General features: G+C 37.4%; 7 protein-coding genes across 8 annotated transcripts; 3 read left to right on the top strand and 4 right to left on the bottom strand.

Moving 5' to 3' along the window:
• Window positions 1–3780: 3780 nt before the first annotated feature.
• On the bottom strand, window positions 3781–7300 carry ccdc166 (coiled-coil domain containing 166). Its single transcript, XM_065248519.2, has 7 exons — window positions 7082–7300; window positions 6940–6993; window positions 6187–6241; window positions 5893–6037; window positions 4609–4688; window positions 4176–4352; window positions 3781–4026 (listed from the first exon to the last, which is right to left on the bottom strand). The coding sequence occupies exons 1-7, from the start codon at window positions 7171–7173 to the stop codon at window positions 3784–3786; spliced, it is 846 nt and encodes a 281-aa protein (XP_065104591.1). The 5' UTR covers window positions 7174–7300; the 3' UTR covers window positions 3781–3783.
• A 264-nt stretch (window positions 7301–7564) lies between these two features.
• LOC135730763 (protein O-GlcNAcase) lies at window positions 7565–31679 on the top strand. Its single transcript, XM_065248679.1, has 18 exons — window positions 7565–7626; window positions 7706–7885; window positions 9917–9968; window positions 15609–15706; window positions 16280–16410; window positions 16511–16682; window positions 17203–17301; window positions 18007–18273; window positions 21067–21153; window positions 21419–21828; window positions 21923–22097; window positions 23706–23762; window positions 24570–24655; window positions 25750–25854; window positions 26419–26510; window positions 26921–27116; window positions 27198–27354; window positions 29365–31679. The coding sequence occupies exons 2-18, from the start codon at window positions 7843–7845 to the stop codon at window positions 29499–29501; spliced, it is 2364 nt and encodes a 787-aa protein (XP_065104751.1). The 5' UTR covers window positions 7565–7626; window positions 7706–7842; the 3' UTR covers window positions 29502–31679.
• A 146-nt stretch (window positions 31680–31825) lies between these two features.
• Window positions 31826–68925, bottom strand: LOC135730768 (urea transporter 2). 2 transcript variants are annotated; one of them, XM_065248683.1, is made up of 9 exons: window positions 68598–68925; window positions 65191–65380; window positions 64253–64381; window positions 63906–64098; window positions 63521–63556; window positions 43796–43943; window positions 33152–33283; window positions 33027–33076; window positions 31826–32064 (listed from the first exon to the last, which is right to left on the bottom strand). In XM_065248683.1, the coding sequence occupies exons 1-9, from the start codon at window positions 68710–68712 to the stop codon at window positions 31861–31863; spliced, it is 1197 nt and encodes a 398-aa protein (XP_065104755.1). In that variant the 5' UTR covers window positions 68713–68925; the 3' UTR covers window positions 31826–31860. The 2 variants fall into 2 exon arrangements, with proteins under 2 accessions (XP_065104755.1, XP_065104756.1); XM_065248684.2 differs by lacking the exon at window positions 63521–63556 and having other exon boundaries at window positions 68598–68921.
• Window positions 68926–90478: 21553 nt separating this feature from the next.
• Window positions 90479–94746, bottom strand: syt4 (synaptotagmin IV). Its single transcript, XM_065248678.1, has 4 exons — window positions 94459–94746; window positions 92952–93796; window positions 91785–91905; window positions 90479–91554 (listed from the first exon to the last, which is right to left on the bottom strand). The coding sequence occupies exons 1-4, from the start codon at window positions 94490–94492 to the stop codon at window positions 91244–91246; spliced, it is 1311 nt and encodes a 436-aa protein (XP_065104750.1). The 5' UTR covers window positions 94493–94746; the 3' UTR covers window positions 90479–91243.
• A 1850-nt stretch (window positions 94747–96596) lies between these two features.
• vbp1 (von Hippel-Lindau binding protein 1) lies at window positions 96597–100241 on the top strand. The gene is made up of 6 exons (XM_065248677.1): window positions 96597–96720; window positions 97000–97124; window positions 97271–97337; window positions 97517–97615; window positions 99049–99187; window positions 99601–100241. The coding sequence occupies exons 1-6, from the start codon at window positions 96640–96642 to the stop codon at window positions 99675–99677; spliced, it is 588 nt and encodes a 195-aa protein (XP_065104749.1). The 5' UTR covers window positions 96597–96639; the 3' UTR covers window positions 99678–100241.
• Window positions 100242–100382: 141 nt separating this feature from the next.
• rab39bb (RAB39B, member RAS oncogene family b) lies at window positions 100383–106371 on the bottom strand. Its single transcript, XM_065248676.2, has 3 exons — window positions 106018–106371; window positions 104522–104748; window positions 100383–103834 (listed from the first exon to the last, which is right to left on the bottom strand). The coding sequence occupies exons 2-3, from the start codon at window positions 104734–104736 to the stop codon at window positions 103408–103410; spliced, it is 642 nt and encodes a 213-aa protein (XP_065104748.1). The 5' UTR covers window positions 104737–104748; window positions 106018–106371; the 3' UTR covers window positions 100383–103407.
• Window positions 106372–107955: 1584 nt separating this feature from the next.
• On the top strand, window positions 107956–111274 carry LOC135730656 (ras-related protein Rab-38). Its single transcript, XM_065248545.2, has 3 exons — window positions 107956–108506; window positions 110225–110505; window positions 110605–111274. Exons 1-3 carry the CDS (start codon window positions 108314–108316, stop codon window positions 110803–110805), a joined length of 675 nt encoding a protein of 224 aa, XP_065104617.1. The 5' UTR covers window positions 107956–108313; the 3' UTR covers window positions 110806–111274.
• Window positions 111275–114279: the final 3005 nt, after the last annotated feature.

Genomic DNA, 114279 nt, shown 5'->3' with positions numbered 1-114279 from the left:
TAAAACTGTTATGTTTCCAAACATAATTAATATATATTATACATATAATATGATTCATACTGTAAAAATAAATGACTTAAAATCAAGAACAGTCAAGATACATTACATAAATGCACACATATACATCTCAGTAGCCATTAAAACTTTCAATGTATATAAATAATAAACATATAATGTGATAAAAATGCTATAAAAACACTACACTGAAGGGAAACATAGGGGAAACAGACTTCCACACAACACCGGCCGCGTAACTGTTAAGTCCATGCCAATTTATTTATTCGTCAACCCTTAAACCTTTTGACATTTTGCCTGACGAGGCTAAATAAAAAAATCGCCTTCCAAGACAACTCATTATGGAGCTGCTAGATCTTCTCAGACCATATTCTCTACCTAGGTTGCTTTTTATTGAAAACATTAATGGTAAGCAAAACCGCATTAAACAGAAATACTGCAGCTGCTTGCCAATCAATTTTGATTGTTAAGTACCTTAACATTCGTATCAAAGTGTATTACATATTTGTTTAAAGTCAATTAGTCAAAACCCATGTCAAGAAGCCGCACAAGTGGCACAACGGGATAAGAAGGGTGGATAAATAGCGAGGGATACCCGATTCGTCTACCCGTATTACTGACAATTTGATCATTTAATTAATAGTCTATATTTTACGGATAACTTAAACTATGTTAAAAAAAATTTGACTGGAATAATTTGAGTAATGTTCCATTTGTATATAACGTGTTGTCTTTCTTAACGTCGTAATGCACCTTCGCGTGAAGTGGAAAATCGATCCCTGAGTGATCGATCGCAAATAATTCAGCACCTTCACTTGGGACAGCGCCATTGTACGTCGTACTTAGAGGCAGCGTGTTAAGAAGCTTCCTAAGAGACACTTCGGGGAACACACTTAGGAACATCAACAACTTTGGTAAGATATATCTTTTAGAGTCTTCTTAGCATGCTAAGAGTGAACGTTATCGGGGAACCGGGCCCTGGATGTCATTAAGGCATGAAATCCTTTGGACTTTAAACTCTTGAGAAAACATTTGTTTTTTGTTTCATCAAAAAAATGGGTATTTTAAAAGATTTCAGGATACATGTCAAGTGTAAGCACTTACATTGGATCATTTAGGGTCAGTTTCTTAGACAGGCTTCAGATTAATCCAGGACTACACTGTAAAAAAAAATTTCCGTAGAAATTACAATGTTATTGCAGCTGGGTTGCCGGTAATTTACCGTAGATTTAAATTTATGTTATTTACTGGCAAGAGTTTGTTCAAAGTGAAATAAATTTTAAATATTAACAAGTCTTTATCTTTACAGAATAAAACTATACAATAACAGCCTCATGCAAAGCATGTGTTTCATAACACACAACACGAATTTCTATAAATAGTTTCTTGTGTTGGTGGCACGACTTTCTTTTTCGTGTCATTTTATGTATAGTTTTCTCCATGTTTTCTATTTTAAATCTTTGTCGCTTGGGGTTGGGTTTAGATTTAGGGTTTGGGTTAGGATGTACTTTTATGTATTGGTTTCTGCATATTTTTCTCCCACTTTTAAAACTATTCTCGCCTGGAGTTGGGGTTAGAGTTGGGGTTTGGGTTAGAATGTCTAAAAATGTAACAGAAAGTGATTCTAACCCCAACCCCAAGCAACAATGGTAAGAAAATAGAAAAAAACAATAAGAAAACAATAAACAAAATGAAACGAAAAAGAAAGACTTGAGACTGAATTTCGTGCCATGGACACAAATAAATTGATAAAATTTTGTGTGACTATAACACGACTTTCCGTGAGATCAGTCATTTATGATGTGCAGTTTGACATAAAACAATGACACTAATGTATGTTCAGATATGTAAATTGAGCCAGCTCAAACATGCATTTTAATCTGGGACTAAGATAAGCACCATCTGGGAGACCGCCCCTTAAACATTAAAAAATTACTGACATAAAAATGTCTATCCCTTTATGGACCAACACATAATACAGGTTTTACAAATTGCTTACATGCAATGTCTGAAACTATGGCTCCATTTCTCAAAACTCTACAAACACAACCACCAAATTCTCAAAGCAGAAAAACACTTCATTCAAAACTATTTTAACTCTTCTAAAAATGTTATTTTTTCATAGTCGCTCTACACACAAACATGAAATTATCAGCCACATACACACCAAACTACACAGATATGTGAAAAATGTAAAACTACTCTCTAGTGTCTTTTGCTTTTTCTGTGTGCAGTCGAGTGCAGAGGAGTTTCTCATAGCACTTATGTACACATATACATTGTATATACAGCAATACAACGTGTATGTGTATTCAGTATAGATGTTCACTTTAAACAGAATTGCAGAATTTATTTCAATAAAATTTTTCTATGTTTACATTTAACACCGAACATGAAATAAATTGTAAAATTAAGACAGTAACTTAGGTGAAAGTGACTTGTCAAATATGCCCCATACACAAAATGTGACCTCTGCATTTAACCCATCCCAGAGTCATGAACACACACTGCAATTCGTGAACACCTACACGCCCGGAGCAGTGGTTAGCTATCATGGCAGCACCAATGGAAAAATTGGAAGAAACGTGCTTTGCTCAAGAGCACTTTAGTTGCAACCTGCTGGCTGTGAGACTCAAACCAGTGACCTTCAAGTTACCATTAGGCCACAACTGCCCACATGACTTACCCCCAGGTAAGACATTACACTCTAACTCAGGGGTCACCAATGTGGTAGCCCGCACAGAGTCTGTGAGGTGCCTGCCAAAGCACATTCTATTAAAAGTCTCAACTGTAATATTTATTCATTACATATTTTTTATATTAGCTTGGCTTGGTTTACGTATGTTAAAATTTTAAACAATACTAAAACATATAACCAAGTCAAATAAAATAAAATAAACAAGTAAAATAAAAAAGTTTTAAGTAGACTATATCAAAAAGTAGCCCTCCAGATTGTTTTATACATTGCGGCAGCCCTTGCTTATAAAAAGGTTGGAGACCCCTGCTCTAACTAAATTAGTGCTAAATAAAAGCTCGTAATCATAGGGGAACCACTTTGAGTGCTATTTAGCACCATTAATGTGATTTCACTCTCATGTCATTTACATTCACACATTTTGGCAGACACTTTTATTTAAAGCGACTTACAGTGCATTACAAAGTATATTTTTTTATCAGTATGTGTGTTCCCTGGGTTCAATCCTATGACCTTTTGTGCTGCTACACAATGCTTTACCAGTGAACTATACATGTCACGCCTAACAACACCTGTTACCCATGGCTTTTGATGGTTTCTGGTTTGTCATAAAAATGTATGGTCTGAATCTTGTTTATTTTTTGTTGTTTGTAACACCATTCCAGCATCTACGGATATATTCATGGCAGGAACTGGTTAATACATACACAAGTTGGGGAAGGAGCAATTTGGCATTTCCAATTCATCTAACCTGTATGGAAAGTGCATGCACATGCAAACTCCAAACAGAAAGGACACCTGGCCTAGCCGTGGGTCTCCATGTTGTAAAATAGCAGATGTAGGAATGGTGTTTAGTTAATCAGTCATCAAAACAAAACCTATAATCCATGATCTGGAGAATTTGTCAATAAATCATATTTAATAGCATTACAATAGCATTTATACGTTTATTGAACAAACTGATTTACTTTTAGTAACATAAATGACAGGCTGGAACTGAAAAGAAAAGTAATGAAGATTGTAAACAATTACTAAACATGTGAAAATCTCTTGTCAGATATTGGTGGTTGATCTCAAGGGTTTTGTGTGTTTGGAACTGCTGAAGTTGTTGGTTTTGAATGTGAGGAAAACCGTTGGCAGTGAAGCCACTTCACATAATCTCTCTCCAGTTGCAATTGCTGACATTTTGTCTGCAAAAGATCCTGTTGTTTGTATAGATCGTGATAACTTTGGACCAGCTGTTTTAAGGTCTTACTAAGATGCTGGTTCTCCTCGAAAACATTTTTTATATGGGTCATCAGGCAGCGTGATGACTCCTAGTGGAGGGAAGTAAAGAAAGAATTGGGGGAAAAATTTTAACCATTGCTTCCATGGCCATATGGTAATATCATGGTAACTGCAGACTGATATTACACAACAACAGAGCACAACAATGGCAACTGATTTCGCAACAAAATTCACTCACGCTGATGGTTGAGGTGATCAGATCTTGCAACTTGTCTTTGGCCTGCTGCTCATAGTTCCTCTTCTCTTTAAGAAGATCAGCTTTGTGAGCCACCATTGACTCTGAATGATGACATTGCATGGCAGTCAGCTCCTTCTCCAGCTCAGCTATACGATACATCTGCTGCTGTTGTAGAGTCTATGATACACAAACAGGCACAAATAAATGTTCCAGCATAGTAATTTTTTTGCGCTTTATTTGATCAAAAATCCTTTAGAAACCATTCTAAATAGAGCCCTTATTTTTAAGAGTGTATGTTATAGGCCAGTCAGCTTTCAATTATATACAGTAGCAATGTAAGAGCTCTGGCATGACAATGGCTATTGACTTCTGGCTTAAACTACTGTCATTTATAACAGTACAAACACAATGAAAAGAATAAAAATTCAGCAACCTTTAACTCTTTTAGGTCGGTAATTTCTTTATTCAACAGAGCTAGATAATTTTCCTTCTGCATGATCTTTCTCTTCAACTCTGAAAAAACAAACCACAAACATTTGCAATGAAAAAACTTTTCCAGGTTCTCACTAGGGCTAACTAACTAAACTAATGGTTTTTAAACCTGTAATTATTTTTTTACCCATTTTATTTTACATCACTAAATTACCATCAACTGTTTCAATTTAAAATAAATTTAGCCTTCCACTTTAAAAAAAATATGGTCATTTTCCAGCTTCCCAATAGTTAAACATTTGATTCTTATGGTTTTGGAATCCATTCAGCCGATCTCTGGATGGCGCTAGCACTTTTAGCATAGTTTAGCACAATCCATTAAATCTGATTAGACCATTAGTATCGCGCTAAAAAATAACCAAAGAGTTTTGATATTTTCCCTATTGCGATTTTCTAGGCAGATATGGCTCTCAGTCACTGAGTATTACGCTAGTTTGAGAGGCGTAGTTATATTAAGCACTGCCCGAAAATTGTCCCCTTGGTTACTTTTTATAACAAGGGACTATTTTCGGCAGTGCGTAATATCACTACGCCTGCTATAGCCATATCTACCTAGAAAATCTCAACTTTTAAATTTCTGTCGGCCATAGTTCATGATGTAACTACAGAAGAGTCAACTTTTAAATAGGACTCAAATAGAATTCAATGGATTGTGCTATGGTAAAAGTGCTAGCGCCAGACCCGGAGATCAGCTGAATGGATTCCAAAACGGTAAAAATCAAATGTTTAACTCTAGGGAAGCTGGAAAATGAGCGTATTTTCAAAAAAAGTGGAATGTCCCTTTAACGTAACCAGTACTTTTTCTGTATTAAAGGTCCACTGTGTAGATTTCTAGCGGCATCTAGCGTTGAGTTTGTGAATTGCAACCAGCAGCTCAGTACACAGCTCCCCCTTCCCTTTTGAAACGCATAGTGAAGCTAGCCACCACAGGACAAACATGTCATCATCTGAGACAACATAGTGACAAAATGCGCTCTATAGAGCAGTTTGTTCGTTTAGGGCTACTGTAGAAACATGTTGGTGCAAAATGGCGACTTCCATGTAAGGCGACCCACGGTGTATGAAGATAAAAACAGCCTTTTCTAAAGTGATAAAAACAATACAGTTCATTTTGCAAGGTCTTAATACGCCACTTATAATATAGTTATGTGTATTATATTGCATTTTCTTTCAAGAGATGCTTCTTAAAGTTACACAATGCACCTTAAACCCACACTTGTCTAACCGTTGGTCTGTTTCTCATGTTCCTCCTGCATTTTCTGTCTCTGTCTCTTCAGCTCCTCCAGCTCCAGATGGCTCTGAAAACTTAGAGTCACTTTTGCATTCTGTCTCTTTTCTGCTCTTTTTGACAGATATGAGATGTATTCCTTCTGCAAGTTGAGTGAGAGAGGAAGATTAAACATATATGCATTATGCATATAACATTCTTTTAATGCATTCATTACAGTAAATGTTTCTTAAGGGGTGGATTAAACATAGCCCTGATAATGTGTCTGAGTGTTTCTTTTGTGAAACGTACACTTTCCATGCTGGTTTTATCCGCCTCGTTCTGAAGAAACTCGTTTTCTCTGCGTCTAGAGGTGTATGTTAAATTGAAATCGGCACATCACAGTACTCTATCAGTTTCAGGGCGGTAAACATAATAGACATTACCCTGCTGTATTTTTTAAAGCCTATGATATAGGTGTTCCTGTAGCTCATTTAGTAGAGTATTACGTTAAAAGTGCAAAAGGTTGTAAGTTTGATTCCTAGAAAACATGCATACTGATCAAAACCAGCATATACCAGTGTAATTTCAATACTGGTCTATGCTGGTCCACTGGTTTAGCTGGTCTACCAGCATGGTCTAGCTGGTTATACCAGCACCAAAACACAACATATGCTGGTCTATGCTGTTTTTTCCAGCAGGGCTGTAAGTGGCTTTGGATAAAAGCATCTGTCAAACAAATGTAAATGAATTATGAACACCAGTGCATGAAAACCATTACAAAATATTTTTATGTAGTGTCTTTCGAATCTACTATCAATAATTGATCTACAAATTGCTAAAAATGCTATACTGTTTCTTATCGACAAGATCCCACAATAGGCTATATAAAAAACATTACAAGTATACCCATAAAAACATCGTATAGTTTACATTTAAAACAAATACAATTCTCATTATATTAATTTAATCATCTAGTATTTCTGGGATGCTTTCTTTTGTTTTCTCAGCGGGGCAGGCGGACTATTTCATTTAAAAAAAGTCGATATGGGCGCAAAAGGATACAGTTGTTCAAGTCTGATCTTCAATGCGTTAAGGTTGTCAGTAAGAGCATCATGCCTGCGGGTTAAACCAAGCATAAGCTTTATTAGTTTAACAAACTTTAAAGTCACACAAGCAGTTTGCATCACTACAAGAAAAAACTTACTCTTGCTGTAGCATCTCTCTGTGTGATTCATCCGCCGCCGATGCGTCTACATGCTGCTCGGCCTCGGGCTTCTTTGCTTTCTTTGATGACATCTTGAAACTTAGTGGACAAACTATTTTAACTTACTTTTCAAGCCAAAAATAGACCTAACATATAGACTAATAATGAAACAGACACCAGATTTACGCTCCGTTTTACTCCCTCACATGAAACAGTTGGGTGACGCTTTGTCACCAAGACAACCACACGGAACACCATAGACTCAGTAAAACACTGGCTGTATAAGCCAAACAGAAAATAATATATGTAAGAAATCTTTTTTAAATCTTATTTTGTTTATAGCTAGCATATTCTGTGACTATGCAAGTCATATTTTAGACTGAACTAAATTAAGAAACATATTTTTTTTTATCTCAAATCAATTATTGTGACACACAGCGACCGCTGGGTGGAGCTCTATCCGCGGAGTGGAGTGATCATCATCAGACATTCATTTGAAAAACAGGAGGAGGCAGACCACAGCTAACACATACAGAAACGTTCACGTACGACAGTTTGCAAATGTTTTATCATTATAAACAACACATAACAGACATAATAAACACAGTACTTTTAAATCTCGAGGTTTTGATCAGATTAATGAGCGGCGGCTTCGGTTTACGAGCTCTGTGTGTGTTGGAGAGAAGGATGCTCGCCTGACGGATGAAAGAAGCGCGGAGAGACTGAAGCAGCATCCGCATCCCGAGCACACAATCACTGCGATGATGGAGGGGCGAGACGGATTTTTATGCGGGGTTGTTGAGGGTAAGTTCAGCAACATTTTATTTATTATATTGCTTGGGTGTGAACCAATACAATAGAAGTAATTAGGTTTATTGGTCTTAAACGTAAATTGTCGTGATTGCTTTATTTACTAAAATTATTTACTAAAAACAAATCAGCTTTGCGAAGATTGCAGTGATTCGGATTACTTAATTAGCTTTTATATTAACCCATTTTATGTTTTGGGGCTACTAGGGCAATTCATAAGCAGCCGCAGAGCATCCTGGGTAGCCTATTTATTCCATATTTATACTGGAGTGAAAGGAAGCATCTGGTCAGAAAGCATAATACACACACCCACTCCTTATTTTTCCCCAGTGCATACATGTTTGTTGGGTAACTAATTGCTGTATCTCCTCATTGTCTCATTATTGGCTCAGTGGGCTGTTTGTCCCAGCTCTCCAGTGGAAATGTCACCTGGATGCAAGTAGCCTTTTCTTACTGACCTACTTTCATTCAGAGCTGCAAACTTAGTACCAGATTTGAGCGGAACATATGAAATGTGTTTTGCGGTCATGTCACATTGATAATTATTTATGTAAACCTAGCATGCATATAATGATTTTTTTTAATGCAGCAGATAAATAATAAATAACCACAGTCTAAGTTAATGCAGCAAAATTGAACACTCAACCTAAGCATAATTTCCATTTTTTACTCTTGTCATATGCGGTCCCTTAAACGGATGTTCACCCAAAAATGAAAATTCTCTCATCATTCACTCACTCTCATGTTGTTACAAACCCGCATACATTTCTTTGTTTTGATGAACACAAAGGAAGATATTTTGAGAAATGTTTGTAACCAAACCCTTTGTGGACCCCATTCACCTCCATAGTAGGAAAAAAGAATACTATGGAAGTAAATGGGGTCCATAAACGGTTTGGTTACAAACATTTATCAAAATATTTTCTTTTGTGTTCATTAGAAGAACACAAAGAAATGTATACAGGTTTGTAACAACATGAGGGTGAGTAAATGATGACAAAATTTTTATTTTTGGGTGAACTATCCCTTTAAAACACAAAGAGTCCAGTGGAGAGTGCATTTTGCAAATTCAAAGGATGTAGTGTATGTTTTATCTAAATACAGATTAGCTTTGAGTTAGGTGAGAGTTTCTTTATTTCCTAACACCATTCCAGCACCTGTGGCTGTATTCATGGCAGTAAACAGCTAATCTATAGACAAGTTGGGGAAAGGACAATTTGGCAACGCTAGTTTACCTAAACTGCAGACTGTGGGAGGAGTAAACCCACGCTTTCACACAGAGAACATCCAGACTCCACAAAAAAAAAGACCTCCTGACCAAGCTGGGACTCAAACCAGAAACCCTTTTGCTGTGAGGCAACAGTGCTACCCACTGTGCCACCTCTATTAAATGAAATAATGGTCACGAAAGAGTTTAAAGGGACACTTGACTTTCTTTGAAAATATACTCATTTTCCAACAGATTTGTACAGTTTTGGAATCCATTCAGCCCATCTCCGGGTCTGGCGGTTGCACATTTAGCATAGCTTAGCATAATCCATTGAATCTGATTAGAAAATGCTTTCATTACACTAATGACACAACTTTTAGTTAAAATAAGCTTAAAAAACAATATGGGACAAATCCACTAAAATAGAGACACTTTTCCTTGCCATAGTAAAGTTTGGATTTTTGGTAGAAGAGTTGATTCTACTTTACAGCAACCTTACCACATAGCAGCAAGTAGGGAGTGGATTGAATGAGCTAACTCAAGTAAAATCTCCTGGGAATGTCATGTTCATATCCATCATACTTCGATAATCCAATACTGTCCCCCTGGCAGTGTGGCTTGGTAGTGCTATGCTCATAATTCAGAAGCTGCCCAAATTCATTTGGTGATTTGAGTGGGTTGGAGTGAAGAGGAGGTGAAAGAAAGTACAGAAATACTAAAGTTTTGTGACGATTATGAAACACTTGTGTACATAGAAAAACATGTTTTGGATTTATATGTGTATGAGTGATACATGTATATACTCTACATTTCAGGTTTCTATGGGAGACCCTGGTCAATGGAACAAAGGAAGGTACTTTTTCAATGGTGAGTATTTCATAACTGAGCTTGGATGACTTTGGACTTTATATACACTTGGCTTACTTACAGGAACACAAAAACCCTCATAGAAATATTGCATCGGAGTCTTACATTATGTAATATTTGCTGTTGTTTGGATCATGTTGGTGCCAATAGTGCTGGTGGTACCACCAGAGCAGTACAGTAATGCTGCCCATAGGGGCATTACAGAGCAGCTGGTGTGTAGCTGAGGTGTAATAATGTGTGGGCAGAGAAGCAAATGGCTTTTTATGACTAATGTCTAAACACATGAATCCACTGAGCCACCGTTTCACATATCTTCATACATTAGCCATTATGAAATCAGTGATCAGAAATGGGTTCATTTTCCACTATTGGTTTCTTTAAGTGGACTGGACAATCAATTGAATAGTGGAAGAGATAGAAATAAAACATGTAAAATGATAGTATTAATCAGATTAATAAGCAAGGTTTCAGTCATATGCTAGCTAGAGAATTAAATGGATGGACTATTAGAGAGATATTGTCATCATGTCTGCTGAAAAGATCACTTAAGACAAACACATATTTCTTTGCAGAACCAGACTGGCTTCCTGCTTCTTCAGCTTATGGACATGTTTGTCAGCAAAACTTAGTTGTGAAGGCTGATTGACCAAGTATTGTTGGTTTAGCTAGTTGATAAGGACTCGCTTTTTATGTGTTTATTCCCCACCGTTCTTTAGCCATGAAGCAACTCTTTCTGCTGTGGGACTGGATGGGAAATTAAAAAGTTGTAAAATGTTATTTTATTAATATGCAATACAAAAATCCAAACCATTGGATAGATTTTGCATAGGTTTCATTCTTTGACGAGCCATTACTCAGTCAAATATTAACGATATCAAGGTTATATTTTCACAAAATGTCCTTAACATTAAGTTGATTTTATGTAAATCACCAAAAATTACTTTAGCTGGGTTTTCACAGACTATACAGTAATATAATTGTCCCCCGTGTTGGCTTCTGCTTAAAGAAATGTACGTGCTGGAATCCATCTGCACAGGAAGAGAGAGGAGAGCAATGGAGCAACCACAGAGAGAGAAGGAGAAACATAGAGAGAGAGAGGCTGCTAAAAGGTTTAATAGTGCAGGAGAAAGTGATGAGAAACTTTACACGCTTCACTGAGAGCGGAGAGCTTCTGCTGATTCAGTGATGAGGGAAAAGAGGGAGGAGAAAAACAGGTGGGGTGTAAAAAATATGATAGATTTTCTCTGTACATTAAAATTTTAAATGGGTCGAAGGGAGAGATGCTCAAATTTAACGTTGTTTGTAAGCCTAACTTTATCCTTTGGGGAGGTTCTTTAAAGGTGCCGTAGAATGTATTAAAACTGTATTTATCTAGGCATAGATGAATAATAAGAGTTCTGTACATGGTAATGACATATCGTGAGCCTCAAACACGATTGTGTCCTCCTTTTTATGTAAACTTGAAAACAATTTCAACATAACACCAAATACACATTAAATCATTTACAATGTTGTTACAATGCTAAAAACAAAGTTGTGACTGCAAGGGCTATAAGCTAGTTAATGCTATATGAATAAAAGTTAATGCTATATGCTAGCGTTTAGGCTGAAGTTCTATTATTGACGTTACAGTTACGTTTTGCAGGTCCATACTGAAAAAACACAAATAAGCTTACTTGTGCTGCTAGACCAGCGGTTCTCAAACTGGGGGCCGCAAGATGGTGCCATGGGGGCCCCAGTTTTATGACATTTTACAAAATAAATTTATCATGAATTCTGTGGAATTAAACTTAAAAAAAATAAGGCTACTAACCAACAGCACTACTTTGTATCATTCAATATGTTTTGTTTAATTAAAAGTTGAGTTTTTGAACAGTTTTTTGTCATAAATTTTCTTTGGGTTTTCATTATACAGAGAAATCCTAGGGTTGTTAATGGATATGTAAACTGTATTATTTTGGCACTTAATAAAGTTATATACCTTTTATGTAGATATCAGAGAACAAGATATCAATGCATTCTTTGGCACCTTTAATATTTCAGACACCTTTGGTCTATTTAAGGAGTCTTCTTTTCTCAAGAGAAGACACATGCGCACATTAACAAGCTGACACACATTCTGTGGTGTGGCGAAGATGTTTGATTTATAGTTAGCTTAGTTCTGGACTGAAAACCTAATTTAAGATTTAAATGTAAAAAAGCTCATCCAGCTTATTTGTGAAAATGTTTTATATAAGTTGTATCTCATTCAATATTTATTTAAAGCCTCAATTTTTAAAAATGTTTGTAATAAATATCCAAAAAACACAGTATAATATATTTTATGCAGTTTTGTACCTACACTATCTGAAAAGTTCCCAAGGATTTGTAAATCTAGATAAATTCCTATTTTAAATAATAATAAAGTGAACTAATAAAGTAATATCTGCGCTTAACTACAGTAAGACAGACCATTTAATATAACTCTAATACATGTTACAATTTTATAAAATAAAGAAAACATGTAAATGTTGTGGGGCGGTTTCCTGGACAGGCAAACTGAAAACAACTTGCAGTGACATATCTTAAAATACATCAGTGCCCATAGTTTAGCCTCAAAATGCACACAAGTAATGTTTTTAGTAAGGCATTAAAACTAGTTATATTTCCTAATTAAACTGAGGCCTAGTCCTGGCTTAAGATAATCCCTGTCCGGGAAACCCACTCTGTGAATTCTTATTAAGTATCAACATTCATAGCTAAATAGAGATATCTCTAGACGGTTTCAGCAGTAACAACATAAACAAATGGCTTTAGTGGAACACACGTAACTTCCGGTAAACTCTGCATCAATAACAACAAAGTCCTTTTAGAGTAGTTTATTTCTGACAGGAAGCAAAATAAACAACAAGTAGATTACCTTAGTTCATATTTCATAGCTAACCTATAAAAACGACACTGAGATAATGTTGCTGTGTAAAATGTGTACTATAATGTATACAATATTAACTAAAAAACGCCTGCCAAACCTCATAGCAGTAATTCATGATCGCTGTCTCCCTTTGACTTTAGGAAACCAAAACATTTGTTATTATTGCCAGGTATTTCACATCAGCCACTATTCAGATCCTTAAACAAACAGAAACCGGAAGTAAAGGTCCGACCAAACGCGTAACCGCGACAACGCACGTCTGCCTCCAGTTGCCAACTCTCTATCACCATAATGTTATAATGATCTAACACAACCAGAAACAACTGTTCAGTCTGACTTGTGAAAAGTAATTCCCATTGACTTTTCTGAGGTGTGTGACGTTTGAACACCAGCAAACCACAGATGAAGGAGGCATTTTTACCTCCAGTTGCTATGAGATTAATGGAGAAGTTTCCACCACCCACGATCCAGAAGCCAACACGTGGTCTAGTTATTTCTTTAATGTCTTTGGTTGTGCTTGACATTTAAATCATTACGATGACATAAAATAATGCGATCAAACTTACAGGTAATAATTATGTATTTTATATCCTCATATTGTGAATATGCTTAGCGAATTCCATACTTCTTTGGATGGTGAAAACAACATGTCCCATCATTCCATTATCCCTCATAGCGTCATTAAAGGAAAACACCACCATTTTCAATATTTTACTATGTTCTTTCCTCAACTTAAGCAAATTAATACATTTTTTCAATGTGTACACTTCATCTTTGTACAGCGCGTTGTGAATGTGTTATCATGTAGCCTAGCCCCATTCATTCCTTGGGATTCAAACAGTGATTTAGAAGCCACCAAACACTTCCATGTTCTTCCATGTTACATAGAGTTTCAACGTGTCCCCCACGACGTCTGTGATTTTATGTACCAATTCGGACGGGATTAAAATGTTCAGTCCAGAGATGGGAGTGTCTGTTTCATGCATTTGGCTGCTGCAGAAGATCACATGCTCTGGATACGCGTGTTTGAAATGTTTGATATTTTGCAAATGTAAAATTATTACAGGACATGTAATCTATTAATTTAACTTTAACAAATCAAAAGAACTTTTACAAATCCTACTAAAGTAGCCTACATATTTTAAATAACTGACTGCTTATAATAAACCCAAAGAAATGTAGAAATAATGATTAATAACAATTTACTATCTTTATTTATTAAAGGAACAGTATGTAAGAAATGTATATCAATTAATCATAAAATGGCCCTGATATGTCACAAGACATTAAGAAATCATTTTCATTTCAAATACTTATATCACTCACAACAGTGGTCTGGCCAGGATATTGTCATTTAAAAAGTGGAGTTGCAGCCCTCAACTGATGTTTATGTTGTCATGTTGTGTATTGGCCACCAGCTGTGTGATTGCAGTACCAGTTTTGGCCACAATCCTACATACTGTTCCTTTAACATTACCATTCCGGAGTTAAACAAAATAAGGTTACCTTATACTAATATTACAGTGGCCAGTCTTAACAGGGTTTAATATTCAGCTCATCTTGATTTAATTATTTTATTTTGCAGAATTGTAAAAAACATCCATATCTGAATGAATGGGACTCAGGAAATACAATATAAGCGCGTTAGTAGGACCTTACGGCAGATTACGTTGGCCAAAACACGACAAGATCCGCATTTTCAAAAGATATTGCGGGCAAACTCAGACATTTGCATCCGGACAGGATTAAATTTCTCAGAGGACCTCTGAGTTCGGCAAAAACAGTAGGTAAATTGCTCTGGAATTCTTACAGAGGTCGTCAGAGAAAAACACAGACATGGCCAATTCAGACGAGATTAAAAACACAGAGGACCTCTGAGAAGCACAATTTTCTCAGAGGTCCCCCTGTAAAACTAATCCCGTCCGAATAGGGCTTTTGTTGAGGTAAGAACAATATTGAAAAATGGTGGTGTTTTCCTTTAAGCTTTGACTTTTTTATTGTTCTTAACTTGCGACCTATTATGATGAAATCCTACATATTTTGCCTTTGAGTTTCCGTTATGCCCCAAAATGCCAACAATACCAAATTCCAACAGTTGTTGGTTTCTTTGTAACCCTATTGATCAACCCTATTAGTATCTGTTGGAGCAAAAGTTGTAAAAAGTTGAAAATGTGAACATTCTAAGCTAAATATTTAACTAAACTATAATTCTTATATACTAAATACAGCAGCTAACTTTTAAATGGTAAAAAATGTTAGCTTACAGCACAAACCAGACATTATACGTACACGACAATAAATCGTATTCTTAAATTTGGCATTGACAGAAGATTACATTTGATTTAGTCATAAACTTTTGTGTTTAAAAAGAAGTGATTGAAAGGATTATACATATCTAGAAAAAGAAACAATTTTCAACATGAAAAAACAAGTCTTATTTATAGATGTATACATCTTTCAGATCTGTTTTTCTCTGCAGAGTAATCGATCGTCTGCTGTTAAAGCCAGACTAATTCTCTGCAGGAAACATGACCCCCTATATTATTAATGGTGCATGATAGTTCAAGGATCAATGGGTACCTCTGCTTCCTGAACTTGTTCTGTCTTGCTCACTCACTCTCTCTCTTCAGATGTGCTGGATATTTTCAGAAGATAATGGAATGTCCATTCTGGATTGTGAAATCATATCACTGCTTATTTTTCTCTTGTTCTCTTCCTGCTTCCCTCAGGATGCAGAGATGGGATTTAAACACATACTTGTACGGACCAAAAGATGATCTGAAGCACAGGTTACTGTGGAGAGAGGTTTATTCTGCAGAGGAAGAGGGTATGATGTAGTATGAGGGAAAAACAGATATTTATGATGATATACCAATATTTAATTTAAATGAAAACCATAGCAGTATATGCAAAAGCTATAGAGCCTATTACTTGCCATTACTGGTGCCATGCTGTACCATTTGATTTATTTTACTAATGTTTTAGCTTAATATAATAGCTTAAATGATTATAACTTGGTCAAATCTGATCACTTATAAGCTTAAAGGCGAGGTGCACGATCTCTGAAAGCCAATGTTGACATTTGAAATCACCTAAACAAACACGCCCCTACCCCAATTGAATCTGGACCTACATTTGAGAGATCCGCCCAACACATACGCAACCCAGGCAATGATGTTGGTTAGTAGACACGCCCCTTACTGCTGATTGGCTACAAGTGCGTTTTGGTACTCAGCCTCAGAGTCTCTTTTCCAAAGCGTTTTTCAAAAATCGTGCACCCCGCCTTTAACCAATAATGCTTTTTTTAGATAAAGAATCAAATTACAAAATGTTATTAATTTGTCTCTACATTTAATTATATAATAAAAAGTCATTTTACTGTTTTACTCTTTCTCTTCAGCTCAGTTAAAAACTCTGATTGGTGAAGCAGAGTCGAGGGGTCTGAGATTCGTCTATGCTCTCTCTCCGGGTCAGGACATTGTTTTCTCCAGTTCTTGTGACCTCACACTGCTTAAACGCAAACTCAGACAGGTTAAGAAAAGTATCTTATTTTATTTATTAGCTCTATCACAGCCTGGACTATTTTGACTCCACAAAGTTTATGAACCTGTCACAACTTTCTCACCACTAGGTGACAGACCTGGGCTGTCATGCCTTTGCCCTGCTGTTTGATGATATTGATCACTCCATGTGCCAGGCTGATACAGAGGCCTTTTCCTCATTCGCTCACGCCCAGGTCACTGTGGCCAATGAGATCTTCCGTTTCCTGGGGGAACCGCCTGTCTTCCTGTTCTGTCCCACTGGTAGGCTGGTACTACAACAAAGGCCCTGTCCCAAATGGCACACTCCGGACTTGTGAACTTTCTCAGAGTCCACAGTTTGATGACATCATGTAGTACAGACCTTAGGGACCCTTGACCCTTGTCCATGAGGGTGCACTGTCTCTCTCTGTCTCTATATAAAATTTGAGAGAAAGACTGCAGCTTTACTGTGAGTGGGCGTGGTTTCAGATTAGACACGCCCCCACCGTTTGAGAGCAAAGAATGCTGCCTACTTTTCCAAGATTTTGATTGCTATTAAAATATTTTATTAACGTGGCATTTTTTCTATCATTCAAATTTGGTTGGGTGGTTAATAACACATTTAATATCTGACTTTACAGGGACTTTAAATAGTTTGTGTTTTTAAACAGTGTTTGATGCCGTGTTACTATGTCGAGATCCTTTATTCATACATATAATTCAAAACAATGCTTTTCCTTACATATTTCTCTGCTTCTTTCCCCATATGACAATGTTGCGACCTTTGTTTTTTTCTATTTAGAGTACTGTAATTCTCTGTGCACTCCCAGTGTGTCTAAGTCACCATACTTGTTGACAATTGGCGAAGACCTACTTCCTGGCATCTCCATTATCTGGACCGGTGAGAGAAAGTCTTTTACAATAAGTGTTAGTTTATTTAGAACACTATGCTATCAGTGCGCAAGATTGTGGGTTTGATCAAGGGAACACACACACAAACGTGTGTGATAAAATGTATACATTGTAATGCACTTTAAAGGTGACATAGAATGATTGAACAGAGTATTTATCCTTGTTCTGTGATGTGACATGTAGATAAAAAAAGTTTTGTTTGGGTCTGTTATGCCTTAGAAGCTTCCTAAAAACCTCTCTCAGATAGCTCTATTAGGGTGGGGGATTTTAAACAAGTGGCTTTGCACCTATTTGGCTCCCCCTACTGCCTTAACTTGCAATCTCATTACTGATTGGCTGACTTTGCTGCCACTCACAAAATGTAGCCAATTATTTTAAAGTGAAGGGGCAGTGAGATGCCTGTGATGTCATAAGCATCAGTTTTTCAGATTGGGCCGTTTTCTGGCTGACATTTCTTAAAGAGGAATTTCTATGAGACTGAGATGTTTAGCATGTTTAGCCCTTTTTGTATGTTCGTGAATGCGGGTAGACTACCATTATTCAACAAAGACAAGGTAAACATGGTTTTTCATTCTCTGTCCCCTTTAAGTAGTATTGGATAAAAGTGTCTGCCAAATGCATACATTTAATACAAGTGACACAATCTGAAAAAAATCTGAGCATTTGATCATGTGCTTGGCTATCACTCCTTTAGGAAAGAAGGTGATATCCCGAGAGTTGAGTGCTGATTCACTAGCAGAGGTCGAGTCTGTGCTTCGGCGGCCACCTCTTGTTTGGGACAACCTCCATGCCAATGATTATGATTCCCGACGTGTCTTCCTGGGGCCCTTTAAAGGTCGGCCCCCTGGACTCAGGGCCCATCTGAGGGGTCTGCTGCTAAATCCAAACTGCGAGTTTGAAGCCAACTTTATCCCTCTGCACACCCTGGGCAGCTGGCATCAAGAAGGGAAGGAGGAGAAAGGTGAGAGTAGAGGAGTATTCTACTAGCAAAATGGCTGAGAAAAGATGGCTAATGACTAGCTACAACCACAAATCAGAAAAAGTTGGGACACTGTAGAAATTATGAGTAAAAAATTAATGGAATAATTTACAAATCTCATAAACTTATATTTTATTTACAATAGAATATAGATAACATATCAAATGTAGAAAGTGAGACATTTTGAAATATCATGCCATGGTATTGGCTCATTTTGGATTTCATGAGAGCTACACATTCCAAAAAAAGTTGGGACATGTAGCAATAAGAGGCCGGAAAAGTTAAATGTACAAGGAACAGCTGGAGGAGGATCAGTGTTTAGGAATAGGAATGTTGTCCCATTCTTGTTTAATACAGACTTCTAGTTGCTAAACTGTCTTAGGTCTTCTTTCTCGCATCTTCCTCTTAATGATGCACTGAATGTTTTCTGTGGATGAAAGATCTGGACTGCAGGCTGGCCATACTCAGATCCTTCTTCTACGCAGTCTTGACATTGTAATTGAGTATGCAGTATGTGGTCTGGCATTGTCATGTTGGTAAATGCAAGGTGTTCCCTGAAAGAGACTACGTCTGAATGGGAGCATATGTATCTAGAACTTGGATAAACCTTTCAGCATTGATGGTGCCTTTCCAGATGTGTAAGTTGCCCATGTCACACGCACTCATGCAACCCCTAACCATCAGAGATGCAGGTTTCTGAAATGAGCGCTAATAACAACTTGGGATGTCCTTGTTCTCTTTAGTCCGGATGAAATAGCGTCCCAGTTTTCCAAAAAGAACTTCAAATGTTGATTCTTCTGACCACAGAACAGTTTTCCACTTTGCCAAAGTCCATTTTAAATGAGCCTTGGCCCAGAGAAAACGCCTGCCCTTCTGGATCATGTTTAGATATGGCTTCTTGTTTGACCTATAGGGCCCTATTTTAACAATCTGAAACGCAAGTGCGAAGCGCAACGCGCAAGTGAGTTTGTGGGCGGATCTTGGGCGCTGTTGCTATTTTCCCGGCGTGAGAAATAACTCTTGCGCCGGGCGCAAATCAATAAGGGGTTGGTCTGAAGTAGGTTCATTATTCATAGGTGTGGTTTGGGCGTAACGTCAAATAAACCAATCAGAACGCTAGCCAACATTCCCTTTAAACGCAAGGGCGCAAGTTCCATGGCGGGTTGCTATTATTATGACGGATTTACCAGGCGCACGCCAGGAGCGGTTCACAGCCGAGGAGACCGACGTCCTTGTACGGGGGAATCCCACGCTTGCCAGCATAAATCGGGCACGCCGTGTAACGGGAGGTGGATCTGCCCCAGGACTTGACGCCAGCAGAGGACATCGCTGCGTCCACCCTCACCGCTGAAAGGGTTTGGGGGCTTTGAAATCGGACCCAAGAAACGCAAGCAAGGTCCAACCCCAAAGTACACTTACAAATCAAGTTCATATACATTAAGGTTTCTTATGAAAACATTTTAATTATTATTTACATAAAATAAACGTAATACAGCCACACAACAAAGTTATGAAAATATTTTAATCGTTATTTGCATGAGAATAAATAAAAACTATCACCACAATGCTCACCACTATGATTCCCCTTATCTCGTGTATTAATATTTTTAAGTGTAACAATTTATGATTTGCAAAAATAACTGTTGCATCTGTGTAGATTAGATAAGCAAAGTGTATGCGCGTTGTGCACCCTATACATTATGGTCAAGCATGCGCCCTTAAAATAGCATAATGAATAACGCGCAACGCGCCACTGACTTTAAACTTTTTTTTTCTGGTCAGTGGCGCAATTGTTTTTTGAAACTGCAAAATAGCATCAGGGATGGTTTGCGCCGGAACACGCCTCTTTTTTTGCGCTGAACCACCCAGGGAGCGCAAGTTCATTCCCTAGTTTGCCGACGTGCTTCTGTGACGGGAAAAACCCGCTGTGCGCCGGGGCAAAATACGAACGATACATGCGTCACTGACAAAGTCAATTGCGCTGGGTGCAAGATAGAGCCCATAGAGTTTTAGCTGGCAACGGCGAATGACACGGTGGATTGTGTTCACCAACAATGTTTTCTGGAAGTATTCCAGAGCCCATGTTATGATTTCCATTACAGTAGCATTCCTGTATGTGATGCAGTGCCGTCTAAGGGCCCGGAGATCACGGGCATCAAGTATGGTTTTCCGGCCTTGACCCTTACGCACAGAGATTGTTCCAGATTCTCTGAATCTTTGGATGATATTATGCACTGTAGATGATGATAACTTCAATCTCTTTGCAATTTTTCTCTGAGAAACTCAGAAAACTATTTTTCACTGCAGCATTGGGGGAATTGGTGATTCTCTGCCCATCTTGACTTCTGAGAGACACTGCCACTCTGAGAGGCTTTTTTCTACCCAATCATGTTGCCAATTGACTTAATAAGTTGCAAATTAGTCCTTAAGCTGTTCCTTATATGTACATTTAAATTTTCTGGCCTCTTATTGCTACCTGTCCCAACTTTTTTTGGAATGTGTAGCTCTCATGAAATCCAAAATGAGCCAATATTTGGCATGACATTTCAAAATGTCTCACTTTTAACATTTGATATGTTATTTATATTCTATTGTAAATTTATAAGATTAGTAAATTATTCCATTAATTTTTTACTCACAATTTCTACAGTGTCCCAACTTTTTCTGATTTGGGGTTGTAGTATGAGAACCCATTAAAACAAGTTAAAAATGTTTCAGCACTTAATATAAATTTAAAATGTTTTGCTCATTGCTGACGCAGTGCGATCTCTGTAGGTGATGAAGAGGGCTACAGTGTAGAGAGAGCGCTATCAGTCGCCTTGCAAGACTGGATGAAGGAACTCAGCCTTCCCCTACACCCTGGTACAATATCCACCAAACCACTAATACTTACTACATCAATGATTACATAAATGTGTTATTTTTGCAGCACTAGTTTATTTGGAAGAACTAGTCATGGTAAAAGGTGAAGGTGAAGTTAGAAGTTCACATGAACTGATTTTAAAAAAATCTGAACTCTTGGAAAATTACACAAATCACTAAAAGTTTTAGAGAGTTTAAAGTTAATCGACATGAATGCTTTGTTGAGTCTAATATCTGCATACTTGTTTATAAAATCTTCATTTAGGACGGCAGGTGAGGCCAACAGACCTGAAGCCATCATTGTCCTCTTTAAAATCGAAGTCCTCCGATAGCTCAGACAATCAACACGAAGCCCAGCCCAAAACGTCCATAACCTCTTCCCAAAGCTCAGGTGCACTTGCTAGCGATGATATCCCAGCAGATCCTGTTGTAGAGCAGGATCTGAAAGCTAGGGAGAACCAGGTCTCCAGCCATGAAAAAAACTCTAAAAGGGGTATGTGCTCTGGAAGGGCTCCACTGAGCGAGGCTCAAATCAGGTTACTGGTAGGCCTGTATTATCTGCCACATGAACACGGTCCACCTGCTCAGAGTCTTCTGCAGGACCTCACGTGGCTAAAAACCAACTGTCACCGTGTCAGCGTCAATGACAATGGCAAGAAGACCCCACCTCAGAAGGTGATTAATGCTGGTCAGCATCTGAATACATTTATAAACTGTGTGTATTATTCTGTGTTATGTCTATACTTTTGTATCTTTCTCTCTCTGTCAGGCAGAGGAATGGCGAGGCCGTGCGGGCCGGTTCTTGGCTGCGTGTGATGATGTGGCTTTACTGCACAGTGCCATGGTGAACAGCATCAATAGGGCTGTACTGTATGACCTTTACCCTTACATCTGGGATCTGAGAAACACCCTGCTGGTGGCCAAGGCTTTCGTATGTTGGTTAGGTGAGAAAGAGGGACTGTTACTCACTGGGATGGGTTAAATGCAGAGGTCACATTTCGAGTTTGGGTTATATTCATTGACAAACATGTCACACTTCCATTTCTGTACCTAAATGGTACATATTAGGACTTTTTTTAACTGTGACCATTTGTTTTGACAGTGTATGGATGAGTTAACAAAGAAAACCTCATCATCTTATGTGGATCGGTTACAGTATGATATGAAAAGAACATTATTGGTAGATCAGTGAGAAGAGTTAAAACAAATCATGCATTGATTTTCCATCCATCACCAACAAACCAATAAAGTTTTCTCTCTAGTTAAACATGATAAGCTAAATTACGATCAACATTTTTGTTAACCCATCAAATTTTAGGGTTAGTGATAGATGTATGATTGCTTGATTAGTAAGGTTGTTTTTGAACCGGCAATTGATGTTTATCTGGCAACATGTTCTACTTAACCCCTACAGTCTGTTGTTGGGGATGTTTTCATCCACTAGGTCTTAATACTTTATCTGCGTTTCAGCATTTGGAATGATTTTTGGCGACAAATCTTATATTTACACATATTTTAAGAAAATGCTTAAAACATTTTTTTTAAACTCAACAATACACTGTGGGCAAAGTTACTACCCTTTTGTGTTGTTCGTGGATGAAAACATCCACTAAATTAAACTGCTGTAAAAATGTATTAGATGAATATTTTTTTAACTTTTTTTGCATAAATCTGTTAATCACCCTTAGTGCTGATCAAAATGATTTTAACTCTTTAATTGCCAAGTTCATAAGTGATGTCACTGATTTTGGGGAAAAAACACACAAAATGACTGATTTTCAATATAAAAATGGATGGTTGGACTTTTTTTTTTACATTTTTCACAGTCTTGGGTATGTCAGTAAAAACATTGGTTTTGATGCATTTTTTTTTTTTTTAAATTTGTGCAGCATCAGATTTCATTTTTTTCTCCCTCATTTATTGTTTGTGGATGTTTTTGTCCCATTGACTTCCATTATAACCACATTTTTGGTTGCAGATCCATGACACCTTATTATCATGCATTCTTGATTGTTGGTGGTAAAATGTTTAATTTTTACTGTTGATCACCATTTGGCACCATTAACCCTTTATTAGGCCCGTGCAAAAACAGAGCTTAATTTCTGGCTTGTACATTGAGTTATATGGAGTACAACTCCATAACAAAAGCATATTATTGTGTGTGTGTGTAATTTCAAGCCAGAAATTAAGCACTGTTTTTGCACAGGTCTGTGAAAAAGGTAAAAAATCCAGTCCACAATCACTTTTAAAATTGAAAATCAGTCGTTTTGTGTTTTTTCCCCCAAAATCAGTGACATCACTTATGAACTTCGCAATTAAAGAGTTAAAATCATTGAGTTTTGGTAGATTGATCAGTACTGAGGTTTGCAAAAAATATGAAAAAAAATCTGATACATTTTTACAGCCATTTAATTTAGTGGATGTTTTTATCCACGAAATGGTAGTAAATTTAAACAATGCACAAGGGTTAAATTATAATTTTTGATGTATAATAATCTATACCTTTCTATCTATAATAATCGATTTACTCTCATCCATCTCTATTTTCACAGAGGGTCGTATGATGAGTGAAAGTTCTCCACTTGGCTCTTGGAAGAACTGCTTTCACTGTGAGTAAAGCTCACATTCATCTATACATGTAAAGTGCTTGTGATCTCTGCATATCCTTATAAAACTATATTGGTAACACTTTACAAAGGTTACATCAGTACATGTCTTCACTGACATAAAATATTAAAATGTTAAAATATTAGTGCTAATACCCTTGTTCACGATAGTACACTGTGCATTAACTAATGTTAACAGTTACAACTTACTAAATGCTAAAATAAGCACTAATAAATAACGTTGAAAGCTATTGCATTAAAGGGATAGTTCACCTAAAAATGAAAAATATGTCATAATTTTCTCATCCTCATGTTGTTTTAAACCTATATGAATTGAACACAAAAGAAAATATTTGGATGAATGATGGTGAGGACACAACTTAATGTGGCCATTGACTTCTATAGTAGGAATAACAAATACGATGGAATTCAGTGGGTCCCGTCAACTATGTGCTTATCATCATTTATCAAAATATCTTCATTATCATTTATCACAATACTTCCATAATATTTGTTTTCCTACTATGCAAGTCAGTGGCTACAATCAGCTGTGTGCTTACCATCATTTATCAAAATATTTGCTTTTGTGTTCATCAAAATAAAAAAACTCATACAGGGTTAGAACAACACAAGGGTGAGTAAATGTTGACAGAATTGTCATTCTTGGGTGAACTATCCCTTTAACTAGTGCTTATGAATGCAACTTTATTGTATTATGAGACTACTATATTGTGGTTAACAACTACTATAAGATTTGTAGACTTACTTCTCATTATGAGTATACTGATTCCTGCTGCAAATGGTTCACAGGGTGCGGAGCTTCCCCGGGGGCGGAGCTACTTGGTGTGGAGGCAGAACCGTGGGTGTTTAAAGGAGGACTTTCTGGAGAAGTGCAGGTGCACTATATTTTAAGAAATTATTTTATGATTATCTGCTTAACATTTCAGTGTTTGTTGTATATGCGACTCTGGACCACAAAACCAGTCATAAGGGTAAATTTTTTGAAATATACATTATCTGAAAGCTGAATATAGATATGCTTTCCGTTGATATATGGTTAGGATATAGACAGTTTCATGCGTTGTCACGGTTATGCGCCTGAACCGAAGTGAACTTGCATTCTGTATTAAGTTATCGGTCTTGCTAGTGGCTAAACTGATCTCTAAAACAAATACCTTGTCGAAATAAAATGTTTTGGTTTGCTTAAGATGAGAGGAAATGACGAGCATGGAACAACTGTGTGGAGAGGTATGACAGCCAGGCAAGAATTTAAGGACCTGTAGCTCACTTGTGTACATTCATATTACATGTATTGTTAGCTGCATGTAATAGTTGATACATGTTGGATAGGATACAGTGGATTCATAAAGTCTACACACCCCCATGTCAGAATCTGTTCCACTTTATTGTGAAATTGCAACCAATTTATTAATTTATTAGGAATACTTTCGGGGGAATACAATTTTAACAGGGGTGTGGAGACTTTTTAAATCCACTGTATATGTACAAAGGTAATTACTTGTCATTTAATTCCCGTGTTATCAGAAATAAACTACTGTAAAAGGACTCTGTTGTTATTGATTCAATGTGGAAGTCTACCGGAAGCAGTGTTTAGTCCACAAAAGCCATTTGTTTCTGTTGTTGCAGCTGAAACCTAGGATAGGACAACATTACTATTGAAAAAAGTTGTTCAAATGAAGTGAAAAATATTTATATATATATATATATATATATATATATATATATATATATATATATATATATATATATATATATTTACAGTAGGATCTTTAAATAATATCCTAATGATTTTTGGCATATAAAATGTATAATTTTTACCCATACAATGTATTGTTGGCTACAAATATACCCATGCCACTTATGAGTGGTTTTGTGGTCCCAGGTCACATAGTTTAATTAAACTGATGATAAATAAAGAGTCATGCTATAATTTTTTGTTGTATTTTTGTCTGTGCTTAATGTGAATCAGATGCTTCTACCTGTGGGGACCAGCAGTGAGTTATTTAGTCATCCTCCCCCTCTTTTTCCTACCTGTCGACTTTATAACATACGGCCTTTCCAGCAGAAAGACAAGGTGACACAGGCACACTTAACCCACAGCTTATTAAACACTTAAAGGGCCCATATTATGCAAAATCCACTTTTACAAGGTGTTTGGACATCAATGTGTGTTGGCAGTGTGTGAATACAACCACACTACAATGAAAGAAATCCATCCACTACTCTTTTTTTTTAACACCATTACACCAGAGCAGTCTCATTAAACGTGCTGCTTTGATCCTCTTGTTAATGTGATGTCACAGTAACAAAGCTCCGCCCACAGCCACTGACTGACTGGTTACCCCAGTTTCACCCAAAAGCTTTTCTAAATGTGTGTGTTAGCCCATGTTGCATTAATGCGGCTAAAGATAGGAATCAGATCTAGCTGTAGCTCATTTGCATTTAAAGGTACACACATAAAACAGCACTTTATTGCTTCCGCCCAAACAGGGGCATTTTTTACAAATGGTCTACGGGGTATTTTGAGCAGAATCTTCACAAATTCTAGGCACACCTGAGACTTATATTACATCTTGTAAAAATGGGCATAATATTGGTCCTTTAAGACATTAAAAGTTGTGTTTTTGCACACCTGTAGATGGAGCTCTACCGAATGGTGCATCAGTTGTACCAGAGGGGAAGAGGGAGCCAGGACGCAACCATCTCTCATCCAGACTTTATTGGGGACAGGCAAGCAATGTCCTTGCGCAAGCAGATTACAGCTAAGATTGTCACAAAGGCGAAATTTCAATTTCAGTTTTGAGACCACAGCAAAATAGCCATTAAACACATATCTTTATTTAATGTCAAACCAGGACAAATCTCACAACCAGTGAGATTCAACTTATCAACATGACGCCAAATTTAAACTTACCACACTGATCTCTTTGTTGCTATGGATATGCGATGTACTGATCACCAAATAAGCTTAAAATAGTATTTTTCCTCAAACCAACATAATGTTTTGCTTCAGAAGACATTTATTAACCCACTCTAACTTAACAAGACACGATATCCTCTTTGTGATGCATGAAATATATAAATCTCTTTTTATGGCTCTCAGAACCCAGTAATGGACAGGTAAAGTGTTTGTGTTTCAGGTGCCTGGGTGCGTCTCTGGCCTTGTGCCCAGAATATAGCTTAGTGTTGGAGGATGAACTGGGTGTTTGTGGGTGTGCCGTTGGCATTCTGGATGTGCGATCCTTTGCCAAACGATGCCAGGCTTCCTGGCTGCCTGCTATGAGGGACAAATATCCTTCACGCGCCCATGGAGCCAATGGACATGCAGCAACAAAGGTCAGAGTTGTAGATAAACATACTGTAACTGATGCATTAGTATTTCTTACTTAACATTGTAAACATCATCTGTACCACAAGGAGGCGCTGCTATATTTCCACGAAGAACAGGACTACCCAGACTCCCTGCTGTATCATTTCCCATCTCAGCTCAGACTCGAGGCGGTTCCTGAACTGGTGGACTGCAGCGTCAGTCGTAGCCTCCTTACAGCACTGCTGACGGCACTCAAAGCTAACGGTGAGACAGTGGGAACGAGTGAGTGTATGTCTTGATATCCGCTTATGACGTAAGGAATACTGTTTTTGAGGCCAAGCCTCCACTCATTTTAATAGAGGATATTATTTAAACAGCCGATTATGAGCACTATTTATTCATATTACAAGATTTTATAAACTCACAGTGTACAATACAGTAACCAAGCTCATGGAATCACAGACAGCAATATATTAATAATTCCTAAAATATCCATGTCATCCGGATTTTGTTATGAAGATAAAAGTTTTTGGTAATTTTGCATTATGATACGTGATTATGATATACAGTGTTGGGGGTAATGCATTACAAGTAGCGTGCATTATGTAATAATATTACTTTTCTGAAGTGACTAGTAAAGTAACGCATTACTTTATAAATGTACACATTAATATTTGAAGAGTTTGGTTCCAAAATGCAATAAACGCCATTTTTGAAAAAAACAATTAGTTACTGCCAAAATCAGTATTATATCAGGTCAGTATTTAAAAGTAAATTCTTAATTTTACGCAAAATCCAATATCCGCCGTGTTATTCTGTCATCTTTTCTCCCTTTTTTCTCAAAGCGCAATAAACGCCACTGCTCCTTTTCTACAGAACGCAATAAATCCGTTCCACACATTACAGGGCACCATTCCACGCAATGTTAACAAACAATGGTGGCGCGTTGAGTACACAAAGTCCCAGTTTTCCTCATCTACTTTGTACTTCGTGATCAACAAACAAACAAAAACGAAATAATACTTTAATAGCATTGATAAACCTGTGATGGCTTTCTGTGACGGGAAAGAAACGTAAGCCATCAACATCTACTAATTTATGCGAGAGGCACTCGGGAGATGATCGCTTGTTTGCCCGGGCCGACAGCATCAAGTTTCTGTCATGATAACACATTGACCCCAGGGGATCTTATGAAAAACTTTCCATAATTTTACTCAAACTCAACGAGAATCACAGCTGATCGCTGTGAAAAATGTTAAGCGACGACGTCAAGTATAACCGCGCAGCAATGACAGTGTTCCTAATATGACAAAGTAAGTGTTTTGATTAATGCCATTAATGTTTATTTTTTAATCATTAACTGTTCAACTAAATGAATATAAAATGGCAAAGATGAATGCACATTTATACATTGATTGAATAGATTCATAGAATTTTGAAAAAAAAAAACGTCATGGATTTATTGCATTTTGTGGAAAAAATTATTAATTTTTATAATAAATCTTTGAAAATCAAGTTATGGATTTGAATTTTTTATGTTTTTATAACCTAAAGATGCTATGTGAAAGTTTGTAACAGAAAATAGTGGTTTTCATCTTGTCACTTTCTTGGTATAGAAAACATGTTTTTACCGAAATTTGTCAAAATGGATTTATTGCGTTTTGGAACCAAACTCTTCATTTGTTACTTTTTTTTTAAAGTAATGCGAGTTATTTTCAGTTTAATTAATTCAATAAAAAATAATGTACTGAATTTAACTGAATGAAGTCACATAGACTTGCGCATTCTATGTGTGCGTGCCTAAGCGGGAACAGTCAGAGCCTTTTTGCTATAGAAATACAGAATTTCTAAATGCAGAACTTCTCTGTCATAATACCCTAAAACACCTGTGTGGCCTGAAAGAGATAAAGCCTTAGCCAAGTTAGAAAAAGTAATGCAAAAGTAACTAAGTAACACAATTAATTACTTTATTGGGGGGTAACTTAATATTGTAATGCATTACTTTTAAAAGTAACTTTCTCCAATACTGATGGTATTTGACATTACGATAAGTGTATATTTGCCCAAATCTTTTGTTATTTCCCTATGGCATTCGAGATCGGTTGGACCCAGAAGCAGTGTATGACGTCAGACTTACAAGCAAATTGGTGGAATGATGTTTTATGTCACCTTCCTTACTTTTGCCTTTTTTTATAACTTGAATCTGTCTTTCTTGTTTCCCGCTTCCACATTTAATACTGATTAATCCTTATGCATTTCATCTATCTTCCTCAGGTTCACAGGGTGTATTTTGCGAGGTCCAGCCTACGGATGTTTTGCGAATGGAATTTTTGACAAAACTTGGATTTTTGGAGATCCTTCGTGGAGAAGCACGGCCTAGAGAAGGTGTAGTTTTGGGGAGGCTGTTGTAAACGTTAACCCAAAACAAACACAATACAACAAATGTGTCTGGGGCAACACTCTTAAAAATAATGGTTTGGTAAAGATAAAATCATCTTTTGTTGGGCTCTATGGTTCCATAAAGAATCTTTCTGTTGCATTAAAGGTTCTTGTTGTGGAAAAGGTTCTCCACACAGAAAGAGGAAACCTTTGGCTGAAAGGTTCAATTGGGAACCATAAAGGTTCTTCTTTTGCATCCATGTAAAAAAGAAACCTTTATAGCACCTTTATTTATAAGAGCGTGGAGCTAGGGTTCGGTATCTGATTAGAAAAAAGTTCAATGCCAATGACGAGTATTTCCAGCTTTCTGCAATACAGCTATGATCCACCAGGTGGTGCCCGTCTGCAACTTATAAAATCCAGAAGTATCGCTCTAGGGCAAATAGCTGTATGTCCATGTCATTTTTTGAGGATCGCTCTGAATCTGATCTCTATCAAAAGTCCTTCACGAAAATGGAATTATCTCAGCTTTTGGCTAAAATGTTTGTTTTTAAGAAACCTGCCGATATTTGAGAGGTGATAAGAAGAGAATTTTTTTTTTTTTTGGAAACAGAGGGTCTGTTCTTTTATTTGATATATTGTATGTTTATGTATTTTAAGAAGAATATTTTCTGAAAGGCATTAAACTTTTGAGAAAATCAAGAAAATGGCTGGCTGGCAACTTAAAAAAAAAAAAAAGCTGACGGGGAAAGAGTTAAAGGGATAGTTCACCCAAAAATGAAAATTACCACATGATTTACTCACCCTCAAGCCATCCGAGATACTTATGTTCCTCATCTTTGAGACGTATACATTTTATAGTTATTTGAGAAAATGTTAGAAGCTTGTTTTTTTCATTTGTAAAGTTTTAAATATGGATATTTACTAACAAAATTGCATCGATTACCATCAAAGGCCTTTATTTATACCCCTCCAGCTGTGTGAATTACTTTTGTAAAGGATGAATGCACATTTTTTCGGCATGCAGGACCACTTTTTCTACCTTTATAAAGTTTGAAAGAGCAAGGACATTTTCTAAAATAACTGCAAATGTGATCGTCTGAAAGATGATGGACATGTATCTTGGATGACTAGAGGGTGATTAAATCATTGACTATTTTTCATTTTTGGGTGAACTATAACTTTAAGTCCAAAAACAGGCATGAATTTTAATAGAAGCAATGCCATTTGTCTCTATTAACTCATTTATACCCATGAGTCTTAAATATTTTGATGAACTTATCTGTCCTTTTTCCAAGGCTGGGTTGATTTTTTAGTAAGCCATGTTTATGATTATTACAACAATTTGGCATAAGACCAAGCGTGAATAAAATATGGTGTTGCCTGTTGTGAACGGGTTTCATGTTATAATAAAACACAGTGGGACGTAATAAGAACTAGATCACTTGTTTACAGCTTTATCCTTACTAATCATTTCAAACAAATCTAACTCCTCCTATTGCTTTTTGCTTCATCTTGAGCTCCTGTTGGTTCGCATAAATCTTTGGCCTTTTTGGGGATAATGATGTTTTTATAATGACAGTGTCTATATTGTAATTGTATATGGATATAGGAGCTAAAAGCACAACATTTCTCTTTTGTATTCAGCACACGCACACAATCTTTTCTCCAGCCAGTCATGGACAGGCTCAGGACACTTAAAAAAGGCTTTTACAGACACATGAAAATGTACTCGTCTTAAAGGGTTTTTCTATAGCTTTTACTCTTTCACATGCACGCACTTACTCACAGCTCTTTTAAGAGGCAGTATTTTAGTCCTTTCTTCATGCTTTAATAACACATGCACTAACTGTATGCACGTCTGTACACTCTTTCAATTATATGCCTTTCAATCTTTAAACGCCATGGCAATCAAACAAGCATAATACAAGAAATCTTTTCTCATTGTTATTTAGATATTGTTTAACAGAGTTTCTGATTTTGTAAATTTATGGTAAATAATACTTTTGCATGTTAACTTATTTTCAGCCATACATTTTGTTTAAAACTATTTCTATGTTTTTTGCGAGTTTAAATATTGGAATTGTAATATGTACACTGAAAGGCCTCAGCCTAGGTAGTGATGTAATGTACAACTTGGTTACAGTGCAGTTTTGTAATAATGAAATGAAACATGTTTACAGCATCATTAAAATCTTTTCTTTCTCGCATACATCCTCTTGTTTTTATTTGTGTATGTACGTTTATGTATACCATGCCCATAAGCATATATTTGGTAAAATCAAATTAATTGATTTTTAATGTGTGCATTATCTAAAAATAAGCACCTGTCTCATGTCACGCAAATATTGCATAGTTTTTGGAAATGTATGTAAAATATTTTTAATGATCTCAATACATGTTGGATTCGTGTCCTGTCCTTTCATCAGCAACATCCGTGTTGGCCTCAGACCATTGTAAACATGAGTGTAAGTTCATTTCTGGTGAGGTTACTTGTTCAATAGGGATTCTGTATTCTCTGAGGTTTTTCCCTGTCAGTAGTAGCATCAAAGTGCCTGTCAGGGTTGCAGGCCAACTGCTCGCTGGGAGACCCACCTGCACAGGTAAAAGGGAAATATGCAATGCATTGACGTCAAAAATTGTGACTTTACTGTCCGCAGAAGAAGAAAACCAAGTTAAAATATTTTTTTGTGATATACTGTTTTACATAAATTAATTCTACAAAATGTAAAGAACATTCTGTAAAAACAGCATTTAATTACATACTGAGTAAAGGCCATGCCAAAGATTGATTAAATCAATGTGAAATCAATAAGTGTACTGTATAATTTTACAGGCAGTGTCACAAATTACAGTCACCCCCCTCAAACTTAAAGTTTCTACCCAATAAAATATTTGAATAATAAAATATAAAAAATATACAGCTTGGCATAAAACATAAAGATGTATTTGTTACATAAATAAACAAACCTTGAAAACATTTTCATTTTTAGTTGTTTAAGCTTATTTTAATGTTCATTAATTCATTATTTAAATGATTAAAAGTGGACATATCATGAAAATCTGACTTTTTCCATGTTTAAGTGCTATAATTGGGTCCCCAGTGCTTCTATCAACCTAAAAAAATGTGAATAAGATCAACCCAGTAACTTAGTATTGGTAAACCATTCTCTGCAAGCATGTAAAAAAATAGGTCATTGAAATTTGGCTCCCTTTGTGATGTCAAAAGGGGATAATACCGCCCCTTAATCTGCACTATACAACCACGACACTGCCATTTAGTGCAGAGATCAGCTCATTTGCATTTTAAAGGACACACCCAAAATGGCACATTTTTCCTCACACCAACAAAGTGGCAATTTTAACATGCCATAATAAATTATCTATATGATATTTTGAGCTAAAACTTCACATATGTACTCATTTTATTCATTTTACATGTTAAAAAAGTCTTGTGAAATATCCCCTTTAAGACATCTTGATGCCTTTAGAACTTTTTTAAAGCCCCCTGTCTTATATATAGCCTAGTGACTGTATACAGAGAAATGTGTACTCACAAATCCCAGCAGGTTGCCCAAAGCAATATCTGAGTAGGATGAAAGAAATGCTGAAGAGAGAAGAAATGTTTTAGTTGTAGTAAATGAAAGAATACAACAAAGGGTTTTGTTTGTGCATTACTCACCGCTTGCAATGGATAAGAGGTGTGTTCGCCAGTTAAAGATGAAATTCGCCCCCACGGTCATGCAACCCAGAGCACCATTAAATCCAGCAAGGCCAGAGTATAAAAATCCCTGCTGCACTGACACAGACAGCCCTATAGGGGGCAACAGAGATACGTCAAGACTTTTTCCGGACTCCACCCAGTTGCCATTGCACAAATTTAGTGTAAATGAAGTTATATTTTCACTTTTTATACGCGAAATGAGTATTGTAGTTTTCAAATATGCAATTAGTTATCACAAAGGCACTCGGTATGTTTATATTTCAAACAGAATTCCATTACGCTGCCTATGAAAGCTGTCTGAATGTGTTTCTCGGAGCTGCCTTCATGCCTCCGGAGTCATTGCCTTATGAGGCAGCAAGGCAACAAGTCAGCTGCCCAAGCTTTCAGACGCACATCAACTGTAAAAAATACCACAATATTCCAACACAAATTAGTTTTTCATTTTAATTTCATTGTGACTTTAAATTTTGCACATACTGTCATGGCCAAAAGTATTGGCAGTGGCATCAATTTTGTGTTTTGCAAAGTTTGCTGCTTCAGTATTTGTAGATTATTTTTCCACGTTTCTATGGTATACTGGAAAACAATGATAAGAATATCATAAGTTTTAAAGGCTTATATTGGTAATCAGGGGCGCCGTAAGGGGGGGAAAGTTAGGACGATTCTAAGGGCCCATGACCTTTTGAGGGCCCCAGCCAAGGACTGTGCCGCACACGCAACCCCCTCATTAAGCTGAGCCCTCTTAGCTCCGCCCCGTCTTTACTTTGCGTTTTAGCGCCGTCTTCAATCCACGGTCTCACAGTGCGGAGTGAACTTCACAAGAGAGCAAGGTGTGTGTATTTACTGCTATTTGCTATGATATCTGCATATGTGCACTTCCTTGCTATAAATGCAGTTTACACAATGTGACGCTGGATCAATACAATGTAGTTTTCTTTCCACTGTAATAAGTCTTCGCTCTGTTCACCTCAGTTTAAAAAAACACAAGGGGATTTACGTTCTCTGTTTTGTGTTATGATTCTAACGCGAAGTCAGCCCTTATAAGCTGTTTAATTAACGTAGCCCGTAACATAAACTAGAAATGCGATCAGTTACACACTAGTTTTGTAACGCAATATGCCAAGGAAGTATTTTTATGCAGTCGTGAATCGAGTTGGTTCAGTTGTGATAAAACTGAAATGCAACTAAGGCTAAACTAGTCCAGTTATGTTATAAAGCTTCTCAACTTGCAACAGGTTTAAGAAATCAATGGAAATCTATGTCGTAATCTGCTATAGTTGTCATTCATTTCATTTTAGAGCCCCGTTGATTAAAAAACAGTCTGAAGAATCATTTAATAACAGTATAGCTGTTTTCTTAAAGAGTAACTAAACCCTAAACCAACTTTTTTTAGTTAATGATCTGTAAGAATGGGGTTTTATTAGTGCTGTTCATTGATTTTAGTAAGTTTTTTGACATTTGGATATAAAGTTCAATACTGGTGTAAAAACGTCTGAGTGCTGCCCTCTTCAGGTTAAACGGTGGCTACTGCAGTTGAATTTTTGTATTGGATGTTGGGTCCAAAAAATGCCTCGTGATGTAAGCAGGTTCAAGCTCACTACGCCTTGTTACGATCTCATCACACACTTAGTTCGTCCCCTCAATGTCGTGTGTGTAACAGCTCAAGTATACAGTATGTCACTGAGACTGCCTGTGAAAATCAGACTAAAGTCTCAAATCTTATTGTGAAATAAAAAGCATCACAGTTTAATTTCAAGCATTAATTTCACTATGATTTCAATCGCTGACATGACATTACTCAGTCAATATTAAAGATATCAATTTTATATTTTCACAAAATGTTCTTTACATTATATAGGATGATTTTATGTGGAAAACAGTAAATCACAAAGAAATACTTCAGCTGGGTTTTCACAGGCATGGTCACATTTATCTTTAATCTTTAAGAATGTTGCATTTTCTCTGAATATTCGATGAATGTACTGTATTAAATAATTAAATAATTAAATTTACATTGCACTATAAAATATCTTAGCTGCAGACATTTTAGGTATCTATAAATACTGATAACTGTGGTCAAAACAATAGCAAAATAAATAGTTCTGTATTATTAAATTACAGACAAATATTTTGAATAGCTACAGTAGGTTGGATTGTATGTTTGGTGCGAAATAGGTATGGTGGGGGCCCGACCCCCTTTTTTTTCATAGGGCCCAAAATTGCTAGCGGCGCCCCTGTTGGCAATTATAACTTTAGTGCTTGACGTCAATTGTTGGCCTACAGTCATTGTCAGAGGTATAGGGCTTCTGCTTGTCCACTGGCCTTTTGAGGATTGACCACAGGTTCTGTATGGGATCGAGATCTGGGGGGTTGCCTGAAAACCTTCACTTTTGGTTGTAGTTGTAATTGTGACCTGGAGGTGGCAGTCTTGTCATTAAAGAATATAGTTGGCTAATCTATCTGTCCTGACTAAGCCTTCAGACCTCCGCCTGCCTTTCCCAAGAGGTGTAGTTTATTATATTACGTCTTACTGTTCTCTCTGTTTCCCTCTACTTTCCTGGTAGCCTTCTCCCTTCATTCAATAAATAGTTGATCACAGCCTTTTGCATTATTTGTGCTGTTTTGGGGAGAAATAAGGATTGTTTGTATGTTGTTTAGGATATCTATAAACTAGTGTGGTACAAAACACTGACAAAATTCGCACAAATGATAAAAGCATTCGAAACATCTCTTACTTATGCCAGTATAAATCAACAAATTTTATGACATTATTCTAAATGTAAGCTTCTCATTAGATTCCAGGCTATGAGATAAACTAAACGTTGCCTATTCAAAAGAGGGAGGGGACATTTAATATGTTCTGCCTTCATTTCCTGTTTCAAATTACATCAATGCATCAAACCAAGCTGCGTATTTCAAGACACTTCGGTCGTAAAAGGACAGGAGATGTATAGCAAGCCCAAATGTTACTTAAATTTGCAGAATATTCTGCTCATTGTTACACGAACAGATTTTTGTGCCTCCTGTTGACTTATCCATGCACATACACACGCACACGCGCACACACACACACACACAGAGACAGAGAGAGAGAGAGAGAGAGAGAGAGAGAGAGAGAGAGAGAGAGAGAGAGAGAGAGAGAGAGAGAGAGAGAGAGAGAGAGAGAGAGAGAGAGAGAGAGTCACAATTTCCATAATTACCAAATGTTGTGAATCATAAGGCAAACAATATTCCTATGGATGTCTGAGTCTCTATGATGTTATATAAGCATATTGAAATGTTATCTATGCAATTCTATAACCTACTTTTAACATCTGTCAAACAAAATGGATTTCTGTTCCGATTTCCATTGGATTTCCTTCCCACTGATAATATTGCCATGGTTACAGGTTTTTATTTGTGCATATGTGTGTGTGTATACAGGATCATGATTTGTCTTTAAAACAATTTGGTTATGAATCAGTGCCAACTGCCAACTGCAGTGAGTTTACTCTATGAGTCATACACAATCTGCTAAACAACACAGATTTAATCAGTGATCCACATTCAATGACTAACAAGTTTAGGGGTCCCTAGATTTGATTGCAGATTCATCTCTGTGCACGCAAGTAAACAACACCACATCTACTACTATCGCACCTTTTTCAGAACTTATTACTATAAACTACAAACAATACATCAACAGTAGTATTAGTACATAAGATGAAAGTTCAAGAACACCTTATTTATCTAATCTGTCAACCGAAGCACAAAGATATATCTTCTTTACATCCCTCTTACATAAACGATTTCTATATATAAGTTACAGTTTTTTTCGATTGCTAAACGACAGTGGGCACAACTGGAGTCACATGTGCAAAACTCTAACTACAGTCTGCACAGCAGCAGTTCATGTGGACCAAACTCTAGTTCATTTTTCATTGCTTGAACACAGTTTTCAAAACTTTACACACTTATTCCATGACTTTAATCACAACCTGCACAACACTGTGGATTTACAGCACTTTGTTCAAATGCTAACACACTGCTGTCAAAACTGTGAACCACACATTCAAAACACAATTGATTTCAGTCTTGTGCCTTTCAAACACTGCTGATTGCAATTTCATATAAATATAAATTCCAATTTCATTTATATATATATATATATATAAATTATGATAGGTATAGCTCAGAAAGACAAATTTAGGAAATGACGGGTTTGTGGAAGCAGAAGGGCTCTCCTGATTTTGCTAAGTGGTTGATGTCCTCAGGGCAACATACCCCAACCTACCCCAAACCCCAACCCTAACCATAACCAAACCCTAAAATCAGAGGGACATGATAAGTAAAAAACAATGGTCCAGAAACAGCTAATCTTGGTTGTAAGCTTAAATTTACGTAAAACAAACTATAATCTTTTTTCTGAAATCTGATTGGTTGATTGAAATGTTGTTCCAGGGTTAACATAATGTTGCCCTGAGGACATCAACCACTTGGCAAAATCAGTTTGAGTGAGGGGGCAGGGTGGCAGGTAGTGGCCTGATGCTAGAGAGAGGCAGGATTAGCCCCTCATTTATTTGTTTGAATTACAGTATGTACTTTTAATTTCTACCTTTTTTTCTCATTACTGTAATTCCATAAATTACTACAAACTATTGAAGCAAACTGCTAATTTTCATTTACCTTAAAGAATTGTTCTGTTCTAAAAATTTCAATAAATCATGTGATAAATCAATCAATAAATAAATAATTATTTGAAGAAAACATTACTTTGTATGACGTCACTGAAATTGTTGAAACTGTAAAGATAAAAAGTTAGTATTTTGTGTATTGGTGTTTGATGTTAGTGTTTTTCCTCTCAGTGTGTTGTGAGTGACAGTGTGTGTTATCTCAGTGAGGGTTGTGTTTAGTGTTTGGCTGCACTAAGCTGTTTTGAGTCATGTGTTTAGAGTTGTGTTGCTTGAAGTGAGTTTTGCAGGTGATATGTACAGTTTAGCTCAGGTGACTTCTGGTATTGCAGACTGTAGTTAGAGTTTTGCACATGTAGCTCCAGTTGTCCTCACTGTTGTTTAGCAATCGAAAAAAACTGTAAATTCCATAAATTAAATTGCAGTTACGTTAAGGATTTACAGCAATGCAAATCTGCAAGGCAAATCTTAGCCTCAGCACTCTCAGCACCTCTTATCAGAAGATAAATTTATGCAGATGCCTTTTAAGAGCCTTTAAGCAGATTTCTTCTGGAAACTTGAAAGAAAATGACATTATGAAATTAAGCATCTAAGTTATTTTTAGAGACTTAATTCATTTTGCTGTATTCAATGCTAAGTGCTGAGACATTGTAAGTCTACTGCCTAAAGGTTTATGACATATATAAACACATCATACTTCAATGCCAACTCAAGGTTTGTACATTTAGTACATTGGAGTTAAAATGGATTAAAGAGGATGGTAACTTGTTTAAACCGTAATAATGTGCTTGCACAAACTACCTATGAGGCTGTTATTTTTGGAGGACAGTCTTGTTTCTACAGTAATGACTTACAGTTTTTTTCGATTGCTAAACGCCAGTGGGCACAACTGGAGTCACATGTGCAAAACTCTAACTACAGTCTGCACAGCAGCAGTTCATGTGGACCAAACTCTAGTTCATTTTTCATTGCTTGAACACAGTTTTCAAAACTCTACACACTTATCCCATGACTTTAACCACAACCTGCACAACACTGTGATTTTACAGCACTTTGTTCAAATGCTAACACACTGCTGTCAAAACTGTGAACCACACATTCAAAACACAATTGATTTCAGTCTTGTGCCTTTCAAACACTGCTGATTGCAATTTCATATAAATATAAATTCCAATTTCATTTATATATATATATATATATATATATATAAATTATGATAGGTATAGCTCAGAAAGACAAATTTAGGAAATGACGGGTTTGTGGAAGCAGAAGGGCTCTCCTGATTTTGCTAAGTGGTTGATGTCCTCAGGGCAACATACCCCAACCTACCCCAAACCCCAACCCTAACCATAACCAAACCCTAAAATCAGAGGGACATGATAAGTAAAAAACAATGGTCCAGAAACAGCTAATCTTGGTTGTAAGCTTAAATTTACGTAAAACAAACTATAATCTTTTTTTCTGAAATCTGATTGGTTGATTGAAATGTTGTTCCAGGGTTAACATAATGTTGCCCTGAGGACATCAACCACTTGGCAAAATCAGTTCGAGTGAGGGGGCAGGGTGGCAGGTAGTGGCCTGATGCTAGAGAGAGGCAGGATTAGCCCCTCATTTATTTGTTTGAATTACAGTATGTACTTTTAATTTCTACCTTTTTTTCTCATTACTGTAATTCCATAAATTACTACAAACTATTGAAGCAAACTGCTAATTTTAATTTACCTTAAAGAATTGTTCTGTTCTAAAAATTTCAATAAATCATGTGATAAATCAATCAATAAATAAATAATTATTTGAAGAAAACATTACTTTGTATGACGTCACTGAAATTGTTGAAACTGTAAAGATAAAAAGTTAGTATTTTGTGTATTGGTGTTTGATGTTAGTGTTTTTTCTCTCAGTGTGTTGTGAGTGACAGTGTGTGTTATCTCAGTGAGGGTTGTGTTTAGTGTTTGGCTGCACTAAGCTGTTTTGAGTCATGTGTTTAGAGTTGTGTTGCTTGAAGTGAGTTTTGCAGGTGATATGTACAGTTTAGCTCAGGTGACTTTTGGTATTGCAGACTGTAGTTAGAGTTTTGCACATGTAGCTCCAGTTGTGCCCACTGTTGTTTAGCAATCGAAAAAAACTGTAATGGACAAACAGGGCCCGTAAACACTGCATATTAATTCGGTTGTCAGTTCACCTTTTAATGCTTAATCCTGTTCTGTACACACACAGTTCAGTAATTTAAGGGACAGACAACTGCATTCGACAACTGAATTAACTCCCGCAAAATGCAGGTAGTGACAACCGAATTTACACAAACTCTGCACAGTGTGTACATAACCGAACTGAACAACTAGTTAATCAAGTGTTTAAACGTGCATCATGGACATGACAGGTCTCTCTTCTGAAAAAATTAATTCCTAGAAGGGGAAAAAGTCTTTGTATGTGCAGTACAGAAAATGACAGAGGCACAAGCGTTTGCTGACTAGTGTTGCCAGATCTTGCACTAAAAGCAGCGAACAAGAAAAATCCAATAATAAACCGAAATAAATCTAAATGCTTTACCTCAAAGATCAAAATATTGGGACCGGCACCCTCACACTTTATTAACACCAAAAACTTGATAGCTTCATGAGCCAAAAGCCATAAACGGTTAAGCACCAAAACGGTATTTACGTACAAAAAAGACAAGGACCTGGCAACACTGCAAGACCGTGTGCTGTGAAGCAGCCCCACAAAAGTAAAATACGCTACACAACGCCAAGACGGAGGTTTATTGCAAAACACAATGCTGTTATTACTTTGGTCAAAGCTGTGAGTGATAAGTGTGTGATCTCACAAAGTTCTGTGGGATAGTCACAGAATTGTTTGCTCATTTTTCCGTGGCATTCTCACGGATCTCCGTGGCCCTGCTACGGACTGTCTTTTTGCGTGGCATTCTCACGGATTGGTTACTCAACTGCTTTTTCCTTTTTTCAAACCATTTTCGCTCCGGTTTAGGGTTAGTTTTGGTGTTTGCGTTAGTATGTCACTTTAACCATTGGTTTATACTATTTTTTCTAATTTATTCTTTTATATTTTCTAAACTTTAAACAATTGTCGCCTGGCGTTGGGGTTAGAGTTGGGTTTGGGTAAGGATGTCATATCATGTAAATCTTACCCTAAACCGAAGTGACAATGGTAAGAAAATAGGACAAAGCAGTTGAGTAACCAATCCGTGAGAATGCCACGGAAAAAGACAGTCCATAGCAGGGCCACGGAAAAATGCGGAGATCCGTGAGAATGCCACGGAAAAATGAGCAAAAAATTCTGTGACTATCACATGGAAATTCGTGAGATCAGGCTGGTTAATCATCACATTTTCGGGAGTGTGTCTTGTTCCGTACAGACATAAAATGAACATTTAGGGGATTCACTCCCGCATTTTAATGGGGTTGTCACTCCTGAAAGTTTGCAGTGTGTATGAGACCTATAGAGCGTGTTTTGTCCCTACGTTGTCTTATAGCAGCTACCGTAGCGTCTCAATGTGTTTAGAAATTGAGGGGTGAGCTGTGGACTGAGCCGCTGGTTGAAATTCACAATCTCATTACTAGATGGCTGCTGCTAAAAAACCCATGCTGGACATTTAAATAAACCTAAAAAATGTCCATATTTGACTCAGTCATTTGTTGAAACAACTCAGCATTATTTTAGAATCCACACCCCAAAATATTGGGTTGGTTTAACCCATGCTTGATTAAATATTGGACAGGGATATAAATAAACCTATGATTGGTTGTTTAAACTCCTAGGTTTATTTATAACCCAACAGTTGGTGCTATATAATATTTAACCAACCATGGGTTAAACCAACCCAACATTTTTACAGTGTATGCTTACTCTCGTTATTTACTCAAAAAAAGTATAAAGCAACCTAAGTCAAAAACAAAACCTTGAAATAAACTAGACAAGACCCAAACACATCATTAGACTCACTAGCTACAGTACGTAGCACTACAAGGCTGCCACCATGAATAGGCTATATTTAATGCACAACAAATGCATATGAGTTTGTTAAATATCCCTCAGAAATCAAATCCTATCCTACATTATACATTTATCCTACAAGTTCTTGGAATGTTCTCCCATATACAATATGTTTAATTTAAAGAGAAAGAAAATAATTGATAATTGAAATCAGGTTTGTTTGTTAGTTACACAAGGCTTAGTCCTATTCTCATGCTTAGTCTTGATTGTACAACATTAAAGTAAAGAGACTCTGTGCTCCTCTAGGCTTTTGACTGGTAGGAGGCAGATGTAATTTCACTCTACTGTTACAGTCACTTATCATCTAAGTAGATAAAGCTAGTATGAGAGAAACTATACACCAGCATGAAGTGAGTCAACTATTGATAAATGAAAGGATCATGGGAAGATGAGAAAGAGCGATTAGTTGTATTGATCAGAGGCTGAGGATGTCCTATAGGGTGTGTGTGTGTACTTTTATACTTTGGAGACAATACTGTCACCAGAAGTGCCCTAAATCTGACAAAATTTCGTTTTGAAATCATTTGTGTTAACTACAATTTAATTACAATTAGCTGTATAAGAAAATCTAAACAATATATGAGGTGTCTTACACTACTACTCGGATCTATCTTACATTTCATTAAATATTTTCTACAGTTCAAGCCCTGCGGCAGTCTGCACCTCTTTCCTTGTGTTCTGCCCAAGTGCAGACAGGTGCCAGGAAGATATTGAATAAGTAAGACAGGCACAGAGAAAAAGAAAGAGAGATTAGCGATTCTGACAAAATGGGAACATTCAGGGAAATTAAATGTCTCTCTGTGGTCCCTTGGCTTTATCCGATGAGCAAACAGGGCCACTGGTTTTGTGGCCTGTTTAACTAAATAGACTTTCTAAAGCCAATCTTACAGATATGGAAGAAATATAGGGTGGGCACGTGTATGTTTGTGCATGCGTGTGTGTGCGCGCACGTGTGTTTGTTGGTGGTTGCTGTATTAAGAGGAGAAATCTTATAACAACTCCCCTCCAACACACACAGAGTCTCGCTGTAACACCTATGACTCATATGTCTTTGTATTGATGTGTATCCAATAGAAGAGAGGGGGGAAAGAGTGCGTCTGAGCATATGTTAGTATATAAAGATAGTGAGATGTGAGAGAGAGAGAGAGAGAGAGAGAGAAGAGAGAGAGAGAGAGAGAGAGAGAGAGAGAGAGAGAGAGAGAGAGAGAGAGAGACAAAAGCTGCAGCAAAATGTGGAGAATTACTAAGCAGAATCCACACATGATCAGACTTTCACATTTTTAGCATAAAGACAAAACAAAATTTCCTCACAATCCTTACAATGGTTCAAAGACCTTCATCATCATAACTGGCTTAAAGGAGACAAGAAAACACGATAAAATTTAGGCTGGGAAGATTTTGATGAGCTATTCGAGTTTAGAAATTTTAGTTTATGTTGAAATTATGTTGAAATAATAAATATATTAAGTTTTGTAGCTTGGCTAATCTGAACACACACTGTTGAGATCTCTTTTTAAAATAGGGAGATGTTTCCCAGACAGCCTTTCGATTATTCCAGGACTAGGCCTTGGTTATATAAGGACATAACAGTAGTTTTTACAAACAAACCTTACACAAAACAATACTGAAGTGCAAACTGAGACAAAACAATGATATATGTTAAGATACGTCCTTTGAAAGATGTTTGTAAATGAAGGCAGCTTAAAGCATTTTAGTCTGGGACTAGAATAAACCCTGTCTGGGGAACCACCCCTTGGAGACATAGGTGAAAGACTATTAGCAGTAGACATAGGGAAAGTATCTGCTTGGTCTCTTTTTAATATCATTGCTGTCTTGAATTGGGATATTAAAGAGATCTCATCGACTCTTAAATTAGTTCACAAATGCACCAACTTGTTTGTAATTTTTGCTTCTGATTTACCTGCCACAATGCCAATGACAGACCCGAAGATGGCGTAGACAGTCAAAATAGGTGAGAAGATTAGAATAGCGACCAGGATGAGTAGCGATGGCCCTAAAGTCTGACATGCAAAAATCTGGCCCACGCCCAGCACCGCCCCCTGTAGGAGCTGATGGGAACAGCAAACACATATGAGTCTGATTATTAATTATGCTGTAATATCTGGCTTAAAGAAGGGGTGCAAGAGTTTTGTACCTGGATACCAAAACGCACTTGTAGCCAATCAGCAGTAAGGAGCAGGTCTACTAATGACACGGACGGTAGAGCGCTCAGTTCTATTCACCTTATTTTCCACGACAACAAGGGCGGCGCCATTGCGCTCATTTTGTCAACGTACTTCCGGCTGCATATGATGAGCAGCTGAGGCAGTGGCTGAAGGCGACGCGTTAAACTTAAAAAGCTCATTCAAGCGTCTTTTTGTTTGTTTCTTACCAATTTTAACGGACGGGAAGCCGACTGAGGAACACCCTAATCCAAAGTAATGGTTCGACCACGATGGTAGAAGATTTTCCCGGTACCACCGTGGTCACATGATCGGTAAAACGTAAGGTCTTCCGGGCAACACGTGTAGTTTTTTTCCGGTCAAGTAAAGCGAGTGGAGGGACGCGGGAACTACAATTCCCATAATCCCATGCGTGCTACTCTGACGCCTCTTTGGCCGAAGCAAAAGAAACACGGATTTTAAATCTGATGTGTCGAAAAAGTTCGCGTTCGCTGTGACAAGAAACGAGGAAGGACAAAATGTGATGGACATTCAAAAAACGAGTGAGTAAATCCGTGAATGAGCAGAGTGTGTATGCCGTTTCTCAATTAGAAGGTTGCAGCCTCCTTAGGTCGCATATGCAGGCTGCATCCGTCATTAAACGCCTGGTGTATTTAAGTTAACTGAGTATTACATTCGCAAGTCATAAGCGTGTTACAATAATATACGATTAAATAAGATTATACAACAGTTCTTTCTGGTTCTCGAATCTGATTGGCTAAGAGCTATGCGATATTGTGCTGATAACGGCACTGTAACCGCATCACCTTTCGTATTATTCCGCCACCTAGTGAATGGAGGTCCTAAGCAGGCTCATCTCTGAATGGAAAAACACAGACGCGCTGTTTTGAATCACTCTCCGTGTGTCTCATTAGTTTACTAGCTCATAAATCAGTCTGTGAATCCCCAATCGGAAGTAATTATTCTGTCAAATATCAGCGCTCTTGGATGTTACGTTAAAGTTAATGGGAGAAATGTCTTGTCACATCGTGTGGACGATTAACACTTGGAAAGAGGAATATAAACACTCGTTTTTATCTGGAGCTATATCTTTTATCAGAACGCGAAAACACCGTGGAACTGCAGGTAAGCACCGCAGCTTTTAAATGTGGACATTGATCATTTACTTTATCGTGATGTGACTATTAAAACATGTTATGAGATATCGCCACTGGTATATTTATAAGCAGCATGCAAAAACATCTCTCTGACACTTATAAAAAACCATTTTGTATAGTACTGACAAGAACAAAGTTTAATAATAATAATCGAGTGCTCGTATCGCGTTAAGAATAAATGAGAAAGCAATAGTAACGTTATACAAGCATAGTTTTATTAACTTTTACCTCGCGCCAAAACAATAACAACACAAAAGACACTAAATATGAATAAAAAAACAAGTAATCGTTTGATCATGACACCACATACTGCTGATTTGATCTCATTTTGACGATCATGAACAAACAAGGCCAACATGAGAGCCAGGGTATCTCTGTCAGAGATGTAGCCCAGAGAGGGCGGTGGTCAGCCGGGCTAGTGAACACTCACGTCCGCTCATGCTTTGGTTCTCATTCGTACCGAATCTCAGTAAGCACTCGTTCAAACAGGCGCTATCTTTACTAATCGACTGCAGATTTAAATATAATACATATACATTCTCGACTAAACTAATCTTAAAACTACACTTTGTGACCAAGAAACGGTAATATAAAGAAACGGCTTTTCCGGCGTCCATTGAGTTGTTATGAGCTTCAAAGCAGCCGAAAGTTTTACCTGTCATTCTGGCCGCCCTCAAATCCGTGGCGGAAGAAGTAGTTCTCAAACAAAGAGGCTTTTAAACAAACTCCGTTGTTGTTTTTTAGTTTTCGTTTTTCAAACGTGTGCCGTCGAACTGTTGTATAAAAGCAATATCGCTCTCGGAGTCGTGTGATATAGCTCTATATCATCACGGCTGTGATTGCCTACGGCCTCGTGCCTCTGGCCTAATCACAGCCGTGATGATATAGAGCTATATCACACTCCTACTCGAGCGATATTGCTTAAATAATACAACAGTTCTTTCTGGTTCTCGAATCTGATTGGCTAAGAGCTATGCGATATTGTGCTGATAACGGCACTGTAACCGCATCACCTTTCGTATCATTCCGCCACCTAGTGAATGGAGGTCCTAAGCAGGCTCATCTCTGAATGGAAAAACACAGACGCGCTGTTTTGAATCACTCTCCGTGTGTCTCATTAGTTTACTAGCTCATAAATCAGTCTGTGAATCCCCAATCGGAAGTAATTATTCTGTCAAAGATCAGCGCTCTTGGATGTTACGTTAAAGTTAATGGGAGAAATGTCTTGTCACATCGTGTGGACGATTAACACTTGGAAAGAGGAATATAAACACTCGTTTTTTTCTGGAGCTATATCTTTTATCAGAACGCGAAAACACCGTGGAAATGCAGGTAAGCACCGCAGCTTTTAAATGTGGACATTGATCATTTACTTTATCGTGATGTGACTATTAAAACATGTTATGAGATATCGCCACTGGTATATTTATAAGCAGCATGCAAAAACATCTCTCTGACACTTATAAAAAACCATTTTGTATAGTACTGACAAGAACAAAGTTTAATAATAATAATCGAGTGCTCGTATTGCGTTAAGAATAAATGAGAAAGCAATAGTAACGTTATACAAGTATAGTTTTATTAACTTTTACCTCGCGCCAAAACAATAACAACACAAAAGACACTAAATATGAATAAAAAAACAAGTAATCGTTTGATCATGACACCACATACTGCTGATTTGATCTCATTTTGACGATCATAAACAAACAAGGCCAACATGAAAGCCAGGGTATCTCTGTCAGAGATGTAGCCCAGAGAGGGCGGTGGTCAACTGCGGTCAGGCCACCCTCCACTTTGAAAAAGACGGTCAAACTAGCCCTCACGTTTTTTTCTGTGTGCACATATATTAGGCATTACGGTAAATGCACGAGAGGAAAAATTTCAAAATAAAAGTTTCTCACTTAATCTGTTGATATTTCTGTTGCATTCTGTGTGTATTTTAAATCGTTGCTAGGGTATTATGGGTGGTTTCTGTTTCTGTTGCATTCTGTGTGGTTGCTAGGGTTCTTTAAGTGGTTGCTAGGCTGTTTCTGTTGTATTTTGTGTGGTTGCTAGGGTGTTTCTGTTGCATTCTGTGTCTGTTAGGTCGTTGCTAGGGTATTATGGGTTGTTGCTAGGCTGTTTCTCTTGCATTCTGTGTGGTTGCTAGGGTTCTTTAAGTGGTTGCTAGGCTGTTTCTGTTGTATTTTGTGTGGTTGCTAGGCTGTTTCTGTTGCATTCTGTGTCTGTTAAGTCGTTGCTAGGGTATTATGGGTTGTTGCTAGGCTGTTTCTCTTGCATTCTGTGTGGTTGCTAGGCTGTTGCTAGGGTTCTTTAAGTTGTAACTAGGGTATACTGGGTGGTTGCTAGGGTGTTTCTGTTGCATTCTGTGTGTGTTTAAGACGTTGCTAGGGTATTATGGGTGGTTGCTAGGCTTTTTCTCTTTCATTCTGTGTGGTTGCTAGGGTTCTTTAAGTGGTTGCTAGGCTGTTTCTGTTGTATTCTGTGTGGTTGCTAGGCTGTTTCTGTTGCATTCTGTGTCTCTGTTAAGTAATTGCTAGGGTATTATGGGTTGTCGCTAGGCTGTTTCTCTTGCATTCTGTGTGGTTGCTAGGGTTCTTTAAGTTGTTGCTAGGCTGTTTCTGTTGCACACTGTAAGTCGTTGCTAGGGTATTATGGGTGGTTTCTATGCTGTTTCTCTTGCATTCTCTGTGTGTTTTAAGTCGTTGCTAGGGTATTATGGGTGGTTGCTAGGCAGTTTCTCTTGCATTCTCTGTGTTTTAAGTGGTTGCTAGGGTATCATGGGTGGTTGCTAGGCGATTTCTGTTGCATTCTGTGTGGTTGCTAGGGTGCTTTAAGTGGTTGTTAGGCTGTTTCTGTTGCATTCTGTGTGTGTTTTAAGTGGTTGCTATGGTATTATGGGTGGTTTCTAGGCTGTTTCTGTTGCATTCTGTGTGGTTACTTGGGTTCTTTAAGTGGTTGCTAGGTTGTTTCTGTTGCATTCTTTGTGGTTGCTAGGCTGTTTTTGTTGCATTCTGTGTGTGTTTTAAGTCGTTGCTAGGGTATTATGGGTGGTTGCTAGGCGGTTTTTGTTGCATTCTGTGTATGTTTTAAGTCGTTGCTAGGGTCTTATGCGTGGTTGCTAGGTTGTTTCTGTTGCTTTCACTGTGTGTTTTAACTCGTTACTAGGGTATTATGTGTGGTTGCTAGGCGGTTTCTGTTGCATTCTGGTTGGTTGCTATGCTTTTGTTAGGGTTTTAAGTAGTTGCTAGGGTAGAGCTATGGTTTTCTATGTGATTGCTAGACTGTTGCTAGGGTACTATGGGTGTTTGCTAGGCTGTTACTGTTGCATTCTGTGTCTGATTTAAGTAGTTGCTAGGGTGTTATGGGTGTTTGCTAGGCTGTTTCTGTTGCATTCTGTGTCTGTTTTAAGTCATTGCAATGGTATTATTGGTGGTTGCTAAGATGTTTCTGTTGCATTATATGCGGTTGCTAGGCTGTTCCTAGAGTATAGCTATGGTTTTCCATGTGATTGCTAGACTGTTGCTAGGGTATTATGGGTGATTGCTAGGCTGTGGCTCTGGTATTCTGTGTGGTTGCTATGGAAATATGAGGGTTGCTAGGATGTTGCTCTGGCTTTTTGTGTGGTTGCTAGGCAATTGCTATGGTATTATGGGTGGTTGCTAGACTGTTGTACTGTCATTCTGTGGGGTAACTTGGCAGTTACTAGGGTATTATGGGGGGTTGCTAGGCTGTTGTATGATTCTGGTTGGTTGCTGATATTGCTTTTGTTTGCTGGGTAATTGCTAGACCGTTGCTAGGGTATAATGGGTGGCTGCTATACTGTTGCTAGGGTGTTCTTTGCAAGGGTATTTTAGGTGGTTCATAAAATTGCTAGGCTGTTCAGGGTGGTTGACACAGAACGATATGCATTTAATACAGTGTCTGTGAGTGAATGGTAGGTAGTTGCTACAGTATTATGGGTGGTTGCTAGTGTTACTAGTTGCTTGGGTTGTTCAGGGGATTGACAGAGCATTGCTATAGTCAATATTTTCTATATATTTAGTTAGATGTTAAAGGGAAACTACCTCTTTCCACAAAATCATTCCACTTCTGAATGATAGTACACCATCTCAAGATGTCACACCTGTAGTATCGTCACAGTCTGATATGCTGTTTTTAAAATAAAGAGCTCTAAGTAGTCCGATACACTTGCAGTATTTTCTATACATTCGTTAGATGTTAAAGGTAAACTACCTGTTTCCACAGAATCATTCCACTTCTAAATGATAGTACACCATCTCAGGTTTTCACCACTGCAGTATCATCACAGTCTGATATGCTGTTATTAAAATATAATGCTCTAAGATGTCAAGTAAACTCTGTATGTTCTGTACATTTGGTTAGATGATAAAGGGAATCTACCTGTTTCCACAGAATAATTCCACTTCTAAATGATAGTACACCATTTCAGGTTGTCACTCCTGCCGTATCATCACAGTCTGATATTCTGTTTTTAAAATAGAAAGCTCTAAGAAGTCATATACACTTGTGGTATTGTCTATATATTCGGTTAGATGTTAAAGGGAAACTACATGTTGCCACAGAATCATTCCACTTCTAAATGATAGTACACAATCTCAGGTTGTCACACCTGTAGTATCATCACAGTCTGATATGCTGTTTTTAAAATATAAAGCCCTGAGGTATCATATACACACTGTATTTTCTATACATTCAGTTACATGTTAAAGGGAAACTACCTGTTTCCACAAAATCATTTCACTTCTGAATGATAGTAAACAATCTCAGGTTGTCACCACTGCAGTATCATCACAGTCTGATATGCTGTTGTTAAAATATAGAGCCCTGAGGTATCATATACACCTTGTATTTTCTATATATTAGATTAGATGTTAAAGGGAAACTACCTGTTTCCACAGAATCATTCCACTTCTAAATGATAGTACACAATCTCTGGTTGTCACCACTGCAGTATCATCACAGTCTGATATGCTGTTTTAAAAATAGAGAGCTCTAAGAAGTCCAATAAACTTGCAGTATTTTCTATACATTCGGTTACATGTTAAAGGGAAACTACCTGTTTCCACAGAATCATTCCATTTCTAAGTGACAGTACACCATCTCAGGTTGTCACCACTGCAGTATCATCACAGTCTGATATGCTGTTGTTAAAATATATAGCCCTGAGGTATCATACACACTGTATTTTCTATACATTCAGTTACATGTTAAAGGGAAACCACCCGTTTCCACAGAATCATTCCACTTCTAAATGATAGTACATCATCTCAGTAGTCACCCCTGCAGTATCATCACAATCTGATATGCTGTTTTTAAAAGAGAAAGCTCTAAGAAGTCCTATACACTTGCAGTATTTTCTATGCATTCGGCTATATGTTAAAGGGAAACTACCTGTTTCCACAAAATCATTCCACTTCTGAATGATAGTACACCATCTCAGGTTGTCACACCTGTAGTATCATCACAGTCTGATATGCTGTTGTTAAAATATAGAGCCCTGAGGTATCATATACACACTGTATTTTCTATATATTCAGTTACATGTTAAAGGGAAACTACCTGTTTCCACAAAATCATTCCACTTCTGAATGATAGTACACCATCTCAGGTTGTCACACCTGTAGTATCATCACAGTCTGATATGCTGTTTTTAAAATATAAAGCCCGGAGGTATCATATACACATTGTATTTTCTATACATTCAGTTACATGTGAAAGGGAAACTACCTGTTTCCACAAAATCATTCCACTTCTGAATGATAGTAAACAATCTCAGGTTGTCACCTCTGCAGTATCATCACAGTCTGATATGCTGTTGTTAAAATATAAAGCCCTGAGGTATCATATACACACTGTATTTTCTATACATTCAGTTACATGTTAAAGGGAAACTACCTGTTTCCACAAAATCATTCCACTTCTAAATGATAGTACACCATCTCAGGTTGTCACCAATGCAGTATCATCACAGTCTGATATGCTGTTGTTAAAATATAAAGCCCTGAGGTATCATATACACACTGTATTTTCTATACATTCAGTTAGATGTTAAAGGGAAACTACCTGTTTCCACAAAATCATTCCACTTCTAAATGATAGTACACCATCTCAGGTTGTCACCAATGCAGTATCATCACAGTCTGATATGCTGTTGTTAAAATATAAAGCCCTGAGGTATCATATACACACTGTATTTTCTATATATTCAGTTACATGTTAAAGGGAAACTACCTGTTTCCACAAAATCATTCCACTTCTGAATGATAGTACACCATCTCAGGTTGTCACACCTGTAGTATCATCACAGTCTGATATGCTGTTTTTAAAATATAAAGCCCGGAGGTATCATATACACATTGTATTTTCTATACATTCAGTTACATGTGAAAGGGAAACTACCTGTTTCCACAAAATCATTCCACTTCTGAATGATAGTAAACAATCTCAGGTTGTCACCTCTGCAGTATCATCACAGTCTGATATGCTGTTGTTAAAATATAAAGCCCTGAGGTATCATATACACACTGTATTTTCTATACATTCAGTTACATGTTAAAGGGAAACTACCTGTTTCCACAAAATCATTCCACTTCTAAATGATAGTACACCATCTCAGGTTGTCACCAATGCAGTATCATCACAGTCTGATATGCTGTTGTTAAAATATAAAGCCCTGAGGTATCATATACACACTGTATTTTCTATACATTCAGTTAGATGTTAAAGGGAAACTACCTGTTTCCACAGAATAATTCCAACTCTGAATGATAGTACACCATCTCAGGTTGTCACTCCTGCAGTGTCATCACAGTCTGATATGCTGTTTTTAAATTAGGGGGCTCTTAGATGTCATATACAAACTGTATTTTCTATACATTCCGTCAGATGTTAAAAGAAAACTACCTGTTTCCACAGAATCATTTCACTTTTGAATGATAATACACCATCTCAGGTTGTCACTCCTGCAGTATCATCACAGTCTGATATGCTGTTTTTAAAATAGAGAGCTCTAAGATGTCATATACACTCTGTATGTTCTATACATTCAGTTAGATGTTAAAGGGAAACTACCTGTTTCCACAGAATCATTCTACTTCTGAATGATAGTAAAACATCTCAGGTTGTCACCCCTGCAGTATCATCACAGTCTGATATGCGGTTTTTAAATTAGAGAGCTCTAAGGTGTGTAACACATGCAGTTTTTTCTATAATTTGGTTACATGTTTAAGGAAAACTACCCGTTTCCACAGAATCATTCGACTTCTGAATGATAGTACACCATCTCAGGTTGTCACTCCTGCAGTGTTATCACAGACTTATATTCGGTTTTTAAATTAGGGGGTTCTAAGATGTCAAATACACTCTCTCTTTTCTATACATTAGGTTAGATGTTAAAAGAAAACTACCTGTTTCCACAGAATCATTCTATTTCTGCATGGTACTACAAGGGTGACAACCTGAGATGTTGTACTATTAATACAGTCTGATATGTGTTTTTTAAATTAGGGGGCTCTAAAATGTCATATATACTTTGTATTATCTATACATTCCGTTAGATGTTAGAGGGAAACTACCTGTTTCCACAGAATCATTCCTACTATTATTCAGAAGTGAACATCTCATGTTGTCACTCCTGCAGAATCATCACAGATACCAAAGTGGAAAAAATGTACAAAACACTGTCTATTTGCTTACTAATTCAGAAGTGTAATGATTCTGTGGAAACAGGTAGTTTCCTTTTAACATCTAACCGAATGAATAGAAAATGCAGAGTGTATATGAAATCTTAGAGGCCCCTAATTTAAAAACAGCTTATGAGACTGTTATGATACTGCAGGAGTGACAACCTCAGATGGTGTCCTATCATTCAGAAGTGGAATGATGCTGTGGAAACATGTAGTTTCCCTTTAACATCTAATTGTATGTATAGAAAATACAGCGTTTATTGGACACCTTAGAGCTCTCCATTTTAAAAACAGGATATCAGACTGTTGTGATAATGCAGGGGTGACAACCTGAGGTGTTGTACTGTCATTCAGAAGTGGAATGATTTTGTAGAAACAGGTAGTTTCCCTTTAACATCTAACAAAATGTATAGAAAATACAGAGTGTATATGTGATCATAGAGGCCCCTAATTTAAAAAAACGCATATCAGACTGTGATAATACTACAGGGGTGACAACCTGAGATGTTGTGCTATCATTCAGAAGTGGAATGATTCTGTGGAAACAGGTAGTTTCCCTTTAATATCTAACTGAATTTATAGAAAATACTGCATGTGTTAGACATCTTAGAGCTCTCTATTTTAAAAACAGCATATCAGACTGTGATGATACTATAGGGGTGACAACCTGCAATGGTGTACTATCATTCATAAGTTGAATGATTTTGTGGAAACAGGTAGTTTCCCTTTAACATCTAACCGAATATATAGAAAATACAGAGTGTATATGACATCTTTTAGCTCTCTGTTTTAAAAACAGCATATCAGAAAGTGATAATACTACAGGGGTGACAACCTGAGGTGGTTTACTATAATTCAGAAGTGGAATGATTCTGTGGAAACTGGTAGTTTTCCTTTAACATCTACCTGAATCTATAAAAAATACAGAGTGTATATGTGATCTTAGAGCCCCCAAATTTAAAAACCACATATCAGACTGTGATAATACTACAGGGGTGACAACCTGAAATGTTGTACTATCATTCAGAAGTGGAATGATTTTGTGGAAACAGGTAGTTTCCCTTTAACATCTAACTGAATATATAAAAAATACAGAGTGTATATGTGATCTTAGAGCCCCCAAATTTAAAAACCACATATCAGACTGTGATAATACTACAGGGGTGACAACCTGAAATGTTGTACTATCATTCAGAAGTGGAATGATTTTGTGGAAACAGGTAGTTTCCCTTTAACATCTAACTGAATATATAGAAAATACAGAGTGTATATGACATCTTATAGCTCTCTGTTTTAAAAACAGCATATCAGACTGTAATGATACTGCAGGAGTGACAACCTGAGATGGTGTACTATCATTCAGAAGTGGAATGATGCTGTGGAAACAGGTAGTTTTCCTTCAACATCCAACTGAATTAATAGAAAATACAGAGTTTACTGGACATCTTAGAGCCCCCTAATTTAAAAACAGCTGATCAGACTGTGATAATACTACAGGGGTGACAACCTGAGATGGTGTACTATCATTTAGAAGTGGAATGATTCTGTGGAAACAGGTACTTTCCCTTTAACATCTGACCAAATGTGTAGAACATACAGAGTGTATATGACATTTTAGAGCATTATAATTTAAAAACAGCATATCAGACTGTGATGATACTGCAGTGGTGACAACCTGAGATGGTGTACTATCATTTAGAAGTGGAATGATTCTGTGGAAACAGGTAGTTTCCCTTTAACAATTGACCAAATGTATGGAAAATACCACAAGTGTATAGGACTTCTTAAAGCACTCTATTTTAAAAACAGCATATCAGACTGTGATGATACTGCAGTGGTGACAACCTGATATGGTGTACTATCATTCAGAAGTGAAATAATTCTGTGGAAACTGGTAGTTTTCTTTTAACATCTATCTGAATGTATAGAAAATACAGAGTGTGTATGGTATCTTAGGGATCTATATTTTAACAATAACATATCAGACTGTTGATGATACTGCAGGAGTGACAACCTGAGATGGTTTACTATCATTCAGAAGTGGAATGATTCTGTGGAAACAGGTAGTTTCCCTTTAACATGTAACCGAATGTATAGAAAATATTGCAAGTTTATTGGACTTCTTAGAGCTCTCTATTTTAAAAACATCATATCAGACTGTGATGATACTGCAGGAGTGACAACCTGAGATGGTGTACTATCATTTAGAAGTGGAATGATTCTGTGGAAACGGGTGGTTTCCCTTTAACATGTAACTGAATGTATAGAAAATACAGTGTGTATGATACCTCAGGGCTATATATTTTAACAACAGCATATCAGACTGTGATGATACTGCAGTGGTGACAACCTGAGATGGTGTACTGTCATTTAGAAGTGGAATGATTCTGTGGAAACAGGTAGTTTCCCTTAAACATGTAACCGAATTTATAGAAAATACTGCAAGTGTATAGGACTGCATAGAGCTCTCTATTTTAAAAACAGCATATCAGACTGTGATGATACTGCAGTGGTGACAACCTGAGATGGTGTACTGTCATTTAGAAGTGAAATGATTTTGTGGAAACAGGTAGTTTCCCTTAAACATGTAACTGAATGTATAGAAAATACAGTGTGTATATGATACCTCAGGGCTCTATATTTTAACAACAGCATATCAGACTGTGATGATACTGCAGGAGTGACAACCTGAGATGGTGTACTATCATTCAGAAGTGGAATGATGCTGTGGAAACAGGTAGTTTTCCTTCAACATCCAACTGAATTAATAGAAAATACAGAGTTTACTGGACATCTTAGAGCCCCCTAATTTAAAAACAGCTGATCAGACTGTGATAATACTGCAGTGGTTACAACCTGAGATGGTGTATTATCATTCAGAAGTGAAATAATTCTGTGGAAACAGGTAGTTTTCTTTTAACATCTATCTGAATGTATAGAAAATACAGAGTGTGTATGGTAATTTGGGGCTCTATATTTTAACAATAACATATCAGACTGTGATGATACTGCAGGAGTGACAACCTGAGATGTTGTACTATCATTTAGAAGTGGAATGATTCTGTGGAAACAGGTAGTTTCCCTTTAACATCTAGCCAAATGTATAGAAAATACTGCAAGTGTATAGGACTTCTTGGAGCTCTCTATTTTAAAAACAGCATATCAGACTATGATGATACTGCAGTGGTGAAAACCTGAGATGGTGTACTAGTATTCAGAAGTGGAATGATTCTGTGGAAACAGGTTGTTTTCTTTTACTGACTCCCTATTAAATGCATAGCAGTTCTGTGTCAACCACCCTGTACAGCCTAGCAATTTTATAAACCACCTAAAATACCCTAGCAAAGGCGTATTAATCATCAGGAAAGCCACAGCCTCACCTCACAATCCCCAAGAAAACCATAACAATACCCTAGCAACCAATTTAAATACTGTAGCCTATCAACAGCCTAGCAATCAAATAGAATGTCACAACAACAGCCCAACAACCACCCTTAATATGCTAGCAACCTCATAGTAATCCACCATAATATCTGAACAACAGCCTAGCAATAACCAATAACACCCTATCAACAGTATAGCAACCACTAATTATGCCCTAGCAACAGTCTAGCAATCACCCAGAAAACAAGAGCAATAGCATAGCATCCAACAAGAATGCCACAACAAGAGCCTAGCAACCACCCATAATACCCTAGCAAATGCCAAGTAGCCTCACAGAATGCAAGAGCAACCGCTTAGCAACCACCCATAAAACCCTAGCAACGACTTAAAACAGAAACAGAATGCAATAGAAACAGCATAGCAATCGCACAGAATTGAACATAAACAGCTTAGCAACCACGCATAATACTCTAGCAACGACTTAAACAGACACATAATGCAATAGAAACAGCCTAGCAACCACCTATAATACACTAGCAAAGACTTAGACACAGACTGCAACATAAACAGCCTAGCAACCACCCATAATACCCTAGCAACAACCTTAAGAACCCTAGCAACAGGCAAGCAACCACACAGAATGCGAGAAAAACCTCCTAACAACCACCCATAATACCCTAGCAACGACTTAAAACAGACACAGAATGCAACAGAAACAGCCTAGCAACCACCCATAATACCCTAGCAACAACTTAAAGAACCCTAGCAACAGCCAAGCAACCACACAAAATGCAAGAGAAACCGCCTAACAACCACCCATAATACCCTAGCAACAGCCTAGCAACTACACAGAATGCAAGAGAAACCGCCTAGCAACCACCCATAATACCCTAGCAACAACTTAAAGAACCCTTGCAACAGCCTAGCAACCACACAAATTACAAGAGAAACCACCTATAATACCCTAGCAATGACCTAAAACAGATACAGAATGCAAGAGAAACTGCCTAGCAACCACCCATAATACCCTAGCAACCACTTAAAACACACACAGAATGCAACAGAAACAGCCTAGCAACCACTTAAAGAACCCTAGCAACAGTCTAGCAACCACACAGAATGCAAGAGAAACCGCCTAGCAACCACCCAGAATACCCTAGCAACAACTTAAAACAGATACAGAATGCAACATAAACAGCCTAGCAACCACCCATAATACCCTAGCCAACCTAAAGAACTCTAGCAACAGCCAAGGAACCACACAGAATGCAAGAGAAACCGCTTAGCAACCACCCATAATACCCTAGCAACCACTTAAAACACACACAGAATGCAACAGAAAAAGCCTAGCAACCACTTAAAGAACCCTAGCAACAGCCTAGCAATCACACAGAATGCAAGAGAAACCACCTAGCAACCACCCAGAGTATACCCTAGCAACAACTTAAAGAACCCTAGCAACAGCCTAGCAACCACACAAAATGCAAGAGAAACTGCCTAACAACCACCCATAATACCCTAGCAACAACTTAAAGAACCCTAGCAACAGCCTAGAAACCACACAAAATGCAAGAGAAACCGCCCATAATACCCTAGCAATGACCTTAAAACAGATACAGAATGCAACATAAACAGCCTAGCAACCACCCATAATACCCTAGCAACAACTTAAAACACACACAGAATGCAACAGAAACAGCCTAGCAACCACTTAAAGAACTCTAGCAACAGTCAAGCAACCACACAGAATGCAAGAGAAACCGCCTAGCAACCACTTAAAACACACACAGAATGCAACAGAAACAGCCTAGCAACCACTTAAAGAACCTTAGCAACAGCCTAGCAACCTCACAGAATGCAAGAGAAACCGCCTAGCAACCACCCAGAATACCCTAGCAACAACTTAAAGAACCCTAGCAACAGCCTAGCAACAACACAAAATGCAAGAGAAACCGCCTAACAACCACCCAGAATACCCTAGCAACAACTTAAAACAGACACAGAATGCAACAGAAACAGCCTAGCAACCACCCATAATACCCTAGCAACAATTTAAAGAACCCTAGCAACAGCCTAGCAACCACACAAAATGCAAGAGAAACCGCCTAGCAACCACCCATAATACCCTAGCAATGACTTAAAACACACACAGAATGCAACAGAAACAGCCTAGCAACCACTTAAAGAACTCTAGCAACAGCCAAGCAACCACAAAGAATGCAAGAGAAACCGCCTAGCAACCACCCATAATACCCTAGCAACCACTTAAAACACACACAGAATGCAACAGAAACAGCCTAGCAACCACTTAAAGAACCTTAGCAACAGCCTAGCAACCACACAGAATGCAAGAGAAACCGCCTAGCAACCACCCAGAATACCCTAGCAACAACTTAAAGAACCCTAGCAACAGCCTAGCAACAACACAAAATGCAAGAGAAACCGCCTAACAACCACCCAGAATACCCTAGCAACAACTTAAAACAGACACAGAATGCAACAGAAACAGCCTAGCAACCACCCATAATACCCTAGCAACATTTTAAAGAACCCTAGCAACAGCCTAGCAACCACACAAAATGCAAGAGAAACCGCCTAGCAACCACCCATAATACCCTAGCAATGACTTAAAACACACACAGAATGCAACAGAAACAGCCTAGCAACCAAATAGAATGCAACAGAAACAGCCTAGCAACCACTTACAGAACCCTAGCAACCACACAGAATGCAACAGAAACAGCCTAGAAACCACCCATAATACCCTAGCAACGATTTAAAATACACACAGAATGCAACAGAAATAACAACAAATTAGGTGAGAAACTTTTATTTTGAAATCATTCCTCTCGTGCATTTACCGTAATGCCTAATATATGTGCACACAGAAAAAAACGTGAGGGCTAGTTTGACCGTCTTTTTCAAAGTGGAGGGTGGCCTGACCGCAGTGGTGGTCAGCGGGGCGAGTGAACACTCACGTCCGCTCATGCTTTGGTTCTCATTCGTACCGAATCTCAGTAAGCACTCGTTCAAACAGGCGCTATCTTTACTAATCGACTGCAGATTTAAATATAATACATATACATTCTCGACTAAACTAATCTTAAAACTACACTTTGTGACCAAGAAACGGTAATATAAAGAAACGGCTTTTCCGTCCATTGAGTTATGAGCTTCAAAGCAGCCGAAAGTTTTACCTGTCATTCTGGCCGCCCTCAAATCCGTGGCGGAAGAAGTAGTTCTCAAACAAAGAGGCTTTTAAAATAACTCCGTTGTTGTTTTTTAGTTTTCGTTTTTCAAACGTGTGCCGTCGAACTGTTGTATAAAAGCAATATCGCTCTCGGAGTCGTGTGATATAGCTCTATATCATCACGGCTGTGATTGCCTCCGGCACTCGGCCTACGGCCTCGTGCCTCTGCCCTAATCACAGCCGTGATGATATAGAGCTATATCACACTCCTACTCGAGCGATATTGCTTAAATAATAGTCAACTTGAAAAATGTTAATATTTTTGAAATAAGACGGTCTTCATTACGTATGCAGCCTACAAATGCGACCCATAGAGGCTGCAGACTTCCGATTGGGAAAAGCGCCCCTGTATTAAGTGAGCTGACCTCAGCTCTAGGTCCAGCTACAATAAGTAAGCAATTTTCATTTTTTACTGGGTTGTTTTTGTTTTCAGGAATTGACCCATCTTAAAACCCATCATCTTTTCTTGATTCTACAATCACAACCGTTGCTTTCATAGGAGTACCAAGCATTAGCATTAATTTTAATAATAATTAAAACTAGGTCAATTGAGGGAGTGACTCAATTCTTAAAACCTGACTGATTGGGAGTTGTTTAAAGTCGACAAACTAAAATGAAACTTAGTTTTTTTGTCCTTTTTATGAAAATTGTAAACACTTCACTACACTTTGTACATTGTAATGTTCAGTCTTGTTTAATAAACACTTATGGGAGTTTTTCCAAGTCTTCATTTGTTTTTTTTCTTCCTGCAAATGTTTCAATAATTACCGTACCGTGGGCATCATACCGAAATACTACCGTACCGTGAATTTTTGATACCGTTACATCCCTAGACAACAATATATTATAGTACATTACATTCTTACAGTAGCTCACGTGATTCATACAAGTTACAGAGATTTCAGATGGTAGAAGGTCAGTTAATTTCTCATTCAGATATTGATAATAACCTATTAAACGACATATTATTTAACACTGAAGTTAGAGGTTGTGTGTATAAAGTTACTGTCTCTTTTTAATGCATCTCTCTCTCACACACTGTTCTGTTTAAGTATGGATGTCATTTATATATTAATTCTCATGATGCAAGTTTATTTTAAATACTAACATAAAAATGTTTATGGTTATATTATTTTCACAGATGCATTGATGTTTAGTGATGCAATGGACAACTGTGAGGATGATTTACAATCAACATGTTCCTAAACTGTGATGCAGAAACACGATGGGAGCATCTATCCGTCTCTGAACACAACTACACTTTAAAATCACAACTCAACCTGAAGCAACCTACATCTGATATGGGAAAACAACCTTGCAGTTTCCCTGACAGGGCTTATGCTGGTCCCAGGCTAAAATGCTTATTTGAGCTATGATAATTTAAAAACACCTTGTACTGACATACCTCAACATATATGAGTGCCATTGTTTTATCACAAGATGTGGTTTGTTTGTAAAAACTAAAATGTCCTAATATAATTAAGGCCTAGTCCTGTAAACCCTGTCCGAGAAACTGCTTCAATGTTTCTGCTTCATGTGTTGAGCTGGCACAAATGTACATATATCTGCTGAGAAACAACCATCTTTGTCAGCTTTACACAGGGTTGATATTGCATGTATTACACGGTCGCTAAGCACTTTACCAGTACATACACCAACAGCTTCCAGATAAACACTTGGAATCAGCTCCTGATGACTCTGATAAAGCTGCGTCTTAATTCATTGCAGGGTGGTCTTGCTGAAAAGTTAGTTGTTTCTTAGTCCATAGTTATTTTTATAAACCTTTACAATGTGACCTGATTTTACCTGTTGTAAAGTTACATTAAACCTTCATATGTGATCAGATGTCATGCAGTGATATTAAACATTTACAATGTGATCTGTTGTGCATTTATATTAAACCTTTACAATGTGATCAGATGTTGTGCAGTTATATTAAACCTTTACAATGTGATCAGATGTTACCTGTCATGCAGTTATATTAAATCTTTACAATGTGATTAGATATTGTGCAGTTATATTAAATCTTTACAATGTGATAAGATGTTGTGCAGTTATATTAAACCTTTACAATGTGATCAGATATTGTGCAGTTATATTAAATCTTTACAATGTGATTAGATGTTACCTGTCATGCAGTTATATAAACCTTTACAGTGTGATCAGATATTATTATATATCAGTGTGAGCTTTGTAGATTCCACTTAAAAGGATTTAAGTCTCCTGATTGGAAGGAATAAGTGTTGGCAAGTTTGCAAATGAATTCTATCATGGTACATTACCACATAAAAACGAAATAGTTATTGGACTGGCTAAGGTGCACATGTGCTTTAAAAAAGACGAAATCACTGTGTAAATATTGGTAGGCATAAGTACTTTAATAATTTCCAATGCTGCTCCTTCTGACAGGACTAGGTAATAAAATATGTCCAATAGGTTACTTGCCGCGGCTGCTTCATATCGTCTAACCACGAGACGATTGATGGGACATTATAAGACTATCCGAGCGTCCTGTGAAGTTTTAACCCTGCTCCTAATTTTAAACATTTACAGCAGTTGCGATATTTGTCATTTTGCTAAAGTTATAGTGAACTACAAACAATCTTCTAACCACCAAACTAGCTACTGAATGCACTGTGCCATATTAGCAGCGGAAGTCGGTTGACAAAATGCGGAAGAGCGAAGAATTGAAAAGGGGCGTGGCGGAATAAGGTGAATAAAACCTCTAACGGTACATTCACATGGGGGGTAAGCGTTAACGCTTCCCATTCACTTTTAATGGGTGACGTCATGCGTTGCCGAACTGAATTGTGGATCCGTAGGTGCCGCGTCAGTGCTGTTGCTCGCGGCAGAATTTAAACATTTCTCAACTTTTAAAGTGGCAACACTTGCAGCAGCCAATCAGATTGCCTTATGCAAATAACGTTACAATTACGTTTATGGAAGACCGGAGCATGTGCTGCGGCCACTGTGATTGGCTGTTGGCCATGCTTCAGACAAGCCTTCCGTCAAGCGTTTCAACGCGTGTGAATGTACCATAAGAGGTTTAAGCAAATACTGTTAAAAAAAAATAGTCAAGCTAGGATACTGTAGCAAGTCTTTGAGCCTACAGCATGTGTATGCAATCTATGTCTCTTGCAGCCGTTTGTCAAAATTCCGATCTCCGCCTCTTGCTCTTGTGCCGGATGTTTAACACGTTAAAACATGCAGTACAATCAAAACACGTTCCATCTGGATTACCGTAGTAATTAACACTGCTTTCACTCATTTACGACATCATTGCCTGGGTTGCGAAAGTGTGGGGCGGGTCTATCAAAAGAAGGTCCAGTTTCTATTGGGGTAGGTGCGTGTTTGTTTGTCAACATTGGCTTTCAGAGATCGTGCACCCCGCCTTTAAGAGTAACAATACCATCCTTTATCCATCAATATTTTAAATTAAATATGTAAATATAAAGTTCAATATGAATTTGTAACAGACCATTTTTCAGAATGAAGTACTGTACATTTAGATGCCAGTATGGTACAATTTTATAAAACTTTTTGTACACTTGAATAAAGATGGCCTGTAAGCTATCAAGTCAGGCATGAACTAAAAGCCAAATAACCTATTTTATATTACAAATTAAAAAGTAATATAACTCATAAACCACTTAGTATCACACCAACAGTTCAAAGCTTTGTGTTTGAAGACTTTATGCTAAACATTCATGAGCAATTTTTTTCCTCTGAATTATATAGAAATATTTACTGGCTAAATATAAGTTGGATATCTGATGCCCGTAAAGTCACATATTAAATACTTTTGCACATTAAATATTCATGAGAGAGACAAAACTAAAAATATAAGCTATATAAAAATTAATTTCTCTCTATCTGTATACGCATGTTGTCTCCATGGAGACATGGTAAAAGCACAATATCCTGTTAAATTAAATATAAATACATAGGCTATTAACAGACCTTAATAATAAGTTGTTGTGATGTGCTCTCAGCCCACTGAAGCCACTCGATGTTAGTGAATCAGAGAAAATAAATAAATATAATAATGGCATAAAAAATCAGCACACGCGCACACTTCTCAGCACATATGGGAGAGAAACAGAAGGATGATAAAAATTGATTCAGGAAGGAAAAAACTATGATGTGGGCCGATAAAAGATGTGAAACAGGGAAACAGGAAGATGACAAATGTAAAGACACATGGACGGAAATAGGAATAAACAAAGAGAGAGAATAAGAGAAATCTTAATCAGCAATATGACCTAGTTAATATTGGAAGAACATGAAAGAAAAATAATCTAATAATAATAATAAAATTTTGTTTAGTTTCTATTTAATCTCTCACCTGTGGGACATGCAATTGGGTGAGGTTACTGCTCTCTGGTGCCCCCGGTGGCAGGGCTGGAGTGTTTGGAAAATAAGGATGAGATGTACCGGTACAGGCCAGATAGAGTAAGATGATCGTGTTAAAAGGAAAGACGCTGACTGGTAAGCCCCAGCGATCCAAAATAGGAGCCAAACCACTGAACAGAAATGTTCTGTGAAAAACAAAGAATGCTTTAAGGGTATACGAGTGTAGTTATGTTTGTTTCATGTAAGCATGCATGACAACGAAACAGAGACAGCTATGCTGAAGTGAAAGAAAGATATCTCTAATAATGAGTTTAATATTAATGTAAAAGCTTATCTGACGTTGTAGCTCCACCAAGACACGCCGGCAACAGTAGCCACCAGTACCAGTTACCAGCAGAGCTGAAAGCACCAATCAGTAAAGCCACCAGCATTCCATTAAAACCATAATGGCCACTGGATATCTCCTCACTGCAGACACACACAAACAAACACATAGTATTGAGTTGATAGGCGATAAGTTTTTGCATTTCATCACACAAAATTTTAACATGCTATATTAAATTTAAAAAGTCTTTACATCTTTAAACTGAGGGTGTTTCCTTAATCCATCCATGTTTGGATTAAAATGTGAATTTTTCTTAAATGTGTGCTGGAAGGCTGCATTATTTTCCCACTGAGATGAGGACATCACACAAGTGAATCTAACTGCTTTGCTTTGACTTATTGTGCTGTTTCAGCTGGAAAAGCAATGCGTGCTGCTGATGTTTGTTTCAACAGGTGTGCATCTGTTTATTTTGGTTTAGTGATTTTGAGCATTCTGATCAGAAAACCCATTTACATCCATTATAGTAGAAATAATAATACAATGAAAGTCCATAGGGCTTCTGATTGGTTTGGTTACAAACATTCCTCAAAATATCTTCCTTTGTCTACATCACAACAAATAAATGTTTGTAACAACATGATAGTGGGTAAATGATGACAGAATTTTCATTTTTGGGTGGTCTCTTTAATGTTTTTGTTTGTTAATATGCACATACGTTTTGTTTTTGAACATGATTCGATGCCTGCGTATATACACTAGTCAACATTTGAAGTGGATCAAAAAAGTTAATCAAATTTGTCCAAAGACAAGAACAGGTGTTGGGAATTGGTTTTAAAACAACTTTTATGAAAGGTTTTGATCCACTTCAAATGTTGACTAGTATATTTACTTACATGTGTACTTCTTTTAGTCTATAGTATTCTTAACTAGATTTGTGTGTACATTTCCTCACCAGTCCTGTCCCAGTATTACAGCTGTGAAGGTGGAGGCCAAGAGGCCAAGTATCCCAAGCAAAGCCAGCCAGGGACTCTCCAGCAACAGCGCTCCCAGAATCAGGGCTCCACTCAGGGGGTTGTTTACCAGAATCACCTGTGAAGTCCCACGCAAACACCATTCGGCCAACTGCAACGGGAAGAGTTTATCTGAGAGAATGGAAAGAGATGAAGCCTGAAGATAAAGTAGCCTAAAAATATATGTTGATTTGACCAAAATGCTGAATTTTTTTACAGTTCATGCAATATGTGTGTGAAAATACACACAACAAATGAAATATAATCAAACAGACAAAACAGGGGACACCCTTACAGGCTGGGGAAGTTGTAGCCTAGTGGTTAGAGTGTCTGGTTTGTAATCAGAGAGTTGATGATTCAAGGCTCACGACTGCTGAGTTGTGATTGTGGTGCCCTTGAGCAAGGCACCTTAACCCCAATTGCTCACCGGGAACTGCAGGGATAGCTGCATGTTCACAACTTGCAGTGCGTGTGCTCACTATTCACTGGATGGGTTAATGCAGAGATCACATTTCAAGTATGGGTTACCATACATTGGCAAAACATGTCACTTTAAAGTTTTGACCCGTTTTGTATTCTATTCTATTCTAATAACCGAAAGACATGTCTGATAGCATTAATGTATCACAGAAGTGAACTATGTCTAAAGGGTATTTGAACAGTATTGTATTCTATTAAACATTTATTATGATAGGCCCTAACTGTAAAACAATGTATTTGTCAGGAATTTCAGGATGAACCCAAGTGCAGATGGGGGTAGAAAAACAATGTACACTTTATTAAACAAAACAGCAAAACAAAAACCCACGATGGGGCAAACAACAAGAAACAAGGCTTTAATACAAAAGACTAACAGGACTAGACTAAACTTGACACTAAACTAGACTAGGCATAAATTGTTCACAATACTCACAGGTAGAAAGACAAAACACACGAGTGAAGAACATCAAACACAAGGACATTAAATAGGAGAACTAATGACACACACCTAAAAAGATTCACAAGTAAGGCAGGGCTCCAGACTAACTTTTTTTCACTAGGAGCACAGTGGCCCCCAACTGAAAATTTTAGGGGCGCAACCAGAAAATTTAGGGGCACACACCGTAAATCAACATGCTAACCAAATATTCACATTTCTGCTAATTTCCACTGTATTACTAATAAATACTTTAATGATAGATTCAGAAAGTACAATGTGCTGTTTCAAATTCAGTGTCACATTAATGTGCACTTTTGGAAAATAAGGTCAAATTTACTTGTTGCACATGTGCGATTGGATGTAAAATTCAGTGGCACACTCTCAAATTTTAGGGGCAAAATGCCACCATTTGGGGGCAGTCTGGAGCCCTGTAAGGGATCGGGGGAAAAGTGACGAGACCCGGGAAATGCGTGGTCAGAATAAACCAATGCTAAAACCACGCATCTACCACATGAAACATGGTGCTGCCAGAACCCTGTCACAAAGACTAGAAATAATTCAAGACACGATTCTGACAGGATCCTGACAGCACTCCCCCCTTAAGGAGCGGCTAGCAGACGCTCCTCAGGGGTAACACTAAACCCTGGACAAAATCAACTGACAGACAGAGAACAAACAAAAAAACATAGCAAATAACACTAAGGGCACACATGAAAAAATTACAAGCGGGTTGGGATAACAAAAATAATAAACAAGGGAGGGGGTGGGGGAACAACAAAGTTCATGGGTGGTGGTTCAGATTGGGTGGGGAATGAGTCCTAGGTTTGGGTGAAGCAAAAGAGTCCGGGGGGGTCTTGTTGAAGACCTGGGAAGCTTGAAATAGTTCTTGGGGGGAACAACAGAGGGTGACAGGGCAGGACTAGAGGGTTGAAGGGGGACAGGGACCAACACGGGGTGCTGCGGCCGGCTGGAGAGCCGAGACGCGGGAGGCTGCAGCTGGCTGGAGAGCCGAGACGGGGAAGGCTGCGTTGCGCTGGCTGGAGATGCGCAGGCTGCGCTGACGGCTGTGGCTGCACGGGCTGCGCTGACGGCTGTGGCTGCACGGGCTGGGCTGACGGCTGTGGCTGCGCTGATGGGTGCGCAGGCTGCGCTGACGGCTGTGGCTGCACTGGCTCTGACGGCTGTGCTGGCTCTGTCGGCTGCGCGGGCTGCGCTGGCAGCAGAAGCTGTGGCTGTGGTGCAGTAACAGGGGTTCCGCAGCTAGCTGAGGAGTCAGTGTAGACCCAGGAGAAGACGGAGAACAGGAAGCTCCCTTCTTCCTCTTCTTCCTCCTAGGTCGCGGGGCAGAGAGTGCAGAAGGTGGAATAGGTACTGTGACAGTAATTTACTGTCTCTGTACCATTACGGTGTCTTACTGGCAACAATGTTGCCAGTTTTATACTGTAGATTAGGAATTACAGTTAATAACTGGCAGCAGTGATTTCAGTTAATTGCTGTACAGTACTGAGGTTGATTAACAGATTTATTACTTTTTTTATATATTAATCTGATACATTTTTACAACAGTTTAATTTAGTGGCATTTTTTGGCCACGAACAACATGAAAGGGCAGTGAATTTGAACAATGCAAAAGGGTTAACGTTGATAGGAGATGCTAAAAATCAGAAAGCTATTTGGAACCTTAACTTTATGTGTTTTAAAGACACTCACAAATATTTTAACAGTTTACTTACTCATAGTTGTGTGATCCATTTTCAGCTTTTAAACATACAAATCCACTATTATATTGTTCAACACAGCTCGCTCCAGAGTAAACAAACAAGTTTATCAAGGCAAATTGGTGACACCTGTGTATGTGTGTGTGTGTGTGTGTGTGTGTGTGTGTGTGTGTGTGTGTGTGTGTGTGTGCGTATGTGTGTGTAAATGCATTAATCCTTGTTTTCAAGGTGTAAACAGTTTTCAATAAATTTTGACGTAGTGCATTATGGGAATGTAGAGGACAGTAGTTTACCAGATAATATTACAGTTATTTTCCTTAATTGGTGCAAAGAGTAATTTACTGTAGTTTATTATTAGTGCAGCATAACTGCATCTCATATCACAGTAAAATACCTTTCACCGATGTTTAAGCTAAATACTGCCAATTTTACAGTTATTTACCCAGAAATCTACAGCAAGGTTTAACAGTGTAACAATGTGCTTAACAAAGTAAAATTATACTAAAGTCGTTTTACATTTGTTCAAAATTCCACCTGGTATTGATAGACCACACTTTGAGTTATTCACCACAGCAAAAATATATCTCTGTCTAAAACATTTTCTCAAAAATTGTATTTTCGCCCCTGCTCTCCCCTAGTAGACTGCTATAACCCCTAAAGTCACAAAAGTACTACTTATATTATTATGACTTGAATAATGTGTAGTTCTTACCCTGCATGTGAATGTGGAATTGTTGCATTTCTCCAGTGCAGTACAGCAGTGCTCTGATCACTCGCTGTTTCAAGCCTTCAGGCTGCTGTGGAGGCTTTCTATCCAAAACACACATTTTGCGATAAAAACAAACTAAAGTCAGAATATACCAGACGTGCGTCTTCACTGCAGAGACTGGAGACTCGAGTGGTCATATGACTTGACTCGAAATGACGCGAAATAACTTTTTTAAACAAATTAATATTTGTTTTTGAACACGCAATGACGCAACCACATATGACACCGCAGGCAGAGAGCGCGCTAACTAATATACTGACAGCATTAACAGTCATGACTGAACATGGACAGTGTGTCATCAACCTAGTCACGAGGTAAAGGACATGCAGGAAAAAGGAAAACAAATTCAAATAATATAAAGGGAAGGTATCTCACCAAATATTATTTTCTTTTTAGATGTGTATTTATTTCTTTTATTCATGGTGTTGGTTGTTGTATTTATTTCTTTTTGATTTACCTAATTGATATTGGGTGAGATACCCTGATTAACGCTTCATTGATTTTGCGTTCATTAAACAGAAAATTGGGATAAAATATGTTAAATGCCATATTCCAGTTTTTCTTGCTTGCATCCCTTTGCACTGACTGACTTGAATGCCAAAAGTAATATTAATAATGTAACTGTAATTTTCCTAAGTTTTTTATGATCAATGGTGTCATAACAATTTCTGAGGAAGACAGATGAAACAAGAAATTAACAATTTCCCTACAATTGACGTTTTTTCTAGCTGCCAAAGACAAATTTTTACGTCAACCCATATTTCTGCTATTATGCAGTAGGTGAATAAAATATAACTTTTGTAGTGTTTTGCAGTCTTTGTTGATAGCTGTCATCCTTTCATCCACTCTCGACAAAGAAAACTATTCATTGCTTATTATAATGAAAGTTTATGTTAAGATCCTAATCCTTTGCCTGATCTAATAATAGTGTTATAAATATATTATGTTTAAAAAAGTTGGTAACACTTTACTTGAAGGGGTTTTCATAAGACTGACATGACACATTCATAATCATGGCATCACACGTTTCATGAACATGAATGAGAATTTATGCATGTATATGACAACTGGCATTAAGTGTAATTCACTCAATAATATCATTTTTAATACAAAGATGACATTGTTTGAGATGTCTTATAACTTGACATAAATCAATACATCATAACTTGTCATGACAACTTGACATTAACAAGACAACATAACTTGTCATAAATCTGTCATAAACATGACATAGCAGATAAACTATAAAAATTAAGAAATATCTAGCTTTATCGGTTAACATTACAGTAAACTGATGGTTTTGACATTGGCTGTCATGAGGCCATTATAAGTTAGTCTGACTACGCCAGACTTCATACTTCCGCTCATTTCATTTCGCTTCTGTACTCAGTCTGAAACTGTTTTCCACCGGCCCTTAAAACGGCCGGCCCAATCAATGAAAAAAGGGCGGGCTGAGAGCCGTGACGTAGCGCTAAGCGCTGAATGTAAGGCTGTACAGTAGTTTACAGCGGACATGGAGACACAAAAAAGCTATTCGCTCTGTTGTGGAGAATATTCCCAGCATTTGCCAACTGAAGCCCAAACAAGAGGAGTTTGTTAAACATTTTGAATGGAAAATGAAAAATGATAAACATCTTTGCATAAAAATGCCATAATTGAGTGAATGACACTAAATGAAAGCTGTGCATAAAATCTTCTTCATGTTCATAACACGTGTCATGTAAGTCTTATGAACACCTCTTCAAGAAAAGGGTTACCAAAAAGTTACATTTAAAAAACGGACAAGCCTAGCATGTTGGTGTTACAAAGCTGCTTCTCCGCATCCTCCCGGCCGACAGAGGGAGCCATCACCTGAATTGTACTCATGTCTGTTATAAACTACATTTCCCATAGGGCCATGTACCTGGTCTGATTACACTGTCACCTGAAACTCTATTTAAGCTCTCTCCAAACACATCCTGATGCAAAGTCTTGATTTGCCACGGTGATCATTTCTGAGCGTTTCCTGAATTATTATTACGGATCTGTGTTTTGACTTTGGACTGTTATTATCGTTTTGGATTGTTTGCCGCCTGCCTTGAACTGTTATCCGCCTGTCTCGACCATTGCCTGTTCCTGTTTACTCTTCTGGTTTGCCCCTTGCATTCTGTGTGTTACCGCACACCTACTGTTGTGTCTGTCATCTTTAATAAAGCTGCAAATGGATCCCATGTCTGAGGACTCATCATTACAGTTGGGTTGTAATTTAAGCTTGGTTGTTTTAACACAAAATGCTGGATTGTTTTAATGCATTTTTGAAAATAACCCAGCTTTTTTGAATATATAAAACCCTTGTATTTTAGAAATAGAAATGCATATTGCTATTTTTTGTTTCAAATAAAACTCCCATAACTACTGTAGATTTAACTTTTAAAAAATATTTAAATTCAGTTAAATCATCAAACATTATGACTTGCCATGTGACTTGTTTGACCCAAGATTTACTTGTTTGACTAGAAATTTACTTTTGACTTGCAGATGTGTGACTTCCACTGCTTCACTGGTTGGCCTCTCCCTTTGTTCTTACTCTTTTCCAAATGAGTTTCTTCTATTCATCCTGTTCTCTCTAACTGACCCTTCTCTGTGAAGGTTAATATTATATCTTTTTAACCTCATTTACACATTTCATCTCTTACAGTAGGATTTGGACAAAGTCCACGTGCAGCATCTCATCATATAATCATTCACATTTCTCTTATTCTTTCATTTCTTTCTCTTCTTTCTTTCTTACCCACAATATGGTGTAAATAACAGAATCAAGACTTTATTTGTATTCGGTGGGGTGACTGGAAAGACTGCACCTCTGTATGCATGTAATTTACTATAATGTTTGGTCTTAGCTGAAACTCACAGTTCAGGCTCCTGGGCACATCAGTTAAATAATGAAAGAATGTTGCCAATGCAAAATGAGCTTTATTTTAAAATATAAAGGGGGTGAATGAGAAAAGTAATTTGTAGTCTTTGCAAGTCTGGCTACAAGTGACATAAATCTGCTTCTGTTTCATGCTCATTGTGGGTGGAGCAGGGCTGGTAGGGTGAGAAAAAAGACAGACAGAAATGCTCATCAGAAAATGCACGAGAAAACAAACAATTAAAGTTAATGCTAGTTGTTTTTGAAGCGTGATGCTTTATTTGTGCTAACGTTGGCTGCCAACAGATTCACTATGTATTCTTTGTTGATTGTGCCTGCATATCTCCAGAGGTTTTGTGAATGACATAAAGGACACTGTGATCTTGTGATTTGAGTGACATTCTCCTTGCATCGACAAAATCGATGTTTGCCTAATTACAGTCTTTCTCTCTTTAAGACACACGCACACACACACACGCACACGCACACGCACACACACACACACACACACGCACACACACACACAATTAAAGATGCACAGACTGTATGGTCAGTTGTAGATCATTAGCCTTGCATGTGCTGGAGCAGGATGCAATTAAATTGGTTGTTTAATGCAATGACCTGATGCTCTGAGATCATTTTCAGTTTACCCCACCCACAGAGGTCTAATCTGAGCTGCCATGGTGGTGGTCGGGTGGTGACACTAGTGAGCTTGTGAACACAGAACTGCTGATATTCAACATAAACATGGTCACATAATGTACAGTCATTATTCTTCAATGTCAGTGATTTAATGAGCAACTTAAAGGTCAGACTTACAAAACCAGACAGATGACATTGAGAGCGGCAAGAGTCGAGTTCCTTTAACTCACTGAGCAAATGTTTCTCCTTTGTGCTGTGTCATACTGAAAAAAGATAAAAGATTCTCAATGGCAAAGAATAGAAAAAAACTTACATAAGCTCGCATTCTTTGCTTTGATTTGTTGTCAGGGTTGTCGAAATGAAAGTATATTTTTTTGTAAAAGTAAACTATTCCTGTGGTTAAGAATAGTGTAGCAGACTCTCAGAAAAAAGTTTCAAAGTTGCCACTGGTTCGTTACCTTTTCAAAAGGTACACTTGTGTACCTAAAGATGCATATTTGTACCTTAGAGGTGCATACTGGTACCTCAAAGGTACATATACAAAATTGTATATATAGAACGTTTTTTTTACAACTTTATATTCTGAGAGTGCAGATGTTCATATAACTCAAAGCTCATATTCTAGTTTATCTGCAGTCACATGAAGAATGTAAAATGGCAAGAAAAAGTATGTGAACCACATAGGAATAAACTGGTTTTCTACAGCCAGTCAGTGGTGGATTTACTTTAAAAGCTTATAGAGCTCATATGGTCCGATTCACCATGTTACATTTCCTTTGGTGTGTAAGTGTGTAATAGTATGTTAACGATATTCAAAAAGTACAAATCCCAATGTAAACGATGACGCAAAGTTATCTTTTCTTATGTAAATCTCTTTTCTTGGACTACAACAAACACACAGATTGTAGGCAACAATATACTTCCTGGGATTGGTGATGTAGTAAAGACTGACATTATCATAATTCATCCCGCTTGGACTTACAGCCTGTAAGTTAATTCCTGTCAGCTTTGCACTGTGAGCGAATCTTTCAAACATGATAAGGAGGGTCACATTTCCGGCTGATGTCAGAGGTATTCAGGCCAATCACAACGTCCAATTAGCTGGCCAATTAGGGACTCAGAGCTTTTCAGATCAATGAGCTTTGTACAAAACCATTGCGTTTGAGAAAAGCAGTATATCTGGAGCTACAAAAATGTACGATATGTAGAAAATAATGTGTTTTTTTAACCATAAACCAAGCAAACACATTGTATTATACCAAAATATTGATGAAATAGGTGCCCTTTAAGGTCATTGTCCTGCTGCATCAACCAACATCTACTGAGCTTCAACTGGCGGACAGCAACCCTGACATTATCCTGTAGGATATTTTGTTAAACTTTGTTAAACAAGTGGTCCAGGCCCAAATCATGATGTACCCTCCACCATATTTCACTGTTGGGATGATGTTTTGATGTTAGTAAGCTGTGTCCTTTTTGCACCATAGTATTTTTCCCCAGAAAATTCAACTTTTGTTTCATCAGTCCATAAAATATTTTCCCAGTAGCAATGGGGTTTACCAAGGTGCTCTTTTGGAAACTTCACGCTCACAGCAATGTTTTTCGGGAGAGCAGCGGCTTCCTCCATGGTGTTTTGCTATAGACACAGTGCGTGTTCAAAGACTTACGTATGGTAGACTGATGAACAGAGATGTGTGCCAGATCTAATTATGTCTTCAAACCTTTAGCTGTTCCTCGTGGGTTCTCATTGAGTATTCTGTGTTGGGTCTCAGTAGTCTTGGCGGTGTGCCCATTTCTAGAAAGGGTAGCTATATGAAATGGTCTCCATTTATAGACATATTGTCTAATTGTCAATGTAAGGTTTTGTTCTGTGTTTTCTGGTGTTCTGTGTATTTTTGTTATTTGGACTTTTATTTTGACATCCTGTTCTGTTCAGGCTTTTATTTTGAAATATCATGCCATGTCACATTTCTCACTTCCTGTTTGTTCAGTATATAAACCACTTCCTGTTCACCTGTTTTCGGCTGATTATTGCATTTGTATGTCCAGCCTGTTTCCTGTGATCTGTTTACCTGTTATCTGAATCCTGTTTTGTATCTGTTACTGTTTTTGACCTGTGCCTGTTATTTGGATTTTGCCTGTTTTGCCTGGATTACGATAGTGGATTTGTTCTTCTGGATTTGTTTGCTGGCCCTTTTGGGATTTTACTTATAATAAACCTTTTGCACATGGATTCGGATCTCCCTCGCTTTCATTAAAGCACCCTATTACAGTCAACTAATGGATGTCTTAACATTTTGAGATTGTTTTGTATCCCTTTTCAGCCTTATGAAGTGCAACAACTCTTGATCAGATATCCTTCTTGCGAGGCATGGTGCAAGTGTGTGTTAGTACATGTTTTCATATTTAAAGTATTTACTATTGACTTAACCATGATTCAAACACAAGCCATGCTTGCAAAGATGATCGATCAGCTTGGTCATCTGAATTTTCTGGATGAGATCTGGCTTGTAGTAAAGGCGATATTAACTCCTGTCAGTATTTGAGCTAATCTTCAAAACATGGTAAGGAGCGTCACATTTGCGCCTGACTTTAGAAGTATTCAGGCCAATCACAACGTACTGCAAGCTGGCCAATCAGGGACACAGTGCTTTTCAGATAGATGAGCTTTATAACAAATCAGTTCCTTAAAAACAGTTTAAGGAAGGCAGGGATATCTGGAGCTACAAAAATGTTTCTTTGACCTTAAACCACGCAAACACATTGCATTATACCAAATACACAAAATAACATTGTGTTTAGCAACGAAATAGTTGCTTTTAAAGGACAGCAATCTTATAACTGTCTTTTTATCAATCGAAGGAGCACTTAACCAATCCTAAACTCATATTATTAATTGGACTCCAGTTAACCAGCTTCTGACACAAATGAGCTTTTTTATTAAAGTAATTAGTCTATGGGTTCACTTCATGTGTGCCTCATACATCTTGAAAAGTATTGTATAGTCTTTGATCGCCCCCTGGTGTCTGGCTGCAGTACAAGTCATAAACCCCGCCCTCCCCATGCAACAAACGGGACTCGACTCTAAATAAAAAAATGATTTATACTTCCAATAATATTTTCCAAAAGATGGTTTTCATCCTTTAAGGTAGTTGTTATCACGCTGATATATGTTCAATTGTTTATTTTTGTAAAAACTTTCATTTTGGCTAGCAATTTGATGCTAGAAACGGGGCGTGTCGTTATGATTGGCATGGTTGAATTGGGGGTGCCAGTGTTGGGCTTAAGTTTGATCTCCCTTCTCCACTTCGACTCCACGGACGATTACTTCCACGCATGCCCTGGCTTCAAACTGATGTTTTTATGTAACATAGCAGCGCTTATAGTTGGACATTTTTTGCTTCAATTCATTACAATGAAAGAAAGCGTAGTCGCATCGTCCATCTTTTTTACAGTATGGTTTACTTGTGAATGCACTGTGAATGTTTAATGGGTGTTTTCAAAAAAGACACAACAAACTAGAATTATTTGTGTTTTGTGAGCTTATGCACATTCTGTTTGTTTATTGTTGTGACCTAGATAAGGATCCGATCACACTTTATGGCAAATCACTGTAGAAAACCAGTTTATTTCTAGGGGCTCACATATTTTTGCTGCAACCTGAACTCACAAAGTCTGTGGGATAGTCACAGAATTTTTTTGCTCATTTTTCCGTGGCATTCTCACGGATCTCCACATTTTTCCGTGGCTCTGCTACGGACTGTCTTTTTCCGTGGCATTCTCACGGATTTGGGTACTCAACTGCTTTTTCCTATTTTCAAACCATTTTCGCTTCAGTTTAGGGTTAGATTTGGTCTTTGCGTTAGTATGTCACTTTAACTATTGGTTTATACTATTTTTTCTGATTTATTCTTTTATATTTTCTAAACTTTAAACAATTGTCACCTGGTGTTGGGGTTAGAGTTGGGTTTGGGTAGGGATGTCATTTCATGTAAATCCAACCCTAAACCGAAGCGAAAATGGTAAGAAAATAGGACAAAACAGTTGAGTAACCAATCCGTGAGAATGCCACGGAAAAAGACAGTCCGTAGCAGGGCCACGGAAAAATGTGAAGATCCGTGAGAATGCCACGAAAAAATGAGCAAAAAATTCCGTGACTATCCCACAGAAATGAAATTTTGCCCTGCACTGTAGCTCTCAAAGATCACTTACATTTTTCGTAGAATTTTACTGCATTGAAAATCTTTCTTCACATGTTTTTTATGAAAGAATCCAAGGCAAGAGTGTTCACAAATCATGTATGAATTAAACACTTTTTTATTTTCGACTGTACTACCACTTTAAGATTCGAGATGAGAGAGCGGATTTATTTGACTTTGGGCATTTAGCTCTACTACTAATCTTTGTGTCTTTTTAAAGGTCAGTCTTGCACTAAACAGCAAGCACAAATTAGGCTCCCCAAAGAACAGGAAGAGATAAAAGGGGGAAGTTGGGCTGGGCGATTAGATCTTAGGCTGATCGATGGAGGATATATGATCTGGTTCAGTTTAGTGCTGTAGAGAGAGATACTAATGTTTGCAAGGGGAGATGGCTGGGTAAAATACCAAAGTGTGTTGGTATGGCACGGCATCTGAGCTGACTAATGGCTGTTCATGGCGAATCTTCAGATGACCGCAGGGAATAGATGAGTTTTGCGGGAGAGGGAGAGAGAAAGGGAGCGAAAAATGAGATATAGATATGGATATTGAAAGTCAGAGAGTGTGATAGGACATAAATTGTTCAAGAGAGTCTTTAGCACCGGCGGAAACTTGGAAAACATTTTAAACCTTGCTGACATTTCCCAACTCCCTAGAGCTCGCTCGCTTTCTGTCTCTTTTCTCATAAATTTTTCGTTACAGGAACTTGCTATCGTTATAACTGAATACGTTGTCTCAGATGGCACAGCTAGACCGCATAATAGTACAGGCTCTAAAATCAGTGGGAAGGTCTGGTTAAGTATTCATAGGCTCCACCTTGTTAACAGGAAAAATAAATAAGATTTGCCATTGAGTAATTAAGGTTTTTTAGACCCTTATGGCAGTGACAAGCTAACTTGCAACGCCATTATTGTGTTATGAAAGCCAGGGTGGCAATAGATAGTCATCCTGTGTAACTTGCAATACATTTAATTTTATTACTTTATTTTCAGAGAGTCTACAAGGAGACAAGTAACACCTGGACTTGTTTTTCTGATTTATGTCATCTGTCTTTATCTCTTTTACGCCCCAGTCTGTCTCTCTCTCTCTCTCTCTCTCTCTCTCTCTCTCTCTCTCTCTCTCTCTCTCTCTCTTCATTGTGAAGCTATTCTCTTCTTTATTCCGATTACACTATCATTTTGACTTAGGCTATTTTGCATTTCATACGTGTTTGTGTTTGTGTGCTGGTGTTTTGGCTGTGCATCCATCATGTCTCCTAGGGTTTTGTGGGCACAGGAGCAATTTGTCATGTCACATTCCCGCCAGTGATTTTGGCCTGTCTACACACTTTCACCCAGTCACGCCCGCTCACTCATTTCCTCACTCCCTCGTTCATTCTCCCTCTCCATAACAACCAGAGAAGTTTTGCCTTGACAGTTTGGTGGAATGGCATCTCTTGTAAGCTTTGTTCAGTATTTCACACACGCTCAGGTGCAGCTGCTTTGCTTCATATTCAGTCCAACTCTCAGGCGAAAAGCTGATGTCGTTCAACACCACTTCTCCACAATAAGACTTATTTTGACTTGAAGTATAGCTTCAGCTACACTGTAAAAAAGTCTGTATTTTTACGAGCAATAGTGTGTATATTTTACAGTTTCGTTCTGTTTTTGATATTAGAACAGAAATGTACTGTAGAATTAGATGGAAAACCTGTTACTGTAAATATCCATGACTTTTCAGTTGTTGTTTTTTTTTTCAAAAAAATTATTTTATTTTTAACACTTAAAATACAGGGGCCAAAAAAAATCCCTTTTTACAGTTGGGAAATCAATTTAATAATATTCATTACTTTACAAAAACTTTATCATCATCAATAATGATTAATGCTGAACTATAAGTAAGGAATAATTGACGACGGGCCATTGAATTATAAGAAAATAATGCACACCCAAGGTGCAATGCCTAATCACCTAATTGTGGTCACCCAACCGGAATCCACAAAGTTTTGCCAGTCTGTCCTTCCGGCAGAATCTCGAGCCTGGAAATATGTTCCATTTATTCTGTTGGCTGAAGGTTGGCGCCAAGGAGACTCGTCAGCATGATAAGGCTTAATTTTTCAGCAAATTTCTTGAAGGCCGCCGTCATATATCTCTGCGAAAACATAAAAACAAAAGAGAGGAAAACAAGAGAGCTCCATGGCCAAAAAACAACTTTGTAAAAACAATTTTGTTTGGAAATATCTTGTTTTGACTATTGCTAGGAAATAACTAGTTTTGACTCCCATAGAAACTAAAGAAAACAACTAGTTTTGATTCTCATAGAAACCTATAGAGAGTTTAATCCATAAACTAATTTAACTCAAACTTGAACGTTGACCTATGGGCAAGACGATCCAACGCACCCCAGACCTATCTAACTATCCATCGATCTAACTGATGGCTAGCTAGTCTTCGGAGTGTAGTAATGAGGAATTTTTACAGCATCCTGAACCTGATTTTGCTTTTTTGTAGTGCTTCAGTCAAAGCCAGTATTCCAAAAAGGAATCTGACATTAAATGTAGATTTACTTCTGCAAGGTCTGAAGTTTCTGGCAGCTATGCCATTGAATCCCCAAAAGCCTACAGACTTCCTGACATACCTGACCAGTAAAGTATTTACCCTGATCAGAATCAATAATGTTTCATTTCATCTGGAATGATTTCTCGAACCAGCATATTAGCCATGAAGGCAGCAAAGCCTTTCTTTGTGGGGGAAACCTTTACACCAAACAAAAAAATTATCAGTTAGAATTGTAATATCTTGATAACTCTCGCACTTAGGTAAGGTTATAAAGTCACACTGCAATTCACAAAACAGCCCTGAGGTGTTCTGCTTAGAATTGATAGAATTTGGGGGTGCCAAATCTCTCTGCTGCCAGTGCCAACCTGCTCGAGAGTTATGCACAGCTTCCCAGGCATAACAAAAAATATGTAGCGCACACAAACCAACCAAGATCTATGCCAACAAACCGGTATTTCTGAATGGACTGAGGCCGGGATTAAACGGATTTGAAGCTAAAGTATTTGATCAACGTAAAACATGCAAAGAGCATTCGGTTAATATCTCATTTTTGACGGGGTGGTGTTTAGCGGCTGTATATGTAGAACATGCACAATTAGTTGAAACACCATTATTTTACACATTCCTATATCAATACTTGAATAAGTATATTGAAATATTGTCCATAACAACCATTTGTCCAAGTGTAGAATTCTCCAGTTTATAATCTAGTCAAGGCCTCATTAAGCCAATTGTGAATTTGCTAGAGAAGTCAATTAATAAGCAAATGGAGGTACTTATGCAATAAAAAATTATATTTAGACAGTCTTTTTAAAGGTCTCCAATTAAAGCTTTTATTTATATATATTTTTAAGTGTTTGTGTGTGTGAGAGGGCTTTAAAGGTTATGTGGTTGTTCAGTTGTCATTGCAGTTGAAGGTTTTTCTTTTTCAGCTATATGAGTCACTGCTCCTCTGATGTCCTATAATGCTCCTGGACACATTCATCTTTAATCAAAAGGTTTTAAGAAAATAGCAAGTCAATTTCATTCATTTTATTTTAATATTAGTATACTGTATCTGTGTTCAGATCAGCTTATCTTCCACTGTCCACAATCGTCCACAGCATAATAGTTCCTGGAGACCAGTGTAGCAGTGCAGCTTTTTATTTGCACTTTAAAGGTAATAATAGATTTGACTGGATATATGACCCACGTTCTGACCTGGCAATTAGGTTCCACACAATGTTTTAAATGAATGAACAGATGTCTCAGGGACATAGGGCTCTATCTTGCACCCAGCGCAATTGACTTTGTCAGTGACGCATGTATCATTTCGTATTTTGCACCGGCGCACAGCGGGTTTTTCCCGTCACAGACGCACGTCGGCAAACTAGGGAATGAACTTGCGCTCCCTGGGCGGTTCAGCGCAAAAAAGAGGCGTGTTCCGGCGCAAACCATCCCTGATGCTATTTTGCAGTTTCAAAAAACAATTGCGCCACTGACCAGAAAAAAAAAGTTTAAAGTCAGTGGCGCGTTGCGCGTTGTTCATTATGCTATTTTAAGGGCGCATGCTTGACCATAATGTATAGGGTGCACAACGCGCATACACTTTGCATCTAATCTACACAGATGCAACAGTTATTTTTGCAAATCATAAATTGTTACACTTAAAAATATTAATACACGAGATAAGGGGAATCATAGTGGTGAGCATTGTGGTGATAGTTTTTATTTATTGTGTGGCTGCGTTAAAAGATTCTCATGCAAATAACGATTAAAATATTTTCATAAGTTTGTTGTGTGGCTGTATTACGTTTATTTTATGTAAATAATAATTAAAATGTTTTCATAAGAAACCTTAATGTATATGAACTTGATTTGTAAGTGTACTTTGGGGTTGGACCTTGCTTGCGTTTCTTGAGTCCGATTTCAAAGCCCCCAAACCCTTTCAGCGGTGAGGGTGGACGCAGCGATGCCCTTACGAAAAAGAAGTATACTTCAAGTTCATTTTATTAAGTATACTTAAGTAATGTTGGAGTATAGTTTAAAGTATACTTTATGTAGTAAGTGTACTAACATTTATGTTCTAGGAGTATACTTGTAAGTGTACTGCTTGAATACCGCTTGGGACTAAATTGGCCCACTTTTAGTATATAAAAGTATACTACTAAGTGTACTATAAGTGTAAGAGTAGTCAACTTTAAGTGTACAACTAGTGCACAATTAGTTCTTCATTTGTACTGCAAGTGAACTCATGAGTATACTAGTAGTTTTCTAGACTTATACTTCAAGTGTACATGCAAATGTTTTGTTAGTGTACTCTTAGTAAACTAGTAGGTTACTAATTTTGTGCTGCAGGTATACTTCCAAGTGTTCTTTTAATATACTTTTATTTAACTAGTAGTTTACTAGTCATACACTGAAAGTGTACATGCAAGTGTTCTGTTAGTGTACTCTTAGTAAACTAGCAGGTTACTTATTGTGTGCTGCGGGTACTTCCAAGTGTTCTTTTAATATACTTTTAGTTAACTAGTAGTTAACTAGTCATACACTGAAAGTGTACATGCAAGTGTTCTGTTAGTGTACTCTTAGTAAACTAGTAGGTTACTTGTAGTATTCTGCTTGTGTAACAAAGCACTTTGACACTGAGGATCCATCTGCAGGTTTTTATTAAACACACTAATATTCCAACAGGCAAGGTCAAACAACAGAAAACACAGCAATGTAGGGCAGGCAAATCTCGTAGTCATGAAATAGGCTAAAGGGTCAGGGCAGGCAACAAACATACTCATAAACCGGGTAAAACAGATTAAGATCAATAAATACAGATAGATATATAGACAGGCAAACCGCTCAGCAATGACAGCTGGTACAAATCAAGACTTTGCACTGACTGAATGTTTCCAGAGAGTTTATATAGACTGTCCAATGAGTTTCAGGTGGCAGAGTAATCAGTCCAGGTATGCGGGATTATGGGAAATGGAGTCCAGAACAAAAGTTAATATTCAGGGGATTCAGCCATATATATAGATATATATACAACCTCAAATCAGAAAAGGTTGGGACATTGTAGAAATTGTGAGTAAAAAAGGAATGGAATAATTTACAAATCTCATAAACTTATATTTTATTCACATTAGAATATAGATAACATATCAAATTTAGAAAGTGAGACATTTTGAAATTATTTATTTATTTATTATTTTTGTTTGATTAGCTCACTGATAGCATACGAAATATTTAGCTTCAAATTGAAAGTACAATTAAAATGTATATGTCAAGTAAAAAAATTAATACACAGGAACATTGTATTGTACTTTAAGTGCAATATATATATATATATATAAATATATATATAGTATGATGTTAAGTTCACTTAAAGTTAAGTTGAGTAGTAAACTACTAGTTAACTAAAAGTATAGTAAAAGAATACTTGCAAGTATACCTGCAGCACACAATTAGTAACTTACTAGTTTACTAAGAGTACACTAACAGAACACTTGCATGTACACTTTCAGTATGAGTACACTAGTTAACTAAAAGTATAGTAAAAGAATACTTGCAAGTATACCTGCAGCACAAAATTAATAACCTACTAGTTTACCAACACTAAAGATTCTCCATAAAGATAATGTACATTTGTACACTACATTTACTTTCAAAATTTACTTAAAATATACTGTTTCTAAAGGATGCTAAATAATGTATTGGTAGCACTTTATTTTACAGTACGTGTATTTACCTTGTACATATATGGTAAATAAGTTGTACTTACCCACAGATGTGTGGAACTTACTTTTAGGTATCTACATGGTAATTCATTGGTATCATTACTGTACTTACTAGTGGTACATACTTGGTAGTTATTATGTAACTTTAGATAAGTACTGGGTAATAACAGATACATACATAGTGTATGTATACTGTAACTAACCAGAAACACTACTGTACTTACAAATTGTATATACATGATAAGTGTGTGGTACCTGTAGGCCAGTGTAAGCTAATGACCGGCACATATGGTGTATGTATACTGTAACTAACAAGAAACACTACTGTACTTACAAATAAGTGTGTGGTAAGTTATACTTATACCATACTAATACCATACGTATATTATAACTAAGAACAAACATTACTGATATGCCATTTTGGTACTCAATATATTTGTTCTTTTAACCAAGCATTAAATAACCGTATGCATTAACTACTGGTTACATTCAGTAGTATGTCCATGGTTACTTCATGGAAACAGGACTGTAAAATAAAGTGTTGCTTTTTACACAGTTATTACATAGGACCTACCACCTAAGATATAACATCATAAACATGTCACTGTGAGGCAAACCCAACTATTGTCTACAATACGCATAAAAACTGGGTACATTCACTAGTACATCCATGGTACCTGCATGGATACAGGACTGTAAAATAAAGTGTTGCTTTTTAAACAGTTATTACATAGGACCTATCACCTAAGATATAGCATCATATACATGTCACTGTGAGGCAAACCCAACCATTGACTATAATACGCATTAACTACTGGGTACATTCACTAGTACATCCATGGTAACTGCATGGAAACAGGACTGTAAAATAAAGTGTTGCTTTTTACACAGTTATTACTAGGGGTGGCACGGTCCATGAAAAAAATCCGAACCGTTCGGTTCGCTTGTCTCGGTTCGGAGCGCGTGTGTACCGCACGGTTCAACGGTTCATGGCATGCGCAATGTAGTCTCATGCCCTGTATGTGACCTCAGATAGCGTGTTTCCCTTTCGCGCGAAAGAAGAGGTGACTGGTTTGGAGTATAAGTACTGCAGGTTATGTTACGTGTAGAAATGGCAAGTGGGAGAGAAAAGGAAGTCTGCCCGCAGTTGGAGGATGCGCCAGCGTCGTATAAGTTTGGTGTGTGGAAACATATTTTTATTTCATGTTACTTATGATGACAGCGGAAATAAAACAATAGATAGAACTGCAGTCTATGGGTTGAATGTGCTCGAACAGCCACAGGAGATCGCCTTCTCTCCGACCATTTATCTAATCTGAGGTACTGACAACAATGTTTTACGTCTTTTCGTATTCAGCGCTATTTTTAGCCTTTCATTGATAAAATTAAAGCGGCTGATTTCCGCGTAGTTTCATTTTGCTAGCGTGTGAAAGTTGCGCGATCTTATTTCAGAAATTGCCCCTCAAAGTAAGGACAGAAGTGGTCAAAAGTGGACAAAAGAGACTTAAAGAGATTTAAATATTACAGGTGCAAAGGTTATGTTTCTCTCTCGTCCACATATACTCTCTGCAGTATTAAAGCAGCCTCTCAGTGATAAATCTAAGAGCTACACTGAAGTTGGCATTTTAATAAATGCAAGTTATCTTTGTGTGCTAAAAATGCACATAAAGTTTATGTAGATGGCAATACACATTCTCTTTTTTGCCAATTAAATGAAAAGCATGTTGAAATCATCAATGTCTTCCCTCTTGCTGTATCAAAATCTCATCTGGCTTTCCTCAGAGATGGTCCAATGTGCTTAAAGTCAAATTCAGTTTGTGCATGATTACATGATATAACTTTTTTTAATACTGTATCCTAAATTATGGATAATTAATACATTAATAAGATAATACATTTCTGGAGTGTTAAAAATGTAAAGAAAAAATAACAAGAACCGTACTGAACCGTGACCATAGAACCGTGATACGAACCGAACCGAGGGTTTTGTGAACCGTGCCACCCCTAGTTATTACATAGGACCTACCACCTTAGATATAGCATCATATACATGTCACTGTGAGGCAAACCCAACTATTGACTATCATATGCATTAACTACTGGGTACATTCACTAGTACACACTTATTGTGTATATACAATTTTTAAGTACAGAAGTGTTTGATATTAGTTATCATATATGTACACTATAAATATCTGTCATTTACCCTAGCTTGCCTGTAAATACTAAATACTTATATTGTACATTTATTTGTAAGTACAGTAATGTTCCCGTTAGTTACAGTATACCTACACTATAAGTATGTATCTGTTATTATTACCCAGTACTTATCTAGATTTACATAATAACTACCAAGTATGTACCACTGGTAAGTACAGTAATGATACCAATTAATTACCATGTAGATACCTAAAAGTAAGTACCACACATTTGTCGGTAAGTACAACTTATTTACCATATATGTACAAGGTAAGTACACGTACTGTAAATTTTATAAATATGCTGTCAGTGCATTATTATAATGATAACTTAAACAGATAAACTTTAAAATTATTTCAAATTAGTATACTTTAAAAATTGCACAGAACTTTAACTCCAAGTTTATTTTTTTAAAGTATACTTTTAGAAAACATAATAAATTATAAATATTTTGAAATATGTTAAAAGTTTAATTGTAAGCAAATATGTTGTATGCATACTTTCAATTATTCAAAGATTATTTCTTTTTAAGTATATTTGTAATGTACTATTGCAAAGTTAAATATACTTGAAACAAATATAGGCCAAATATACTTAGACATTTCGGTCAGTATAGGTCAAGTATACTTTAGGTTTTCATTTTTCATTTATCATTATTCAAACAAAACAGGGTAGGCCTGAGGTGGGAACTATCCTGTGGGACCATGAGGGGCTGCTCCTTGGGCCCGATGCCACATCTGTCCCCAATACTTCAAAACACACAAGGCTAGGTGCTTGTGGTGTATGTATTTTCCTCATCTTTCAACCCCTCTGTTTGTGCTACCTCCCCCCATTTTATTTATTGGTATATATATATATATATATATATATATATATATATATATATATATATACTTTCTTTCTTCCTCTATTCTAACCGTATGAATATATCTAAATGTATCTATTAATTGGATTACCTACTGTTAAACGTGTATGCATTACTCTAAATATCCCCTATTCTTTACACACACATATACTTACAACATGATATGTATGGGCAATGGCTGTATTTATTATTTGTTTGTCTTATGTTTTTTTTTTTTTTTCTGTTTTCCGTTTTGTTCTATTCATTGTTATTTACCACATGTAAATAGTCACGTGTCACTTTCTGTGTTTGCACTATATAAAAAAAATAAAAATAATAAAGTATACTTTAGTACAATTTAAGTATATTTTTGAGAAGTACCTAAAGTACATTTTAGAGAAGTACATAAAAAAGTAAACTGAAAGTATACTTTCTTATTTTAAGTTTAAACGAAGTATACTTATAGCACACTTGAATAAACTTTTTCGTAAGGGTGTCCTCTGCTGGCGTCTGTGTAGAGGCAGATCCACCTCCCGTTACACGGCGTGCCCGATTTATGCTGGCAAGCTTGGGATTCCCCCGTCTCCTGACATCATTGTAGCGCTTTGCGCAACGATGGGGATGCCAGCTGATGAGACTGGGTCTATTTCCTCTCACGCCTGTTTAACCTACGCTGATTTGGGCGGGTTTCTCCTATCCCCATACAAAACAACTTCTCTGTCTTTGAGTGCTCTTACAAGAACGTCGGTCTCCTCGACTGTAAACCGCTCCTGGCGTGCGCCTGGTAAATCCGTCATAATAATAGCAACCCGCCATGGAACTTGCGCCCTTGCGCTTAAATGGAATGTTGGATAGCGTTCTGATTGGTTTATTTGACGTTACGCCCAAACCACACCTATGAATAATGAACCTACTTCTGACCAACCCCTTATTGATTTGCGCCCGGCGCATGAGTTATTTTTCACGCCGGGAAAATAGCAACAGCGCCCAAGATCCGCCCACAAACTCACTTGCGCGTTGCGCTTCGCACTTGCGTTTCAGATCGTTAAAATAGGGCCCATAACCTGTGAATGTGATCCACGCTGCTGTGTGTTGAAGTGTTTAGATGTCAAGCATAATGACATTAAGAAAAAATAAAGAAGTAAAATTAGAACACTGTAAATTATGTAAGGAATAATTGTCGAAAGGCTGTAGAATTATAAGAAAATAATGCACACCCAAGGTGGTTATGCGGTGTTACACCACGGGCGTGCATTATTTTCAAATAATTCAAAGGACCGGAGTCAATTATTTATATTTATATATTATAACACGGTTACCACAAACATTGCTCTGGTGCCTATTTTTAGTGCTTCTATCAACCTAGAAAATGTGGGAAAAAAACCAGTAACTTAGTTTTGGTAAACCATTCACTGGAAAAATAGGTCATAGAAATTTGTCTCCCCTTGTGATGTCAGAAAGGCTTAATGCCACCCCTTAATCTGCACTATCCAACCACGGCACTGCCATTTAGTGCAGAGATCAGCTCATTTGCATTTAAAGTGACACACCCTAAACAGCACATTTTTGCTCACACCTAAAAAGTGGCAATTTTAACATTTTATAATTAATTATTTATATGGTATTCTGAGCTAAAACTTTACATACGTACCCTGGAAAGACCAAAGATTTATTTTACGTCTTAAAAAAGTCTTGTGAAATGTCCCCTTTAAGATATTTGAAAGTTTAGGTGTGCGGTTTACAGAAAAATAATCAACACCCATGGAACATTTCTCAGCCAATCAGAATAAAGCATTCGACAGGGCCGTGGTATAATTGCACATAAACGTGTACAGTATTATTTTGTTTATTTTTTTATTTTTATTATTTTTTTTTTTTTTTTTGATAGGGACAATGCTCATTGATCAACAGACAAAATTAATTGCTGTAAACAAGCCAGAGTTAGCTACAAGTGCTAGTTTCCATCTGTAGTCCCTAGCCAGATCTTAACAGGCACCCTAAAATACAAAAGCGATAAAAATACAGTACAAATATGATAAATACAATAGCAATATAACAGATCCACCAGCACTCAACAAATAGTATTGCTTACCTCACATAACCCTCCATTCAATTAATTCCAATACAATTCCAATATAAGTAAGTAAAGTCTAAATACACACACATACAACAACAACAAAAAAAAAACAAAAAAAAATAATAATATATATATACCGTCACAGACTTAGTTACTAGATGTATGATTACAATTGTAATTGTCATGAAACCAAGATTTCAAATGATTTTTAAAAGTGGAGAGACTGTTACACTCCCTTAATTATCATCATTGCCATTATGCCTTTTAAACACCTAAAAGCAATGCTTTGTAATGTGTCTGGGGGACCTTCAGCCCATATCGCAGCTCAATGTGTTTTTTCCCTCTTTGCCGTTTAAGCATCTGCTTCTTTTCATGTGTAATTATTTAATTCCTGACACTACAGTCATGAGCTGCTCTGAATACTAAGTCAGAGATCCAGCTTTCATAAGCAGCACATCTCCTCCCTCTCTCTTTCTCTCACATCCTCCTGATATTTAATCTTCTCCCTTCATCAAACACTGCTTGACAGATGCAATGTTCTCTACATTTTTATCGCTTTCTACTTCTTTACCTCGCCATTATCTCTCTCTCTCTCTCTCTCTCTCTCTCTCTCTCTCTCTCTCTCTCTCTCTCCTTCTGTCTGGCCTGTTTCTCTCTTACTATCACTTTGTTCCTGTGAGATATCGAAAACCATCCACTTTTGTATACGCCCACTAATTTCTTTCTTGTTTTCTCTCTCTTCATGTTTAAGTTCCTCATTCCCCAGTACAATGTTTCCCGTTTCATAATCTGCTTTATTGGTATGAAAAATGATTGGATTTTTTGTACTGCCAAGAATGTAGCAGTTTAGACAATAAACTCCCTTGCATTATTCTTTCTTTATTTAATATTCACACCATTCCAGCATCTATAGCTATATTCATGGTGAGAAATTAAAGCTGTAGCGTAAGTTCTACCAGTAAGACTAAATCCCACGTCATTCATTACAATTTGATCTAGCCAATAATCATCTGACTTTTGGTGTATATAAATTCCCTAACTTCTTTTGCGTGTGCAGATACTGACGCTGATGTTCAGAGAAAACCAGAGTACCCCAGAGTAAACCCAAGCTGACGCAGGGAGAACATGCAAACTCCACACAGAATGGCCACCTAGCCAGGGTTAAAACCCGGGACCTTCTTGCTGTGAGGCAACAGTACCCACTGAGCCACTTTGCCGCCCCTACCTTGCATTATTCATTCATTATTTCTATGGATAAACCGATTTTTTTGGGCGGATACCGATTTAAACAGACAACTTCTGGCTGATACCGATATTAAACACTTGTATACAATACTACACAGTTGGTCTATTAGCTAGTTTATTTCTGAATCAAATGATTTTTACTGAACATGGATTGGATCTAATTAACATTCAACTGACTAACATAATAAGAGAGGCACAAATTAAGCTAAAACAAATATAATTAGACAACATGACAACCTTCAAAGGTGGTTTTTGCTACATTAACACACAAGCAACTCATTGCCTTAGTTTGGTTAATTAACAAACAATCGGTATCGGCCTTTCTCGTGCTATTGCCGATATGCCGATGGTTTCAAATTCATCAAAAATCGGCCGATAAATATCAGCGGCCGATACATCGGTGCATCACTAATTATTTCCATTACTTCCGAGTCCTATAAGACCTAAAACATTTGGAGGTTAAACTTCCAGCTCCTGCTGAGCTGAGGTGAACATGGTGGGGATTTGTTTTGCTGTAGGACACTTATCAGACACATTAGCTCTGTTGTAAAATATAGTGAACTTTATTATTTACTCTTGAGCCTAATTTGCCATTCTCTTTACTTTAGCCAGAGAATCTTTTACAATTGAGAATTGTTAACAGAGAATTGTTCCCTGTTGAAAAGATCAGCATTGCTGGTCCCTTGCATTCAATAATATGCTTCTTGCTGTTCTTTCAGGCTTCCTTTAGTCAGCCAGCAAAAAGATTATGTTGACTGACCAGCATTTATTGCTAGTAAACAACATGGCTGCCAGCTAGACCAGCCTCAAGCCTGAATAAACCAGAGCTATTATGGATTTTTTTTGAAGGGATGAGATGTTTAAAAATAACTCTTTATTTTTCCACATCTCTAGACACACACATGCATGTGTTCTTCCATTTGCTTTTGTAGCATTGTTGTGCTCTGCTCTCCATTGCAATTTTTAAACCTTTGTGCTATCATATAAATACAATTTAATTGAAATCAATAAAATCCCTATTTCTATTTTTATATTTATGATGTGTGTGTACATGTTGTCTCAGAAATTTGGAGCACCGGCACAGTGGTGTCGCACCAGACTTGCTGACGTCATTGTTTAGAAACGTTTGGTCTTTTTTGCCATAGAAGAACATAACATTCAATCACTTCTATATATTTCAATTCTTGGTAACCCACCTACATGGGTTTTTGAAGATAAAGCTCTTTTTAATGTCATATATCAAATAACTAGGCCTTGCTGGCTGCATTTAAAAAAGATTGCCAGGAACAAAATGAAACAAAAAAACACCAGACATAAGAATGCTTAGGGTGGATGTTAGCACTAGCAGCCTGGCTCAATTCATAAATTTTGTACATTACATCATCTCTCTTTCTTTCTCTCTCTCTCTCTCTGTCTCTATCTCAATTAATATTGCAGCTATAAACAAATAAATGTATACTAAATCACTAAATGATGACATGAGAAGGCAGTTTTTTTCTCAGAACTGGATATTTTATAATAAGACACGTACAAGTCACTTCAACCATTGTGCTCACAGTGAAGAGAACAACACTTCCTTGCACTCCACTAGAACTGAACTACAGGTAACACACACACACACGGACACACGCTCACATTCGCCCACATATACGCGCACTGCATGCGGTCTTCAGTTCAGTTCGTGCAGTTGTTCTGCAATATTACATCAGCCTCTGCTCGTGTGTGCCAAATGTAGGATCCGTCCTCCCCACTTATGAAATGCATTCAGGCAAAAACATGAAAACAAGTCAAGAAATCAAGTATAAAAGGAAGAGAAATTAATACATTTCCACATCTGAATAAATAAGAGATTAAAGCATCTTTTTAAAAAATAAAACGCAATTCAGCTATTTTACATCATCACATTACCAGGATTTTCTTTAATTGTATCGCATGATGGGCTATTATTAACAATGAGTAGAGAAGAACAGCAATAGCGACATTAATGACATTCGGTACTGCACAAGGTGGCAATCAATCAGGTTTTGAATGAAGCAAGCATCATTGGGCATCAGAGACTGTCTTTGGAATCATTAATTGGCCGGGATCAGCTGGCGCCTCCCCCTCAGAAGAAGCCCCGCCCCAATGATATGACTCATATGACTGTTGCTTGACAGAGGATATAACTGCGACAAGTTCGACTCCCACCCACTCATCCATGGATTTTAATGACAGTTTCTGCGCTCCTGTCGGCATGGTAACCAACAAAGCTAGTCTTCAGACAGCACGTGCCACTTAGCGATCTGTCGCCGCGGGTGGTCGCATATCTCGCGCCAGTGTTCGCCGGCGGTGCCAGGGGAGGAGGTGCCAAGGAGAAGCCGGCCAATGACGGGTGTACGGGACGTCCTGTCGGAGTCAAGCAGGAGGAGCTCCACGCTGGTGTCTCGCAGACCATCCTCCGAGGGTAAGTCGAAAACAAAGAGCTCGTTGAAGACAGGGTTGGGAGCACATTTTTTCACATGCGTCTTCTTCTTACACACTCGCTTCTTCCCCTGGTACAAGTTCACCTTTACGTAAGGGTCTAGAAACGGAGAAATCGATACTTGAATCAATACACAGGAAATGATAAATGAGAGCGTCATCTGAACTGACAGCTTTACCAACTGTTTTAGTTACAGTTGGCACATTTGCATTTCCTCAGCCTAAAAAATAAAACGATGTACAAATACGTCCAAGTTATGTAAATGTTGACCGAGCCATAACACTTGGGTTTCCGACAATTGCCACTCTTATCCTATACACAGTGCTCACCTGATGGTCCATTGGAGTCGGCCTTGGGCAGGTGTCGAGCTTTCAGTACCACCACGGTCAGGGTGCTTGTGGTGGATTGATAGCACAGAGATAGAAGCAGCTCTCCTCGACCTGCACTCCTCTGTAGGTATAAAGATAAAGACATTTTTGCATTCAGTTTAGGACCCTTATCTCTCACATCAGTGAAGAATATAATATCTATCCTAATGCACTGCATTAACGTCAGTGTGTGTATTGTTTAAATGAGGCATTTTAAAGAGAGCAACTTCTAAATGTTAATGTTACGAGAAACTGACTGTGAATCATTCCCTTGGCAAAACACCAATGTATGACTCCAATTATGTGTGAACACGGCAGCAAGTTGCCTTGGCAACCCATCAGCAGGGTTCTGCCGCTGCCACAGCAATGACTCTGAATATCTCTCTGCCAATGAGGCACAATTATCTGTGTTTAACTGCACACAGCCAGTAACCAATGAAAGATAAGAGCTGTCCTTTCAGCTCAAATGGAGTGAATTCTTCGGTGCATAACAGTAAAGTCATGTCGTCAAAACTAAACTTTAAAAGTCATCAAGGGCAATGACTTCAGCTTTATGTTTTGATGATATCTCATGAAAACTGATGGATGCAATCATGGGCCTTTCAGTCTCCAACAATGCTAATTTTCTGCATAGAGTGCAAGTAAATGGATACCTCTAAATATTTACATAGACTAGACTCTTCTTTAACACTTTAGTCGTGTTATGTGTTGTAGACTCTTCTTTAACACTTTAGTCATGTTATGTGTTGTCCATTACAGTGTACTTAATAATTTAGAACCTGTGAACAATCAATGCCTTACAATGGGTGGAAGGTGTTTTTATTGATCCAGTTGGACAAACACACACCCACATCCCAATAATTGACTGCTCATTAAGAAAACATGCAAGTTATTGCATGAGTTGGTAATTGAATATGAAGGGGAAGTTTTAAAGGCTTTTAAAGGCACATAAAACCTTCATTAAACAAGCAATAGTAACATCTGAGAGTCAACACAAACTCAATCTCTAATACTGTTACAAAATCACCACACAACAAACCATTATATGAATTTGCATAGTCTCATTAACATACATATGTACTGTTCATTAAAGCATTTGTAACAATTGTGACAATGAAGGCAACTTACCCTGACATTCCTCTTAATAATGTCCCGGCTCATGAGGACCCGCCCTTCGGTGAGGTCGATGTCAGCCAGAGGAACAAGGGTCTCTCCGATAACTTCGTCGCGTGAAAATCGATCAAAACTCAGCACCATGAAGTGCAGAGCCAGCTGGGACACACGTGCGTACGGGATTCCATAGAAGCTGAAGGTCTCGTCGAAAGCTGGATCCAGAGTCTTCCTCAGGACACGTGTCTTCACCTTATGCTTCTTCTCAGGCAGCAAGGTCAGCTTAATGTAGGGGTCAGAGGTCAGCGATTGTTCATCAGTGGGAGACAATCCATGGGCCTCTTTGATGTGAACCACGAATGCCTTCTTCTCAAAGTTGTACTCAACGGAAAAGAACAGCGTCCCCAGGCCACCCTCCTTATCCTGGGATTTTTCCACGGCCGGGGTTGGTGCCTGACTTGAAAGGTTGCTTTCAGGAGTACCAGCCTCTTGATTACCACTCTGCCTAAAACCTGCTTGAAGGGATGGGATATCCAGGTCTGGGGAACTACGCACTTTCATTTGGAAGTTTCCATTAAGATCTCTTTTTTCCAGGTCGAGATGGAGATCCGGTCGCCCATTTGTGGGACTGGTGGTTTGTTTTTCATTGGTATGGTCTGGTGTCTTATCTTCGCCAAACTTTTTCTTTCCATTTAGGCCCTCGGGATAGATGTCGACTCCCTTCAGCATGTGGACAAACTTGTAGGGTGGGGTCTTGTTACTGGTCTTGCTGTCTTTGCGCTGACAGCAAATCCATGCAAAGATAGACACACTGAAGACCAGGCCGAACACACTCACTACAGCCACACTCACAGGAACCTCCGCTATGTAGAAAAGAGGAAATTCAGAATGCCAAAAACATAATCAAAATACCAATCACATTTTCTTTCACTTGATATGTATATAGTCTTTTAGTTGTATTAAATTAATAATAACATATATGAGGAGGACCTTTACAATTAAAATATCAACCAGAAGAATAATGGCTCTGTTTCACACCAAACAAGGTCACCAGAAATCAGTGTGGGAACTTTAAATTAAATAGGGTACTAATAATAAAAATGAATCAGGAAAACTAATAATACACCATTTAAATTGCTGTAAACCATGTATATATACTTATCGTGGTTGTCAAAACCAGTGAAACTATATTAATGTTGTGTGCACTAGTGTCTGGGTATCTGGAAATTTCCGTTTTCATAATGGGTGCAGCACCCCACTGAATTTGCCAAGGCGCTATGTCAGCCTTTCTGTCTTTTTTCTGTTACTGACTATTAATCTTTAAACGCTTTTGACAGCGTTGCTGCCACGCGTCGTTTCAAACATTTTCATTCACCGGTGATGTCATCGGCTAACAGGCCACGCACCTAGTTATGACGATGCCAGCGCATCAGGCGTTTCCATTACTGAGTCACATTTAAAAAATAAAATTACGGTTAAATAAGCATGTGTACACCAAATTGTGAAGTAAATCAAATTTACTTACCGAAATGAGCGTCCTCTAACTCCACTGGTGCCATTGTAAACGCGCGCACTGTCCAAGGTACTGAAAAGATGCCGCCGCGCACGACTCTTTACTGCACGCTTTCGCCTTTCGCTTCAGACGGATAAATACTTTTAGTTCTTAATTGATTTAAAAACCTAAGCTTGTTTATTGTTGCTCCCCAAAATACAATACGCACAATAACCCCTTTCCGAGAGGTTTCCTCACACCCACCCAGTGCTGATACTCGCTGCGCTATGAATGTGCCTGAAAACCGACGCCACCCCAATTCCCCTCCTCCTTCCCTCCAGTGAGTTCATCGCTTCTGACGCAGTTCTGACGAACAACTGTGCCTGAAATCACTGCCCTGCGCACTCATGTCAGCACAACAGGTCAGTATATCATTGAGATTGCTCAAGGTTTACGGCCTGTTTGTCTCAGTGTTTTCAAACATGTCCGAGGAGGTGCAGGTGAAATGGCTTTTGTTACAGATCTAGGAGAGTGAACTGGTAACTAATTTCATTTGACAAATTCAGAGCAATTTACAAAGCACAGACAACTGTCTGTAATGACTAGGCCTGATAATGGAAATAATGGCTCTAATGTCTTCCAGGAATGCATGTTTGTTCTTAAATAGCTTACCACTTTAAATGTAATTAAAATGTCAAAATGTAACAATAAACGCAGTTTCCTTTTGTTTTACTGGCATGGTTTGACTTCTTTTGGGTCAAATGATTATGCTCAGTTTATCTGTTTACATAAGTTTGGTTGGTTACACCCATAATCTATTATTGGTGTGGATCAAATGTCTGCGACAATATAAATGGAGATCTTTAATTGAACTTTAAAAGGATAAAACAGTAATAGCTCATTTTTCACAGACTTGAACCAGTGACCAACTGTTTACCAGACCTGAGCTTTAGCGTTTATAGACACAGTAACAAAAACAAACGGCTTTCGTGGAAATTTAGTCAAAGAATCAATAACAATAATATCAATAACAGAACTAGAGCTTCAACGCATGTGCATCCGATATAACCATCAACACCAATGTTTCCCAACCGAGGGGGCCAAGATGACTTAAAATTATAAAAATTGGACAAAACAAGCTTTAAAATAAGCTAAAACAAGCAAAAATCAAGATGTTTCTTATTTATTTGGCCATTTTAGTAGCGAATGTATCTATACAGTCATTCCAAGATCTAGATAATTTAAATTGGAAAAAAATGAGTGAGTTGTCTACACCACATCACCCAGCTAATAAAAAAAGGCCTACCAGGGACCCGTTTCAGTAAGGAGGTTCAACCTACTTTGAGTTAAAAAGTAAAAAAAGATGCAAAACTCAGAGTTTTCGGTTAAAGAACAGATAAAATATGTTTGTTCAATCTGGGAACAAATCTGAAACAGAAAACCCAGAGTTTTCCTCATTTCAGGGTTAACACACTCAGACTTTGCACTAAACCTCTTTTCTGAAACGGGCCCCTGTATACCCCATAACCTACACCTTTCATTCACTACTTTTATGGACCTAACTCATTTACATTTGCATTTATTTGTTTAGCAGCCGATTTTATATATCGTACAGTGTACAATTTCTTGCTGTACTAAAATTTTTACTTTTAATCAACTTGAATTTACAATAGTTTCAACTTTGTTGACTAGTGAGCAGTTGTTATAATCAAATAAAGTTGAATTAGCTTAAGTTATTAATTTTATTTTCATAATTTATAGCAACTCCCCACTAGTAAATAAAGTTGAAATTAATTGTAATTTCAAATTCATTCAACTTGCAACAATAATTTTTACAGTCTATTAATAGTGAAATGATAGCAGGTAAATTGTCATGTGACATTCATTTGATCAAAAATGTAGAACCCCAAACAACTGTCTGATAATCAATAGCCTTGTGTCGCTCGTCGTGTTGTTTGAATGCAACGCGACATCTGCTGGTTAAATCCGAAGTTGCAAGGCTTAAAAAACATAAGGCGACTGCATTGAATTTGAACATAAGGAATTAACCCCTCTTGATAAAAAATTCACTGTTAAGACATCGTTGAAGCAATACAATTCAACACTCGCTTGACGTTAATACAATACGCGTGTACTTTTATTATGCAGTCAACGCCCATACGTAAGAGCAGCAGGCGCGTGCGTAAAGAGGAAGAGCCGTAAAGTCTCTCCAAAATGGCGACGACCATAGAGAGTAGCAATGCAGGAGCTGCGAATAAGAAAAAACACCTTGGTATACCCGAAGCAATATTTGTGGTCAGTGGGAATATGACACATGATTATATTTCAAGTCTGTACTGTCGGTAGTTTTCAGAGAAGGCTGTACGATGGTCTGTTCTTTATTTAAACGGCTTTCTTAAGGAGAAAGCGCCCTCCTCGTCTCCTTATAAGGCTGCAGGCTTGTCTTAAACGTGCAATGCTGCCTTGGACGCATTATCAGGACTCCTTTCATAAACAGTGCTTGAATCCTCAATAAACTTTAAAGGGTTAGATGTTGTTGGTTTGATATAAAACATTGTTATTGTGATTGTGCAGGAAGATGTGGACGCCTTCATGAAACAGCCCGGCAATGACACAGCAGACGCCGTACTGAGAAAGCTGGATGAACAATATCAGAAATATAAATATATGGAGCTCAATCTGACCCAAAAGAAACTCAGGTTTGTGTTTTTGGGTACCAGTGTTTACTTCCATTTTCCCTGTGTAGGTTATATCATAATCAAATAATTATACTACTAAAAGTCTGACAAATAATGAGGAAATAATATTATTTTGATACCTTAAAGCTAACAATTTTATTTTTCAGGTTGAAAAGTCAAATTCCACAAATTAAACAGACGTTAGAAATTCTACGGCATATGCAGAAAAAGAAGGTATACCGATCAGTCACTTTAAGATTGATTTTTAAGTCCCATATCTTATGCATACATTTGAAAAGTGGTACAGGATCTAAGATCAGCTTCCTAATGCTTTCGAATGATGCACGATTGTTTTGTTCACTGTCTTTTATTTTCCTTGCTCTCTCATATTTTGTTTGTTTGTCCAATCACAGGACACTACAGATCCCATGGAGACACATTTTCTGTTGGCTGATAATGTCTATTGCAAGGCCTCTGTCCCACCCACAGATAAAGTGTGTTTGTGGCTTGGGGTAAGTGTTGATGGTTTTTTGTTGCATTAACATCTGAAATAAATTGATCACATTTACCTTTTTGAAACATTCCTAGTCTTATTTTGAGGGAGAGATAATAATATTTATCATAAGTAAATTAATCGGTCACAGCTGATATCTCCAAGCCTTTCTCTAATGTCACTTGTTTAGATCTTCTTATTACTGATGGATTAAGTCCAACTCTACTTTGGTCTCCTGGGTTGCTTATAATAAAAACATTTTCGTTTAGTTTTATAAAACAGTTTGTTAGAGTCCTCGATTCTGATTGGTCAATAGCTGTGTTTTATTAATGATATAATAAAGCACAGTTATGACTGCTGTACCCAATGATTCAGTGTATCACTGCGCAGCACCCTTAGCAATGTAAACATATGTGAAACATTCTTATTCTGTTCACAGCTGGTCATGGACTATTTTTTTATAAAGGAAGGAAGGCTTTTATTGATTTTAGTTAATGAAAATTGCATATTTTTTATTTTAATATTTGTGTGGTAACCATTTTTTAAAAGCTGTATAAGGTACTTAAGGCTAGTGCTGTATCACAAATAAATCATAGGGTGTCGGCAACCCGTTCAGCCCAGCCTCTCATACCCTATTGCTTACATTTAAAGCAGAATGTGAGTATTGTTTTGAAATGTTACAACTTACTGTAGTTTTGCATTCTGTTTTTAACTGTGGTGTAAGTTAGTTAGTTAAACTTTCGCACGCTCAACTGCTTTTTTGACAATTTTCCTTTGTTTAGCATGAGGAACACTTTAACTGTTAATTCAGAATGCATGAAATAGCTTTAATAAATACATTTTTTTTATCATTATCTGTTTACCCTTACGTCAGTATATACCTGTATCCTGTTATATTTCAGTGGAACCGTGGCATTTTTTTCCATACAAGAGCTGTTCATAGTATCTCGATTGTGATGCTCCATTAAAGCACTATAAAAATCAATAGAACTTGTTTTTCCAAATTTCTGCCATGTGAGAAACAGACTGAAAATTGTCGTTATTGATTTACTTCTCTTAACATCAGCTCCTAAATCAAATGTTGCACATAAGTTTGTCACAGGATGGGAGAGCCAATGGTGTAGGTGGACCTTGGTTTGTACAGACGACTTGTGTAGTCTTTTAAAGTGCTTTGTAAACACTGTAGCTTATGACCTGTGTTTAGTTTTGATTGCCAAACAGAACTACTTTGTGACTTATGAACTAAAACTGTGCTTTTAAAGCACATCTTTTATTTCTTTATGCGTAACTTTAAAGGTGTGGTATGAGCTGTTAATGGCTGTGTAAAGATTTCCCTGTTGTGCTCTTTTTTTTGTGTTTATTGCTTATCTCTCTTGTCTTTAATTGCTATTCTGGAAAGGGAGTTTGTGGTTTAATTGTAATTTAAGTTAAATTTTTCTTCTTGCATACCAGGCTAATGTCATGTTAGAGTATGACATTGATGAGGCTCAGGCGCTGTTAGAGAAAAACTTGGCGACAGCTTCTCGGAATCTAGACGGTCTGGAAGAGGACCTGGACTTTCTCCGAGACCAGTTCACAACCACTGAAGTCAGTATCCTTAAACAAGGCCAGCTGTGGAAACGGGACTCTTTATTTTTTTTATTTTTCATAATAATGGGCACTTTATTTTTTATTGTCTAACAAAACATTCCTTCATAAATATTTTACAACTACAAAAGATATTAAGTTTTTTACCATATGCACTATGTCCTTGTCATACATGTAATGTGATATTAATTCCTATTTATCAGTGACGCTGTTCGCACATGCATCAGTGGCTAAAAGGAATTTTGTACATGAAAATTCAACAATTCACATCACATATGCTAATGTCACCAAATCAACAGAAATTTTATATTTTCCAAAAAGAATATATAAAATTGATGTTTGCATTGTGAAACCTGTTTCATGATAAATAAGCACATTTAACTTCTTTGAGATCCACCTTAACTGTTCCTCCAACAGACATGGCACGGGTTTACAATTGGGATGTCAAGAGAAGGAGCAAAGACAATCTCCTCAAATCTGCTGAGCGGCCTTAGAAGAGGAGACATCATTTGGTCACACCCCCAAATCCTTCCCTATCTGAAAATTCAGCCTCATGTGTCTGTTTGCACCAATAACAACTGTTATCTATTGATTTATTACTTTTTAAAGTATTTTTTTTTTCAAGTAAAAAGGTGAAAAACAAAACAAAATGAAAAAATGTTTTCTTGTTTTCTTTGAAAAATTAGCTGTGTTTCAGAAGGTGATACTTCACAGGGTCTTCACATTTGTCTTCCTCTGTGTCACTCTCATTTGTTTTTCAATATGCATCTGAGATTTCAGTTCTCTTAAGGTAAACTGCTCTAACTTCAATTGCCCCTGTGTCTTTCTGTGGACTTTTACTTGCTATGTTTTGGTGAAAATGCCATCTTGATACATGCATGAAAATATAAAGGGGATTTCTTACCTCAGTTATCAGCCTCCTGCAATTCCCTTTCCTTCACTGTTCCTCATCTGATGCCTGTTTTTCACCTTGTCTTTCATCTTATTTGTTATATTGTATCCATGAAACGCTGAACACAGAACTAATAATGAAGTGATTTGGAAAAGGTACAAAATCATTGAGATGGTCTGTGTTGTTATTAATTGCAGTTTTTCTTAATAACTCCTGATTGAGGTTCTGGTGGTGAACGAAATCAATTTGCTTCGATGGGTGCAACTTATTAAATATGTGGCTGCATTTCTATCTTTTTTTGTTCCAGTCATAAGCAATCATAAACTGTAAAAATTAAAAGTTGGGTCAACTTAAAAATTACTTCAATTGGCAATACGTAACGTTTTTTCCACATAGAAGTTGAAAAATCTTTTTTGGTAGAGCAGCTTTCACTTTTTATGGGAAACTGTGGAATCGTTAAATCTTTTTTCGTGGGTGCACAATGCGAAGCTCATCACAACATGTATTTAGCCCTTCATTTGTGTGGCTCTTCATGTCAAAATATGTGTTTGACGCGTCATGTAAACTTATTTGCATCATGCATTATGTCAAAATATGTGTCTGCTGCAGAAGCTTCGAAAGGGTTTATGGTTAAAGAGTTGCTCATGTTTTCCAGATACTAGTTTTAGTGATAAATAAGTGTCTTGCGAGTATTATTATATATTTTTTAATGTGAGCATCGCTTTTATCATAAACCGTTTCGACGTGTGTGTGCAGCAGGCACATATTTTAACATGATGCCCATGGTTGACATGACGCAACAAACACATTTTGAAATTACAAGCAACACATGACACTCCAAACACATATTTTGAATTTGCGCCCCTTGGAAGAGAACTCACCGCCTGCCACTGATCTTAAACTGATGCTGTCTATACAATTACTTTCACTTGGACGCAACAACCATAGGGCTGGAAAGATATGCCGTGACTCTGGGTGAGAGCTTGGCAAGTGATGACACACAAGAACAACATTTTTGACATTAAGTTTAATCTTGATGTATATTTTAAGTTCCCTTGATAAAGACATACCAGGTGTCTCAAATTATTTGAAACCGTAGCAATTGTACTCACAGTCTTTGCAAATCCAATCCGTACCTGGATCCAAAAGCTAGTTGGGACAGTGAATGGTAAACCCAGTCCAAAATCCTATGGTCCTTCCCTGAGATCTCCTCATTCACTTGATAAAATGGCAATTATCATCTAGTATTGTGACTGACTAACTGCTCAGCCAATCATGTTATCATTATGGATGATATTAACACATCTTGTCCAAACAGATTTTTGGAGGCAGATTTACTTTGTCGGACCTGAAATAAAGACTCACTTTAAACGGTACTGATGAACAAAGTGATTTGATAAATACATGGAAATGCAAGGTCTGGAAACATGTCTTGTGTGTTAATATGTAAAAGCAATGGTACAATCATCTGCTAACATTTTTTGGGATAAAAGGTGAAAAAGATGTAACTTGGTGCAATATGTTTATGTTTTTTATAATTCTAGAGTGAGTAATGAGTCATTTTAGAGGCCTTTTATGATAATTTGTGGTATAGATATGTTATAGGTTTGTTACAGTAAAACAATGACCCCAAATTGAATAATTTTTGGCTTTCATACATTTGACTTCCAGTACAAACCGCAATAAAAACACACCTTGCTAATAAATATACTCACAGAAAAAAAGGTACCTAAAGGTACAAAACCGTTGTCACTGGGGCAGTCCCTTTTCAAAAAGTACACTTTTTTTATCTAAAAGGCACATATTGGTACCTCGAAGGTACCAGTGAGTGGTTCTCAAACTTTTCAGCATGCATCCCTTAGAAACTGTATGACATAAAACAATCCAAGAATTAACATTTGAATTAAACGAACCATTAAATTATACCATGGGGCTGTTAAATGCTTTTTTTTTGATTGGTTGAGAAATGTTCCATGGGTGTTGATTATTTTTCTGTAAAAGGCACACCTAACCAATTTCTTAATATAACCATTAAGAGCAATGTCATAGCAATTTCTGTGGTATATGTGGAATAATTGACACCAGTCCTTTAAAATAAAAGAAAATAATGCACACCCAGTGTAACTTCACGTGGTATTACAACCTTGGTTTTGCATTATTTTTAAATAATTAAACAGCCAGTTGTCAATTATTCCTTACATGTTTAATGTATTGCTGTTGGTTAGTAGCCTTATTTTTCTGAAATTTGATTACACAGAATTTATGTTTAATTTATCGATTATATAAGATGTCATATAACTGGGGCCCCTGGCTCCATTTCGGGGGCCCCCAGTTTGAGAACCCTTACCTTAGAGGTACATACTGGTACCTTAAAGCTACATATCTGCACCTAAATGGTATGTATTGGCCTTTTTAAAAGGTACCATCCCAGTGACCAAAAGGTACAACTTCTGTACCTTTAATTTCTGAGCATATATTGAAAATGTTCTACCTCTTGAGTTTATACGATTCACTACACTTAAAAAAAAAGAGTTTCTGAAAAGGTGCTTTCCATTTTTGGTTCCTCAAAGAACATTTTAGTCAACGTTTCACAAAAGAAGGATTTCTTTCTTAGCTTAACTAGTACCATTTGTGCATGTTGTGGATGTTAAAGGTACCTTTTGGACCGTATCAACAAAGAACATTTTAGGAACTATCATACAACGTGTGTGACAATTTTCTAAACCATTTTGAGAGCTGAAGATTTAAGTTGTGTAACCATGGGAATATATATAAAAAAATTACAGGTCAGATGTTTGTACAGTTCTTTATATTGCATTTTTTTGTCCTTAAAGTCAATAATCAGACAGATCACACATCAAGCAATCAAAGTGTTCATGGCTGAGATCTTCAAGTCAACATGAATAAGTATCCCAGCCTTGTCAGTGAACTCATTAAGTACAACTCCCCTGAAGACACCTGGAACAGATTCAGTCCCAGATACAAGTTTTGTCTGAAGCAAACATCTTCACTTTGGAAAGTTTATCTTTCGTGGCTTAATAGAATAATAACGGATGGGCAGATACAGTTAAAGTGCAGATATAGTTCTGTTTGGCCCTTCCTTATGTGGGCGTCAAAAAGAAAATGTATTAACCGTTCAGACTACAGAGTTCTGTTTGGCCATACGTGAAGTTATGTGATTAGGGGTATAAGCTAAATAGTACAGAAGAGTGAAGGATGAATAGAGCATGGTGGATCTTTAGGCATTCAACAGGCATAAAAGGGGCAATGATGAAGACTGATCCTGTGATTGGAGGAAGCGGTTGAAGGCTAACGCGACGGTGATTGTTGACTCAACAGAAGCAACGGCGGTCACCCTTTGTAACTTCTTCTGAAGAATGCACCACATTTGGTACAAACCCACTCTTCACTCCTTCCCAGCCTTCCTGGATGGTAATCTCCCCATTCTTTACCAACTCAAATATATCCCTTGTTAGCTCTGTGAATGCTCTCTCCACGTTAATAGAATCACGTGCCGAAGTCTCCACGTAGCGCATGCCGTACGCTGATGCAAGCTTCTCTGCTTCTTGGCGGCTCACCTGCCGCTGTGGTTCCAAATCGCATTTGTGGCCGACCAACAAAAAGACGATGTTGTGGGGCTGAACGTGGCTACGTGCCTCTTCTAGCCACTCGTGAACATTCTGGAACGAACGCCGGTTTGTTATGTCAAAGAGCAGCAAACCTCCAACAGAGTTACGGTAGTAAGCTCTAGTAATAGACCTAAAGAGGACATAACAAAACCGGAAACATGAATAATATAGAAAAGGTCTGTTTGTAGTGTGAATTGTTTTAGATGGTTACATGGGAGGGATTTTCATGGACTTTTATGGAGATTGCTTGAATTGAAGGATAGAAATGGAAAGAAACTGTAGAGCCATAGAACAGAAGGCTAAGATAAAAACAAGACAAAAAATATTTTAAATAAATGGTGAAGGAGCAGTGAAAAATGAGAGGGGGCCTCTGAATTAAATTAATTAAATGTAATTAAATTTAATTTAATTTAATTTAATTTAATTTAAAAAGACATCTAGGAAATGTTTGATATTGTAGAAATTACAAATTTAAGTCACTAAAACTGTGTCTTAAAGTAAAATATCTCCATAAGTCTGTCAAAAATGCCATTTAATCCAAAATATATATATGAGGGATGCATCACTGCTACCATGGTGAATGAGAGATTCTAGCTCATGGTCAGCAAAGCCCGATGATTTAACTTAACCGAATAAAGTAAACATTTCTTTTTACAGCCAACATAATGACCCCATCAGCTAAATATATTCCAAAACTGATAAACATAATCAGTAAATATATTATATGGGCTAAATATTTAATGAGATTCAGTACTGTATTTTGTCCACATAAGGTTTCATGTGATATAATTCAGGTGCTTGGCCTTTCAATACATACCTGAAGCGCTCCTGTCCCGCTGTATCCCAAATTTGCAATTTAACCCGCTTCCCAGGTTCGATCTCCACCAACCGAGAGAAAAAATCCACCCCGACAGTCGGATCTGACACCTGTGCAAAGCGGCCCTCTGTGAATCGTCTTATTAAACATGATTTTCCAACAGTGGAGTCCCCAATGACAATCAGTCGAAACTGGTAAAGCCAAATTGCCTCCATGACTACTCCAGTCTGTTAAAGGAAAAAAAGTACATTTTAAAAGTTGTCACTGCGATGGTACTTTTTAAAAAGGTCCTAAAATATGTACCATTCTGGTACAGGTATGTACCAGTATGCACCTTTTAGGTAAAAAAGCCCCAGTGACAACTTTTGTATTTTCTTGTACCTTTATTTCTGAGAGTGTGGGTAACACTTTACAATGAGATTGTACAGTATGTTAACAATGCTAACATAAAATAACAATGAGCAATAAAGTTTTATAGCATTTATTAATGTTAGTTAATGCTAATACCCGTTTATGTTGCATTATAAAGTTAACAGTTAGCTTTTTTATTTTTAAAAATTTAATAGTAAATGCTGAAATTAATTAATTAATTTAGTAAAAGAGATGATGATGTTACTGCCCGCAAAGGTTGAAGTGCTGCAAACTAAGTGCTCTTACGCCATACAATATAGTTCTCATTTTTTATATGCTTAAAAATCACCATGCTTTATTTTGTGCCATCATACTTACTCGTGTATTTACTCATGTAACAGTCTTTAAATAGGGAAAACATGGAAGTGTTTGGTGGCTTCTAAATTCATCCCTGTTTGGATCCTAAGGAATGAATGGGGCTATGCTAAATGCTAACACATTCACGACACGCTGTACAAAGATTAAGTGCACGCATTGAAAAAAGATAGGTATGTATTAATTCGTTTAAGTTGACCTAAGAACACAGTAAAATATTGAAAAACGGTGGTGTGTTCCTTTAACAAATGAAATAAACTTTATTGCGTCCATGGCTTGCAAACTGGCTTACTGTAAATTATACATACTACATGCTGGAATCTAAAGGTTTATATTTTATTAGATGCAAAGTTATATAATTCAATGAGCCTCTTAGGATGTAAGGTATACTGATGGTTATTATATACACATCCCTTATTGTTATTTAAAGGCATCCCTGAAAGAGTAGTATCACATTCTTTCTTTAATCATAATAAATAATTTTCTTTTATGCATTTTCTGTGTATATGTTCTTATACATATGCAATTTAATGATAATAAAGGAATTATGGCAGTTTTCACGATTCATTATGTCTGTTCGATTTTATTGATGCTTTCTTGATTTTAGGAGGGTAGCCTATGGCTATCGACTATTTTTGCAATCAGACTGCTTGTTTTCTTTTCTAAATTAACAAAATATTATTAAGTAAACATTCTCTATTCTGTCTATACAGGCGCAACCACCACGCTTTATGAGTATATGCAGATCCTTTATTCGGTACTCTACTTACATTGTTGTTTGTTCGGCTCAGTTGTGGCAAACAGCAGATTCCATAGTCGTATAAGGGTTTAAACTTCTTAAGAAAGCGATGGACGAAATGGCAGACGTAACAATTCACATAATAAATCAAACTAGCCGAATTATAACATAAACATCCGTCTTAAGACAAAAACAAACAGGTGCAAACTGCGCCGCGTAGGCGGTCTCTTTTCCTTGAACGCTATGTTGTATCAGATGAGTCGGCTTGAAGTTGAAATTGTCAGTGTCTGGATTAAAGTCGCACAAAAGTCAAAGACTCTTTATGTCTGACATGTTTACATCCACCTCTAAAAGATTGAGAAATGTTTGGATATTTTGTGCTGATGAAATGCAGTGGCGGCGTTTCACGAAAACCTAGGGTATGGCAAAAAATCTTCGTACAAGAAGGCCATTTTAAAATAACGAATCTATGAAACCACATAATATGTGTACTACATACTCCACCAACCTGTACAAAATCATACTACGATTGCTCTAATGTAACTTTACACTTACTGAAAACAATACGGAAGCAATACAAATGAAAAACAAAAATAGAAATCATGGTTGTTTAAAATGCTTTTCAAATGTTGTCATTCTTAACTAAGTGCAACTCAGCAACAGATAAACTAAAACAAGATAATATCAAAACATACTGTAACATCCGTTCACAAATCTTGTCATGACAACCACCAATAAACACTTAATAAACACACAATAAAGACTTTTAAATGATGTGACAGAGCACACGTAGTTAACCGACTAAAACACTAAATAAAACTCTCAGTAAAACAGGGCTAAATGTAAAAACAAGTCTTACCTTTGTCGTCGTGCAGTTTTTATTCCACAAGTGACCATATTCAAAAATGCGCGCAAATAATTAATACAATTCACTTCGACTGCGCTACACTTTCCCAGTACAGAACATGTTTATTTATTCATAGAGAACAAATCATATTACTTCTGAAATAATGTATGCAATAGGCATAGCGCGAGTGTGGGGATGAGCCGTGAGTCTGTTTGATTGTTAAAACAAAAAGATTTTACTTGCGAAAATAAAGATTATAACAGCAGTGGTTATCATGAGACGTCCTGCAGAGACTTCAAGCTTCGCTGCAAGAACGAGAGGCTGATGACATCAAAGTACCGCGAGGGTGAGGCGAGGAATCATCGGAAGAGTTTGCTTTCAAACCGCTCTCGCGGCATGTAAATGTCATCCGCATGTCGGTTCCTGTATTATAGCATGAAGTCGAGCAAACGTGTAAATTGTCCATTTTAGTGATGTACCAATGTTCAGAAATGTTCTACTGAAAATTTTTAAAATAATCTTTAATGTTCATCATTATTGCCTGTTGATTTCTGGTGTTTTGTCTGAATGCTAGGGTATGGCAACTGCCATACCCTGCCATACGCAAACGCCGCCCCTGATGAAATGGAAGCGACACGAGCAGCATCATATAACCTGACTCATCCCGCATCAGCACCAGTACTACAATCATCCTAATAGAAGCGACAAACAAACGCGCGTGATCATTATAAAGGCAAGTTAAGCTAAAACATCAAATATTTTCTTTATTTGACATTTAGTTTAGATTGTACAATGCAGCAACTAGTTAAACAAATCGACTACTTTTGTCTTTAGGCTACTTCCAAATTAACTGTTTGTCATCACGCAGCGCATAATAGTGTTCATGTATCCACTTGTGAAAGATATTATGATTATTAAGTTAACCATTTTTGGTTCCCAGAACAGTTTAAAAAAAAAAAAAAGAATACTGAGAACGTTGTTATTGAAGTTCCTAAAAATAACCAAACGGAAACTGAATGCTAACGTTTGTGTTAATTTCTGTGCGTGCGCTCTATATTAGAAGTTTTACGAGCAGACAACCGGATATGGGAGTTGTAGTTTATTCTCTGTCTATGCCTATCCTGCAACGCAATCTCCGTTTATGCATAAAAGTTCAGATCAGTGATGCAGTGGACTTTTTAAGCATGTTGCGTTGTTTGGTTTAAAAGCCATTGTATTCACGGCGTGACGAAGAGTTGTCAACAGGCAAATTGCGAAGCTTCTCACCTCAGAAGAAACCGCTTAGGCTATGAAAACTCAGAGCTGCAAAACTTGACAGCATTCAGACACGCACCCACAATACCACATTGTATGTTTGACAGTTTAGATTGTATCTGAGACAACCAAAATGTAGAAAATTCTGCGTATAGGCCCCGTTTAGCAGAAACATCTTTATTGTTTGATAAAGACTTATACTTAAATCTATTCATAGACAGCTAAAATGCAGCAGGAGCGGTTACTCAAAGTCCTTGTCATTGGAGATCTAGGTGTGGGGAAAACGTCGATTATAAAGCGTTACGTCCATCAGGTTTTTTCTCAACATTACCGCGCTACTATCGGTGTTGACTTTGCTCTCAAAGTCTTGAATTGGGATCACCAGACCGTCATACGACTGCAGCTGTGGGACATTGCTGGTGAGTATTCAGAACTTTTCTTGCAGTTGCAATTTGTAGGCTACAATTATGTGTCTGTAAATTTTTGAAAATTACAAAACAAAATTATTGAGTTCTAACTTTATTAAATATAATGTTTCTAAAAAGGGTTCTTCAAAGTGATGCTACAGCATAATTGAGACCAATAACCCATTTTTGTAGCCAATTTGGTACCCTTTCTTTTTTTACCTTTTCATAGTCCAACAAAGCTTTTGGACACTTTATATTTTAAGGTATCACTTTAGATAAATAACCTCATGAGCATATAGACTTACAGAGATGACATGTAATAATCATACTTTCAAAAATAAATTTGTCACCATTTCATTGAACTTTATAAAAGGTTTAGGGCAGTGGTCTCCAACCTTTTTGTGAGCAAGGGATACCACAATGGATAAAACAATCTGGAGGGCTTCTTTTTTGATGTAGTCTACTGAAAACTTTTTGTTTTATTTTGTTTTACTTGTTGATCTGTTTTGTAATTGTAACAATGTTATACTTAAAAAAATATAATAATAATACTTGAGCCTGTTGGAGACCACTGGTAGGGGTAACCCCCCCCCCCCCCCCTAAATGAGTCATCATCACCTAATGTTGTTCTAAACCTGTACAAGTTCTGTTGAACACAAAAGAAGATATTTTGATAAATGATGGTAACCACACAGTTGCCGGTATACATTGACTGCCATAGTAGGAAAAACAAATACTATGGAAATGAATGCTGTCAACTGTGTGCTCATCATTTATCAAAAATCTTCTTTTGTGTTTATCAGAATAAAGAAACACATACAGGTTTAGAGGGTGAGTAAATGATGACAGAATTTTCATATTTGTGTGGACTATCCCTTAAAGTAAACTTTTAATATAATATTTTTTCCTATGTTATTATAAGCTTCCTTTATGTACATTTATGGAAGCCTAATTTGATAGATTGGTTCAATTTTATAGCACTGACACGATTGACAATTTACAGCAGAAATAACCCTGCATCAAAATGGCATTTTTGTTGTCCTTAACCAAAAAAGTAATAACATCTGCAGAGAAACAGAAACAGATTTACAATTTTACTAGAGTTATGTCTTTCTCTGCATGCATACCCGTGGTAATGTCATTAAATACACTCCTTGGGGTGCTTTGTTCAGGATTTTTCCTGTTCACGGACGATGTGGTTGTGAGCTCACAATGGTATGAATCACTCTCTGTGTTTATGCTCAGATTAAACTAAAGCACAGGGATAGGAATGTGTGTCTCGTGTTAAAATTCACAAATCACGTGCTTGTTGGACTCATGTGAGAGACCTCACATCGCCTGGCGGCAGCATATAAAAATACTTTTCTAACAGCACAAACACAAAATACACACCAGCTCCAAGAAATAAAGATTCTCAAACAGCATTTAATATGAGTGATAGATTGGGAAATTTAGCATACATGCTAACTCCAGTAATTCTGTGAAAAGTAGTATGTAAGTGTTTGTAGAAATGCTATCTTGATAAGATTAAATATGACTGGAATAAATATTTATGTCAGCGAAGTTACTAAATACAATATCATTATTAATATAATTTCCCCCTAACTTGGATGTAGCTCAGGAAACTGGAGGAAATAGTCTCATCTCTTAATACAATAAAGAGAAGCAATTAATTTGCAGTATGTGACAAATTACACTAAAACTCTTATCCATCACCCTTTTTTTCTTAGGACAAGAGAGGTATGGCAACATGACACGTGTGTATTACAGAGAGGCTGTAGGTGCGCTGGTGGTTTTCGACATGACGCGTTCCTCCACCTTTCAAGCTGTATTAAAATGGAAAAAGGATCTTGATTCCAAAGTTGCACTTGGCAACGGACGGCCTCTGCCAGCTGTTCTGTTGGCCAACAAGTTTGACCAGCATTCATATGGTTTATGTTCAAAATTGCCAAAACTTGATAGTTTTTCAAAGGACCATGGTTTTGTAGGTTGGTTTGAGACATCTGCCAAGGTACATATTATAAACCATAACTTTTTATCATTTTCATGAGCCACTATTCAACTAGCTGCACATTTTTACTCATGCTCTCCCTTCTTCTCTTTTTCACAGGACAACACAAACATTGATGCAGCCATCATGTGTCTTGTAAAAAATATCATGGCGATTGACGTGGAGGACATTTCTGGGGAATCAGACAACAGTGTACTGGTCCTGCCTGCCTTTGATTATAACCTGCGAGAGCGCAGTAGCCCTAGCTGCTCTGTCTGCACCAGATTCAACTCGAGTAGAAAACCCCACAGTGAATTATAGAGAGAGACAGTTATAGAGAAAACAGAAAAAGAGAAAACGGTCACACCCTTTGTTCGGCCTAGTTTTTGCTGAACTAAGCCTTTGTGGGAAAGACAAGACCTAACATTCAACGTTACATCCTAACATTTCCTGAGCCAGCCCAAAACCAAGATACAAAATTCCATATTACTTATTGCTTTTGATGTTTTTAAAGGCGGGGTGCATGAGCTCTGAAAGACAATGTTGGCATTTGAAATCACCTAAACAAACACACCCCTACCCCAATAGAATCTGGACCTTCTTTTGATATCCCCGCCCCACACATACGCAACCCAGGCAACGATGTCGGTTAGTAGATATGCCCAAGTTACATGCTACAAGTGTGTTTTGGGAATCGGCGCAACTCCCTTTTCCAAAGTGTTTTTCAAAAATTATGCACCCCACCTTTAAAGGGACAGTTCACCAAAAAATGCAAATTCTGTAATAATTTACTAACTCTCATTATGTTACAAATTTCTTTGTTTTGATAAACAGAAAGGAAGATATTTTGAGAAATGTCTGTATCCAAACCATTCGAGGACCCCATTTACTTTCATAGTATTCTTTTTTCCTACTATGGAAGTGAATGGGGTCCACGAATGGTTTGGTTACAAACATTTCTTGAAATATCTTCTTTGTGTTCATTAAAGCAAAGAAATTAATATGGGTTTGTAACAACATGAGAGTGAGTACATGATGAAAGAATTTTCATTTTTGGGTAAACTATCCCTTTAAATGTAAAAACCACGTAAATGTCATAAGCAGTGGCGGCTCGTGACTGCTCATCCGAGGGGCGCAAATTCAAAATAAGTGTTCGGAGTGTCATGTGTGTTGCTTGCGTCTTCAAAATATTTGTTTTTTTGCGTCATGTGTACCATGTGCATCACGTGTTTTGTCAAAATAAGTGCCTGCTGCACACGCGTCAAAACCGTTTATGATAAAAGAGACGCTCACGTTCACAAAATACACACTAGACAATCCCTTAACTGTAAACTGATTACGCATGAGATTATTTGAGTATCTGGCAAACGCGAGCATCTCTTTTATCAAACCCATCTACAGCAGGCACTTATTTTGACAAAACACAAGATGCACACAGGATCACAGATGCGCAGAACATTTTGAAATAAGGAACCACACACATGACGGGCTATTTACATGTCGTGACGAACTTCGCATCGAGCGCCCTCGAAAAAAGAAGTCACCGGTCACCACTGGTCATAAGTAGACCTCAGACAACAGTATAAAACAATAAAAACGCAGATTCATTTACATGTGCCAAAACGAATGATGTTTTAAATACTTTTAGTTTTAGACTAAAAATAGTAGTCTTAGACAAAAAAATTTAAGGGTTCTTGTGGTTTACTTTTCAAGAACAGCAATGTGGGCACATTTGCCTCAGATTTGTGTGACTTTATTTTAAATAGCTTTAATGTTGTCCCTGACAAGATCAACTTATCAGATATAGAGTGTCCGGGGTAAATTGTAACAGAAGTTGTCTGTATTAACCAGAATATGTGGAGCCATAATTCCAATAACACAATTTCCTATTACTTATTTTCTCTTGAGATATTTTGTTTCTTTATTTTGAAACCTAACACAGCCTTATAATAGAAGATTGTTTTTTTGTTTTTGTTTTTTTGGTGTAGTCTTGGCTAAACAAGACAATATTCTCTGATAAAAGAAACCAAACGGTTGCATGATTCAACTTTGATAAAGTTTTATATACAGTGTATGTGATAATGCTTCCACTTTGTTTTTAAATTATGCAATAGTGATGTAAATGTTAGAAGATTTTTTAGCCAAGACTTTAAGTGAAATCCAGTAAACAATAACAGTAGTCTCATAAAGACGGCCATGCTTTTCAACCAGAGTTACTGTATGTAATTTTTTTAGGACATATTGGCTGCAGAACGAGGCCTTTCTGTACCACCTGCAGCAAACATATATATATATATTGTTAATTCTGAGATGGTGGGGATGATCATAAATAAAATTCAACTATCAGGCCTCACGTGCCAACAATTTATTTGATTAAAGAGTTAGCAGGGAACTGCATGTGAAATTGTGAAATTCACAGGCAAAGGCCAAGTGTTCTGTGTGCGTCCGTGCCTATGCAAAAATTAAAGAAGCATTAATAAGTGTCTTGACTGAATGCGCGTGACGGGTATGTAAATATGTCCATGCAGTTGCGCGCGCGTTTTATCATGACCCATGCTTACTGTCTGCCCGCAGAGCAAATTTTCACTAATTTTCCCTGCCTGTTACTCGCTAGGATATTTCTCCAGCTCCGCCCATTCATGCTTCATTGCCCATAATTTAGGCATCCTCACAGCTGCTTTCCATTAATAGGCTAAAGCAGGGATGGGCAACTTCGGTCCTGGAGGGCCAGTGTCCTGCAGAGTTTAGCTCCAACCATAATTAAACACACCTGAAGCAGCCAATTAAGGTCTTACGAGGCATACTAGAAACTTTTTGGCATGTGCGCTGAGGCAAGTTGGAGCTAAACTCTGCAGGACACCGGCCCTCCAGGACCGAAGTTGCCCATCCCTGGGCTAAAGCATCGCTACTGACACGAGGCATGTTAAAGATGTTTTCAACCACTTCTGCTTGCATATTATAGCCACATAATGTTTATTATCTCACAGAACAATAACAATAATTTTCTTTTTTTATCATTTGGATTGGTATTATACCCACAATCTCATCTAGTTCTGCTTCTCCCATATAAGCAGGGCCGGCGCTAGCTATAGGCAGAGTAGGCAAATGCCTAGGGCCTCAAGCTTGGAAGGGGGGCCTCCATAACTGCTAAGTCCATGTGCGCTGGTTCGAAAATCACTACTGACAGCATTAAATAAAGTTTTAAGGCGAGTTCAACTTTATGCGGCACGGCCACTGCAAGAATTAAGTTTGTATTTAAAAAAGTTTGTATTTAAAGTCGAACAGCAAACAAAACTGGCGTTACCTAAAGTAAACTGTCTGTATATCTTGTAAGTTCTGTACACTTTATTTTAGTTTTCAAAAAGTAGTTTGTCTGTTTAACTACCAGTGGCAGCTGACTTGTATGGATATTTAAGGTAGTTTATAAAAAGGTATTGCAATAGTCTGATAGATAACTTTATACTGTATATTGGTTAAGTAAGAGGGAAATTCTTCTTTATACCAAGTAAAAAAAAAAAAAAACAATAAAAGTTTTCTAGGAGGTGTTCACCTATAATTTTTTTAAGGTTGGGTTTTTGCAATGCACTGTTGTCTTTTTAATTTTACTCTTGGGAGAAAGCAAAACTGTTATCCTGTGTTATCCCAAAAAGGTGGTGTTTTTAATAAATGTGACTGCCTTAAAATTTGGTTTTGCATAATTTCTAATTACATTTTAGCATAAAGTTAATCAATTTGTTGATAAAACTTAATAAGAAGTAAAAGTAATGGGGAAAAACATGTTTATTAGTAGTGCTC

Source organism: Paramisgurnus dabryanus, chromosome 2 (assembly GCF_030506205.2).
Source record: "Paramisgurnus dabryanus chromosome 2, PD_genome_1.1, whole genome shotgun sequence".
NCBI lineage: Eukaryota > Metazoa > Chordata > Actinopteri > Cypriniformes > Cobitidae > Paramisgurnus > Paramisgurnus dabryanus.
This window is presented reverse-complemented; position numbering and strand designations above follow the sequence as displayed.

Excerpts from the sequence above, each read along its gene's own strand:
- vbp1 (XM_065248677.1), top strand. The coding sequence starts at position 96,640 with ATGGCGACGACCATAGAGAGTAGCAATGCAGGAGCTGCGAATAAGAAA. Across the intron at positions 96,721-96,999 it reads TACCCGAAGCAATATTTGTG|GAAGATGTGGACGCCTTCAT; the intron begins GTCAGTGGGAAT and ends GTGATTGTGCAG. Across the intron at positions 97,616-99,048 it reads AAGTGTGTTTGTGGCTTGGG|GCTAATGTCATGTTAGAGTA; the intron begins GTAAGTGTTGAT and ends CTTGCATACCAG.
- ccdc166 (XM_065248519.2), bottom strand. The coding sequence starts at position 7,173 with ATGTCATCAAAGAAAGCAAAGAAGCCCGAGGCCGAGCAGCATGTAGAC. Across the intron at positions 6,038-6,186 it reads ATAAAACCAGCATGGAAAGT|AAGGAATACATCTCATATCT; the intron begins GTACGTTTCACA and ends CTCAACTTGCAG. Across the intron at positions 4,027-4,175 it reads TGATCACCTCAACCATCAGC|GAGTCATCACGCTGCCTGAT; the intron begins GTGAGTGAATTT and ends TCCCTCCACTAG.
- syt4 (XM_065248678.1), bottom strand. The coding sequence starts at position 94,492 with ATGGCACCAGTGGAGTTAGAGGACGCTCATTTCG. Across the intron at positions 93,797-94,458 it reads GTTAGAGGACGCTCATTTCG|CGGAGGTTCCTGTGAGTGTG; the intron begins GTAAGTAAATTT and ends TTTTCTACATAG. Across the intron at positions 91,906-92,951 it reads TTATTAAGAGGAATGTCAGG|AGGAGTGCAGGTCGAGGAGA; the intron begins GTAAGTTGCCTT and ends TTATACCTACAG.
- LOC135730763 (XM_065248679.1), top strand. The coding sequence starts at position 7,843 with ATGATGGAGGGGCGAGACGGATTTTTATGCGGGGTTGTTGAGG. Across the intron at positions 9,969-15,608 it reads AGGAAGGTACTTTTTCAATG|GATGCAGAGATGGGATTTAA; the intron begins GTGAGTATTTCA and ends TGCTTCCCTCAG. Across the intron at positions 16,411-16,510 it reads TTAAACGCAAACTCAGACAG|GTGACAGACCTGGGCTGTCA; the intron begins GTTAAGAAAAGT and ends TCTCACCACTAG.
- LOC135730768 (XM_065248683.1), bottom strand. The coding sequence starts at position 68,712 with ATGTGTGTTTTGGATAGAAAGCCTCCACAGCAGCCTGAAGGCTTGAAA. Across the intron at positions 64,382-65,190 it reads GTAATACTGGGACAGGACTG|TGAGGAGATATCCAGTGGCC; the intron begins GTGAGGAAATGT and ends GTGTGTCTGCAG. Across the intron at positions 63,557-63,905 it reads CCCAATTGCATGTCCCACAG|TGGGCTGAGAGCACATCACA; the intron begins GTGAGAGATTAA and ends GAGTGGCTTCAG.
- rab39bb (XM_065248676.2), bottom strand. The coding sequence starts at position 104,736 with ATGGAGGCAATTTGGCTTTACCAGTTTCGACTGATTGTCATTGGGGAC. Across the intron at positions 103,835-104,521 it reads GCGGGACAGGAGCGCTTCAG|GTCTATTACTAGAGCTTACT; the intron begins GTATGTATTGAA and ends TGTCCTCTTTAG.
- LOC135730656 (XM_065248545.2), top strand. The coding sequence starts at position 108,314 with ATGCAGCAGGAGCGGTTACTCAAAGTCCTTGTCATTGGAGATCTAGGT. Across the intron at positions 108,507-110,224 it reads GCAGCTGTGGGACATTGCTG|GACAAGAGAGGTATGGCAAC; the intron begins GTGAGTATTCAG and ends TTTTTTTCTTAG. Across the intron at positions 110,506-110,604 it reads GGTTTGAGACATCTGCCAAG|GACAACACAAACATTGATGC; the intron begins GTACATATTATA and ends TCTTTTTCACAG.